The 143,123-nt window shown below is 40.9% G+C and overlaps 4 protein-coding genes and 1 long non-coding RNA gene across 11 annotated transcripts; 2 read left to right on the plus strand and 3 right to left on the minus strand.

Moving 5' to 3' along the window:
- Positions 1–1,294: 1,294 nt before the first annotated feature.
- AP4E1 (adaptor related protein complex 4 subunit epsilon 1) lies at positions 1,295–25,343 on the minus strand. 6 transcript variants are annotated; one of them, XM_086756907.1, is made up of 21 exons: positions 25,151–25,343; positions 24,597–24,668; positions 23,618–23,741; positions 21,458–21,531; positions 19,906–20,027; positions 18,896–19,055; positions 18,389–18,555; positions 17,686–17,759; positions 15,394–15,516; positions 15,195–15,304; positions 14,771–14,910; positions 13,271–13,383; positions 13,015–13,133; positions 12,094–12,396; positions 11,196–11,310; positions 9,015–9,150; positions 7,820–8,075; positions 6,476–7,051; positions 4,853–5,037; positions 3,890–4,047; positions 1,295–3,417 (listed from the first exon to the last, which is right to left on the minus strand). In XM_086756907.1, the coding sequence occupies exons 1-21, from the start codon at positions 25,310–25,312 to the stop codon at positions 3,254–3,256; spliced, it is 3,453 nt and encodes a 1,150-aa protein (XP_086613033.1). In that variant the 5' UTR covers positions 25,313–25,343; the 3' UTR covers positions 1,295–3,253. The 6 variants fall into 6 exon arrangements, 5 of the variants coding, with proteins under 5 accessions (XP_086613033.1, XP_086613034.1, XP_086613036.1 ...); XM_086756908.1 differs by having other exon boundaries at positions 24,551–24,668; positions 25,151–25,197; XM_086756910.1 differs by lacking the exon at positions 25,151–25,343 and adding an exon at positions 22,671–22,923 and having other exon boundaries at positions 24,597–24,607.
- Positions 25,344–25,505: 162 nt separating this feature from the next.
- LOC147599244 (uncharacterized) lies at positions 25,506–27,020 on the plus strand. The gene is made up of 2 exons (XR_015259909.1): positions 25,506–25,885; positions 26,063–27,020. It is a non-coding gene; the product is annotated as an uncharacterized LOC147599244 (long non-coding RNA).
- A 3,256-nt stretch (positions 27,021–30,276) lies between these two features.
- SCG3 (secretogranin III) lies at positions 30,277–58,865 on the plus strand. 2 transcript variants are annotated; one of them, XM_010127391.2, is made up of 12 exons: positions 30,277–30,568; positions 31,257–31,309; positions 31,880–31,925; positions 32,019–32,234; positions 33,275–33,417; positions 34,561–34,722; positions 35,047–35,224; positions 37,124–37,240; positions 48,534–48,617; positions 49,219–49,347; positions 51,321–51,401; positions 55,558–58,865. In XM_010127391.2, exons 1-12 carry the CDS (start codon positions 30,484–30,486, stop codon positions 55,674–55,676), a joined length of 1,413 nt encoding a protein of 470 aa, XP_010125693.2. In that variant the 5' UTR covers positions 30,277–30,483; the 3' UTR covers positions 55,677–58,865. The 2 variants fall into 2 exon arrangements, with proteins under 2 accessions (XP_010125693.2, XP_010125701.2); XM_010127399.2 differs by having other exon boundaries at positions 30,359–30,568; positions 51,321–51,389.
- Positions 58,866–61,696: 2,831 nt separating this feature from the next.
- On the minus strand, positions 61,697–74,182 carry LYSMD2 (LysM domain containing 2). The gene is made up of 3 exons (XM_086757629.1): positions 73,853–74,182; positions 68,057–68,391; positions 61,697–62,473 (listed from the first exon to the last, which is right to left on the minus strand). Exons 1-3 carry the CDS (start codon positions 74,048–74,050, stop codon positions 62,425–62,427), a joined length of 582 nt encoding a protein of 193 aa, XP_086613755.1. The 5' UTR covers positions 74,051–74,182; the 3' UTR covers positions 61,697–62,424.
- Positions 74,183–97,580: 23,398 nt separating this feature from the next.
- On the minus strand, positions 97,581–135,464 carry LOC104473223 (tropomodulin-2). The gene is made up of 10 exons (XM_086757442.1): positions 135,365–135,464; positions 125,185–125,393; positions 123,252–123,408; positions 109,670–109,792; positions 107,610–107,696; positions 104,830–104,960; positions 104,098–104,205; positions 103,713–103,856; positions 103,237–103,381; positions 97,581–101,146 (listed from the first exon to the last, which is right to left on the minus strand). Exons 2-10 carry the CDS (start codon positions 125,308–125,310, stop codon positions 101,112–101,114), a joined length of 1,056 nt encoding a protein of 351 aa, XP_086613568.1. The 5' UTR covers positions 125,311–125,393; positions 135,365–135,464; the 3' UTR covers positions 97,581–101,111.
- Positions 135,465–143,123: the final 7,659 nt, after the last annotated feature.

Consider the following 143,123-nt stretch of genomic DNA (forward strand, 5'->3'; position numbering starts at 1 on the left):
TTGTGTTAGAGAAACATTCTCACAGAAAGGAATACAAATAGCTGGCCCTGAAAAGAATCAAGAGGTAAAGTACAATTAACTCTTACACAATGACAGAAATGCAAGCACAAACCTTAACTGGATGACTTAAGCCAGTCTACTTCCATTTTTACATACCTCAGTGCCAGAAAAAGACAGTGCACACAGTCTTACCTATTGACTCGAAAACCTCCAGAACTCCAATTTGCCCATGGCACAGAGCAGTAAAATAGTGGCATCTCCTGGTACCCAGAGGTTTAGTCCAAAACACTGTTAACCTGCCAGTTCAGAAAGGTCAGTATATACTCTGACTGGCCTCTGGTTGCCTCTTTAAAGTAAACTTCCTCATGCTAACCGTATTATGTGCTCTCTGCCTTCTAGCCTACTTCTATGCACCTTATTTGCCTTTCCCTGAAAACAGCTTAATCCTTCAAGATCTAATAAGAAAAGCAAATGGGAACACCACAGAATATGAAGCTACTCACTAACGGATTTTCAATACAGAACTAGATGAAAGACTGTTCCTTTGTATAATTACTTGTGCAGCTATATTTCATTTCAGAGACCACCGGGTGACGGATCAAGATCAGAGGGATTCCCAGCACTGAACTGCCAAGGTTCTCAAGGGCCTAAGCTCCCCACCTCAGCCCCAGCAGCAGTGTAGCATGCACTCCTGTTACACACAGACAGCCATGCCCTGCAAAAGAGCATTATGATTCAGATCAGGGCTGCAACCACCCTCAATTCAGCAGTTATGTCAAACTTCGCAAACTCCCAACTCCTTCTCAATATTATAGCAAACAGTGTGTTATGTTAGCGTTGGACTTTAAAAAAATGCTATTGTTGTCAACTGTGAATAACAAGAGACCCTTAGGTCTCCTGTGACGCCTAAAAACAAATCCCGCAGTCTGTCAGTATTCCAAGAAGAGTATCAGATAATGTAGGCTGGCACACAAAATGCTGTTCGAAAGATCTAAAATATACTTTCACCCTTTTCACACCTCCAGCTGAGACACAGGACATTTAAATCAGCAATGCATTCAAGACTTCTGCAATGTTACGTTCTTTATCACTGTTCAGATGCAAAGAGAAACAATTAAAATAGAACCGAGTTCTTAATATGCAGAAACACTGCTATAAAGAATATTTAACAAGTATCAAGCTAGTTGTTTTTTTTAAATGAAACTGAATTTTATTAAACTACAAGAAACGCAAAGATGGTGATAGATTAAGAAAAATATTTGCTGGGCAATCTAAAAATAAGGACTAACACAGGTACAATTTCCCGCAAACTCCTTTATGTGATGTTACCATAGAGCTCTTGGAATCTGCACATTGACAGCTTAATATAGACAATTCATACAGTGAAAAAGGTTATAAAGAATATTACATAAACAATAGAAGGCATTATTGTCTTTTGCTGTTCTTTTTAAACACTAGGACATTGAACATCTCACTGCTGAAATGGTTTAAATGCATAGGTCACACACTTATTTCTATTATAGTTCATATCATTACAGAAGTCCAATTGCATAACACGAGTGTGATTTACCAGCAGAGAAATAGTTTGCTGGAAATTATTCCATGATAAATCAGTTTTCATTTATATAAACTGTCTTGAAGTGCCAGGTAAACATTAAAGTATGCAGAATATTAAGTATATTTACAGGTTCAGTGCACTTTAAATTCCTCAGCAACAGAAACTGGAGCAACAGAAAAGGAGCTTTGCTTATATGATTATACTTATGATAACACAAGTGGCTTGACTTAAGAAAAAAAAAAAAGAAACTATCAGCACATTAACATTCTTACACTGATTTCATGAACACTTACTGGAACATTAGCAAAAGTAATGGAATATTTTCTTTTCCTTCAGAACCAGTGCTTACCAAGTGAGAATCAATAACACTGAAGCATAACAAATAATTTTGTTAATATTAAACAAAGGAGAGAATTCTGCTGTAGAATCCATCTATACCATGTCTGAACCATGTGTACAGTCTTTATGTTTTTAAATAAAAACCATGACCAGTTATAAATAATATTAAATAGTACTAAAGTTTTCATGTAGCATCTAAATAAACTAAGATTGCTGGATTTTCAAGACTGTGAGGTTATTTCAGGAAGAAAAGGAGACAATCCAGACAGACATTTCTCACGTATGCCGCTCTGATTTATATCCCTTATGCCTTACTGCAGTTCCTAGCCAGGCACGCGATACAGCCACGTCTGTGCAAGTCAAAGGTTTGACGAGTCAATCTGAGGCTACAAATAATCAGAAGAAAAAAAAAAAAAAAAAGATTTCCTCCATGTGAATTTTCACGGACAGAGACATTGGTCAGATTAAATCTACAGCGTTAACTGGAGAGCAATGAACATGTCCACTAGCCAGCTACCAACCAGTCAACATGTCCTCAGCCAACTACTCCCAGCTCAGTCATCTCAGACTGGACCCACATGAAACTTATCTTTAGACGTGCACAAATATTCAGGGACTGTCACAGACCCCTAAGGAAAGGGAACGTGACTGAAACACGGGGCAGGAAGAACTGCAGCAGGAACTAACCTGAAGGGCCTTAGATCATCCTCCAGGAGGTGCTTCCGTACAGCTTCACATGCCTGCCTCCTCTCAAAAACCTGTTTAGATGTTACCACTTAAACAGTACATATCAAAGATCATGAGAAGTGCGTTGCTCACTAAAATCTTTTAACTATTTTCAAAACATGCCTTTGTTACTACACAAGTTACTTTATACAACCATCATTACAGGTCTTGTTGCCAGCAGTGCTTAAAAATAACTTTAGAAAAATTCTCAAAATAAAATTAGATTATCCTGATAACTTATCAAGTCTGACCTCATAATGGAGGTATGTTTTCTTTAAAATCATATTTACGTAGTTGCTATGAGGAATAATTGTTGGCATCTATAAAAGCTGCATAAGAAAAATAAATACTTTCAATCATTTACAACAAAATTAAGAAATATACATTTCACAGGTAACAATACTTCAATGGATTATGTGTTAGTCACTGTACAGTCCTGAGCATGTTTTTGCAGGTGTAACTTAGGTCATCATTCTTCCTCCACAAGTCCACGTGACACATGCCAACTAGATGAAAACTTCTAATGCTTCTGAGAAGCAGTATCTTAATTTAGCTTTGGTAATTATCTGTGCAACTGTATAAATCTTATTTGCTTTTCACACACCAAAGAGATTAAGGCAGGCGCTATTTTTATGATGATTCCTCCATCACCTTCTGACACTGATAAAGCAAACCATCTGGAAGAGCAGAACAAGGCGATCTGAACCACAAAGCCAGCATCCCGGAGTGAGTGCGACAGTGCAGCAGACAGGGCACAGACGGAAGTAGCTGGCAGGCCAGTATTCCCTCATTACCTTAAAACAGAGGCCACAGGGGAAAAAAAAAATATGAAGTAACAATTAACAAGTAACTATAGTTCACAAAAAGAAAAAAAAAAATCTCTCAAACTCCATTTCTGCTGCGCTCTTCCACTCTCATCCTTACTTCTCTAACACATCACCAAAAATCATGCCTCCTGCATGCAATCCCAGCTTTGTATCTATCATATAGCTTCGTTCCCATTTTTTTGTCCAATTCAAAAATTCTTCATAATGCAACAATTTGCTCCTTTGTAAAATTTACTGTTTGCTGGACACTTGCACCTTCACATCAATCTTTACACAGACCTCTGAGTAAAGCAAAACAAGTCCATAGGACAACACTGGTGTATTTACTATGCTCATAAACGTTCCCTGCCTTAAACTGTTAAGATACCTGCTTCCATAGACTTACTTTCCCGGGACAAAATATAGATCATAAGCAATCTTACAGTATACTTTCACTCACCTATAATGTCAACTATAGAGAGTTTCAGCTTCTGGTGCAGTGTGTTCAGAGCTGCTGAAAGGGAATCTTGAGAAGACGACATTTTTATATTCTGTTTCACATCATTGGAAAGGGACAACCACAGCTTCCCAAAGTCTTCTGTAGTCATTTCCATTGGCCTAAAAAAGTTCACCACGTATCTTAGCAAGATAAGATACATTATTCAGAATGTATTTGGTCTCCCAAAAAATGACAACTGGAAGCAACCAGATAATAGAGCAAGCAACAAGCAAATACAGATTAGTTTAAATAAGCCCCTCCTCTTCCCTGCTTAACATTTTAAAGTTTTCCTATTCCTTGCTTTAGGTTTCTAAATTTAAAAAAATACATTATTCTGTGTAAGTGGAAGACCAAAGTGAATGGCCTTCAGATATTTACCGATTGAAAGAGACAAAAAGTTCAATAAGAAGTAGACTTTATTATGGAAAACAAGGTGGATTTCACTATAAAACAGAAGTCTACTGGAAAAAACACTTGCTTTTTCTACGTATAAAATAAATGCAGCATTCAAAAATGCAAAGAATGAGCTTTATTCTTGCCCTGCAAAATTTGTCAGTCTCTTCAAATAATGCACTTATTTCAGTTTAACATGTTTACATTATGCCCTATTTTAAACCAGCACACCCTTCTGTTCACTTCGTTCTGTTAGCCTCCTCAAAAACATATTCCGTAGTTCAAGACTATTCTAACCTGCAGCTACTGTCAATATTCTCCCTTGATTTGCACTTCTTCCTGGAACTTTGCCCCTTTTTTGTGTAAGTGTATAAATAACCATTTACTATCTTTAACAGCAATCTCAAGTAGATTAAAATTAGCTGCTCAGAATGAAGCCTTGTATTTTCATAATCAATACCCAAATCATCCTGCCCTTGTCTAATACTTATTGAGTACAGGTTTTTAAAAACTGCAGCTTATTCTATTTACCTGATGAAGTCCACCAATGATAAAGTTATTGAAAATTCAAGGCGAGTTTCCATCTCTGACTGGTAGTTAACGGAGCCAAAAAGAATTCCCTGTGTACAGACTTTGTCCATCCACACACACTTCTGGCAATGTTCCATGCTTTGAGCTTCAATTACAGGAAACTGGTAGGTGGGACTCTCCAAAATCTACATATATTTTTTTAAAGGAATACAGAATATAAATCTTGCTGTCAAGTTGTGTAAGTGGCTAAGATACAGATAAAAAATTGTGTGAGTGCCTTTTACTCAATTTATTTTTCTTGGACTATTTGGCAAGTGAACAGAGCTACCGTTTCTCAGCTCTCATTGAGGATAAATCAATCAGTAACATCTACAAAAGTTCTACGATAATTAAAACACTGGACAAATTTCTCTCTTTTTGATAACTGCCTTTTTTTTTTCCCTCCCCAAAATGATTGCTCAGAGAGACCAAGAACTGAGACCAAGAATCTGAATTCTGTAGTTCAGTCCCAAAATAAACTAATCTACAAGAACAAGCAACATTGCAACATCCCCCAAGCTATATGCCAAAAGGAAGAAGTTGAGAAATCACCCCGAATAACAAGGATAATTTCAGGATTACTCAGGAGTCCCTGGCCTCTCCAAACAAACTAGTAACACAGATTCTATCTGCAGTAGTGGTCTGTGTGGAAACTCAAGTGAATTATAACGTAAAACTAGACATGAGACGTCCATTTTCTATCAATGCCATGAAAGGTTTGATTCAGGCCAGAAATGGGAAGGAAGGAGAATTCATAACCAATTAGTAGTGCCTAGATTAAGTAAATTCTAAAATAAACGTTCTACCTAATTCTCTTTATCCAGTTATCACTTGCTGAGTGTCTCCAAGGTTTCACAATTGTATGCTTCTTTCAGCAAAATCCATCGATAGTCATGCCAACAGGCAACTCCTAAATAGCTTTCCAATTATTTAAGTGAAGCTTCAATCAAGCTATCATATGCTTTGACCAAGCAGTTAAATCCCAGATGTAGCAAATGTCAGAAAAGAAACTGACCAACTCTTCTCCACCAGCACTGGAATGAATGCATGAGAATAAGAATGATATGTGGCTGACACCTTTGGAGGGAGGGGAAACAAAAAAGCCCTGAACTTGAAACAAGCTTACACAAATTTTACATGAAGGAAGGAACAGCATCATGTCTGCCTAACAGATAAATACAAATGAATGCACAAGTCCAATAGTCACAGCCAGACAAAAAAAAAGTAACACAGCCATTTCCTTGGCAACTCAAGTCACACCATGCTGAGTATGACTGGTTAGGTTTGCATTCAGTCTTAAACAGCAGGGAGAAGCTGAATTTAGAACTGAAAAATCATGTATACTTGTTGCATGAAGGCAAACAGCAGCAAACGAGATCAGGGTGATTTAGCAAAGCAAGATGCTCACTTTTATACCAAAGGACACTAAGTTTAGTATTGAGACTTCTTTCACTACCCTTTAGGATGCGTGTAGCAGCCATACCGCACGTTTTAAGGAAATGCTTTAGGAAAAAAGCATAGCTATTATATCAAACCAAGGGTTGCACACTGAAATGCAAATGAATTTGAAACAAAGGCTCTTACCTGAAAAGGTTCTGCTTCTTCAAACATTAAGTTCACAGCATTAAGTGCAGAAGTGGTTTTATTTGAAACAAAAACAGTGAGCAACAGAGAGTCATCTGTCCACACCTTACATAAATACAGAGCTAAGGCATCGCTCTGACAAAGTTCCACTACTTCAGAGTGAGTGAGCTTTTCTAGCTCTTCTGGCAAGGAAGGGACCAACGGTGTTTTACTGGCCCTTTCACATTGAGCACTTGGAGAAGGCTGAAAAATTTCAATATTACTATCGGCAAACAAAGATGACCGTGACAGCCCGCTATCTGAAAGTCTGTCATCCAGCCCAGACTTTTTTAGGGACTGAGGTGTTTCAAATGCTAAATTATCTTCTACAGTATCTGAAGAACACAGGGAGACTTTCCTTAATCTTGTGTGTATACTTCCCTCACAGTCTTCCAAGTTAGTAGGTACTGTATCAAGTAAGGGACCAAAATCTGAAGCAGCAGTATTTTGGAAGTCCGATGCCTCCTCACCATCTCGAGTTTCATTTATCTTTGATTTTCTTTTGAACTTCTGAGTAGCTGTGTCTGCTTTCCCCATCTGAAAAAGAAAAAAAAAAATTTTAAAGGGTGGGGAAGTTTCTAGCAACCAGCTGTGTTACTATTAATAGCATGAAACGGAATGAGCAAGGACAAATAATGACCAAGGAATCAATTCAGATAACAAATACAAATAGATTCCAAACATTTTAATTGATCTAGTAGTGAGCCTTTGTTGTACTACTTACAGAGTACTGGGTTAGCATATAATGCAGGAATGACTCTAGGTTAAACATAAACTAAAAGCTCCTATTAAAAAGCAAGCACAGGTAAACTTAATCAGTAATAAATGACAAGATTTGAGCTGGCTAATATGATGATACCAGTCTTAAAAAGATGACCTAATGGTAAATACTTTAATGTTCTGCGTATTACCATACATAAATAAAAAACAGTATTTATATATGGCATCAGACTCCAGCCTTACTGACAAATGAATGCCACCAGCTCCGCAAAATTGGGTCAAGGAACAGTTGTAACAGAAAACAGACTAAAACTTGAAGCGCGACATGTAAACAGAGGGAAGTTCTAGTTACTGAATCAGATCTGCTTCAGAGGTTGCTTCATCAAGTAATATCCAGTACATTTCAGGTTCTTAACAAACTATCAGATTACAAAAGTAATTTTCAATAGTTTTTCAATGACTTGGGTTTTTTTTTGCTTCATTTTATCATAACACTAATTTGCTCTCCATTTGCATAAATACCTGTAATTGTAAATAAGGCAATAAATAAACTTTAAACTGGGAAGTCTCAAAAGAACCACTTACCAGACTGACACCAGCATTTGATCCTAGCCCAATAAACAAAGTTGATGCTAACTGCTGCTTCTCCTTGTCTTCCTCAGAGAGGCTGGCAACTTGATCAGACCGCAATGCAGGAGGATCGCTCACCTGTCCTACTAATAGGCTGCCACCAGAAACAGTTTGTGGCTCACTGTCTTTCCCTACTTTGTTTTCTTTCTTTGGAAGATAGCCTTCTTTTCCCCACAGCTTGCGTACTCCCTCAAGTTTCAGAGTGTTTGTCCTAAAAAGGCAAACAAAACAGAGCAGGATCAACCATATGATCATCACGTTCACAAAAACATGCCAACGCTCTAAACACCATTCACAGCTTTGGTACTCTGATATACACAGCGAGCAGTGGAATATAAATGAACGCTTTTGCACTTGCATCAAGTTCTATGTTAGTAATGTCATTCATCACTTTTAAAACATCCTGAAAATGCAAACTTGGACTAGGCTATATAGTCCTAAGTACAGGCCTGTACTAAGCATTAGACACCTGCAGCCAAAGGTAGACTGTGTCTGCCAACTCCATCCCGAGTTTCAGATTACATTTACAATGTATTTGAGCTATTTTTAAAATGTGAATACAAGCAACAATGTATCTGTCTTTCTCCCCAGGAGAAAGATTCTAGCAATCTCTAAGTATATTTAAAGAACCTGAAAAAGCTTCCAAGCTTTCCTGCATACCAATTTATCAAAGTATAAAGGAAGTTATTAATTTGTATGAAACTATGGATGTGAAATTTATTTGTAGTGTTCTAAAAGGTAAGGATTATCTTGCTCTGTGAATCTTGGCCTCACTTTTATCTAAAAAAGTTTCCTTAAAAAGCACATTATTGTAAGCCCATAAAAAGTAAGCATAGCCTGTAAGAAAAAGAATGAAGCCAGAGAAAAAATATACTTAATCATGTAATCATCAGGTAATCCTGTCTCAATTTTACTGTATTAACTATCAATTAATTTGCAGTTTGTAAAGAAAGTGGAAAAACAGTCTAACTGCATTCGCTTTTTTGTAGTTATTTCAAAGAAGATGCCATCTCAACTTCCTCTTACATGATAGAGGTTTCCAAGTTCAACTGTATTCTTTTCAGTTCCTTGTAATGAAGAAGCAAAGACACATGACACTGACAAGAACAGAAGCTTTGATGTAATTAGTATCAAATACAAATTAACTCACTCTTTATGCCCTGTCTCGGCACTATTACCAGACGTATCAGAGCCAAAGGATAAACCAGTGGGGGACTGTCTGCCAGTGACGCCAGATGAGGACACACTTGAAACAAATGACAATCCATAAGGCTCAAAATTCAGAGCTGCAAGACAGACACAATCTTAAAATTACAATGAGGCATAAAAAGGTAAGAAAAATCTATTTTCTCAAGCTAGATATGCTGTACTGCCACACTTCTCAATCTTCCCATTCAGGATCCTAGCCTCATTAAACATGGGTGTTTCTGTTCTCAACTAAGTTTTTTAGACATACAGAGGATTTATCTAAAACATGTATTAATTCGGTATCTAGTTTTAAATACTGAAATTAAACAGAAATAGTGACTTTACACTGTCTCACTAAAACATCTGCTGGTGCTTAGTATTTGTACATTGAAGTACTGTACTGGATCTAAATAAGCCCAAATAACATTTTGAGACCACAGCACTGTGTCCATATATCACTGTCTACTTTGCAAACACACCTGACACCTGGGGTGACAAATCATTTTTACAAAGCCTTAAAAATCTGGATTCAGAACAGCCACCTTAGCTATGCTTTATGAATCAAAACACAGTTTGAACAGCTTCTAATAATTGGTTTGGACTATAACATAAACAGTCATTGTTTATGAGCGCAGGCTTTCCTTTCAGCCCTGGAACTATCAAGAAGTACAGTCCATTTCCCTCATCTCTACCCCAGCCTTACGCTATCTTCCTCCCAGCAAAATGAGGCAACGGTGCAAAGTCATGAGCATCTGGGATGAGAGAAGTCTCCTGATAAATGGGGAGGGAGTGTTAAGAAGCGTCCTGTCCCATAAAAAAGCAAGAAGGAACAGAAATCCAAGGGCTTTGTGATAAACAGCATCCACCTAAAGATACTCAAACTCTACCAACCCATAAATTTAGTTATCTATAAACAAAGAATTTCAATAAACTCAGTGGACTCCCCTTCTAGAATATTTCTGAATATTCTACCTCACCTGTATCTTACCTCCTAGAACATTTATGAACCAGTGGAAGATGCTAATCAGTACTTGTGATTACTGAGAAAAAAACAGCAATTCATAATCTGGTTCCTACAATGGCTTCCTTGCAAAATTCTAAGAACACTACAAACACCAGGATGTTCTTCAGCAGTCAAGATGATTAATTTCATTCTCAACACCTCAGTATGAAGCACCATTATGAGCTCAATCTGACATACAGCAGATTATACCCCTCATTGGGCTTTGCACACATGGAAAAAATAGTATAGAATATTCAGTTTCAACATATTTGACCCTGTTCAACATTTCTCCACCAAAAATTTGAATTTTCTAGTAGGCTTAATGTGGAGGCTGTCGATGCAATACTCTCAATTTATAATTATCTCAGAAAAGTGTTAAATTCTGCCAAGCTACACATGCAAGCAAATGGACAATATTATTTATTGTATGCATTAATGTGCACAGTCAAAAATCTTTTTTTAAAAATAATAATTGTACATAATGCAGTGTACAAGACTCATTTTTCTAATTCCTCAACAGTAAAGCAAAGCTGAGGAACGTTTTAGAAAAGCTTTCCAATCTCTAAGTGTCGACAAAAATCCTTATGTGACTGGCTGTAATACAGTAAACATATTTCTATGGGAAAAAAAAAAAAAAGAGTAAAAGTAAAAAAAAAAAATCACTATAGGTAAAGTTTTGGGACATTTTAAAATAAATAAAAGCAGACATTCCTGTCTTATCTGTACCTACACTAGGTAAGAAATGTAAGATTTGTATCGTAAAATAAGTTTACAATGGTTACTACTGCAAACTGTAATTCCACAGTCAAGGCTAAGTGCTCAGTAAAGTTAGGAACCCTTTGCTTTCACTTTAATAATCCCTGTAAATTTCAAATCCCATAGACCAGCAGAGATTATAGCAAAACATTCTCATCTGCAGAACAGCAACCTATGATAAATGCACAATTACATATACCAGCTAGACAACAGATGTGGAACTAAAATCTAAGTTGAACTTAGCTAAGTCTACAGGCAAGAGATGTATTAAGGTTAAGATAACATTACTTTAAGAAATAATATTAACTCTACACTTAGATTGTTTGTTAATACTTACCAGGTTATTTACCAGCTATTTAATAAATGCAGTAAACTAACAGTCACCTTTTTCCCGAGAAAGTTTCTCTTCTTGTCTCTGGTGATGAGGCTTATATGGTAATGCACCACGACCAAGACCCTCAGCCACAAACCCATCCAGAAAAGATAAGGAAGCATCTACCTACACAGAGTTAAGAAAAAGTAAGAAAGCAATGAAAATATTTTCTATACGTGAGCCTGATGTTACCAGAAGAATACTGTGTCTTATCAGTAAATCAGGATGTTGTCTCAGCTCTTCCATATACCAGTAAAGCTGCTGTATTAAAAGAAATTGTTAAGCAAATATGTTGAAACAGTCTTTGAGCTAGGGATTTGTAACTTAAATTAACTCCTCCACTACTGATTTTTTTTTTTGTCTAAACAAGAAAAAAGGAAAAGTAAAAAGGCAGAGTGGAGTTTTCCCAAAATGGCTGGATCCTACCATTATACAAAATGCCGAATTTAAACACCCTCCCTGAAAAACCTCAGCAACATCAATACTATTTTCTGTCATTTATTATTGACATTTCAGTGTCAAGATCAGTAGTTACTAAATAGGAGGCGAACTCTTTGAATTAAAAAGCAGTACCAATCACTAAAGCAAGTCTAGTTTGCCTTTAAAAAGAAGATAACAAAAAAATAAATCAGTGTATGAAATCATAATTTTGTTAAAAACTACTCCACCTTACTAACCTAACACCGTGGTTCTTAATCTTCCAGGATGGAACAGCAGAACATTATGATCCACCAGATACGCCTGAAAAAGCATGTTTCTGAAAACTCATTTTAAGCAGACTACAGACTAAATACTGGCACCAGTCAGAACTGTCAAATATCATTCATTTTGAAAATACTTCTTTTACCAAAATTCAACCCCCCCAACTACAAAGAGTTTCATGAAGAAGACACATTGCAGCTGTCTTACCACCATGTCATTGCAACTAGCATCAAATGGAAGCAAGTTTTTCATCAGTGTTTTGTCTTCACACAGATGCTTCAATTCAAAGGCATATTGTCTCATGCAGGTATCTAGAGAGTTGCTGAATTCTTGGATTACTTTATCAATTGTTTTTGAGCAGGAGGTACGTGATGCTAGCTTTGTGACTGCAGCCATTATCCACGCTTTAGTTTCAGAAGTAACAAAAGTCCTCTTCAGCAGGCTGTGTAGCTTGGTCAAAATAACTTCTGGATCAACATCTGTAACAAGGCTGGAATATTCCCCTAACACCTATTCACAAAGAACAGACAAAATATGCATTTAGTCACACACATGTTCTAAATAACTTCTTTACCATTTTGTGTTTTAAATGTCAAAGGCTTGAAATGATCTTTGTGTTTACCTCAGCAGACTTCATAAAATCAAACAGCTGTCTTGAAAAGAAAGCTAAACACAGCAATTAGGCCCTTACAAAACATGACTTGTTCCTACCGCTGCCTCTTCCTTGGGTGGAAGCCGAAGCTCACCCACGTATCAGGCAATACCAGCATAGCACTTGGCCAGTCACCTGCAAGGCTAAAAATGCATTTCACAACCACATCTGGCCTAATTCTAATGAAGGCAGAAAGGCTCAGCATGCACTCAGATTCATGTGGCTGCTAAACCATTCCAACAGTCACCTGCCTTAAAGCAGGCAAATCCGCTTTTCCACAAACTATGACAGGCTAAGTAGTCCTTGGGCACCAAAAGAGGTCACTCAAAGATTTCAGCATATTATCTTGACTTCAAGTAAAAACAGAACATTCATTACTAAAAATAAAACACTTAATAAATATTTTTAAAAACATCACCACCTTTGACAGTTTCCTTATATCTGTGTATTCAATTTTGGCCACGTGTCTACATTACCCAACTCATAACTTGAAGGAATTTCTGTGGATACAACGCATCTTCCTCTCCGAGTAATGCTACATAAGACTGTACGGCGTATATCCGCAGCTGATTGTCTTCTTTTCCATCGTCAAATCCTAGATAGAAAACAATACATACTTTCCCTGAAACGCAAATAACATTCCTACCAAGTATTTCAAAGTGCATTTTAGAAAAAAAGCCAAATAATTAACGAACATGTCTAATTCTTCAGAGCATTTGGGGAGTTACTCACCTTCAGCCAACAGCCTCAGAAAGTTGTTTGGGATATCAGGATGCATGACGTCACCTCCAACTGAAAACACAGCATTCATCGTTTGGATGAACCACTCATTGTCAGGGGCATACGTGTCCAGATGTTAAGGAACGAAGTGCTAAGGCATAACTTTTTCTTTTTAGTGCATTGCCTAAGGAAACAAGTTTTCCACAAATAAGCTACCCATCTTGCTCTCCCCAACAAGTTGTGAGCCTGATGGTCAAATATCAGCTCAATCTAACTGAAGAGGAAATATTCCTGTATCTTTTACAAAGTATTTCCTGTAATTGTCATGGAAACTGGCAGTCAGGTAAAGCAGTCTTAAGTTACTGTCGTGTTGAAAAAGCCTGCACATGAACTTAACAGTGCAATCATGTGCAATGTGCTGGCTTATCAATCAATACATCTTAAGGTGTGCATGAATAAATGTTAAGAGTGAAAAAAGAGTAGGAACAGACACATTCACACAAGGATTTAGCTCTGGAAACCCATCCTACTGTATTTTAAGTTCACACTTGGTCCATGCCAGCTTTCTAGCATAATGTTTTGAGTTTGTTTCCCCAATATCACTCAATCAATGATAGACCAGCTGTTCTTTTCAGCAGCATTTTGCTGTTGACTTACTGAAAAACAACAAATATTTTTAAGCACTCCACAGAAAGCAACACTGCTTTCTTTTTATATACTTAAAATTTGATCAGACTTTGCTAATTTTGGAACTAAGCTTCTACCTTCCCTCAAATAAACCCTGAAAATGCACACTTACTGAATGGAAATTTTCAACAATACAGAAATATTGTTATTGTCTTATTTTTGCATACTGCATGACAACACAGCTTTTTTTTTTTTATACTACTCTCTGCACCAAGCAGTGTACAAACAGGATGGTAAGGCAGCTCTCTGTTACAGAGTTTAGAACTCAAATTATCAGACAAGAATACATACAGAAAATCAGGCAATGGCAAGTCTAACAGCAACGTCCACCATATGCCAAAACCCTAATCATCACTTCAATCTTTTTGTCATAGTTAAAGAATCTTTTATTTATTTCTATGAAAGTGTGTTATTCTTAAAATCCATACACCAATTAAGAGTTCTCCAACTGGAAGATCACTCCCATAATTACAGCACTCAATGTAGCAAAGGCATCTCTCTCCATGCAGTGGTTTTAATTTAGAACCATCTCTCTCCATGCAGTGGTTTTAATTTAGAACCACAATATTTTAATGCTAAACTCCAAAGCCAAAATAAAGTTTTGAGTGCTATTACTTTCTCTCAAACATAAAAGAAACACCATTGTCATTTTTGTATGCATTTTCTTTTGCATGGCAAAAAGCACAGATGTAACATTTCCTACTTCAAAAGATCACAAAAGATGCTTTGAAAGGTACAAATGCTACATTTGCCTGAGCTCTGACATCAATGCTTCAGAAAAATAAAAGGATATTTCTCAGCTAGTTGAGAAAAATAAAAGGATATTTCTCAGCTAGTTCTGCTATTTTGCCAACCAGCTTGATGATAGTGTATTCTTCTCTGCTTTCTTTTAAGTAATCAAGCATCTTCTGAACTATGACAATTACATTCTGTCCATTTGTAATTCTATAGAGAAGCTCTAAAGTCTGAAAGAGAAAGCGAAAAATACATTTAATTGGCTCTGATGACTCAAAAAAGGAAGCAGGCAAACAGAAACACTTTACTATGATGCCTAATGGAGCGACTGTCTGTATTTGGCAAGTCTTAAATGAAATACACTGCTTATATACACAGTTTGTCACATTAATATTGTTTGCAACCGCTCGCACAATAATTGAGACATAATATGCCTTTAATGCTACTTATTTTAGGAAATCTATCACCCATCTGAAAAACTAACTTCATTTTTGATGTTTAAAAATTCACTGACCTCCCTTTTAATAATGGGATCTGGATGGTCCAGACATTCAATTATTGTCATCTGGTGCTGAAGTGCCAGATTAGGATCTTGCTGGATAACATAGGTCAGAGCCTTTAAACCTAGAATATAAGTGATTGGAAGTGATATAAAATAATGAATAGTACTAGGACCAAATTTACAATATCTTAATGAAATCAAGAATACTTACCTAAGTATTTCAAATTAATTTTGGGTGACAAAACAAATTTTCCAATACACTTGGCAGCCTTCTCAAGTAGTTCAGATTTGGGATAAATTGTATAAATTGTCTGGACACATTCAAACAAGATGGCTGCAGCAGGCGAAAAAAAAGACACATCATTAATGTGTATTAAATACTTCTATAATGTAAAAACTAACAAGCAAACAAGCTCATCAACTGTATCCAGGAATTGCAGTGCTGTCCCACCTCCACTGAACCAAACTGCAGAATACCTACTGACGTAAGTAAGAACAGGATGAAAGACTATCTCCTTCAGAATATACGTATTATTTACTTGTGTTTGTCATTGTGCATACAACTTTCTATCCTTAAAGTTCTTCCAACCTTCAAGTCTCCCATAGCTGCTCAAGGGACTGGACTAGGACAGTCTTTAGAAAGTTAATGGGCAACTACAAAGGATTTGAGACAAAGTATTTTTCAGTAATTCATGTGATCTCTTAACTACTACCAACAGTCAAAATCATCTCAAGAACAAGCTTATTAGAAAAAACAACTTTGTATAGTTGTTTGAGAAAAAGCTAGAAGTAAACAGAAGAAAACACAAGAAGTAGTTATTCCTTTGTGGCAGCAATTCTGGCAAAGACTCAGACCAAGTTACTCTCCCTCAGTTAACCGGTGTTTAAAATCATAGAATCATAGAACGGTTAGGATTGGAAGGGACCCTCAAGGGTCATCTAGTCCAGCCCCCCTGCAATGAGGTAATTTTCAGCTGTTCTTGTAATTCAGTCTCTAACTCAACTGTCCCAGACAATCACCTACTCTTCTTAAGAATTACAAAATTAAATCTGAGAAAGACTAGCATATTAAGAACTCAACTGCCTACAAGAAGCAAGAAACACGCAATAACCAATGACTTTGCGTAAGAAAGAGTAATCACTCAGAATTACTTTTGTCTGGGATCATCAACTAACGTTTTATAAAAAGCTTACCATACCTGAAAAAAAAGTCTATGTATCTAAACTCTATGTCCTTGGACAAATCATAATAAACTGCCCACTCTGTCCCCTTAAGTGCTAAAACCAAATTTGATGTTTAACTCTTAGCTATTGAAAGTGCAAATTATCTATATTGTAAGGCAACACACCTCCCAATATCTTGTATGTTCTTGCCTAAAAGAATAGAAGCAATAAACGGAGTACACCAAATGTCTGACAGATGTGTCCCCATTTATTATTTACTAAAAGAGAATACTTCCCCAAAGCTCCCCTTTTTAGTGGAAGTGAAGCTTAAACAATTCTTTAAAAAATATCTGTCAAGTAGGCACCAGATATCTAGAGCTTTGGGTCCTGTTCTTCCCTCCCCCCTAGCTCCCCGGCCCCCTCCAGTGTTGCTTTAAAAAAAAAGTCTGAATTTTCTTCCCATTCCATTAGCACAGATACTTTGGCAACATCTACGGGGCTTGGCTTTAACAACAAAATAATGGGGGGGTTAGGTTTTTTTAATAGTGAAACAGCTCTCACTGTAGGGTTCTAGAACGTCAGATCTGGGTGCCTGGGTAGGTACTAAGACCCAGGGAGGGGAAGGCAAAGAAAAATCCAAATAAATTGCTCAAGTTTTTATTAGAAAAAAAAAACTTAACAGCACAAGTATTCCTTTTGCTTTGTTCTAGCAACAAATAGAGCATTCTCTACTGAGAAAATAATGAAATTAATATAGCCTTCCACCATGTTCTAGAAATCTTAAACTGAGATGTGTGCCAAAAACAGCTTTCCACAGGTACCACTATCACTGAACTTCGGTGGTGTAATTTTTATTAACCATGGCTAAAGGAAAAGCCCTACAGAGCTGTAAAGAACTGATGCTGTCACTCTTGCAAACTTTTTATTGCCTTTCTCAGGGTAGCGAAAAGAAGAACTAAGTACTTTTAATAAACAGAGTTGCATCACTAAGATTTTTGTTTTATCACTTATTTCAACTTCAGCAGTGCTCAGTAAGAGCTTTCATAAAGAAGATGACTTTCTGTATCTAATGCCAAGGACAATGCAAACATAGGATAGAGGCTTTTCAGTCAAGATTAATTCCCAGTAAATAAAAATGTTTTTACTTCAGTGATAAAAAGTTGCGCTGTACTGCAGTATAACTTGTTTACAATTTACTAGTCAGACACTTAAAAATAAATTGTATATTAAGAATATAATTAGATTTTTCAACAGTACTGCACATGTATTTTAGCACTATCAACTACGCACACTCTTAATTTTTCCAAACGCTAATCATTACATAAAAAATGCCACCCACCATATGTAATATTATGATTTAACTCTGCTCTTCTTAAAGATTCATCTAGAACATCATACATCAATTCGCTTGTCCTGTTTAACAAGAAAAAAAAATATTTACAATTATTTGCAGCACTAAAGCATGTAGTCTTATTTTGCCAAACAGCTGAAACACTAGTATTAAAATCTGCAACATAAATTATTCATATTCAGAGATTCACTTTAACATGGCAGAGCTCTATAACATGTTTCTAAATGGCATCTAACAAGATGTTTTCAGCTTTCAAAAGAAACATTTACCGTATCACAGAATAAAAACACTTCCCTCACTGCTTCTATCAAAATAACACGTAAACAAGAAAAGGATCACAGACAACTAGGTCCTCACAAAATGACACCACTTTTCAAAGTATCTTTACTCTGGATTTTCAGTTGTTTGGTAACCTAGTTACAGAAGTCCCAGTAAAAATATATTTCAAGCATATTTCACAATAATCGATTGTTTAGCCAATCCAGAAGTTTTAGGAAACTAATTTTGCACTTTAAAAAGGATCTGCTCACTGTATTGGTTAATAACAAACGTATAACCAGTTGAATACTGAAATCCTCTTATTAAAAAAAAAAACAACAAAACAGCTTTCTGGTTTTTGTCTATGAGGTACAGGTCATGCCTGTACTCTTTGTATGTTCAAAATATTAATTACAGAGAAAGATCTGGTTACCTTGGATCATCTTTTCCTAACAGCCCCAGTATTCTTAAAAGTTGAATTTGTAACCATGGTGCTGGCACGCTGTGATAGTTGAAGTCGATAGGGAGCTTTCCTCCCACCACCTGCTTTAAGATGCTTACAAAACACCCAGTCAAGTCCTTGTATCCAGATGAGTTTTCCTATATAATGAAAAATAAATTGAAGCATTTCGATACAGCACCACAAAAGTAAACATAATCCACAAACTGAGCAGATCCTCTAGCTAAGGATGGTAATGATGCTGAGCATTTGGATCATGCAAGAAGTGGGTCTGTCAAGCTGAATGGAGAGCAAATGCAAATATACGTAACCAATATCCGTGACCACATAAATTAACTTTTCTAATGATTACAAGTACGTTTTTTCTGCAAAGCTTCCATATAGTACACTGTGTATTTAAATATATATATACACACACATATACACACACACATATAGAAATAGCTCCAAGTTCAGCTGCACTTCTGATTCTTTGCCTACCTTAATCATTTGAAGATAAATATGCAAAGAAGCAGCCATGACTCCAGCATCCCTGTCACATAAGGCTTTCCGGAACTTATCATGAATATGCTGAACTTGGTTAGGAGCAATGACATAGAATTTATATAAAGCTTGAACAGCTTTTCTTCGGATAATTTCCCTGAAGAGAAACGAGATTTACACAAAACAAAAATGAAGCTGCTTACGTATTTTAAGTACCTGACTTAACAAAACAACTTGCACTTGTTATTTCTATATTTCTATACGTGGCTAGCCATCAGAACATCACGGTTTGGAGAGAGATGAGAACCCATGCTTTACATATCTGATAACAAATGACTTTGCAAATACCATCTAAGTGAGGAAGTGACAAAGCAAATGCAAAGGCATAGTAGTGTTTGATGTCAGACGGACAATTCAAAAGAATGGCCACCAAATAATTACATTGACCACTGCTAATCTGTTGTGGTCACATGTGCAACTCCAAAAAATATCAGCCTAGAAGTTACTTGGTCAGTTCATTCTGCAGTTCCCTTTCTAATCAATGCAATACCCATAATGTCGTTATCCTCTGTGTATGGGATATTATAAATTAAGAATATTAAAATTAAGGATATTAACATATGCAGACACACTTTTACGAACAGTTTCTGTAAAGAGCTTTATATAAATAAAAAAGTATCAGTGAAGTAATTCAAGGATCCCAACCTGTTTCTCCACTTACTCTACAAACACTTCTTGATCCACATATTTGTTCATAAGACTCCAGCAGATAAATTCAATTACATTTACCTATCAAAACTGGCTATGAAAAAAAAATACCTATCCAATACTCAGTAAAGATTGTAAATAAATGAGACAAGAATCCAAGAGAAAAACCAGGAGAGGAACAATTTCTGCAGGTAATGATTAGAAGACCAAGTCAGAGAAAAACACCTATTTACTAAAACTACAAAATTAAGCCATTCAACCATACAAGACCACTTGAAATTCTGTAAGTGAATACGTACTTAGAATGCTGGAGCTTGTCTTCTATTAGGGGAAGGACAGCTGGAATCATCTCCCGTGGAAAGATCTGGCTGACAATGGTTAATGCCATGCACACCTCTACTAGATTGGTGCTCTGTAAGTCCTGTTACAATCATTGAAATAAGACAGTCATTTTTCATTTAGACTTTTAAATTCTGCACAGACATACCCCAAACCTTTCACAAGCAGGCTGGATCTAGCCCACCTACAGAGCCCACCTACAGCAAGCATCTTGCTGCCAGCCATCCTGTTGTCTGCTCATGTTAGAGAAGCATTAGCTCTCACCGAGCTAACTGGGTTCTTTTCTTCTCTTATACAGGAAGAAGGAACAAGCTAGAACAGTGTGTTGTAGAACTACACTCGTATTTTAAAGGTATGTGAGATTAACACATTGAGCTACACTCAATGTTTGTTTACTGAAATAGTTGGATGATTGTAAAACTATGCTGAGTCCCCAGCTGGATCAGTGGGATGAGTCTCACAGATTTCAAGAGTATTCTCTCTAAATGCCTTTGATCTAGCCCAAAGAATTAAAAAAAAAAAAAAAAAAAAAAAAGCTCAGTAATACTGCTAATTACATACTTGAACACTAAAATAAGACATTACCTACTCCCTAAGAAGCAAATGCAAATTAAATGTAACATTCTACAAAAAAAAAAAAAAGGATAAAAATTCACAGTCTGTCTCAAATACTATTAAAAATAGGAGATATAGCTCACTGTAACCTTACACCAAAAAAGTATGGATTAATTCATGAAATACAAGACTAGAATTATTTTTCAAAACAAATGAAACATGTAAGATTTCCAGCTCATATCATGATTTGCTCTGGCCATTTGTCCCAGATAGGTTTTAGTCCTCATTTTTGTTCAGTCCTTTGTGGACTTGCATTTTTCACTTCTTTCTATATCCTTAGTAGTTTCAAGTCAGATTTTTAAAGATTATAAAACAGTTTCAATCACAAAAACAAAACAAGTATCACTTTCAGTCTACAACTTACTTGACTTTGGCCTACTGTAATATAAAAGTAATCATCACACAGAAAGATTTATAAGTCGCAACTGCTCCACGTGACAGGCAGTAATACAGACGATGACACTTATGAAATATTATCAGGTAACAGATCTTCAGTGTCACTTCAAAGCATATGTCCATTTTCTATCAAAATTATGAAAAGAACTCAAAGAAGCCAACAAATGCACGCCGTCAGCTAAAAGAAGTTTACATTGAAATACGAATGCATGGCTCCTCCTGGAGTTGAGAATGTATAGAATCAGTACATTTTATAAAGGAAATGTTATGGTAGATCTCCTTTCAAAAAAAATTAAAAATATCGCTTCAACAGCAGGAATGCCAAGATTAAATTAAAAAGCCAGGGACAGTTATTTCAAGTTCTCATTGCTAACCAAAGAAATAGGACCTTTAAGAGAGCAAGACAGAACTAATGAGTACATAGCTTAGATGTTGTGCGACACAGAACGGGAAGAATTGGTCCAAGTTTAGTTTACCTCCAGACCTCCAAAAACACTGTACCTTCACAACTGTGTTCACAAGTAGAAGTAGCAGTTCATGATTTTCATGCAGAAATAAAGAAACTGCCAGGTAGCCTATAAAAGAAAGCAGCCTCCGTTACTACTTTCAAGCAATAAACAACTTCAAGATACAAACTTAAGACTGTCTGTAGTAAAGAAGAGTTAACTCATACCACTACAAAAACTCAACCAAAAACCCCACTGCTGGATGACAGTTGCTTGTGTTTTATATATCAAGACTTTATTTTCTTTCCAGGCAAACCAGTTATACTTAAGTTGCAGTAAAGCTCAATAACAGCTAAGAATTCATAAGCTGTGAGAAATAAGAGACATTTCAATACTGTTACAGCTAAAGAGCAGCTAAGAGCACCATGAGAAATCAGTTCCTGGAAAACTAGCATCTTCTCTGCACAGAGAAAAGTATGTTACTTTCACACTATACAGCACAAATCCACTTCCTTATATCTCTTTTTTTTCAAAAAATAAAGTTCCATTTCAAATAAATTTTACATTCAACTTGGAGTACAGAAGACTAAATTCACCATTCTACGCCAAAAACTCCCTTGTTATTTCTTAAGAAGGAAGAAACAATTCCAGAACCCCAGGAAAGAAACCTTGAAGAAATCTTTTTCTTCAAGATCCTTCTTTCTTTTAAACTAAGGGACTTGAAGTGGAGGAATGGGGAGCGTGTGCCACAACTCAGGACAATATTTGTATTACAGACCTTAAAAAAGGTCTTGGTTGATTCAGGGCTTAAGGATCAAACTTAACAACTTAGATACGTGTAACTGCATTGTCTAGGCTACCAGGCTGATCTATCTGCTTGCACACCTGCAAAAATGTAGTTCGCTCTCATTCATTGAGGCTTACATTAAAAGGGGTCAGATCTTGACTGGATCAACTGACAACAACTCCTTAACACAAACTTTGGTATATTGCACCAAGAACAGACAAGGTCATCCTCATATATCACATATAACTGCAGGACAACAACAAAATCAAAACCCACACACACACTCCTTTCACGAGACCAAAGCTTAAGGGCTCTTTGTGCCCAGGGAACTTCAAGCTACCTACATGAAAAAAAAAAAAAAAAATTTAAAGAGTGCTGCTTCACCAAAGCCTTCTCAAAAAGAGCTGAGACTGATCAAGAACAAGACACATTGGTTCTTGACACTTACAGAGGTCACAAAGTTTTCTTCAAAACAGCTTACCACCTACCCTCCCAGTTTGCTGAAGACAGAATTTCTTAATCCCTACCAGAGCATCTGCGCACTGGCTTTCATTACTCAGGGAAAAAGCAACTTTGAATCATCACTTGTAATGCATTCTCTCAGAAACTCCAATACTTGAGTGGATGATCCAGATGAAATTCAAACAAAGGATACCAAACAAGCATATCTCACAAGACATTGCCTTCCTTCTGTGTATGCAGACATAGTATTGCTTGGAGTTAAACCATTTTCTCTGCAAACAAGAAGAAATGTCTTCACTAGGCAGTTGAATCAGCAACTGCAAGGAAATTCTCCAGACCAGACAGGCTGACAGCTACTTCAAGCTAAATCTACTGGAAACAAGTTAATAGCCGCACTGGCAGGCAAGGAAATCACAGCAGCATGAAATTCCAAAGAAATCTGAATGAGCCTTTCAGGTTTCCTCAGGAACTTCTGCACCTGTGCTACAAGGATCTCCATATTTGGTTCATTTCCTACAACTGTTTCTAAACTAAAAAAATCCTACAAGCACCAAAACAGAAAATATTTGACAAATGTCTGACATTAACATCTTTGTCTAATCTTGTACTACAGTATTTGAAGAAGAAACCAGATCCTGACAGAACCTCATTTTCAGATTGATGGGTTTTTAACAGAATTTCTTGTAAATTACTTGTTCATTGGTGCTGCAATTCAAAACAACGAAAGAACAACTGATGACTTAAACCAAATTAATTTCCCCTGCCTTCTGTTCTACAAGCAGATACAGAGCAGCTCATAAATTAGAGATTTAGTTATTTTCAAAGAGGAACAAGAGACTATGAAACAAGACCAAGAAAGTAGAAGAACATTTTAATTCAATTGTATTTTACATTAATTATAAATCCTAAAAAAACTTTTAAAATACAGTCTGAGAATATTATTAAAGCAAAGCTCCATGTACATACCAACTCTTTTCTCCAAAAGATTTCCTTGCTGTGCAAGCTTGATTGCATGGATATATCCAAAGGAAGACTCATACCCCAGCATTTCACAGTAGATGAGTCTCACCATACATTCTTTCATCAGTCTCTGAAATACCAAAAATAAATTGAGAATTTTAAGCCAGCCATGCTTTATGCTCCTCTTCACTGCTCTAATGAAGTAGAGGACTTTATCTGATAGAAACACATGTGCATTCACACACATTTTCTAAAATCAGAGTACTTGTCATTTTCCCTTTGCTATGAATCTCTTTCGCAATCACCATTCATTTTTGCGCACAGGAGCAGAACTCCCCATATATTATGCTTAAAGACGTTATCTTATTTTGATTAGCATGCATGTGATCAACAGTAGATCAATCATGACTAACAAAAGATATGAATTATCTGAAGTGTCAGACGATCACACTGCTAATGCAAATTATTTTTTATCAATCACTACCCTGACCTAGGATGGGTTGTCACTTTATATGTGAGGTAAAACTTTACTTTTCCCTTCAAAAATTTTCAGTCATGAGACTGAGATTGCACTAACTCAAAGCAGAAAAATTCAACTCCTGCAACTCTGACATGAGCAACAGTGCATCCAACAAAGCACAGCTTCTTATACAGCATAAATCAATTATAAGGCCAACGGCAGCCTGCAAAGATTACTTGATGGAAGCAGTTCATCACCTTTTTTTGTCTGCATTATTTCACAAACTGCAGAATGACAGACCCTGAGTGCTGATTGTTAGTTTACTCACATCAAACAGAATCACCGTGTCCTCACTATTTTAACCACGCTGCAAAACTGCAGACGTTGGTAGCTTTTAACGTGGGTGATTAAATATCTGTAATGCAGATAACCTGCACGCTCCACCTGGCAGAAAAAGCAAGAACACTGTTGCCCTTCACCTTTGGTCTGCTGTTCCCACAGCCTGTAACCACGGCCAGAACTTACAAGAGTTGTGGTGGGGGCTGAAACCGTTGCTTTCAAACTGGTTAGCTCCTGCTGGATTAATTTCTCTTCTTCCTAGAAAAATTAAACCTCTTATTTTCATCTCGCATAAATTTGGGAAGCAAAATATGAAACGCAAGTCAAAGAAGACATGTTAATTTAAGAGTATTCCACAGACTCCTCAGAGCCGCGGACACCTGGTTGCCGGCAGGAACACCGGGCTGCTCGTTCCAACACCGCAGGCCACACTTTGCGGCCGCGCTTCCCCGCACCGTGACCCCCGCAGCGCGGCAGAAGGCGGCCACCCGTGGGTGAGCTCGGCAAGGAGGTTTATCGCCGGGTTCCGGAGCTCGGCAAGACCCAGCCCCGCGACTGAGGGGGGACGCCGCCGCCGCCGCCCCGCCACCGCGCACGGGGCGCACAGCACCGCACGGCGGGGGCACCTCGGGGAGGCCGCGGGGCGCGAAGGGACACAAGCGAGGCCCGGCCCCCGCCCGCGGCGGGGGGAGCGGGAGGCCCGGCGCGGCCCGCCCCGGGGCGCCGCCCGCAGCCCGTACATGCTTGGAGGTGAGCGCCGTGATGCTCCGGATGAGGCTCCCGAGCCGGGAGGTGGCCGAAACCCTGCCAGAGCCTCCGGTGCCCACCGGCCCGGCGCCCGGGTCGCGCTGCCCCAGCAGCCCGGGCAGCACGCTCAGGGTCCGCTCCACCACATCGCTCATGGCTGCTCCCGCCGCTCCCCGCCACCCGGAAGGGAACGGCCCGACCGGGCCGCGGCCCCCGCCGGTCTCGTCGCGCACTTCCGGGACCGCCCCCGCTCCGGGGCGCGCCCGCCCGACGGCAGGGGGCGCTGCAGCGGCCGCTGGGGGCGGGAGCGGGCGGGGCGGGAAGAGCTCGCGGGCGTGGGGCCGCGCCCCGCCCGGTGCAGGCCCGGACGCTGAGGGAGCCGGGCGCGGGGCGGGGGGACCATGATGGCGGCGCGCCGTGAGGGGCGGGCAGGAGCCCCAGGGGTGGCCGCGGCTGTGCGAGAGGTGCCCCGTCAGTTTCCGGCCTTGGCTACCCGCCGCTGCCTCCCTCCGAAGCGGGCAGCGGGCCCTGCCGTGGCTGAGGCGGCACCGGCCGCGCCGGAAGGTGGAGCTGAAACACAGCGCTAAGGGGGCCTCGGGCCCTGGGGGGTTGCTCCCCGCGGCCTGCCCGTCACGGACCCCCCCCCGCCCCCCGAGGGAGCACTGCCCGGGGCCGGGGGTGCGGGAGCTCTTTTTTCGGTCAGCATCCCAGAAGGCAGGCATGTAAGGGTGGGTTTCGAAAGAAAGCGGGGATAATTTGTAGATGCTTTTGGAAAATACTATTTAAGCGTGGGTGGGAACATCTAGAGAGCGGTCTTGGCCGAGAGGCTCCCGGAGGAGCTGTCTCTGAGGCCCAGAGAAGTACCCAGAGAAGTGATTCTGTTAACAAAGTTCCTCCTTTGTCAGGCACAGGCTGTGTCCCAGCTCTGCTCTGAAACACCGTAAGATGCCGTCTGGTCCGTACACACTGCTGCAGGACTGTGTGGCTGGGATGGAACTGGGCATTCACCGGCAAAGCAATGAACACGTGAAAGAAGCGTGCCAGATAACTTCCATAGATCTCTCGTACTACAAGGGAAAATGTCCATCTTACCCAGTCTTTTTTACCTGATCTGTTAGGATAAGCCTTTCCAAATTTGCGTAGTGAAATCTTCAGTCAATTGCAGCAAGATATATTCAGATAGTCTTTACTGTATTTTTAACAGAATTTTTTTCTCTCACCTTCTCCTGTGAAAAAGCATAGTGCCACTTATATATGTGAGTCAATCGTCTTGCTAAGGACAGCAGACCAAGATGATACTGTATCTGTGTAGTTCTGGATGCTTAATTCCATTTTAGAAACCCATGCATACCTTTTTCAGTTACACATTTTTCTGAAACAGAATAACTTGACATTTGCTGATTTTTATTTCAGTTCAAAGATTTTTTTTTTTTTTCTGGAAATAGTGGTGAAGAAGCTGAAGCAATCCCTTCTGAGCTATATGTTCCCAAAGAAAAAGTATCCTCCATCTCCAACATATGTCTGGTCATAAAATCATGCTGAAGCTCAAAGCTATAAATTGATTTATTATCAGAAAAAAAAAACAAGTAGGAACAAACTGAGGTCAATACTTTTACAAGTATTAAAAGTTGACATGTTCTTGAAGGTAAGGTGAAAGATTTGGATTGGTATTTTTTAAGGTTCATTTTACGAAATGAATTGGTTAAGACAATCTTGGTTAAGAATTGCATATGTAAAGACATCATATTATCTTCCAGAAACTAGAAAACCTTGTAAGCTTTGCTAACCAAAAACATAAGTTGAGTAAGTGTAGGAAAAGCTGTCAGAGCTGATGGAACTTGAATAAATGCTCAAATCTCAATAGCTTTGACTTTTTATTGTATTTTTATTGATTCTAGGATCTTAAGTCCTTCTCTTTGCTTTAGGTGGTGTACAAATAAATGCTGTATCTAAAATGACTTGTGGAGTACAAACCCTCAGGCTTGTTCGTGATTAATTTCTCATACTGTTGATCGCATTGAAATCGAGAGGACTATTCATCATGTACACATACGTGCAAAATACATGACATTGTCAGGTGATTATAGATACATCTAATGCATTGCGTACAGATCACCAGTTATTCTTTTCCAGTATTTTTTTTCTTTTAAGCACTAGAATATTTAGTATATCATTTAGCATAATATGAGATACAGTAGAAAAAGCAAATCCATAAAAGTAAGGAATGTCTACCAAGTAGGCATAAACTTGGCAAGGTGGGTTGTCGGGTTGTTTGGTTTTTTCCTGCTTTCATCTGCTTTCAGTTTTTGTCAGCTAGATGAAAAATCTTGAAGTGTAGTTATAAAACAGCTGTAAAAATAGCACTGAAAGACTGCATTTCAGATATTTCTCTAGGCTCTGTATCAACTGCACTCACCACAATGAAGAACGTTCTAATTGCCATTCCTGTAAGTTCTGCTTGGCATCTGACAGGGCAAGTGGTATTCTTTCTGGCTCATGAATCATCACTGGAAATAAATAGTTCTAGAATAGAAAATGGGTTGATTGTGGGTGAGCCAAAATAGAATCTAAAACAGGAGAGCCGATGCTCTTCACCATACTGTCCCTACGCTGGGAAGAGGAGTGTGTAGTAGTAGATGATGTAAATGATGCCAAATGAAAACAGAGGTGTAGCGAGAAACAAAGGCAGCACTTTTACCCAGTGATTTTCCTATGATGATTAAACATGTTTTGTCATAATTGGCAGAGATGATGTATGATTTGTCAAGCTTCCAGTGCACTAGCAAGGAATACTGGGCCAAATGTGCAAAACCAGAGCATGGCATTGCAGGTGTGCTCTGTGCTTGCCAGTTCCAGCGAGTGTCTGCCAGTGCATTGCCTCTATGGAAGTCTTCATGAACGGGGAAATGGTTTGTGTTTGAAGTTTTAGGCTTGGCTTTCCTGGCATATTTTTTTTTTTTTTGCTTGCAGTGTCAAGAACTAGAGTGGCTACTGTGGTCATACTCTCTTTTGATGATGGCAGGTTTTGAATTCTTTTTTCTCCCCACTATCAGTCCTACCCCCTACAGAGTCTTTCTGTATCATTCTTGTTAGAGAGGCTTGGCAGAGCAGGAGGCGATTTAGCGCTAAGGAAATAACAAACCATATGGAATTGGGAAATAGTAAAGAAAAGATTTCACATAAATAGAAACATTTAACACATAAACAGAAGCATACTGTGTAAAATAAACAGATTTGAACACAATTGGACATATTGTACACAAAAAGGCATATGCAGACAAATAGAAATAGGTGCATTTTTAACCAGCAACTTCTTCGCACTGTTGTCACCAATTAGAGTTCCTTTTCTGATCTCACTGCTTTGCAGCTATTTTGATTTCAGCATGTTTAAAATACATTTGCTGCTTTTGTATTGTACGGTGACTTTTGTCTGAACGACTAAATGTGTAGAGTCCTATAAATGGATGTGTGATCACAGTGCATTGCAGGAAATATTCAAGTGGTACAGAAGTAAATATCAGGAAGGATAAATGTAGAGAAAGTACACAGTTTTTAAACATTGAGAACATTAGATAGGCAATGAAATTTTGAATGGATACAAAACTGGGATGGAATGTCAAGCCACACCAAAGTAAGAATTGATCTTTTTGTTTTTCTATATCAGTAATATTCTGTAGTTTTGAAATTCCTGTTGGTGTGTATATACATACATGCTAAAGATGGCAGGGTAAGAGGTTACTCTATGCTTTCTTGTGGAAGGTGCCTGTCTTCTGTGCTTCTAAAGTGAGAAAAGGTTCTGTTCAGTATAATAATTTCCCTTGTAGATTACCAGGCAATGTGTAAATAAGGCTGTTTTGTTCTTACATGCAACTATGCTCGAAAGGTTTTTATCCAAAATTTCCTAACTCTGGTACAGCTCCAAGAACAGGAGACCAACTATAGATAAGGATTCTGGGGTCTCAGTGTATTTCTGAAAGTTATTTTCATTGCTCTGGATCTGTGGATCACAGACAGATTACTTTATAGAAGTGAGTCTGATGTAAACTACAGCATCAAATTTTATCACTATTTAATCTAAATTATATGGAAAGGCTTGAGTAGTAAATACAGTGGTTGCTAACAGGGGAAAAAATGCAATTTTTTTTTAGTGCTTGTGGTCCAATTAATTTTCATTCTCCTGCTTTTTTGGTGTGTGTTCTTCCCAGCTTACACTATAATAGTGTTATACATTGAAAAGAGAGTGCACAGTTCCACTGTGCCCCTGATTTTCAGTTATAAAAGCACTCTTCATCTCTTCAAATAGAGTGCTCAGCCATTTTTTAGCAGTTCACAAGTACTGAGACTTCCAACGTTGAAGTGTTTTCAGCTGACCCCTGCATGTCTGCATTTATGACTACAAAATGATGAGGTCTTTTTTGAAGGCTCTGTGATTTTTCTGCTATTTTGGAAGCAGATCCTATCATTCTGAAAAGAGCTACAGCGGTGATCCTTTGTTCTGCCATAAAGCGTCAAAAATGTCTTCCATGGATCCCTAGGGATTTGTTGCTGTTCTGTGTCTGCAAGGGCTAGATACTAATTTATGAAAATGTTCAGAATTAGCTTACATGCCTATTGTCATGCTTTTTTTTTTAAATTGCAAAGTTACTGCTTTTTTAAATTCTTAACTTTAAAGAGCAAGATGTGCTATAATTAAGCTTTTGATGTCCTCTCTTTGTAGTAAAAAGCATCACTGATGACTGTGCCTTTACTGTGTAATTCAGCGCCGCGGAAAGGGCTTCAACAGACGTCAGTGAGTCACAGGCCTCCTCTGCCGGGCCGAATTTCACCGTTACAGCTCAAAAAGCGGGTGCGACCCAGCCCTCCTGAGGGCTGCAGACCAGAGCTTTACCCGTCGGTGTGCTGGGGGGTGGCCGAGCAGGTCGGATTTTCCCGGGGCTCGGGGTCCACCCTCTCCGGTGCATCCCCGGCGCAAAGCCCCCCCACCTCTATCCGCGCTCCCTCTCCCCCGGGAGCAGCGGGCAGGGTTGCGGCTGCCGGGGCCGCGGGGCGCGCATGCTCCGCCGGCCGCGGCCCTCCCCCGTCTCCTCCCCCCTGCCCGGGGCCGGCGGCGGGGCCGCTCTCGACCATTTCTGAGGGCGCGGGGCCGCCTCGTACCCAGCTCCGCTCTGCGGCTTCAGCACCGCGGTGCTGGACAGCGCCCGCCGGGCCGGGGCCGCGCAGTGACCGGGACCGCGCAGGGGCCGGGGTCGCGCAGGAGGGAGCCCAGCGGGCAGCGGTCCCCTCCCGGGGCCAGGCTCGCCCCCCCGGGGGGCTGGGCAGCAGCAGGATGTTTCTCAAGCTGGCGGTCGTGCTGCAGGTGCTGTCGCTGCTGGCAAGCCGTGTGCACGGCTTCCCGAAACCCGCGGGCAAAGGTAGGCGCCCTCCTTAACGCATTTGCTCCGTTTTCTCTCAGGTGGGGGAAGTTTTGCAGGGTATAGATGAAGTAAAAACTTCCCGTCCACTTGGCTAAAAGCAATCAGATCCTAGGGAAAAGATATTCCTGGCTCAAGACGCCGGATCACTGAACTTGCAATTTAACATTGAAGTGGAGAGATAGGTGCTGGCAGAGGGAAAAGCCCTGAACGTTTTCAGTCTTTGCCCAGCAGTGTTTGCATCCATTCTGCAGCAGTTTCTGCACAAGCCTCTCTATCTCACTCCCTGTCTCCCCTGGTATCCTAGATCTAAGAGATTTTTAATCTCTTGGTTGTGCTAATCCGATTACTGCTATTTTAGTCAATCTCTTACAGAATGTTTTTCCTCAATTTGGTTGAGTTTTCTCGTCAGATAGGGGCTACTGAGTCTGTATCTGTATTTCTATTTCATCTTTTACAGATCCTTTCCCTCTGCCCCAAACAATCATGCTTTGTTTAAATGTTTGACTTTTTGTTGTGTTCTCATTCTTCTAGGAACACTGAATTTTTTTGACAAGAGCTACCAGTTGGCCTCATATTTAAGACACGTTGTTTTATTGGAGAAAGCTATGATTTAAGAGAAATTGTGCTTTCTCTTTGTAGTTGCATGCATCGTATAACTGAGTATGTGTGTGTGTGTTTCTTCTAGATAAAGCTGTACACAACAGACAGTTAAGTGTAGAAAGACCTTTGGAGGAACAGGTAAGTGAAATAAAAAATATTTACAATAGGTTTTGGTTTTGATATTCTCATAATATTTTGAGCCTTCAGGTGCCAGATTAACGAATATCTTAACGGCTTGAGAAATGTGTTAGAAATAATTTGTCAGTAAATACACACAAGATTAAGTACAAAATAGAGTTTCAATAATTTTTAAGAACTAGCATACAGAGTTTCACTGTCCAGCATTCCAAAAGCAGATCATTAGCTCCACCAGCTCACAAGTCTCTAACCCCTTTGTATTGACATCCTACGGGAATATAGCGGGAGCTCAGATTGAAGAAGGAAAGTGTAAGTGGCATCTATCTTAAAATTGAAAGTCTATAGCAGCTTCTCGTAATGTCTGATTCTGATGAGGATGTGGTGATACTGACAAAAAGTCCCAAGCACTTAATCATGTTCTGCTCACTAAGGCAAACTTCTTACTAAGAGTGAATATCAAGCATTAAGGCTTTTTCTGGTATTGTTAAATTAAGAGGTCCCACATTTTAGTGTATTTATTCCTTCTGCTTGTTTGTTCTTTTGTCTGTTTGTTTTATTTTTGTATATCAGATTGCTGAAGCTGAGGCAGACAAGAATAGGAAAACAGTTCCCACAGGTAAAATATCTTTCCTGGTTTTATAGCCATATTCATAACGGTATTCAAAGAGGTAAAAGATTTCATGTCTTGTGTGCATTGATATATTTACAGATAATAAGCCAGAGTTCAGGAATTATTCCTTTATTGATGACCTAAACCTGCTCAAATCAGTAGCAGAAAGAGAGAGGAATGAAAAGGAGAGGGAGTCAATTAGAAGCTCTTTGTATGAACAGCAACTGGCCGTTGATGATGCAGACTCCACCAAGAACCGCAGGCTTGTGGATGACTATGACTCCACTAAAAGTGGACTGGATTATAAATTCCAAGGTATTCTGTAATAATTTTCAGTGACTTTTAGGTTAGACTTGTCCTGCAAACTGATTGCAATCATGAATGTTGTACTCACTGCTAAACATGAGCTCTATTTGTGCAGTGCAGTTTCAATTACTTCCGTTGTAGAAACTTGTATTACAATTAGATTTTGAAACACAATACAAAAAAGAATTGCTGTTGATTTTCACAGTCTTTTTTCCTCTTTCTGAGGAAAATCCAACTGCCTAATTTACATTATGTTTTTTAGCAATTTAGATTTGATGGAAGGAAAATGAGAGATATTTTAAAAGGAAAATGTATTTATTCTGGTTTGAAAGAGATAAAATCACAAATATTATTTCCAAATGTTATGTGCAATGTTAGATAATTCTCCTCATCACAAAGCTAAAAGAAGTTACTGAAGGCCAAATAATTCTCGCCTTTGCTACAGAAGTAGTTAATTGACTTGTAGTTTAAGTGAGTCCTCTGAGAGTTGTAAGCAGCATTTAGCTCAGGATATTTTTAATTATATTAAAGTATGCTGATCACAGACCAAAGCTTACTAGTCATATTCACTTTCCCATTGGTCATGATGATATTATTTGCCATAAGTAATGATTACATAATTAAAATTTCATTTACTGAAATCCAAATAAGAAGATAGCACGTTTTTTGTCACGATCTGTTTTGATCTAAGTGGCCATACAATGAAACTAGATTCCAGGAAGAAGCATATAACCAGATATGTGAGCAGTGTTTTCTCATTCTTACAAATTTTTCTATGAACAGGAGAGTATGCTCCTGACATTCATCGCTGCTCTTTCAAAAAAGCCAGTCAGAAAGACTTTTTCAGATGTAGAAAATGGACATGAAAAGAACTTTTCATTGGGATTGATGTAATGGATTCCAAAATGTGTGTCAAAGTATATTCCTCATGTGTCTAAAAAGTGCAGCTTTGTTCTCAAGAGAAAAAGATTGGGCAGATATTTTTCACAGGATGTCTAATCCAAATGAGTTAGGACAGTCAGCACACAGTTAAACTGTAATCCTTTTAGATGATCCAGATGGCCTCCATCAATTAGATGGCACTCCTTTGACTGCTGAAGACATTGTTCAAAAAATTGCTGCAAGAATTTATGAGGAAAATGATAGAGGAGTGTTCGACAAGATCGTTTCAAAACTTCTAAACCTGGGGCTAGTAAGTATCTTGTTAATACTTCATGTAGCTGTTTTGTGGGTTGGTTTAATGCTCTTTTAAATCACAATTTGTGTGAACACTGTGTCCAGCTAATAATGCTGACTTGAGTGAAAATGAATGGGATTCAGGCTCCAGACAAGCCTCTGGACTCATTTGGGTACCTTGGTTCTGCAGTAACATTGCTGTTCCTGTGATGGCTTTGAAACAAAATAGCCCAAACTGCAGAATGTTTCTGGTGTCGAGAAAACATTCACTGATTGTACTCCTCCCATGTTCACTCTCATTTTTCCTGTAATTTCTCTTCTGATTCTCACTGAGTTCTTTTGTATTGTAAATTTCTTTTGGATGTTTGTGGAGAAAGGTCTAAGCTCCTTCCTCTCCACCTACTAATTATTGTCATCAGCAGACATATAATGACGCTGGTTAATTGAGGATACATTTCTCATTGTTACTGATTTTTAGCATGATTGGGTTTGTCTCTGACCTCTGTATGTCTCAATGGTTTTAGCCATTGCAATATGAGATCCTTATATTTTAAAATACTAATCTTAGCTTTTCTGTGCTAGACTTTACAATTAGCTATCGCATGCTAAATCCCACTGATTACAATGGGAGCTGTGGGAGAGCTGCATGGTAGAGTTCTTGTTCGAGTGACATCTCTTACAAAGCTGTCTGATCAGAGAAAAGTCTGACGATGCCATAGAAAGCTGTTTGCTTTTCCCCTTTCTATGTTACTGCATTCTGTTGTAGTGATTCAATTGTAATATGTATGTTGCAGATAGATATTTGTATCTATACACACATATATATACGCGTATAGGCATATTGCACTTGCAACTCCATCTCTCAAGCTGGAGTGCATTGTGTTAAGCAAGCCCTGTAAGGGTTTGATTTCCCATTGGAGGCTGTATGTGTGGGTGTATGTCTGTATATACACATTTCTATAAATATAGACATATGTATGTCTGTATGTATACATGTATACACACTCAGCAGTGATGGTATTACACCTAGTTTGGCTGTGCTCAGCTTTGAAGCAAACGTATTTGAAGCAACCTATTTATAAAGCTCAGGTTTCACACTGACATTTAATCTAGGAAAACTACATTATTCTCTAAGTACTCTGCACAAATATTTTAACAGATCACGGAGAGTCAGGCCTATACCCTGGAAGATGAAGTGGCAGAGGTTTTACAACAGCTAATTGCAAATGAAGCAAAGGATCGTGAGAAGGAGTCTGAAGATTTTGACTACCCTCCAAGCAGAGCAGACAGTGATACAAAAGAAAAGCAACAGGAAAGAACGGTAATGTCTTAGCTAATCATTTTGACTCACTTGCCAGACGGCACATGTAGACCAATACACGGCTTTGCTTTAGGGAATAATTAGTTCAATCTGGAAACTAAAGATGTTCTTAAAGAAATTGCATCAGATTGAAAAATGAATCATGAGTTACTTTGAAGTTTAAGCCAGATCCCAAATTGAAATAACTTTGACAAAATAGCACAGTCTTCACCTAGTAATAAGGAAAATGTTGGGGTAAGATTATGATGCTATTTATTGCTCTGTTAACTCCATCACCAAAAGCAATGTGCTTATAGATTTATTTTTTTTATGTCTTTTGTGGAGACACCAAACAAAACTGATCGGGATAGTTTCAATAACGGAGAAACTGATGATACACTGGATAACACGTGGCCATCATCTAATATCTTGGAAAGAAGAAATGAGCTGCCTTCTGAAGATAATTTTGAAGACCTCCAATATTTTCCAAACTTTTATGCACTATTAAAAAGTCTTAACTCAGGTGAGTTCATCATGTCTTTACAGGAGCATTTGGGGGAAAAAAATAGAAAATTAAGGTTTTCGCTGTTTCCTGCTACTCCTTTCCCTTCCCTTCCCTTCCCCACAGCTTCCCTAGTTGCAAGAGACCATAACAGAAATGATGCATAACAGAAACTAATTTGATTGGTAAGTGTGGCAAAACATTAGGAGCCACAGCACTCAGAACTGCAAACTGTGACCTGGCTAGCCCTTCCCATCTTGTGCGGTATGATTCAGGAGTCCTGAATTCTCTTCATTCCTGTAACGGCATGAAAAACTGGCAAATGGTTTTCTCCAGAGATCATTCCAGTAACATCTGTGTCTTCTAAGCCAACAGAGATACGTGTAAGCCACAGTAGAATCCTCACAGTGATGGTACCAGTAAATGAGTCTGAGCCTCCCAGCCTTTTCACAAACCACAGATTTGCTGTTTATTGCAGTGAAAGCTCTGCATGTCTCTTCCTATTCCGGTGCTAGACATCATTGCCTTCCAGTTATTACAGGCAAGATTGTGGCACCTCGCCACAGCCCCTTTGTCAGCATGCTCTACCACACACCCACTCTCACTGTCTGCAGCCAGCATATCTTCTGCTCTCTCCAGCACAGTCAGCAACAATTTATTCTGTAGATTCCATGTCCTGCAGGAGCTTTAATCTTGCTTCAAACTGTCCCCATATACACCTGAGTGGAGAGCTAGAAAGAAAAATCTCAGGCATATTTTGCTCAAGCCCAATCTACAACTGTCATATTCTTCTTGCTGTTCTTTTAGTTTTCCCATGGTAGTTTTGCATGTAGTTCTCCTTTTTCTACTCACAAAGCAGAAAAGCATGGTGGGTTTAACAGGTCATCAAGCAAATAGGACCAGATCCCACTGGCTGCACATCTCTGCCTTGTCTCCTGCTTTATGCTGTTCACCTGCTGGCTTGTATCAAGCTGGAGGAGAGAGGATTCAATTGCATCCTACAGATGTGTGTTAAATTGCAGGCAGCAATAAAAAAACCTGTTCAGCAGCTCTCCAAAGGGACTGGCCCTCAGCCAAGGCTGGGAGTGTGTTTCTAGCTGTCCTTGTCTGACAGTGCGCCTGGCTCTGTTGGGTCCTTCAGTGACAACCTGGGGTGCGGGAGTTTCATGCTGCTGATGCAGAAATAGCAGTATTTATTCAGCAGATAAACACAGCGGAAAAAAAAAAAGAAAGCTAAGAAGCAGTGATCGTGAAGATAGTCAGATTTGTATGGACAAGAAAGATGGATTTTTATAATGAAAAATCGTTATTCATATCCTATTCTGGAGTCACGATCCTCCCAGCCATGTACTATTGTTTTCCCAGTACCTGAGTTACGGTCTTATGGACAGTAACAATCTAGTTTGAGACACTTTATATTTTTGTCGTTGAACTTATGGACTTGTAGCAGAAAAGATCTCTGAGCTATCTTCCTCATACAGAGCCAGACTGGACTACTAAGTAGACCAAGGTTCACAGACAAGTGAAAGAAAAAGACAGAGACTGTAGATCTCTAGACTCTGCCTAGATCTGCCCTCTGACTAGCAATTTGAACTCTTGTCAAGTCACTTCATCTCAGCATGCTTACTGTTCTTATCTGTGGAATGGAATGAATATCATTTGCCTTCTATAACATAGACCTTCAAGACAAAACCTATAAAGAAGAAACAAATCTCGAAGTTTTAAAGTATATCCAGCTGCACTTTGCAAGAACAGTTTAAAGGGAAACATATAGGAGTTCTCTTTGCTAAGCCAGCACAGCATTTTCTCTTTAGTGAGAAGGTCATTTTTTATGCATGAAGTTTGTGCAGATTTTGCAGAACTGAGTTTTTTCAAGTTGCCTGAAGTCTTTGACTAATTTTACTTCATCCCATAACACAGAGACAGAGGCAAAAGAGAAAGAGACCTTGATAACTATCATGAAAACCCTGATTGATTTTGTGAAGATGATGGTTAAATATGGAACAATCACACCAGAAGAAGGAGTTTCCTATCTGGGTGAGCGTGCATACTTTATGCAACAGTGTTATTAATGCGATGCTCTTCCTCTACCAACAGTGATAATTATATTGTCATCTTCCTTGCTCTTATGAATCCAGTTTCAGACTTGTTCATCCAAAATGTTAAAGCTGTTATTTCTAAATGACTGATCATTCATTACAGCAGTGTTGAATTCCATACTGCTTTAACATTTCCATCTAATGAAGGAAAGGTTATTTATCAGATATGTATTTAGAGGATTATTCCACTTTCACACTTGTGAAGCGCACTTGATTTCAATGGCTTTATGTTAGAGGAACATTAGCGTTGTGCTCAGTTATCTTGAGGTGGATCAGGTACCTGCATTTTCCAAAAAGAATCCAGCAATTCAGCCCCTTTACTCAGTCATCTGTAAGTAGCCAGAGCAGACAGGACCTAGTGCTGTTGTTTTCTACCAAGTAAAACTCCGTCCATCTGTGGAAAGTGTTACATCTTGGCACAGGAGTAGCTTCTGAAGCAGTCTTTCCTGGATCCATTTTAGTCTGTGGTTGTGCAGATTTTGTAAAATTGTTACCATTTCCTGAAGAGGGATTTTGGAATGGCCTGGTTTGGGGTTTTTTTTTTTGTTTGGTTTTTTTTTTTGTTTGTTTAGTTTTGTTTTCTCATGCACCTCTTCTGACTTTTAGAAGCTTTTTTGTATTAACTGTTGATGGCCTTTCCAGTTAAACAGGCAGAGCTACAGAAGGACTTACCTGCATAAGCTCTGCACAACCCTTGCATTTTTTCTGAAGTATTCCTGGTCTGGGTTAGCCTGAAAAAAATTTGTTTACATCAGGGCAATTTCTCAGGTTAATAAATCAGCCTGTCACAGAGACAGGACTGGCAATGTTCTTTCATGACTTCTGCTGGCTTGTTTGATATGGGCGGTCCCAGATACGTGATTGATGGATGCAGCTGTAACTGTACAGACTGATTATCTACTGCTTGGCTACAAAACATCCAGTGGATCAGGATTCACATTCAGTGCATGATTGCACCTCCTCTCTAAAGAATTCATTATATCTCTGACCAAGATTATCCCTTTATTTTCTGTGAGAAGTCCTTGAATTTTGGAATATTTGGGCAACTTGTGCTACAGTTCAGCTCTTTATTTCTCTGGCTGCCTGTACATTTAAAGAAAGATGCACATAAAGAACTGATTGATTACAAGCACAGGGGTTTCAATGTCCTTCTAGAAATGAAGATAATATGACTTGAGCAGATATTGCCCTCACTGATAGTGTCGTGCCAAAACCTAATAGGCTAAATTCATCCCTGACACAAGACCACTCAGATAATGGAATTACACTAGGGATGCATTTTTCGTGCTAAAATTCAGGGCAGTTGTTCACATTGGCTTTACTTCGAGTAAATAAATACTGTAACCCTGGAAACAAATTGCCATGATGACATCGTACAGAGGGCAGGGATTAGGTTAAGAGTTTCGGAGGTCTGATTTAGTCTGGATTTAAAGTAAGGCTATCAGCCGATGTATCCAGACTCTGCCTTGTAAATGAGTGATTTATGCAGAGATGGATTTTATACTCCATCAAAGCAACTTACTGTAGTGGAAAAAGCTTTTTCATAGGTCTCAAGTTGCTTCTGTGGTATTCTTTTTTTAGACTTGCTGTCGAGAAATGACTTTAAAGTTGACCTTCATTTATTGAGCTAATACTCATGAACAGCAAGTACAGGAGAATCTTAGCTTCTTGCAGTATCCGTAAGATCCATAAGCATGGCAGCAGTTTTATTGCCTCCTTTATTCAACTAAAAGTTATGGTATAATATACCCAGTAATCCTTGAATAAGTACTGTGTTTCTTGTGCAGTTTGGGTTAGGGGATTGGTGCCCAGCTGTGTTTATTTATAGCAGATAAAGGCATTAGTATGAATGTCTGTCAGAGAGAAGAAACAATTTTAAAAATTGGCAGCTTCTAGTTGTTCCCTCAGTCAAAAATCGGTGACCTGATCCCTTGCTAGTTGGTGGAAAATACCTACTGTGTCTGTGCAGATAGATTATATCCTTTCTCTATGTTATTCCAGTAGGAAACTGCCCAAATTACTTTTTCCCACTCTCTGGCTGAAGCCTTGCATAAGCTATGTCCCTGAATTATACATTCAAAATAATAAATCATTTACTGAATCAAGTCACAAGCTTTTGTGCCTCTCACACGAACACAGAGGCAGTGAATTTGAATGCTTCTACCAGTAACAGCTGGTATGGGATTTGGAAACCACAGCATTATGTCGTCATCGTTGTATCCTACTCTGGGGAAAGTATCTTGCTGCAGCAGTGAATGATGTTATTAGGTTTAGCATTACGTTAAAAAGGATCTAGCTGCAGTGTGGGGCAAGAAAAACACACATGCAGACTCATACAAATGCAAGGAAGAGGAAGTTCATGTTTTAGCACAGATATTTTGTAATACATATTTAAAAGCTTTTTTTCTATCACTCTTTCCTTTCTTAACTATGAGCACTGTATATTGATGTACTGGGACCAAACTCTTCTGTGGAGTGAAAGCCTCATTATATGTTTCTAGCCTGTTCAAAGGCTTTCAGAAATCTTTCTAGAAAGACTATCTGCCCTCTGAAGATTGAAAGCTGCTTTAAAATCATTTTTGTAGTTAAAAGAATGGACAAATGTCATTGGTACAGAAAGCAGAAGGTAATCAATCATGTAACACGCGATCACAGTTACACAGGTGGCTTGTGAAGTAGATCCAACTGTGGTATCAACTTATCCACCTCTGCGCTGGTTCTCAGCATCCAGCAAGTGCTGCCCAAACAGCTGAACTCTCCTGCCTGCCCCAGCCTGCTAGAGGCACAGGCTGTTATCATGGACCAGGCTGGGTATTAGGAAGGACTTAAGACAGTTATTAAAACAATGACTGTGTTGGCAAGGGTGCAGTGACAGAGTGGAATGAAAGTTGGAATCCCTCCACATAATGACCAGCAGAAAGCAGCAAAAAGCTTTCAGAGAAGTTATGAATGGTTCAGCATAAAATATTTCATTATTCAGGGGATTCATACTGTTTCTGTTGCGTGAATAGCTGATACTGAGTTTTCCATGCAGAACTGAAAGGACTATATCCTTCATGGTAACGAGTGCTTCAAGGGAAACAGTGCTGTTCAAGCCAATAGTAAAATTCATTTTGATTTCAGCAGAGCAGAATACGGAATGCACTGCATAGATACTTGAACTGTTGGAATATTAGTTTGTGAATAATGTCTCACTTTCCTTCATTTTCCTTCTATCTGTTGAGTAGTGTCATGGTGGAGATTCGCTCTGACAGCTTTTCTATCAGAGCCATCTATCACAGACCAGATAAATATTAAGGAAAAGCTTCATCTGCACCACACAAAGAAGAGGAATTTTTTATGTGCTGAATGACTTTCCCTGCATATGCCAAGCTACCTAGCTAATTTAAAAATGAAAGCATGTCAGTCCACTGCCATCCTGGTAAAAGCTCTATTTATAGAAATTATGTTAAGTAAACTATAGTTTTGTAATACATTTATTTTAATACTGTTGTTGTCAGCTTAGAAGCAGAAACAAAAGGTTTCTGCCAGTTTATTCAGATACATTTGTAAATCATCTCCCACTAATAAGACCAAAATAATGACTGGTTTTTAGAACCATTCCAGGAAATATTTGTAATTAGAGCCCAGTGGACCATACAAAAACAGAGCTTTCAGAGATGACAGTCAAATTCTGAAGAGGCACCAGTGTGTATGTATGAATTCTTTTTACACAGTACATTGATTATATTCTCCTGCTGTACACTGCTTACAAGAGTACATTTGTAGCAAATTTATCCGTTGCCACCCCAACCAAATGAAAGTTGTGTTGTCCAATGAACCATTACCCTAGAAATGAAAATTAGTGGTCACACATTGTATTCTTGTGCGGAGTTCTCATTTATTGACTAGTACCTGTAGCACAAACTTTGCCATCTGTACTTCTCTGTCTCACAGATACACAGAAGCTTCACCGTGATACTGCATGTAATGCATATTTTATCAGATCTTATGATTGAGGTTGGTCATTTTGTTTCTAAATCAGGGCTTCTGTACTTTCTACAACTGAACAACACTGAAGAAAAGAAAAAGGCAAAGGAATGGGGAAAAAAAATAAGTTTAAGCACTCTGTAGCTTTGCTTGTCCTGGGAGGATCGCACTTTTCACCTCCTTGTAGCAGAGCATTTAGCTTACTGGAGCCACAGTGTACAATACACAGCCCACAGCAGACTGGCTGGGGAGCAAACCTCACTTTAATTAGGAGGGAAAACAGAGAAATTGCTCCAGCTCATCAGTATGCAGTGTTTGAGTCAGAGCTGCCTCCCTCCGTAGACCCAACCAAAGCCACCTCTCACACCGCCTCCCTTCGGCTCTGACTCACCGTCAGAATCCACGCTCTTCCCCGTGACTGAGTAGGAGATTGTGTTGGTTAGAAATGGGCATGAACAGATGTCTCTGTTTACCTCTTCTACCCCCTTATCATTTGTTCTCCATGGACAATTGGAAAGAAGAGCAAGCTGCAGGATGGACTGGCCGTGGGGAGGCGGGTGGTGCACTGGGGAGCTATCGCCGAGGTGCACCTACACTCATCAGTTCGGTCCTTTGCTAAAGTTACTGTTGGGATCTTGTTTTACTATAATACTCTCTTTTAGACAGACTGAGGCTGCATGAAAAAAATGCACGGGAAAGAGGAGAGGCAGAAAGTCCCCTGTGTTGATTTTGAACGTGGCCCTGCTTCTCTGTGCTAAGGAATGTGGAATAGCTGTTCTGCCTCTCGCATTCGCGCTTGGTACCCCCACAGCTCCACTTCTGATGAAGGCAGAGCTCTGCAATTTCCCCAGCATAGGCCAGTGCATAGTAGACATAATCTGGCCTTGGGAGAGCAGGACTCGTCTGAATACTGTGACTAATCCCTGAAGTTCCTATCAGCACAGATGCTGCAGGCCAAAGGTCTGATCCTGGTATTTGTTCAGTAAGGCAAGAACAGGCACAGAGCCAAGAGTGTGAGGCAAAGAGCAGATCACAGCACAGACTGGCATCATCTTTCCCCTACTCACTGCCTCCAGAAGCAGACGCTCCTTGATGCTGACTGTTTTTCAAAGGGATGGGGGAAAGCATGGCTAAACCAGTGCCAGAGGCTGCAAGTGATACATGGACAGTGCCATGTGGACCTTTTGTTCTTTCCTTCATTTTGACCTGGGGGATGAAGGGCACTGACAGCGTTTCATGCAAGGAACTGTTCATGCATAACACTTTTTCTTTTTTAATGTCCTTTTTTTCCAAAGGGCTCTTTGTTACTACTGTAGGTTTTCTTCATAAGATTAAAATCTTTGATCATTTTTCCCTATCTGTATTTCCCTTTGGTGATTTTTCTTGCCCAGTATTACTTAATCATATGGCTGAAGCATACAGCTGCCAGTGGGAGTTATTTAATTTCAGGCAACTCTCTTTTCTCTGCTATTTATTTTGTATCTGATGAACTAAGGTAACACAGCTGCCAGCATACTGTACTGGTCTTAGGAAGATCAAGGACTCTCACATATCTGAAAAGTAGAAATCAGAGGCACCTCAGATGGGGGCAGTGGGCTGAACACTGAGGAGCAGCAGTGATGGTGTAAAGTATATGTGAATAGTTAAACCCAAGATGAATTTGCATGGAGATAAGAAAAAAGGACAGGGGGGCAGAGAGTGTGCAAAGGTCCCAGACAAGACTGGAATCTAGGAAGTATGTTGATCACAAACCCCACTGCAACTTTATAGCTTTTCTTTCTGTAGCCTCATCCCATGCCTCACCCATGTCTATCCCATGCTACTTCTGTATCTGCACAAATACATTAATGGGTTTGTGCCCCCACTGCTTAGATCTGATCTCCTATTTTCCCCCATTCAGACTCTCACTGCATAGAAAAAAAAATGGGCAGCTATGGTGTGAAAAAGTCTATGACAGCTAACCTCACGATTCTTAAAAACGGGACCACTGCACACTACGCTGAAATAGGCACCACCTGAGTGTGACAGTCTGTGTGAGAGCATAATATTTCCACTACCCATAGAATCCAGATTTTCTCAGATATCTTCCTGGGAGAGATCCAGTAGTTTTAGTATTACTTTTTCCCACCACATTACATGACTCTCAAATCATGTTTACAGGAACCAAAATGAATGTATTACAGTTCATTCCCTTGCTTATCATATCTACCCTTTAAATTCACAGCTATTTCTTGCAAATATATTGCCTCTTCTTCCGTTACCCTTCACTGCCTCCTGTATGCTTTCCCAGCTGGACACTTTGTAAGAAATCTCCATCTCCTCGTAGTGTCTCTTTTTACAAGTATATTGCTTAGTTCCTGAAAATCTAGTGTTCCATCTTACCAAGTGGTTTGTGTTTCTAAAGAAAGGAGGGGGATGCTTTTATTTTTTCTCACTGTATTTAATATCAGCATAAAACCCCCTTCCTTTCTGAATTCAGTATCTTTCTGTTGACAGCTGAGCACTGGAGACCGTAAGTTATGATTTGCGATGGTGATGTGGGCGCAGGGTAGAGAGGGTGTCACTGAACTTTCAAAACTGAGCTCCATCCCACTCCTGCAGTAGAGGCGGCTGTCTGCTGCTTCAGTCCCAAACTATCGTGCTTGCTATCAAAATACTTAAAATGAGTGCACAGGCTGTGTAGCAGCCTCAGGATGGGAAAGGATTAGGAAAGCACTGCACCACACAGCTCTAGGAGACTTGGAGTTATGCAAAAGAAATGCCTCTATAATATTGAAGGGATAAATCTGAGAAATAATAGGATAGGGAACTTAATAAGGACAATAAAGGCAATTTGGTCAGAGCTTCATTCACCTCAAAACACATCTATTTAATTGTGTTTTACTTTTTGAGTTGCTTTTAACCTGATTGCCAACTGATACTGCTGCTGATTTATTTCAAATTACTCTGACCATCTTGCCTGTAATCCATTTACAAGCAATGCCACTACCTGGGGTTTGTCACCTGACACGTCATTCCTTATGGCAGCATTAGGCTTCAGACACCATCACGACAAATCAGTCAAAGAGGAAGATTCTAAAAGAAAATGCCATATCTTGACAGGCAGGGAGTTGGAAAGGAACAGGAAATTTGCAAGGCAGAGACCCAGCTGTAATTCCACAATGGAGGGATTTCTCATTTTAGTCACAGTTTAAGGCGCTTATGTGACATATGCACGATACATATACGAGCCTACTAAAGGCCACACTGCTTTTGGCTACACTGGTGAAAATCCAGTGGATATTGACAGTTCTTGGACCTGCACTCGTGTAAGCTAAAAGGAGGATTTGGCCAAAGAAATAATCATGTATGCTATTCCCCACAGAATAGTCAGAAGCAAGCACTGACATGTCCTGAGTTTTGTCACAGATGGAAAAAGGCCTTGCAAGCTCTTAAGGATCATCTGCTGGAGGAGACAGAAGAGCCCTAGGAGAACTGTGCTTTTTTAATGCTTAAAATATGTGCATTTCATACAAGCAGTCACCAGCACAAAGCCTTCCAGCTGAAGCTGCTGTAGTGTGTGAACTCATTAAGTAAACTCATTTTTTAGCTATCGTTAAGATTGATTTCAGGTACCATGATCATCCCTTTTTCTCCTTTAATAAACACAGCCTTTCTATGCTGTATGAAAACAGAACAGCAAAGCAGGTCTTTCTGTGGAAGTCTAATGACATGACATCTCAGTTTCAGTCAATTTGATGAGGACAGAATGTGAAACTGCCTCCTGGGCACAAGACAATTATGCAGATGAAAAAAAGCCTTTGCAGGAAAATGCAGGAGTCTGGAAAACACTATGAATCTGTCTATCTATAGAGAACGGTCCATTTCAGGCTTTCATTACCAATTCCATTAAATACTCAGATGGCTATGTTAGTTTCTGCCTCTCTAATAAGAACAAAATAATTTAATTTGTAATATTTTTTCATGAACTATCTTTTTCCATGGATTTAAAGGGTGTTACCACAGTGCATTCTCCCAGAGTAAAGATAATCATGCTGCTTTTATGCTATTCCAATTTTTGGATGCCCAACTCGAAGGACTCCAGTTTCCCAGGTGCTGGGAATTTGCATTTTCCATTGTCGTCAATGGGATCTCTCAGTGTGTAGCAGCTGTGGAAACTGGGCCTAGGATGTCTCAGAATGCCTGCTCAAAACAGGAGCCCTCCTGCAGCATGAATGCTTCAGGGAGTCATCCCGGATCAAAGAGCAAGTTAGAAAGTGAGGCAAGCTAGAAACCAGATCTTCTGAATCCTGGTGTCTGGCTCGAGTGATGAGATTATGCTGTTCCATGGACAGCCAGCCGCCGGAGGAGTGACCTATTTTACTGATGTAGCTCACTTCTATTAGCTCAGTAGTTATTGTTCTGCTGTTTTAATTAGTGCCATTTCAAATAAGTGGCCAGCTCTGTGGAAAGGTCAGTACCTTTCCAAACTCTTCCTCTGTAAAAATTACGTTACTAGGGAAACGATACCAGAAAAGTAATCAATTCTTGTTAGACTTCCAAATAGGACATGCAGTTGCTTAGCTGCTGGCCAACATCTCCGTTGAGAAGATGACTCACTCCATCAGTGTAACTCAGAGCAAACATTTTTCAGCCCTGGCCTAGCCACGTCTGACAAGTGCAACCATGTTTTGAAGCAATACCACCTGTTGAAGACAATAATTCTCTGTCATGCAGAAAATACAGATGCTTATGAAATCTTAAGATTCATGTTGATGTGCCAGCCAGCTAACAAGCCAGCTTCAATATTTCTCCTGTAAAATGTAGTCCTGTCATATAAATTCATCCATATCTTTACCGATGAAATAAAACTTTGAAAATGGAATGTAGTTGTTATCATATTCAGTCAGGCTGTAGTGGCAAAGCTTGGATCGTTAGCGGTCACTATTGCCATGTTAGATGTCATATACAGATGGAGCTGGTGATCGCATGTGGCTGAAAACAATGCGTATCACTGTGTTACTGGACTTCACAAAGTGGTAATAAATATTGTTTATTACTCATTTATTGTACTCAGATGAAATTGTTAGCCAAATAGAAAGACTCAGAGAAACCGTAGAATTCCTGATAGGATTTATAGAAGTAACTGAATAATGGAGGAGTATAAATCCTATTGCCTTCATCACACAAGCTGGACGTGAACGCGTGTACAACTTTCAAACACTACAGATGTCTGAGCTGGTTGCAAATCCACCTTGTGGGGCAGGCTTTTCCTTCTCTGCTAATACAGGCTTACTGCAGCAGTGCTTAAATGTGAACATTTTTAAGACAGAACAAGAAAGGCACTTACGAATCAAGGCACTTACATGTGTGGCATTTTAAACATTTAAATGCTCCTATTTATTTTAAAATACTATGTCTACACTTAAAATTAAGGCTAATTTAATTGAATTTGCTGTATTAACGCCTAAAATCTGTGACATATTTGCATTTGCATGAATTAGTGAAGAATAATCTATTCACTTGAATTTAAAGAGTGTTTTTAAGTGAATATATTTACATGGTGAACACCAGGTTAACACTCTGTTTTCAATAAGATATCTTTAATGAAGCACAAAGTTCTTAGCTGTATAATCTCACCCTAAAGACTGTGCCTCTTGCAACAGAAAGATCCTTATATTCCTGCTGGGATACTAGTATGGTATTGATTCAGGATAAAACATAGTATCTTAAGCTGAGCTGAAACGAATGTTTATGGTCTTTTCCATAAGCTTTTGATCAAGTGATTAGCGAGGCATCAATACCACCGCTACAGTTCTAGCTTGTTTTTGCTTTTCATGACTGTAACCCAGCCCAGACCTGTTTCGTTTAGGGCATATGGCAAGGTCAGAAATCACATTAAAAGGATATGCAGCAAATGAAAATAGTTTTCACAAAAAAAAAAAACCTAATGTGATGTAGAATTGACAGGGTGCAATCAGGTAGGGCACCAACAAGAACTGCTCACATTTTAGTTTTCTGTAAGTAACAAAATGTAGAGTCAGGCAGACAGGATTACGTGATTTCTCATCAGATGGCAGGTAGAATTGCTTATGGTGATCTGCCATGAAGAGAAATGTGCTTGCTAAAAAACTAATCCTTAGGTTTCAGTGCTGAGTATCTTTCTGATGGAAAAAGATGCTCCCGGCTGATGGATAAAATGTTGGCCTTACACAGACGATACGATCTAAAATATTTACTAGCCCTATAATATCTATTCTGCCACAGTTACCCCATCTCATACTGAATATTTGAGCTGTTTATGTAAAGGGAATATTGACAATTCAAAACCAAGTCTCTCAAAAATACCCCACCGACTAGCTGACATCTACCAAATTCTGGATCCATGTTTAACTGAACCCTTAAAAAAAGCTGATAAAGGGAAAGAAAATTCTACACCATGTCCATAATATGACTGAGGAAATATGGCAGATTATATGATTACGTGTATTTGAGAATATCTATTAAATGTTGTATCAAAAGGGTGGGGTTTTTTTGCCCATAAGCCTACAATGTTTATATCTGAAATGTCCATCTTGATGAAAAGGTTCTTTTACTTTCAAATTAGATGAGTTCAGCCCTGAAATTTGCATAGAAAGGCCGTTTTCTAGACTTCTGGAGCTGTATACATGGCCACGGCTGTCTACTGGGTTTTCAGATAAATACTTAACTTCAGCAACTTTAACAAATATTTGTTTTAATCAGTCCAATTTACATATCTATTTCATCTAAATATAATTTAAAACCTTTTATTAGACTGTTTTTCCAATTAAACTATATAAAATCCAGAAAGATGAGCAGTTTGGGATAATATTTTCCCACCAGGATGAAGCACATATTTCATAGTCTTGTATACTTTGTGAAGTTAATTAAACCCTTTTGTTGCTTTCATCAGAATAAATTGCTACAGATACTGTTATCTGTGTTTTGTGACTTACATGACTTAAGTAATTAGAAAATATGTGCACACATTTGCTGTCCTTATGATTACTGTCTCTATTGGGTACACCTATTGTTATGATTTAGTTGTTCAGGGATTTTTTTAGTAAGATCGATCCAAGTTCCATATACCTATCGGTTTTAGTGTTGGCTCTGCATGAATTCTCCAGAGGCAAGGATGAAGACTGTTCTTTTAGATTTCTACTTACCATTCAAACTGGTGTTGTGGAGAATATGGTATAGATTCTGCATCATATCTGTTGAAGAATGACTGGGGTTTGGTTTTGTTTTGCTTTGATTTCTAGAAAACTTAGATACAATGATAGCTGAGCAGACAAAGAAGAAGCTTGAGAACCCTTCCAGTAAAGTGAGAACAAAGCTACCATCAGGTACTTATTCTACATTTTTGTCTCCGGGAAATACCTATTTAATACCACATTTTTTAAACCTATTCAGTTACAAGCATGCTAATTGCTTCAGAAGCCAGACTTCTACTTAAAGATACAGTCCCTCTAGGAGCTGTAGCCACACGAGAGAAGAATTTTTCTTAATTGTCCCATCTTTGAGAAGTATATTCACTGTCCTTTTCTTCAGTGGAGTCCAGACATTACACATACACAAAAGCAAGCTGTATCAATGCTTTTTAAGATTTCAATAATTTAAAAAAAAAAAAACATTCTTTGTCAACTTTGCATCTAGTGAATGCAAATTTCTTATCTTTTCTCTCTGCACAAAGGAATGTACCTTTATGAACTACATAATTGTGTTTAGTAACCTGTATTCCATTACTGTTTATAAAAGCAGAAACAAGCATTCTTGTTTCCAGAGGTCTGGGGTAGAGATGACTTTCAGAAACCAGAGCCAGACTCCAGTGAGTTTCTTCCTTAATTGTCAGTCAAAATGTTTTACTTCCTAGAGATAGTATTGACTTCATATAGAAGTGCCTTTGGTATATATGATACAAAACTGCTCTTATTGTTATTTCTTTAGATAAGAGTAGTGAAGAAGCAGACAGTACAAAGGAAGAAGCAGCTAAAATGGAAAAAGAGTATGACATCTCAAAGGATTCTACAAAAAATGAAGAACAAAGTGCAGCAGGAAACAGTGAAGAGCCAAGAGGTACAAAATAGCCGTTGCTTTTGCTACTTATATATGCTCCAAGTGATTGGATCTCTTCCCATCTTTGGTATTGTTTTTCCATTGTGTTAGCATAAACATATTCAGTTTGTATAGTTACTAGGAGTCAGCACACAACAGCTGGATTCAGAAATGTACTGTACTTCAGAGCCCGTGTCCCAAAGACCAAAGACAAGCCCTGTGATCCTCTTAACTAATCTTGTATAACCAAGCATTTCTGTGGTGTCCAGCACAGCTCTCAAATATTTAAATACAACTTTTTGTCTCTCTCAGCTTGTACTAGAAGTAAACCTTAGAAGTAGAAGTGGTTGATGTGTAAACTTGTAAGACAAGAGTGGGTTCATTCTAGGTCTGTTTGTGGATGAAGAACTTACTGAGGGGAAGGAAAGTTAGGAGAAATGAGTTTGGCAAGTGATGGTTACAGTATAGAGCTCCAGGCTCAGCCATGTCTTATGACAGAGTTCCACAGTGTAACTGCATCTCCAAAGCAAGTTCTTCCTCCTGCACTGAAAAACCTCCTTCTTCGTCAGCAATTTATTGATCAGACTTGGTGGGCTTTCTTAGGCAATGATATAGAGAGAAAATTTGTCAGGTAATGACTGCTGAACTTTTAAAGGAGGATGTACGTTGGGGCAGAAACCTTTCAGTGGGTTCTTATTGCTAAGGATCCAGCATAAGCATCTAGATTTGTAGTCAGTTTAAAAAAAAAAAAATTGCTTATAATCTATTTTGTGTTGATGCTGGTTTACGCTCATATTTTTTTGGATGCATGGTTTTCACTGCAAAATGCTCAGTAAGGACTTGCAGTTCTCAAGGCTGCAGTAGATTGTAGTTCGTTGCTCACCTGGTTCAGTCCTGTGGGCAGTGCAGACATAAACTATTAATCACTCACAGAGAGAAAGTGCATTTTTTCCAGCAGTGAAGCATAAAGAGGAAAATAGCTCAAGATGCTTGTCTCATTTTACAGTAAAGAAAAAATGTCTCAGTACCTATGGGAAGTGACAAATAACATATTTTGATTGTCTGTTGAAGATTTGTCTGCTCAGTTTGGTTCAGGTTGTTTTCCTTTACCTTCAGAAAAATGTTCAGCCAATAGCTTTTAAAAAATTTAAATTAGCTCAGTATTTAGTTCTTTGTCTCATCATGCAATGTCCTTTGCTCTTTCACAGAGTAACTTTCTATAAAGCTAACTCTGCACTCCCAGCTCAAAAATTACGTATATCTAATACTGTATCTCTTACTAATGGGACCAGACATGCGTAGTTGGCAGTAGTAGCCTTCTACATGCTAATCACGCTAGGTTTTTTCCTGACAAATGTAAGAACATTACAACAATAAAGATCCAGCCAAGTTAAGAATTCAAAATCCATTAGCTGGAATATTTCCTTAGGGGCCTTATTAGGTAATCCTTGAACTTGAACTAATTCTGTCCTGTGTGCTTTCTGGTCCAAAAATAGCCATCACTTCAAAATTTCAGCTATAACAAGAAGCTACTGTAAGTAGTTGTATTTCAGCTTGTCTTTCCAAAATATCACAATCCTATATTTGCTGGATGCTGTTAGTACTACTGAATGTTACTACTACTAAAGATTTCTAATACTTTGTCTCAGTCTTATTTAAGTCATTCCTTGCTGTCTTAACAGCTTCATTTTTGCTGAACAATTACTGTCATCAAAAATCTACAGGCTGCCTTTAATCCACGTACCTGGTATCTGGATACCATCAAAAGATCCAAAAAGCCATGATCCTAAGTTTGTGGATGACTAATCTTGCATAGACAAACCTGCTAGGCATCTGTGGGAATTTCGCCTGACTAAGGTTGACAGGACTCAGCTTTCAAACAGAAACCAAGAATAGTTTTAATCTGCCTTCGCTGTGACCAGCTTGATTCAGTTAAGCAAGCAGCATCAATCATTGATGCAAGCGTCTGATTTCTCTTTCATCCTTTCCTCTAGGGAAAGCTGAGGCATATTTGGAAGCAATCAGGAAGAATATAGAATGGCTTAAAAAACACAACAAACAAGGTAACAAAGAAGGTATGAAGTAAAAAGCCTTGACATTGGGGTGGGCATCATATACATTACAAAGCATGTAATTTAAATTGTGTTTATAACTCAACATTGTGTTATAAGATAAATAACACTTGTGAAACTGTGCTTGTGATATTGATAATTAGTGATGTTAAATAATACAGGTCATGTAAAAGTTAAATGGGTGAATGAAAATAGTAAACTAAGGCAAATTCATGTAGACTGGCTCGAGCAGCCGTAGGTCACCAAACACGCAGGGACTGCCAGCTAGACGTTAGTCACGTGCTGTCCATACAGTCATGGTGCTCTGCCCGTCCCCAGGTAACAGCACATCAGTTTTGTCTTGTGCTTCATTTCTTAGTTCAACATGTCTTTTAATTATGATTTTATACGTGAGGTAAGTGTATTTCAAATGTCTGGGTGTGTCTAGAGAAGCTCAGTGCATCTGGCTAGCACTGTGCATGCCATCACAAACAGCAGTGAGTTTTGTTTCATAACCATAAATAGTTAAGATACAAACTTATGTCACTAGCACTGTAGCATACTGGATTACAGCCTAAAGCAACTCTAATGACTTGCAGCTCTCGCACACAAAGCTGTGTAGAAGGGGAGCAGTGACTGAAGCAGCTGCACAGGGTATGCTCACCAGCTGCCTCACCGTCCTCAGAGTATGAGAGTTGGAAGGAGGGAACTAACAGCAGCAGGATTTCTACCTTATTTTCAGAGATCTTTATTTATCCATATCATGTTTGCCCTCAAGATCTTATAAACAAACAGCCTCCTATCCCTTCTCTGCCATTGCTGGGGCTCCTGCCGTCACCTGCTCTGTAAGTGAAGGTTCCTTGTCAAGGGATCCATCCCTGGGACATGACTGGCGCCTGGCGAGAAGGATCCTTCTTGTGCCAGCCAGGCAGAGGGGGATCTGAGATGAGATTAGCCCTGGGTAATCTAGCCACTCTCTCTGTGAGTTGAAGCGTGTATGAATTACATTTCAGAGATGAGTGCATGCCTACAGCCCAACACATTCATTTTGCTATATCAAAACTCGGTAATAGAAAGGAGATTTTAAAAAATTTTTACATCTCTAAAATAATTTCTGATGAATTGTGAGGGCAATTAGCAGCAGGCACACATATTTACTCAAAATTTCCTGCCAAGTCTAATAAACGTTTCTGTTTATCAGCATACTCATTAAAATAATTAGATCCCAGTTATGTGTGGTTATTTCTCTGTACCACACATACAGCCCCTCCCTCCTCGTCGTAGCGACCTTTCCCTGCGCTACTGCAGTCTGAAAATGGCTGTGACTGCGGCTCAACAGCGTTTTACCTGCCCGTGAGTGCATTAGGATGTATGCTTTATGTCCTCTGGCAATGGAAATGGGCCTTAAAGTGACAACAAAATTAGAATAGTGTTCTTACTCTTCTGATACATTATCTTTATTGTGCCTTTCCATACTTTTTATTTTTGTGAAATGCTAATTCAGTTCTCCTGGGATGATGTTAAAGGAGGTGCAGTCAGGGTGAGCTTATCTAACCGTGAATGCACTCCGCTGTTTCTTCAGTACAAGATTAGGTGTTACTGATGGAATCATTTCTGCACTTCCATCTAGCACCTGGGAGCTAGCAGAAAAGTGATTCACAAAGTAATTTATGTATTAAAATGGGCAGTCTTTTCCACCTCTATTCATGAATTGTTTTATTCACTGAATATACTTGAAGAAGTTTAGGCTTTCTTCAGCCAAATGTTTGTAGATTCTTAACTTTGTATGAATATCATCCATTCAATGACTAATGACCTTGGAAATGTTAATTTGCATTTTCCCAGCTTAAAAATAACACTTGCCTATTAAGGAGGCAAGTAAACTTGCATAGTCTGGATGATTTAAAGAGAAACACGTCAAAAGCCTAGATTTCGGTCTGGCTGGCTTTTGCATCCAAGGTTTGTTTTGCATATATACAACATATAGGCTCTGTGGGCCTGTCCTTGGTATCTTCTAGACCTGGCTTGATCTTTGAAATCGATGCTCCTTAAGAGCAGCTCCTCTCCTGTGTAAATTAACATCACTCCCACCAGTAGAGATGGGCTGCCAAGGATTCTATTGCAGCTGGTCTCCAAAGAACATAACTGTGGGTCATTTAACTAATGCATGCGAATAGCATGTTCAGATTTTTCACAAAAATTTAGGTAGTTTGTAGTTTCATAACACTAACAGTAGCCATTTAGGAATGAAAGTAAATTCTGTAATCAATTGCAATGGCAAATGTCTTGATTTGAATATGCAAATAAGCCCTCACTTAATTTACTGTAGCAGTTTCACAGCTCAATGTAATGCTGCAGCTGCTGCGGTGAATATAAACCAAAGCTGCCTTTTCTGATTACTTGCCCAAATTACTAGGTTGTAAATAACTATTAGAAATTAACAGTTATCAATTTCTGGAAAAAAATAATGTTAAATTGCCATGAGATATACCAATTAGCCGGAATTGCATAGTATCTTAATAGTGGTAATCTCATACAGAATGTTTAGTAATTAAACCTTCACATGTCCACGTAATGATCTTAAGAGTTGTAAATACTATTCTAGAAGAAAAATAAGCTCAGGAATTTTAATGTGAATAATACAGATATTAATTTAGTATTCGTTCTTCCATTCATTTCCATTCCATGGAATCTTTCACTGGAGACACTCATTCTGTCAAGGCGAACGAAATCTCACAACCTGGTTACTGCATTGCTAGGAACTGTTTGTCCCTGTTACTCAGACAGGATGGAGAGACAAACAGGTTACATTCTCTTAAGTAATGCTGGTAACAGACCAGACAGGAAATCCTGCCCTCAGTACAGCAAACAGAAAAATTCCTATTAACTCAGATAGGGAGAGGACACCTCTGCAGGAGCGGGGAGTCTTGAATATAAATTTTCTGTATTACTCACTTGAAATTGCCTTATACTGTTATAAAAATGATCGCAAGCATTAAGTTGCTTCTTAATGTATTTCTATTTCTATCCCATTTTGGTCACTCAACCATAAAAAGACAGAAAGTCATTATTGCCTGTTTTGTTAAGAATGTACGGTTTGAAAGACGGTCCTTCCACTTCTTGCTGTGTGGTGATATTGTAATGTACTGGAGTGCATTCCAGCATCAGTATTCATATCTTCTGAAGGTTATGTCTGTGGAATAAGTGATTTATACTGAAAAAATCAGGACATGGCTGTTTTTGTGAAAGATGTTAATTCATTTAACTTAGTATGAACCCTTAAGACATTGATGTTTTCCAGACTGCTAACCTGTGATTCTGACAAATTAAGCTTTACATTTTATGCAGTAAATTATATAACTGAAGCTTGTACTGTCTTTATGTGTGAATATACTGGATCTGTTGCCAGTACGACTACACAGTAGGTTACCTTTACATGTTATTTGAAAGATTGCTCTACAGTACAATTGTTTTCATGGAAAACAGTGTTTTCCAGCATAGGAAAATCTATTTAAGGCACATGGTGTGAATTGTGCTGCACAGATACAACCATCTATCTGAAAAGGAGAAAGGATCTGTCGGCACCGTATTGCAGATTGACACACAAAGATTGTCAGAGACTACTGTGACATTAACACTGCCATAAAGACTGCTCACTGCGCTATTTTTCATGTCACAAATGTCATGTCATGCTCTGTGTCAAAGTAAATAATTGTATTATTTAAAATTATTTTCAGGAAGTTGCTTTTTGAATTTTCACTACAGGTGTTTGCAGTAAGCAGGAATTTTACTGGGATTTCTATAAGAAACAGTCAATTTCACACTTTCCTTTGAATCCATGCAGTTGTGAAAATAATAGAGTTTTAACAACAGCTTTGGCATGCAGACTAGAATATGAAATCTCTGGACCAGAAAATATTCTAACTTTAGCATTTGCCAGCAAGCAATCAAGAGCAAGAGATGGTTATTCCTCTTGAGTAGTAAAAACACTATGACATGTAAAAAGACTTTGTGCAGGTGGTTGTTTTTTTTTAATTGTTTTTGCAAGATGCACTTGTAGTGAATTCTCTTTGTGCTGGATAAAGTGCATTTGTGGGATAAACTTTACGATGACGTTGTTTCTTAGGTGAAGCAGTATAATGGCAATGACTCATTGTGCAAATGAATTCTTATTTTTCAGACTACGATCTTTCCAAGCTGAGAGATTTCATTGATCAGCAAGCTGATGCTTATGTGGACAAGGGCATCCTGGACAAGGAAGAGGCTGATGTAATTAAGCGCATATACGGCAGCCTGTAAAAAGCTAGTGGCTGCCAAACCTGTAGAAAACTAGTATAGCTTCCCCCTCCCGGCTCCGTGACTTATGATCTGTTGATTCGAGGATATCATTAGAAATGCTCTGTTTACATTGTACTGACAACTTTCTAGACAGAAATGAAGAGCTGTAGTGCTCCGTACACTGAATGCATACTGTATTTTCCTACACTCACAAACCAACCCTAACCGCCAAATTCCGACACTGAATTTCTATTTGACAGGTTAATATTTATGTAATGTTTTCTTTGATTTATTATTTGTGTTGGGTTTACTTTTGTAGATAAACCAATCAATTCTGACAGAAAGTTCTTTTAACGCGACATCTTTTTGCTCTCACTCCACTAGCTTTCTATAGAGGCAACTATGTAAAGGGCATTATTAGAAAATAGTTCATAGTTCTCTAAATAAAATATTTGAAAATAATTTACCTATTAAAGTTTTCATTAATCTTAATATGATTTTATATCCAGAAATCTTATTTTACAATCCTAATACCTTTTTTTTTCTTGATCCTTTTTTATTTCTTTACATAGTATTCTGTAACTTGGACTATAGTGTCCTTAGCTAACTGATAAATCTTTGACACTACAACTGCCTTTCATATTACAGAGCTGTATTCTCCCCATTGTTGCTTCATTCAGCATGTCTACCATTCTCTTTGATGCTTGTGCATGCATAGTTAATTGAATTCCTGATGTGAGTCGCCTGATAACAAGTGTAAATAGCCATTACTTTCTTTAAAGAAAAAAAAAGAAAAAGAAAAGCTATCCAAGTCATTTTGCATGGGAAGAGGAATTTGCAACTGGAGGTGTTTTTAGGAACCTGAGCCCTGCTTTTCAGAAAGACTTAAAAGAACCTATCATATCTCAGCATCTCTGAATATTAAGGCTGTGGTGTGTTTCCTGACTTTTGATCTGTGTTTAGCAGTACTATTTTGGAAAACTATTTTGTTGGCATATATATGCTATCATTAGCCCAGAATTTGGTACCTCCTAATGAATGAAAAATGAAAACAAAAATGTTGCCCTCATTCATCTTCCTCAACTTAATGGAGTTTTTGAAGAATGTTTTATGAGATCTTTTATATTTAAGTGAATGGATAATTTTATGTAGGAAGAACTCATGAAGCAAGATCAAAGGTAAAGAAATTCTGAGAAAAGTAAATTTTAAACTGAGTTCCAGAAGATCTAAGTCTTGAGACTTATCCCCTGCAGCAGTCATTCGTCTAAAGGAACTCCAGGGAAGCCCTGTTCTCTTTACTTACAAGTTCTTCATTGATAACTGAGGGTAGCCCTGCTCTGATTTTTTTTAAAAAGTCATGATACTTCTGAGATTGATACAGTCAAAACTGTTAGCTGATGCAGAGGTCAGTATGCACCTGCCAGTGACGGGAGATGCTGACTTACAGCACTGCCGGTGCAGTACAAATTCTGTAAATGTTAAATGGGCAGATCATTTCCGTCCTCATTTGGAGATTAAGGAGGAGATTTGAGCAATGTTTCTAAAGTAAACTGAAGTAAACTTTGGAATCGCTGCAAACATAAATTACCAACAGAACATTATTGGTAACAAATACCACATGAATGTGATAGCAATGAGGTGTAACAGCGTGTCTATTTGAAAACTGGTGATACCTAAGCCAATGAGTGCTTCCTAGCACACAAAAAGAACGTCACTGCTTGCTCATACACATCCTGATATGGATCAGTGAATTGCAGCATCAGTCACTAATGGTGGTATTGATGTTAAGATAAAAACTGTATCCATAAATGTCATCAATGTAACCTTCCTGTTTGAAACACAGTCCCTTAGAAACACTACAGAAAATAATTAGGACAAAAGAATTCCTTTTATTTTTGCATCAGTGTATTTGTCTCATCTAAACTCTCTAATCTTTTTTTATTATTATTATTTCTAGCTAATGTTCCCGAAAACGAGTTTCTTCTTGTCTCTAGAGATCCCAGTTGCTTTCTGCAACAGCTTGTGATTTACTTTCTTATGTGACTATCACTCTGGAAAAGTGGACTTTTGCATTTATGAAAGAAATCAGGAGAAAGATAACTAACCACAGACCATTACGTTGGGGAAGTGGCAATGGTCTAGGATCTGCACTTAAAAAACAAAAAGGACAAACTTTCCTCCCCCAATTGCTCCCTTAAAAAAAAGCAAACTTTCTTCTCCAATATAATATTATAATGAGTAATATAATAATATTTTTAATTTTTATTGGAAGTTAGGTTCTTACTTTGGCCTCTCAGGAGTCCAAGCAGGAGTCTGGCACTGATGGAAAGATGTCACCAACTAGTGACCTGTGATTATGAACAGTATGTGTCCACAAAAAAGCTGGTGCGGTATTTTTTAAACTCTCAGTTTTGCAAATTTTATAACTTCAACAAAGCACAGATGACATAATTTAGAAAAAAAAAAAGTCCAAACAATTGGTATGACTGGATTCTAGTTCAGAGCATGCATGTTCCTGGTCCTGTTCTGGGCTTACCCTGCTGCTGTGCATCACTTGTGGTACACACATGGAGCCATCAGACCGACCTGCTGACTAGCTGAGAACAGAGCAAGCCCTCTGACGGGTAGATGAGCAATCTCAGCTATGTTCTTCAAACTAGATTCACTTCCCATCCTGCCCAAGCCCATTAAACTTCTTATTTCAATGCTTCAAATACTGATTTCATTGCTGGTACATCAAATGAACATCTATTGGTACCTCACACCTTTCAGAACTAGACAGTACAAACACAGCCAGCCTGATGAATCACCCTGCATTTCCAGAAGGCTCTGACTTACGCTAATTAAAATCAAACTGAGTGACACGAGTTTCAACCTGCACTACAGATGAGTCCTTATCTTGAAGGGAACACTTGGACCACATCAGCACTGGACATCTGCTGCAGTGTGTTTAGCACATTATTAGTAAATCATATTCTGTCAGTGCTTTCCTTTTTCCTGGTGAGAAAGGTATTTTCAACACCTGCACATCTCTGGTTCTAAATTGACAAAAATCAGTTTTTATGTTGTTTGTATCTCTGCTGGATCCTTCACTCCCTAAATTATCACTGAAAATGTAACAAGTACAATATATATGGTATTCACCTTTTGAGCTTTTCTATTAGACTCTTGTTTCTGACACTGTACTTTATTAAACACTTTACTACAAGCGACAGTAGTACAAGGCTGCTTTTGTGTGTCAAAGAGAATGCATCTTTTCTATCCACTGCCCAGCTTTGAGGCTGCCCTGCACCACGGAGCAATGGGAGTTCATAGCCAACGTCTGTAGGAAGGGGGAGGCCCCTCCAAAAATGTTAGATGCAGCTACAGCACCCGATCGATGGCTGAGTTAGAGGGACGTAGAGGGGTTAAAGAGCATGACACATCAGAAATTAATCCCAAATTAAAACATTTATGGGGTATGTCCCATATTTCATTTTAAAAGACCCTAGTCCAAGCCTGTTCAGGTTTTGACTGGAGAAATATGTAAAAACAAAACTATAGACATGCAGGTTTCCCACCACGGAACAGCTGCAAAAGATTGAATTTTATCTGCACTGCGTGCTTTGCTGCTGCCTGAAATTGCCCTGTTCCAGCCCTAAACTACACCTTGTAGGACCGGGAGAAATATATAAATGAAGAATGAAGTTACAAGTACAGGAAGGATAAAGGCAGAGTGGGAAGCAAAATATACAGGATAAGATATAAAAATATATAAAATATACAGGAAAAACTGCCATTTTATTGAGTAATATGAATGTGCATTAAGATATTAAAACATTAGTTAGTCCAGAGTCTTAATAACCTCTTTTTTACAGAGTAGGAAAACTCCACCTGGAATTACTCTGAAGATATTACACATACACTATTTCCAGACACCGCTTCCTCTCATCTGCTCAGTTCTCCCTGGGCTGGAGCAGCCGCGGGGTACACTGGGCACGTGCGGGAGGTCTGTGTGAACCAGCCACCCCATGCAGGGATGCAGCCCGGCCGCCCAGCACTGACGTGGGGTCCCAGGACCTCACACCAACGAAGGAGCATGAGAAATTTGCAGAGGCACAGTAAAGCAATATTTTACCCTTACATAAACAACACACATTCAGTCCCTGTGTTTGCCCCAGGGATTATGAAACACCACATCTACCTGAAAACCAGGAACAGGCATTAATTAAACCAAACAAAATCTACCTTTCCACCCACATTGCAATAGGCTGCTGCTGGGACAAACAGAATGCTGTTTAGTTAGTGCTCAGACAAAAAAAAAAAACAGATTTCCCACAGCTGCCACCCCCCTGAGGAGACCCAGCTGGACCCAGGGGCTTGTCAGCACCCACAGCCCACTGGGAGGCCCTGCGGCCATAAAGAGCAGCATCCCCCTGGGGCAGGGGGAGAGTGGCTGCTGCAGCTTTGGGTAAACAGGGCTGGGAGAGCCAAGGAAGATGGAATGGCAGCAAAAGCTAAGGCCCTCTCTGGTCTGGCACTGGGCCCTTGGGGCCCCATGAAGAGCATCTGTGTGGCAGGTGAGGAGTGGAAATCTGCTCTGGGGATGTGGCCAGCAAGGCAGGGGTCCTTGCAGGCAGCCTTTGTTGTGGTTAATGGTGGTGCTGAAATCTTCCCTGTGGGAAGATGCCTGTGTGGAACAGATGGGTTAGGTGTCTCTCCTGGCTTGTAATGATGGTTTTGCAATGGATGCTGTGCTGGTGTGGTGGGGTTTGCAGTGAGGAGAGATGCTGTGGGTTGATCAGGGTGTGGCTACTGCACCTGAGGGGAAGGGTGTGTGGTCATGGGCCTCTGCCTTGTTCAGGTTGGAGTAGCTACTGCTTCCCTTCTGTATGGCTTTCTCAGTCAGGAAAAGTAGATGTAAATGGTTCACTGATCTTCTGTTGCTTGTGCTGGAGGTCCTCCAGCCCACGAGTGCAGCAGTGCTCTTAGGAAGGATGGAGTGGAATGTGGCTCTGCTGGGAGCTTGGTCAGCCTCATGTGGCTGCTGGGAGATGCGTTTGCTGTGTGAGGAAAGCTGTGATTCTCACCTGCTCAGTAAAACACACCCTGATCCTCTGTGTGCTAAACAGGTGAAGGTATTACAATAACATGTCTCTGGTAGAAAAGGATTAAATTTTTCATAGGATTATAACTGGGCTTGAAGCTAGGGTTGCCTTTGGAAAAGTAGTTTATTCTGGCTCTGGTACTGTCCTACAGAAATTAACTGACAGCAGTAGAAAACACTATCCTGTAAGGAAGAGATACTAATTCTGATTTAAGAAAGATACAAGACCTAAAACTAATTCACCAGTTTCTTCAAGAAAAATCAATGTTTCCTTTGATTCACTCTAAGCTTTCCCTGTTCTTGCTAATTTGTGCGCCACCGCAGACCTCCTCTTCAGGACCAGAGCTAGTGATTATTTGAATGAGCCTGCTAGGTCTGAGTTCCTGCAAGCTCTAGCAATTCCTGTCTAGCTTTGAATTTTTATTTCTAGGTTTAGTAAATCAATTTTCTATATTGCTTCCATCTTAACATATTGCAGAAATTTTTTGCTTTGAGGGAGCAATAAACTATATAAATGAGCTAAGACATAGGAAACAGCATCTGTCACAGCAGGGATCTAGCAATTCTTTACTGACAAGAGTTTTATGAAGCTCAGTGAATACTTGGAAGAAAAATTGCAGGATGCTTAACAAGATGTTGCTAATACACTAACTTCAGGGCAAAGAATGAATGCAGTCTGTGCTCTGCCTTCCTGACCTGTCCACTTGCAGACATGAATACTGCCATCTCTTCTCAGAACAGCAAAGGCCTACCACTGTGGCTTTTGTTCATCTTAATGCAGTTTTATTGACTGCACAACTGGATCAAATAGCTCTTTGAGGCCTCATTTAGGAGGGTGAGCTATATGGTAAAGGACACTATTTGCTCTGAAATAAGCAGAAATAGCTCACATAAGTAGACAAACCATTCTTCACAAAAACTAGACTAGAACCAAAGTGACTTCATTACGAACAGATACATCAGTATTTTTGTATTTATTAAATTAAAACCACACAAAATATAACTGCACACAAGAACACACATCTGATATTCCAATGCCGTATCTCACAAAGATAAATCTCTTGCTGTAACTCTTCCCTTTTATTGGCAGAAATCCAATTGCAAACCATTGTTTAATCATAAGGGCTTTAACTAATCAAAACAAGTTGAATTCCCCTTTCTAAGAATACATCATAACCACACACAGACACACATACAGAGTTCAGAGGCAAGTTCTGCAGCCCTGAAGTAGACAAAACTTACACAGCAAACTTGCCTGTTTGCAGAATAAGTAAATTTCTATTATTCTCATAGTTTGTCACTTACAAGCAAACTTATTTAATATCTTTAAATACTTAAAACAAATTTCACTTTAACAAGTATTTACAAAATCTTTACTACAGATCAACATCCTGCATAAAGGTGACCTCAAGGATATATTGTTGCTACCATGCTACAGTTTGCACAGAAGGGGTATAAAGGCCATTGCTAGTTTTGAAAGGCTTAAACCTTTGTTGATATAGCATAAGGATGTTAACCTATGGAAGGCAGAAGAGGTCATAATTTCAGTGCAATTACCCATTCATGACTTGTTTTAAGTACATCAAGACGATGAGTCCAAAAGACCTGGGGTTTGAATTATTGACCATTTAGTTCTTTAAGAACTGATTTCATGGGAAGTTTTCAGGCCATCACATCTGTCTTCTACTGGTGATACGAAGAAGTTGCATAGGGACCTTCCTCATTCTCCTCTCTAAAAAGAAAATGATTATAACCATCAGATCAGGAACATACCATGTCTCAACAGTAAAACTGTAATGCAAATGCAGATAACCAGTTTTCCTAACGGATTGAAATAGGTAAGAACTGGCATTGCCTAAGAGGAATACTACTTGCAGTATGCTACTCTTCATTATACATCTCTGCAGTTCTTGTTATGTTGTTTCAAGAACAGAATGCTTGACACTACCGTGCCAAATCAATAAGAAATACTGTAACCGATAAGTGGAGGCCATGCTGGAGTTCCAGTACTGTTGCTTTCCATTTTATTTTTTTTTTTTCAGACCAAGCTGAGTTGTACGTTTGTTTCAGCCTTTTGAATGGCAGGGAGTGCAGATGAACTAAATGAGGTAAGAACAGGAGCAATCCATCACAGCTGTAGTTGGATCTGTGTCTTGATGCTGCAAGGATATTCCTGGCGTAGACTCTGCGTACTTCCTGTGCATCAATCAACCCCGAGACTGATCACTTGGATTTTCTTAGCAGAAAATAGTTGCCCACAAATGCTATTGTTAATGCAATGACTGGATAAACCTGCTATTAGTAGTGCTGCTATTAAAAACCCTCAGGAATAATCAGTTTACCTACTGTGTACTTGACAATATTGCTTTAAAAACAGTGGTCCTGTAAACCCACTGCAGTGCAGTGACAGTACTAATTCAAGCATGCTAGGTACTCCAAAGATTATTGGTTTCTACTACTGTAGCTTCAAAATTATGTTCCCGAGAGCCTATTCTTAAAACTGCTGCCAACTTTAGTGTTTTAGATTTAACAGTTGCTACACTGAGCTTCAAAGGATTTCCAGTTATTTTTAATACTGTATGTGCCTCCATAAAAAGGTACAGTCCAATAACAGTATAAGGTAAAAACTATATTCAATAGTATTCCAAACCTCAATCATGCAGACTCTCCCTACTTCCAAATGTGATTATTTATCTAAAATTTAATCAGAGGAAAGAACCCTGTTGGTCTTCACTTCCCTTGTAAAATCCACACTTGGACTATGGGCTTTTACTCGGCAATTGTCAGCAGAGGGCAGAAGACTGGCACCTGGGTCACAGCCAGCTTTGAGGGGTTTCTGTACGTGGCAGGGATGTAAGAACCATGCAGCAGATCATTATGCCTGAACCTAAGCAAAGCAGTTACTGGCTGTAATGTGCAAAACAAATTTCTGACCAAGGCTCAGGCATGCTGTAGTCGGCAGCAAGGGTTGGCAAGAATGGCTTCTAACCTTCTGTCCCAGGCTGCAGTACTAGGCTATGTGGTGAGGTCTACAACACATTACTCCAAACCAAGGTAATGGCCAGGAAATATTACTAATGTAGATCTTCAGAACTGTACATAGCAAGTACAAGTCTGTTCTGATGGCTTAAAAACAAGCCAAGCTTTATAAGAAAATAAAATTACATAGCAGTAGCTCTGGCCCATGGCCCACAAGCAACAACATGGCAGTGTGTGTATGTTTAATGACCAAACAATTTTCTTCACTTTTAACATACTTAAAATAGCAAAGTGGTAAGTCACTGCAACATTCTCCTTCAGGCAATGCAAAAGGAACAGCACAGCATTACAAAGCTTCATAGTGCTGTCTCTTCCTGTTTGCTGTTGCTACTTTGCCCAGCAGGTTACAGGAGCTGAAAGACATCTACTGCAAGCTATTGTATGCATCAGGCCACAATAAAAAAAAGCCAACAACCACTTCTGTAAGAACAAGTGCACCTGATTGTGAACAAATAAACTAGAAGCCAATGTTTGGATCCTTGTAGAATCCATAATTAAACAAGTCAGTAATCCAAGTTCACGAGCTAATAGCTTTTTGGAAGTCTGAAAACAGGATTCTCCACAGGCAGCCTCCTTTATTGAGGTACCGGTTTTCTTAGCTGATAGGCAATGATGGTGAACTGGCCAATTAACTCAATTAGTTATCAATTTCAAATGCTTCAACTACTCTTTCCTAGGTTCAGGTAACTGAACAGGTGACAAAAAATGGTTCTGTTTTGTGTTGCACAGCAGTTAATTATATTGGCTTGTATAAGCAACAGTGATGGCTCTATTCAGTCACAAGGTTTTCAAAATGAGTGACTAAAAAGCAAATACAGAAAGATGTGACCTGTCCCAGAAGCACAGTATATGCCCTAGTGTTCTAGCCTACCACAGTACCACCCTAAAATCCAAGGTCTTTATAGCATCTGTAGTATTAGACCTCTGCTGTTCAGCTGTCTGATACAAAAAGCATCACTAAACTTAATTTCAGTTCTGGCATCCTGAAATGCACATAACAGCATTTAGGGCAAGATGAACTGTATTTTCTCAAACTATTACAATTTGCTTTTCTTCCCTGTGTAGATAAAACTAATGGTATTCTTCCCTAACAAGCAAATACATGAGTTGGTGACATATGCTGCAAACAGCTATATTAACACTCTTGCATTTCTTTTGCCCTATTATAAAAATATTGCTCAAAAAAATCCCCAGGTCTTACAGCCTTAAGCTGCTCACCTAGAGCTGCAGCTTGGGTAAATATGCCTGATTGGGCATATTTGATTAATGAAACTCAGTGAAACTCTCTAGCAGAAGTAGTACTACATGCAGATCTAGCCACATCCTTACAGAAACTCCAACACTGAAAGGCAGCCAGCACAATCTGAGTGGATCACATTCTATAATCTTCAATGTGTGTCTACTTGCATGGCTATTAGAGTTTAAAGCACCTATGTACTCCTCAATCTTCTACCTAACAGCAAGAGGCTTTAGCTGTGAAGAAGCTGACTTTAGAGATTAATGTACTTTATTCCTTTGAGAGCCCTTCAAGGGGTGACTTCAAGATTTATTATTAAACAATGTAATTTACCTTAAACTGTCTTTGTAGCCCAAGGCAATTTCTGACTATGAAACTGTCTGTACAGTTTGATCAGAATCAGTGCACCTATGTGCATGTATTCTTGGCAATTTCAAGGGAGACCAAAGTAAAGAGCAATTTAAGAGATGTTGTGATTCTCTCCATCTGTCAAAACAGGCTCATGGGTATGGTGAGAACTTATGACTCTTCCAAGTTTCAGAACAGACAATCTGCTTCTGCTTGCAGTTTTTTTAGTTCCAATATCCCTTTTGGTGGTAGATGTAACTCTAGGTGCTCCTTTCTTACACTCAAACTGCAATGTTGGAGCGTGCCACATTCTAAACAGGCCTTGACAAGGCAATCAGAATACAGAAAGCCGGAGTAGCTGGAAACAGCACTCTTAATTTCATAAATGGCTTTCACTCTAAGAATTGAAAACTTGCATATTTATGAGGCTGGTTTACCATTGTGATGGCTGTCCAATTTTCAAGGCCTCCTGGCCCAACCAAGGGACAAGAAAGGTGTAGGCAGGAGGGAGAACAGGTGCCTCCTGGGGAACTCCTGAAGCTGAGAAAGGAATGTTGCCATGTTCCAGTGTGGGCCTCAAAATACCATTGATGGTATGTAGCTGAAAAGTATCTCCAGGGCTTTTGGCAATTGTCTTTCTCTACTCCTGCTGTGTGCAAGGAGTAAACATTCTGCAAACTCTGCAAATGTTTACTTTGGTCCTTTGGCACTTCCTGTCAGACTGCAGAGGGGGGAATGCAGTTGCAGGAGATAAGGCAAGGATGGCTTTTGTGAGCCATGACTGAAAGCCAGAGGTGGTGGGGTGGAAGGTGACATTAAGAAAGGTTTATCAGACATATAGGAATCTTTGGGTAACACCCTGTTCAGCAGACAGCCTGCAGGTCTGTTCTTCATGTTTCCTGTAGCAGCATGCCAAATAAAAATCTGTGTTCTATGCATAATTAACAAAATTACCTGCTAAATCTGAATAGAAGGTGGAAAAGTAAGTCATCCTCTTGTATCCATTATTCCTTCAGAGAAAATCTGGTACTAGGCCCTCATGTTCCAGGTTATAACTTAAGCAATATGGGAAATGGATATTAGTAGTAGCAGTGTACTATTTGTGTGGTGTCACCCTCGCTGTATTGGCTCTGCTCACGGTGCAGCAAGGTCTAAGTGAATTTCCTTCTGCAAATTAGCATTTCATTTTCTTGAAGGGATGTTAAATAATTGCCTTCCTCTGGCAGGGACTGTGGTTTCCTGTCACCCAGCTTAACTGCTGGGTCAACACCCACTCTGTGTTAGATATGTCTAATGATCTGAGAATCAGCAGTGGCACATCTTGATAGAACACTCTACATTATTTCAAATATAGCAACACAAGTGAATTTGAATAGAAAAGGATCTGAGTTTCAACAGCTGTTTTTCCTCTTTCATGTAATCAATTCAAAAGAAAATAACTGACAAGTGTGTTAATGAGATCTGAAGGTGTTCCAGCCTTCCCTGAGACTGCAACACTAAACCGGTGTCCTCTTGGTGATGGAGAGTTGTGTGTGGAGTGCAATAGGTAATGAACTACCTTCTTAAGCTGCCTTATGTGATATTGCTCCAATACATTGCTCCCCCTCAAATTTTTTTCTACTAAAGTTCTTAAGTTGCTAAAACAATCCCTTCACTTCTTCAATGACAGGACTGTATGCTCAATAGATTTGGTCCTGAAACCAAACAGATTTGGTCCTCTTCTTAAAAAGAGAAGTATGTTGCTTGCACTCAAAACTGGAGTATGTGAAGTGACCCAGGATGATGGAAGAAGTTTTGCTTTAAACAAATTTGCAAAAGCAAAGTACATATGTGGAGGCATAACCTCTCTCCAGCTCTCTGTGGTAAAAGGAGTGATACCAGTGCCCTGCAGCCACCGCTTTTATTGTAATGAGAAATGCCCCCTCAGCATCACCCACTGAGGCAATTTCTGCAGAGAATAAACAGGCCAGCCAACCAGCCCAAGAGACTGCTTGTGAACAAGCTGAGGAAGCTTGTCCAAAGGACAGGAAAAACAAACACTACTGAAGTCCATTCTTGTCATAAGTCTTTCTGTAATCTCCATGTGATGCCTGTATATGTGAGGGGATAATCACTGTGGCAGGGAGCTCAAAAGGTATTGCTTTTTCTATTAGTACAGTGTGCTGGAGCTCCTGGCTGTTGAATAAATACCAAACACAAGATACAAGTCTGCATAGGTGGATCCACAAAGGGAGGGACTGCACAGGGAAAGAAGATAGGACAGCTTAACTGGAAGTGCAATGTAGAGAGTATTTACACAATTACAAGGCAATTTAGGACAGAAGTAAAATGCAATCACGCCTTGCTGTATGCAAGCAGCTTCCACATAGGCCTTGGCTTAGTACTCTACTGAAAAGTATGGATTTGCTTAAATAGTTGCCCACTTACACAGCAAGACATCTTGGAGAATTACTGGCCTTCTAGCTTTCATGGAATATTACTGCTATTCCATAAACAATGTACTGCGAGGCAGCCTTTTTAACTGCTGTATCAAGGCATCTGCTAACGGTGCGCTCTGACAATAGCATAGACTTGCTGTTGACAAATTAAAGCTACAGATGCTGTCTGAGACACCCTACAAAGAGGGTTCAGCTTAGACTAAAAAGCCTTCAGGATGAGATTAAGATGCTTAATACTAAAAGTGGCATTTACCTGACATTGTCATCTTTTAGTTTTCTGGCTGCTTGTTTGGATAACTTAATCTGCAAGTCCAATCTCTGTAGGAAATCTTTGGCAGACAGTTCTTCTGGTGCAGTGGGTGGATTGTCAGGCTCTTGAGGACTGGGAGAACTACTTTCTTCCTGAACTGTCATTAGTCCTTCATCACAAGAAGGGGAGCTGTCAACAGTTTCATTCTCAGGAGACTCCAGTGAATTAAGTCCATTGAACAGTAATGGTTTCTCTGATATAACAGGAATATTCAGGGTTTTCCTCAGAAATATACAGTCATTAGTGAACAGTTTATTTGCCCTCTTTATTTGTTCCATCTGAAAAAGATAAGAAAAATGTAAGTTACTAGGTTTTGGCAAAGTAGAAAGTATTAACTTTCTGAAGTAGTACAGTAACCTTCAGTTACAATAAATCTATACTTTCTTTGCAGCAGTCATGACTTCAGGAAATGATTTTCTTGCATTCAAAGTGATTTCAGAGTGTATGTTCTGTCTTAACCTTGTTAATTCAACACCTTAGCTTCTTCCTTTTACGTAGACTTGAGTCCAAAATATTGGTCTTTCTAAAGTCTTGTACTACCTAAAGATGCTTTTCTTGAACAGTCTTCCAATCTCTATACAGGTTCACATGAACAACTTTCCAAAGAATAAAAATTCTCTTGCCAAGTGCTGCTGATTTGGATTAATATTAGAGCAAGGCTGAGAACTGCTAGCAGCTGTTGTAGGTGAACTCTCTGGTAAAAAGCATGCATAATATAAACAAAGGATGATAAAGTTGCCTTGAGCATTCTAGGACATGTTAGTTATGAACAGCGAGCAGTATATGCCTCATGCCTAGTATCTTCTGCCCTAGCTGATGTAACAAATCCAGTCTTCAGACAAAGCCCTGATTTTCAGTGAGAAGTCAGACAGTGAAAAGAACAGGGACTCTTAAACACTTTGTAATGCAGCTGCATAGGCTAGTGGCTGCATTTGTCCAGTAATCTGAATCTACAGCATGATCAAGAGCGCCCCATGTATATAATAATGCATGGGAACAGCCACCACGTAACTGTTAAATACTTTTAATGCAACTTTCACCCAAAGTACTAATTACAATCTACTAATCAGTACAGATGACCTCACGATAGAAGCAAGAAGGCCCATCTTTCTCAGCATACTACTGCACAAAGCCCTGCTTGTTCTACACTTAACCTGAGAAACTATTATAAATTCCACTGCTTTACACATGAAGAAAAGTTCCCAGGAAATGTTTATGCTATCATCCTACTAAGAATGTTTAAATTCTTACTCATAAAAAATTTCCCTTCCAGTCAGTAACAGCTGAACTAGCTTCCTATTTCTCAATTGCAAGCTTTCAAAAAAGCACAAAAATCAGTATCCAAAATTATGGGGGTTTTTTGTTGTTTTTGTTTGTTTTTTTTAAGCTGTAGTTATAACCTGAACTCATTATTTCAGTAGGAAAAGTCCTAAGTGAAAGAAAAATGACCATTTTGGTCTCCTGGTGACTGCGAGAAGCAGAAATACCTAATCACTACAGTACTGCAATGATAGAATCATCGAATGGTTAGGGTTGGAAGGGACCTTCAAAGGCCATCTAGTCCAACCCCCCTGCAAGAAGCAGGGACATACCTGACTAGATCAGGTTGCTCAGAGCCTCATCCAGCCTGGCCTTGAATGTTTCCAGGGATGGGGCCTCCACCACCTCTATGGGCAACCTGTTTCAGTGTTCTACCACCCTCATTGGAAAAAAATGTTTATAAATGCACTCTAAATAAAACCTGTTTGAAAACAAGTATAAAGAGAACTGAAAATAGCTCTTGCCCGCATTAGAAGTGTTATTCATTTTTGTTTAACTAAATGGAGCTACACTGAGTAAGAATAAAGGCTGTAAGTCTTGTAATAATAGGAGTCTTACTGCTAGTGTAATTGCCCAGAAAAAGCTGTGCGCTCTAAGCACTAGCCACTTGCTACTTCAAAGTGTGAAGTATATTCAGTTGAGTACTTGGATGATGAAAAAATTGCTCTACCATCTTACGCTTGTCAGTCTTAAACTCTTTAAACTGTGCTCTGACACTACTTGGAGTCCTTCCCAATTGCAAAGGAAAAGACCATTGCTAACAGATAACTGGATTAACATGCCTGTGCATTTCTTACACTGAACATACTAGCAGGTGAAGCTGTCTAAAACCAAGGGAAAACAGTTGAGTTGTTAGTCTCTCATCTATGCAGATGTGAGACTGCGTGGCCACTTGCAGAACTGGAATAAACTCCTGCATGCAATGCAGACCTGTACTGTGTGGTAACAGTATCTGCCGCAGTGCCATTACAGACTGGTGTTATGTATAGATGCATTTGCTTGGGTCCTGGAAGCCTGGTTAAATTTTTCTCCACAAAAATAAGTAATTCTCTCTAGAAAGGCTTGGTGTCTGGGACAGTGGCAGTAGTGAAAATGGTACAGTAAAGCTCAGCAGTTATTTCTATCCATTAAATACACAAAAATGGTATTCTCTACTTAAAGACAACCCCAACCTGTTGCTGCAGATGGCTAGGCTGATGGAATGATTAGACTTAACAACCACTTTCAAAAGCTGAATAACTAATATCCAGTGTCAGACAGTAAGCTACTACTTCAAGTAAGAGAAGCTCATTACTCTTCCAGTTCCTGAAGCCTGGAAACTAGTTTTAGTTAGCCTTACACAGCATATGTGTGTCTCTAAGTTCTCTCCCAAGCTGGGTACCATCTGAAGGGCATAAAGGAAGCTTTACCTGGCTTCGTAATGAGACCTATAATGGCCAGCAGAAGCTAGTTTAAATGTCAGTTGTCAAAAAGTCTACAAGTTGTCTGTCTTGATGAGTATCCAAAAATGTTTAAAATGCTAGCTGGAGCCTTTCCCTAAAAATACAATACAAAAGCTGAGAATAGATCTCTACTACAGACAAGCTGGAAGGTGATACTTCAATAGCTGATAAATAATGCACTGTACTGCTGTTCTCTATCCTACTTCACTGTAACTCTACCTCTAGTTATATATTCCTGAAATACCTTTTAAATACCATCTTATGGCATTTGGAAGACTGTGCACCTCTGCACTGAGTAACAATGAATTGGGAAATAGCTGGTTCTAAAAAGAACATCCCTCACAGTCTTGAGGAGATCACTTGATCTGTGTAATATGTACTGCTCCTTCTACAACTCAGAATAACTCCATACATTCATAGGTGTATGCAGAGCAGGGTTTAACACTGGTTTTCTTACTGCTAGGAAAACTGAACTGATTTCTGTTAACTGCAGGCCTATCATAGTGAAAGCATGTCCTAAAGCCTTTGCTCTTAATATTTTAAATGAAGTTGTGTTACTGCATAAACTGGTACTGAACTAATCTGTCAAAACTGCCTCTACCAACAATGAAACCAACAGTCCTCTTCCTTCTCCCTTCAAAAGGGTTACCTTTGCATGATGGAAAACAGCACTCCAACTGAACCATAAATACAACAGTAAACACCAATTCCTGAGCGTTAAATTACCCAACAGCGTTCAAAGGAAGATCTAATGAACACTAGCCATACAAGATGAACAGGCAGTACATGAGGGAGAGGGGTGGAGGGCAGAGGAGGAGGCCAAACAAAGTACACTGATCTCTCTCCTTCTCAACGTTTTAATCCATTTTAAACAGTGTATGCTATGTCATGCCAAGGCAGGCACTGGACAGGATGTCTCTGGCTGCAGAGTAACTTCCAGTGAGGAAAACCATAAGGGGAAACTTCTAAAACCAGTAATACTGGAGGCAAAGGCAGCCAAAGATAAGTCTGATGTTCTTGTTACAGCAACTCTCTTCTAGCCAAGTAAACAGGATGCAGGAAGCAAATGTAAGACTCCTTAGAGGAAGTCAGTCCTTGTCATTGTGTGAACACACAAGATTCTTCATTTTGCTAAAAGCAAATATGTTTGTATACATTCCTACTCTGGGCTGAAAGCCATTAAAGCAGAAACACAATGGCTGATTTCAGCTAACTTGTCACTGCTCTTAGGGGTGTTTCATGTCACTTTAACCTTTCCCAATTTAAGTCTATAATGATGTAGCTCTGGTTTCTTAAGCAGAATACTACCAACATTAAATCAAATAACAAATGAGATGTTTTTAAAAAAAAAAAAACATTTATACTTTATATGTTTCATTAGCACAGCAAAAGCTTATTAAACTCATACTATGAAGCAAGTTTATGGTTCATAAGTTAAACCTATTTTTGGGCTGTACAGGTTTGATCCACAACTTAATTTCAGCTGAAAGGAAGTGGTAGTGTTTAGAAATGCCTTTTTTCTAGAAAACCACTATTTTAGTAATCTGTTTATATTTTTTTACTTATTGCAGTGAGCAAATTCACTTCTGAATGAAGAACAACATAGCTAAATCACTTAGGCCAGAGACTGTATGCACTCTGGAAAGTGCTGTGAAAAATAAAAATTCAAACAAATCCAATGAGCAGCTAGGTCACTGTGTTTTGCCCCTGTAGTGAGCTAAACTTTGTTTTAATGCGGACCAATGTAAATCCAAAATGCCGTTAGTCCTGTTGTCAACAAGACTTGGTAAAAAGTGTGTTCATATTTCTTTAAGGTAAGAGAAATAGACTTTTAACCCTTTTCACAACAAAGACTGAAAGCTGCTGAAAGGCTTTAGTAGATCTTTTGGAACCAGAGAAGGAAAGGAAACCCATTCCAGACAGAAGCTATTAATTTGGGACTGCATTGTACCTCTTCTAGAAAGAGCCCAACTGGAAGGTGCTCTTTGCAGCTGATGTGAAAGTGACATTGAGTGTGCACTAGTGCGATGCTGTTAGCCATGCTCACCAGCTTCTTGGCCCCAAGCATTTTTGCACACTGGGACTAGTGAAGCCGCATAAAGCGGTGTCAGATGGGCCCCAATTAAGCTGGAATAAAGGCAGGGCAGGTGAGCTCTGCTCTGTGGGGAATGGTAGTATGTTAGGGCCTGCTGGTAGACGCTATGGGACTTTGTATGTCTCAGGTTGGCATAAGCCTTTCAACATTCTCTGCAGAAGTAAACTTTCTTATCTATAGGAAGAGAGGAGAAAAGCAGTGACACTTTCAAATCAGTTGTAAATCACTTCTAGCCTGGTAGGTAGATTACAATGGAAGAATTTTTAGTCTCGAAACTACTGGAACAAATTCTTTCTTCCTGTCACAGCCTATACGTCACATCAAAATAATGCTTCTTTTCAATATAAGTTTAATTATATTGTTCTTTTGAATCTGGAGTGCAGTGGTGAACTGCCATGTGAGCACAGGCTTATGTGGTGGCAGTAAGTGCATCTCCCTTCACAGAGGCCACCGGCCAGACCTGCCAACTCGGCACCTGTCAGTTTGAAACCCCTGAGGGAGAAGGCCCTGCACCCTGTCCCAGGCGGTGCCATCGACTGTTTACCGTCAGAACCGGGCACTGACACCTCCAGGCAGCTCGTAAGAGTCAGATGTCAGCATTCTAAATGCTGAAACCAAAACCAGCATCGTACCCACGGTAAGAAACGAAACTTCTGCCTACTGTAGCTAGGAAATGCTTGATGGGACAACTTCCTTCTGTCATCTCTTGGCCGTCTTTCATTTCCAGTGCCTCTTCTCCTGGCTCCGTTATCTTCTGGGCCTAACAACCGCGGGCCGCTGCTACGGGAGCCAACTGCCGCCACCGGCCCTGCAGCCCCGGGGCTGAGCCCCTCCCCAGCTCGCCCCGCCGCCTTTCTGGCTCCCCGGGCGGGCTGGCCTTACCGTGACGCCGTACTTGAGGGCGATGCCCTGCAGCGTGTCCCCGGCGCTGAGCCGGTGCTCCACGTAGCGCTCGGCCAGCGGCGCCGCCACGCTCGCCGTGCTCCCGTACGAGCGGGCCTTGGTGCGGGCCAGCCGCTGCGACAGCTCGGCCTCCGACTCCGGCCCGCCCGGCGCCTCCTCCCGCAGCGACTCGGCCATTCTCCCGCCGCGCCTCAGCGACCGCGGCTCCGCGCCGCCGCCTCCCCGGGCATGGCGCACCGCCCCCGCCCCCCCAGGCGCCGCCCGCCCGCCCGCCGGCGACAACGGCAGAGGCTCCGGCAGGGCCCGCGGCAGGCCCGCCGCGCATGCGCCGTCGCCGGCAGCGGGAGAGGCCGCATGCGCGGGGGTGGCCCGCGTGCCCACGGGCGGCCTGGCGCGGCGGCTGCGCAGTGGTAGTTCGGCGCGCCGTGAGCTTTGGGGGTGGGGAGAGGGTTCTGGCAGGCCCGAGCGGGGTTTTGCCGCCTTTCGTTAATACGCAAACTGACAAAGAGTTCACATCTGAAGAGTTCACGTCTTCCTAGGAAAGGTTACCAGGCGAAACTGTTCTCTTTTTCCATGCGCCCTGCTTTGTGAGGTGGCCTCACAGCAGGCCGTGGGCCTCTGCCCTGTGCTTCCCCAAAGCCGCCCCCACCTCCGCAGTGTGCCTGCAGCCCCCAGGCCCTGACCGCAGGGTTGGGAGTACAGAGCAGGAGGAGACCGTGAACACCAGAGCGTCATCTGTCCATGGGGAGTTACTAGCCACTTGCTGAGAAATAAGGGACATGTGTCTTTGTGCTGGTTTCTAAAATACTTGTCGCTCCAGTAGAGACCTACGGTTCCTCTTTTACCAGTTACAAAGGAGTGAGCACTGGTGGCTGTTGAAACTTTGACCAGTTTGTCAGCTGATGTCTCAGTAATGCACAGTTTCTCACTGAGACTGAGAAGCAAAGAGTGTAAGAAGGAATGGCTTTGAGTGTAAGTGCACTAAAATAGAAGTGTAGTAATTATGTCAGATTTATTAGAACAGTAAGAAGTGAGAGAATTAATTTGAATGAAAAATATTCCTAATAACTTTTGTGTTAGACTATCAATGCAATTTTTAAATGAACGTAATAAGTGTTTTAAATGAGCACTTCTTGCCGAGAAACCTGTGTATAGACTTTCTTTGAAAGCTGAACTATTATTACTGAACTAGGGCTTTCTAACAAGAACGGTGTGGTACCTATAGATGGTGCACACGAGTGCACCCAGTACAGGCACAGTGCGTACTGAAATACCAAGAAGTGTCTGGGGAAGCCTGCTCTAAGTGACTGCTTGAGCAGGGGTATTGGACGAGATGCCCCCCAGAGGGTCATCTGCATGCTGGGATTCTGGGAAGTGGTGTATGTGTAACAAACACCTAGTATATAGGTGTGTGTATATAGATGTGTTTTCTTTTTTTTTTTTCCTAGGGAGTCCTAGAAAGAGACCTCTGACTTAAATTTAAGCAAAAAAAAAAAAAGACATGCATATGATAACCTCAGCATTCCTTAGCCTGGTATGTATTCACATAATTATTTGGAAAAATAAAATGCATCAAGTGACATACTATCTAGTTGCAATTTTTAGATTAATTATGTTGAGTGGGTGGATCATGGAATCTCTCTAAGGAATACAATACAAAAATCAAGGCAGATCTGACGAATGTTGCTAATCTGACTACAAATTTCCAGACATAAGTTAAGAAAATATAAAAACTACCCTGCAAGATGCACGAGTTACTGATGGGGAATGACACATCAGGGCCTCACCATCACATGAGAGAAGCCAATAGTCTACAATATATTTGAGAAGCTGGAGGCTCTCCTGGGGATGTCCAGTTGAGGTTACACCAGCTATAGAAAGAGAGCACCAAGTTGTGATATCTCTGTGCTTTCAACTCCTTGGGAAACAACTCGATCTGCTGGGCTGCATCAGCGTTTCAGCTGTGCCCTGCCTAGCAGAAGAGCTGAACTTCAGGTCAGCATTTATTAAAAGCATTTACTGCATGTGCAGTGTGGAGTTGTGGCTCAACTTCAGCCTCTTAAGGCTGATCAATGGAAGTTACAAACCTCTGGACACCTGCCTAGAGCTGGAATTACTCAGACCAGTTACTTCAGCTAAAGTGGCTTTTAGTGAAGGGGAGCTGCGGTTCAATAAAACGGAAACATTTAACATTACTGATACAGTGAGCTGAACATGCAATATCAATTAGTTTGAAAATTTATTTGACAGGTGAACTAATATTAGTCAGTGTTATTCCCTCTAATATTATCTTAAACTCTATTTATATGCAAAGTGTGTGTAATACACTTCAAATCAGCTGTTACAACTCAGAGAACAGCAGCAGCATCCCTTGCATTAGTATAAAGATACAACAGATATTTTCATGTTGAAAGCTTTATTTTAGTAATAAACCTTTTCAAGGATGTACAAGAGGAGGTTTTTTTTCTTCTAGAGTTGCTGGATTATCTTTTCTTTGCATCAGCAATTTGTGGACATCTTTATTTCTTACCCCAAAATCCATATTATACCAGAGGAACATCTGGATCTGGGATGTTGCCAAGATACTTGATCTGATTAACTGTCTGCCTGTTCTCTACATAAAGTGAATACCCTGTAAATTAAAAATTGAGTTAAAAATTCAAGCCAGAGCTTAAATTAGGTAACCCATTTTCTCACCTGTATTTTTAATATGCATTCAGAATGAGCTGCAGAAGAAATAAGTGTCTTGTTAATGAGACTTCATTTTTAAGGAAGAAAATTTTGCTAGCAGTGAGAAAGTTGTGTCCATACTACTGAAATATTTTCACAGAGCGGTCTATGATATTTTGAAAGGTAAGGGAAATACTAGGTTACCTAGGGTTTCTTGGTTTTAAGTTTAAGATGAGAAGCTCTGAGAGGTGGTTAGTTGCCAGACCCCTGTTTGACCTTGGTAGAAGTTGGAGCTTGCTTGCTTCACAATATCATACTAGTAGCACTTGAGTCGGACCTGTAGTGCAAATTGGCATTGTGCCTGCACTGCCTGCTTGTTGGATTGCCCTGTGTCTGACTCCAGACCAGGTCCTCTGGCAGGCTGCAGGAAGGAGTGGTTTGCACTGCTTATCTGCCCCTCAAGGTGCATGTGTTCAGTGTAGGGACGTCAAACTTGCCACATTAGAAAAAGTCCCTGCTATAGCTTTGGTGTTATCACTTACCCATAGCAATATTCCCCCTCCTGATCTCTGAATCTGCAGCTTATTGACATATGTGGCTATTTCCTGATGAGCAGGGGCTGTATGGTAATTATTTTAATTTGTTGGTTTACTGCCTGATCATTACATTCTCTGTTCAGCAAGGGAGTCTCTTGGCATTACTGACTCTGCATCCTTCCTCCCTGTTCTCTTCCGGTTTTTTTTCTTGTTTCCTCATTGCTGTTTCTGTGATTGCTTTCCCTATAGTAGCCTCTGTTTCCAAGGAGCTGTACTTGCCCAAGCCTCTTTCTTGTATTAAAATCAGTAATTCTTTAGGTAATGCTAGCATTGAAGGCACGTAGCTGGGGATTGGACTTGACACTCTCATCAGACTTACATGGGATAGAGAAGTTCCCTCCTCTGAGTCATTGTTCTAAGGCTGGCTGCAGGTGTCATTACATCTATTATTCATTTCACTTTTGGGAGGTTATTGCTGCAACTATAGCAGCTAGAAACATACTTGTAAAACTGAAAACTTTAATTTCCAAGATCTCAACTAAGCATTATGGAGTGCCTGTCTCACCTAAGGGTTCCTTAGAGCTGAGTCTGAAGAAGGGGAAACCCCTTTCTCTATTTTTTTTTTTCTCAGAGACATGTTCAGACCTAGTTAATACTAGTTTTGCATTCTTATATAAAACCCTTGTACAGGAATTTAATAAGGACAGAAAAGATGTATGGGAGCTAATATTACAATATTTACTCATGAAGCGATCATTAAAGGTAATTAATGAATGATTCAGTTTAGGAACTCTCACTGCCTTTTCTGTCTTTTTGAACTTGGTCTGAGGATAAGAGTTTTCTTTTCAGTGGAGATTCATAGCGAATTTTCTAAATAACCAACAATATTTAAGTCTATGCAGTCCATTGACTTCCAGTTAGTATTGGATACTTAGCTGCCATTTTATCATTGCAACTCTTCCACATTTAGATCAGTAAGTGCACACTGGTCTTGATTTTAAATGTTATATAAGTCAACAGACTATAGTCAGCAATCTTCTAAAATAGAGATCGGTATCAACTGAGTGTAGTTAAGGCAGCTCGTATGATTTAATGACGAAGTAAGTAGAGAAGAGAACGCCTTCTAGCTAGGTAATAATTATTTTAATGGTCAGATATTCATCACCTACTTTGTCAGTAAAGAAACTCAGGTCTACTTAGTAAAGGGTTAAATGAAACACTTCTGAACTTCGATATTTATGATGCAAGCTAGGGACGTTACGTTTTATAATCGTTGTGGTGATGTAGGACAGGGATGTTTAAGTTTCAGGAACAATTTTAAAACTATCCTTGTGGGCTCTATGTGTGGGCAGATTCACAGTAATTAGCATAGAACAGACAAAAAGAAGGCTGCCTCCTGGTAATGAGTGGTGTATCAATCTATGCTGTCCACCTCTGCTCATGTTGCAACCTCTGATTAACAAAAAAGATGTAATGTAGGACAAAGATCAGAGAGGAATCCTGCCTTTTAAGAATAATAGCCCTGGGTTCTGCAATTAATTGCAGCAAGGAGAGAGGGTCCTGCATTAATTTCAAAAGGAAAGTAGGTTTGAATGGATGCACATTACTTAAGCTGTGCGCATATTCCTCATCAAAATAAGCCCATTATGTAGCAGTAGCAGCTGTGAGCCATTATTAATATTTAACGCTCTTAGCAGGGGTTACTATGGGTTCCTGTAATGAGGTTACAAGACAGTGTTGCAATATCATGTACTGTGAGTTTGCATCCTCAAGAGCTTTTTTGGCTGTGTATGAAGTGCCAGTGAAGCTTTGTTTATTCCTCTTCCCTATCGTTGGCAGAGGCTGCGTATCTTTGTAAGCTGCATTGTACTGGAGTTTACACTCTCGTTAATAAGTGGAGTCAACAACACAGGAGGAGGAAACATTAGGACCAGCAGCATATATGTTCATTAACATCATAAACTACATAAAATACTGTTCTACACAAAGAAGCAATTGTTAGGAAAGTGCCCTGGAACAGTATCTGCTGTCCTTCAATGACTTCTGGGTTAAATGCATTCAGTTTACAACTAAAATGTCAGGCTATAGTTGACTAACTTCTTAATGCATCAGTAGCGTTGTCCCTTTTACACTGATAGTGAGTGTTAGTGACCTGAGACACTGACAACATACCTTTTGCCTCCCAGGAGGGCTTGTAGATCTGCAGGTGGTGATGCCTTGTGTTGCTTATCTGTTTTTGTCCCTGTATAAACCCTGCTACAAGACAATGCCAGAACATCATGCTCTTTTTGGAAGGAGAAGAGTATAACAAGGGATGCCAAAAATAGCGTTGAAAACATGGAAGTAGAAATGTCTGAAGAACAGAAAACTGAGTGACTCCTGGGCACCTGACTGTTTATCACTGGACCTCATGACACCATATTTGATTTCAATTTCCAGAGTGAAATTAATGTCAAAATTAGTTCTTGTGTATTGCGAAAATATCAGTCATTGCAGAATATTTTTGAATTCAAACATGTTTACAATTTAGCTTCTGTATGTTTTTATTCACACTGCCTTACTGGTCCATGCTAACTGCTGCTGCCTATGAGCTTCCTCTGTTCACAGGCACCTGAAGCCCAGCTAAGGCCTCTGTATGCAGGATCCTCACCGTTATCCCACTCTGCCATCACTGCTGAGCCTTCCGGTGCTGAGTTAACAATAATGTCTTCCTTTCCCTGCTGAATTCAAATTCAGTGCAATTGACATCTACTTTAACCTCTTTTAATTGAAAAAGCAAGGAATACAATAAATCTGGATGTAATATGATAGTTAATGGCACCTCCGCTGATGTGTAAATCCAACAGTGAGAATAAAGACAGCTTTATCGTGTGGGAGAGCTGTGCAAATAGCCAGAGGGATGGTGATAAGGAAGTGTCTTGTCTTCACTTCATTACTTTTCTGAGTGGCTCTTTCACTCTCAACATTTTTGGTTGGAGAATGTTTTATTGGAAAAACCTCTTAATAGGTAATTCACCACTAGAAATAGTTTATTCATACATATATTTTTTAAAAATCAATATTCATTTGTCAGAGTGGGTGTTTTTTCTTCAAAATGTCATTATGCACCTCACTTTGCCAAAGTAGTTCAGTCACAGCTTTGTCTAGAGCCAAAGGGAACTTTCGTAATGAAGTGAAGAACCACAGAGGAAAGGACTGCTTTACTTACGTATATCATTACAATTCCTTTTTTTAAGTTTATTTTTACCAATGCTTTTGTATAACTTGTTCTAACAGGTCAAAAACAACTTGTTTATTTTATACATGCTTTTAGATTTGTTTTAGTTTAGTAAGACTTAAAAAAAAAAAAAATCAAACAGCCTTTTTAACCCTTCCCTCAATCTTAGGGCTCAGTACAATAGCAATCAACTAGTGATTTCAGAGGTCTGTCCTTTATCAAAGTGTACCTCAAACTGCTTCATCAGGGAATCCAAAGCAGCTGTCCAGAAATTCCCCAAGAACATGAATGAAGTCAAGCAGACATGCAAAAATCCAGATCGGGATATCAAGCTTCTCATCTCCATGTGCTACTTACTCTCCATTATGCCTGCTCATTGACCGTGCTTGACTGTCCATCCTCATCCTAGATTTCCAGCTTTTTGTTGCCCTTTCTCCTTCAGGTTGGATCTGGCTTCAGCTCTGGAGTAGAAGTAGTCTGAAACAAAAACTGCCACTAGACTTGGTCTGTCCCCTAGACTCCAGTTTGCTTCAATCTGTGGAGTCACTTAAGTGATTAAGAGTGTAACTTTGAAATTCAAGTTGTAAGTCTTCAGCTGCCTGCAGATACCCCAGCAGTCCCCTGCCCGCTCCAGAGAAGAGCCAGGAGAAGCACGGAGGCACTTGCGCTTGCAGGGTATACGCGTGTCTGGAGGAAAAGGCTTAGAGCAGCAGTTGAAAATAAGGGGGAGTGTGTTCTGTTTGTTAATATTTTCCTTCAAGGAAAAAACAAAGTTTAACTCTTGCCTTTTAAAAGAGCCACTCAAATTAGGTTTTTGTTGTGAGTCACTTCCGAAATTACCTGTCTTCATTGAGTGCAGAGGGTGCCTCCGATTACAGCTTCCCCAGGCCTGAAGGCTGTGGCCCTCGTGATGCTCCTTTGAGAGCAGCCTGTCGCTGGTAAGAAGGAAAGCCACTCTTTGAATAAGAAGACAGAACAATGGCAGGGGTGCATTTGAAGCTGTGTAGCAAGTTTCTATTCCAAGAGCTCTTTGCCTTTCAGGATGTTTACTAGTGCATATTTTTTCCTGTGGGAATATTTTAATTTGGCCTAATTGACCTTGTAGCTCATTTTGTCATTCAGTGTCTAAAACTGGAGTATGTTTTTGCCTATGACATTTTTAGCTGGTGTAAATAGGGCACTGAACCAGCAGTATTCATGCTTTTTATTACAGGCTTCTCACTTTGGGCAGTGAAGAGTTGACCTTAGACGTATAATAATGATGTCACGGGAAGTACGAAGGTGAAGATGGACCAAGTGGGTCATTGTTGTGTATCCTGACAGTTTCTGGGTGCTTTTAAAGTCATAATTGTACAACAACTTTCTGTGATCTGGTAGAAGACAGTTGGCTGATCTGAGTGAAAATGAACTTTTTCCCCTCTCTCAAGTTGTTTCCACTGGGGAGGAGGATGGGGGACGAGGGTGTGGGCACATCTGCCTCTCCTGGCAGCTAAGGCGTACGCAGACTAAAGTGGCCATACCTTCTCTGCTGTTATTTATCTGGTATTGACCTGTTATTCCTTCACTGCTTGCCCTTAGTACTCTGCTCCTGTTGCCACCCTGTTTAGGTGGACACAGGCAGCTTTGAGCTCGGCCTGCCACTCGGGCCTGCCCGGGGAGCGGGAGGGCCGGGCAGCCCGGTGCCCTCCTTTCTGTTCCCGCGGCTTCGCACCGAAATGCTGCCCTCGAGTGGCGATCGGCGGCCTATGCCAGCCCGGCTCGGCCGCCGGGCCGCTGCCCCGCTAATTCTGGAGTAGAGGTTAGTAAATTGGGTGCTCGGAGCACTGGTTATCTCTCCTTAAACCAGCGATAGGTCAGATGCTAAATGTCAATGACTAGGCTCCTCCATCGTGCTACGGCTCGGCCGCTTCAGCTCCCTGGCTACAATGGCATCCTCAGCTTTTTCCAGAGAATGCGGAGCTGTAGTTCTGAAGGAAATGTAAGGATTGGAGCTGCTACTCCAACCACAAGCCCTCAAAATTGCATTTGTATGAATGCTTCCTCCAATACCTCTGTCCATCACACTGTTTCTGGACTGGAGTTCATGGCTTTAATGTAGCAACTTTGTAGAAGGGTGTTTTTCTGTCATGGGGGAAAGATCTGTGGGCTTGTCAAAGCAGTGCTTCTGCTGTGCTCTCTGCATCTCCCCACAGTATTTTACAACTTCCCTCCTGTTAAACTCTGAGCGGGCTTGAGTTAGTCCCTGAGAATGTGACCCTTATGGAGGAAATGTCATGTAGCAAAGTTCCTGTATGAAGGTGGCCACTGAAGGAGCTCCAGAGCACCCTGGCAGGTTAAGTCAGAAATACAAGATGAAGAGTTAATAAAGGGATGAAGCTGGCTCATGGGGAAGAAACTAGGGGCATTACTGCTTTCAGTTTTACACTGTGCCTCTCTGGCAGAGGGCACAGACTTTACAGCAGTGTTGCTAGAAGCATAAGGACACTGGCTCCTCAGTAAGTCATTGTTTATTGTACTGGTTTGACTCTGAGATGCTGCTTTTTCTGGGCCACTGAAAAGTGTGTCACTGTGACTTGTTTTGCCTGCAAGTCAAAAAACAAAAACGAAGAGTTTTTATGTGAAGGGAGCTATGTCTCTTGGGAGGACTTTGTTTTTAGCATTCCCAGGGTATTTGAAGAATACTCCATGTTTCCTTGCTTCATTGTAGACCAATTGTCCCAAGGGATTTATAATCCTACCTGTATGTTGTTTACTCTTCTGACAAGTGCCAAATATGTCCTATTGGGAATATTCTCATGTTCTCATCTTTTCCTAAAGATAGAGGATAGTGCTTTTCTGGTATATTGTAAATGTCTATCCTCCTGCACGATGTGCAAATTCCATACTTTCTTTCTGCATTAACACATCTAATTAGGGATAGGTTTGTTTGTTCATGCATCAGTGTGGTTTGTGGAGTCACCTGTAAGTAAGTATATTATGTCATTATAACTAGAATAGCTGCTTCCTCCTCAAAGAATTTCAGCTGCAGAGTCCCTTCTAGGGAGTCCTTCAGGACTGGTTATGTAAGCGCCTGAGTCTTCTTTACTTCCTTATTCCTTTGGAATCTCTTTAGGTGCCCATTTGATTTTTTTGGGGTGTTTGTTTCTTTTTTTCCAGTTTTTGTTTGTGTTTGTTTTTTGTTTTTGTTTTGTTTTGTTTTTTAGCTAGCTTCCCCCCTCATCCTATAAAGTCCTTGCTGCAGTGACCAGCTGGTTCTTGCTCGCCATGCTTTGGGTGATTAGCCTTTGCAATAGTTATGGCTATACATATATGAATATATGATGTGTATGAGTATATGAAGATGCTAAATGTCAATGACTGGGCTGTATGCATATGGAGGTCTGGACAATGGTAGCCCCTGGAAGCAGTTAGTGGACTTGAAACTGAACGTACTTAGCTGGCCAGAGCTGCAATGAGAGGAGGCAGATTCTCTTTCAGCTAGACTGTACTGGATTATAATTCACATTTATAATAAATGTGAATACATTTTGATACATTTAATCTATTATTTGAATTTAATTTGATGCATTTAATTTTGATACATTAACAGTTTTCAATAAATATGAATGAATTAAATGTATCGAAATGGAAAGCCAATGAAATTTAAAGAAAATAATTTAGTGCCAGTATGTGAAAATGAAGAGAATCCCTGTCTGTTTCTATCAGAAACTGTAATAGCATACTCTCACCCTACAGCTTGCAGTTATATCTGCTCACAAATGTGTTTTGGTGGGCAGGTAATCTAAATAATGCCATGATAACATTACAATATAACAACAATGGATTTATGCCCAAACACCCATGAGTGTATCACACTTTTTTTTTTACACTGAAAGAATGAGTGCAAACATAAGCAGTAAAATATTCGGTGGCATAGAGTAATAAATAGGAACAACAGATTAATATGATCCGTTGGAAAGAAATAGACAATTAGTAGTTTCATTGTTCGGATTCATATCTAAATTGCCTGGTTCCTCTGTAAAAGAAATGAGATCTAAGAAAATGTTTTGCTGGGTGAGTGTGAGTGGGGTGAATTAGAAATTTTTGTATGAAAGCTTTCTATAGTGATTCCTTTTTTTTACAGAGTTTAGATGCAGTATGATGGCAGAAGATTGTGTGCAATGGTGAAACCTGACTTGGAATAAGGACCCATTGATCTGCTTGCTGCTTCCATCAAATAATCCTTGCTTCCCTTGAATTTCAACATTAGTCATGCATAGCATCATCTGTGGTAGTGTCTTGTGTCCTTAAAAAGATAACTTGAAATGAAATGAAGGGGTGAAAATGGAGAACACTAGTAAAATAGGAACGCTTGCTCCCTGCAATTCAATGCAGAAAAGCATTTTTTCCTTCCCTTTCCTGGCTGAAATCCTCAATATACTTTTGGCTTTAGTTTCCAAGCTCTGTCCAGCATCTATTTGTTACTGTGCAGCAAATCTATGTATGATACTAACTAGACGTGGCAGCTCTTTTCTAAAATAGACCGTTCCAATCTGTCACTTTATTCTTTGGCACCAAGGATTTTCATTTTCCTGAGATGAATTTCACTGATGGCTATCCAAGCTGATGGAGTAGAAGAATAGCAGAACAAACTGCTGCCATCAGCTAATTCACCTGAACAGAGCAATGTGTGAGACCTACCTTGTCCTGTGAGTGCCCTGTCATTTGCAGCAGCTGAACAAATATTTTCAAGAAGGCAAGTGAGCCAATGGGAGGAATTACCTGAAAGAGCCCAAACATTTTATGCAAACACCTGTGCTGTTCTTAGTCATACAAATTTGCTAGAACTTGCCTCATATCTTCTTTCTTGTTAAGCAATTCTTTCAAGCTACTTTGAATAGTTTCCTAACTCCATGTCACGTGAAGAGCCTGAAAAGGTATCTTCAGTTTCTCAGAATCAGTCTTCTGCTGCTTGCTGGTCAGTATCCCTGGCATGGTTGTTTCATTAGGAAGTAATCATGGAATTAATTAGCATTTGGTATCAAGGTTGATTTTCTTATAAAACTATATAAAACCTTTGAGGCATGCTTGTTTGTTACACAGGTTATGGCTGCCAGGACGCATTTCTCCATAAAAAAAAAAATGCAGTTTGATCACTAACATGGCACCGCCAAGTGATGCCTTTGTTTCTTAAGCATTGCTCAATAGCTTGCTTCTAGAAGAGCATGGCACATAAAAAGAAAAAGAAGGTGAAGAAGACAAAGTAAGGAGTAAAGGAATCTGTCAGAAGAGCAAAGGGATCAGGAGCTGTCTTGACCTTGCATGTACAAAATATGGAGCCTCACCTCTGCAGCTCTATAGCTGGGAGCAAAGGCTCAGAGGCTTCATGCACGTGTCAGAAGTTGAGTCGGAGCAGCTCTCTGGAGCCAGAGTCTCTGTAAAGCTGTGTCTGTGCCTCTCCAATTACTCTGTCTATTAAAAGTAGCATTTCATACTACCAATATATTTCTTCTAACTCATGTGACTGATTAGGATGAAATGTAACTTGAGTACAAAATATGCAAGAAAGAACGAACTTTTTAAAAGTAGAATATTACATATTAATTGCTTTTCTGGTTAGAGAGAAATCTGTTATTGTAATCAGTCCAAGTTAATGCTGAGAAATACATGGAAACTAAGAAAAATCAAGACAAGTCTGCTAAAATAATCTTTCTCACAGAAAGATATGACCGAGGATATCAAGTGGCTCTGAGGACATATTTTTTGTGAAGTTGCAGGGTTTTTCACCTCCTGTCAAGTGCACTTGTTCATCTCAGTGAATATTTGTACAAATGGCTCAAACAGCATGGGAACTCTTACAGTAAACAATTATGTGCCTCCTAGGGCAATGATGAGTGCCTCAAAATTAGCAAGCAGAAGGATAATGTTCAGCAGTAGTTCTGAGATGATGGCTGTGAATTAGATACTAAAATTGAGATCTTGTTTCACAGCTTTGAATAGGAAAAAGCCGGGTTAGAACAAGAGCTAGATTCTTTTGTTTTAACTGGCAAAATTAAGTTCATTGAAGAAAAAGTATTGTAAACTGCACTTCATCTAGATTGTTTATACAAAGATTCTTCAGCCTGTTTTACTGAAGTAAAATTAAGACATGTTTAATTGTCCTGTGAATTGGGATCATTATTTTAATATAGTCATAACTACAAAGGAAAATGTTAATCACTGAGATTGGATTATGCAGTGACCTTTTAATACTATGATGTTTGCAGCTACTAGACTTGCTTCAAAGTAGGAGTTGGAAAGCACTTTCAGTAGTGAACCTTTTGGATATGATTTAAATATTTCTATTCAAAAAGTAACAATCAAATGAAATTCCTTCATCCAGTGCCTCAGTGTCCTGAAAAAAACAGCAGTTTTCAGCTTTTGTGTATAAACTTGTAAACCTCTTTTCCTTTTTTTCCCTCAGTTAAAAGGACTTAATGTTTTGGTTTGGTATTTACATTAACTCTGAAAGAGGAAACAAGAAACCCAAGTTCTTCCAGGCAGATCTTTCTCCCCAGTAGGACTGCAGCCACTTTTGAGTTGTAGTTCAGTGGCTGTGATGGTACTGGTCACCGGTATCAAGTTTCTGTGGGAGAAGCATCTGGAAACAAAGAAGGGTTTCTGTGGAGAGCAGTGAGAGAGGCCTGGAGGCGAGTCCTTGCTCTGCTGCAGAGGCCAAGTGAGGTCCCTGGGCAGGTGGTCATTCCTGGGCTGATCCTGTCTGACTACAGGAGCTCTAAGAGCTGCCTGGGCTTGAGGTCACCAGAGAAGGTAAATGCAGCTGGGCTTCTATACATCAGGTGCAATGGAGCCAGACGTGCATTTGTAATTGTGAACTCTAAAATAGTAATAAAAATGCTGATTTAGTTTCTCAAGTCTTTGCAATGGTAACTATGCTTTTGCCAGGTATTTGGGCTCTGCATGGCACACTGAGGCCTCCTATTCCGCTGAGGCTGCTAGGCTCTTTAAAATATAAATAGCTCTTACAAATGCACATGCAATCTTTAGAGCTAGCTTTGTAGCTTTTAATTGACCTGAGTGATTATCTAAGCTACAGTGAGAGCACTACCTGAGCTGTTCCAGTGCAGGGCTTAGACTCATCTTCTTAAAAGCCTCTTTATGAATCATAACTCTTTCTGTCCTTGAATGACTTAAGGTTTGCAATGCTGTTAGATATTAAGATTAACAGTCCAAACCTATTAATGATGGCTGGTTTTGACGCACATCTGAAGAAGCAGGTACCATTACTCATCCTCACTTGGACGATATCCCTAGGTCCATTTGTAACATCCTGTAGTTCTGTTTCTTCATCACCAACTCCTGACCTGGGCCTGTAAACAGGCAGGCTTCTGTTGTTGAATGTTAAATCTAGCAAACAAGTAAATCAATGTGTATTAGAGCTGACATTTCAGAGGTGAAGCCTATGAGGATTAGACTAGAATTGAACTTATTTTTGCAAAGTGATTACACTAAAACATATTTCTCTACAGTGAAAAACATCACGCCATACTGGTAATTCAGTCACTTATCTAACTACATTCACTAATGAATCTTAGCAAATGTTTTTGCTTGCAAGGATTTCTGCTCATCTCTATTGCCAACATATCTATGCATAAAATCTACCTTAGCTTCACTGACAGTCCATAAAATTTCATTTTAAGCTATCAGCTATTACATTAGTATATCCATGTTGGTCTTCCGTGCTGTCTGTATTCTATCAGGCACTCTGGTCCTTCTCAAAAACCCAGATCTTGGCAGAGTAGCAGCATTTCCTTATGGTGACCTGTCTCCCTCCGTCTTCCCTGCATGTGGCTTTGTTTTGGGTAGTTACATCTGGTTTGGGGCTGAGGCTGCTGTTGTTTCAGCTGTGCCATTACACAGAGCAGCATAGTTGCTCCTTGTAGCTGGATGGCAGTTACTGTTTACGCTGAATTTCGTGAGACTTGGACCAGTCCATTGCCATGAACCTCATAGGTTTCTAACTATTTTTATAGTTCATCTCCTAACAAGAGCATAGACTCTGATTTATCTGTGGTGTGACTTATAACAAATCTTTCAAGTCATTCTGAACTGAGTTAAAATCATGATTCTTCTCCCAATTTGCGTAAGTAAATAGAATGAGATCAAAACAACATAAGCTCAATGTTCTTTACAACTGGACTGGTCATTTTGAAAAATAAGTTTTATCTTCCCTTTGTCATCCTGGCAATAGTATCTGTAAATAGGTCAGGTCTACCTTATTAACATCAAACTCCAGTGTGTCTCAGGTATGAAGTGCAGGACAAGAAAATGTCCTCTCATTGGAGAGAACATTTTGTTAGTCACATTTTTTCATCTGCACCCAGACAGATTTTTCTCTATAACTATGATTCAAGAGAAAGTGATATTCTGGAGAAAGAATGTGTCCTTGCTCCTCCCTGAGCCAAAATAGATCAGCTCTTTAGATGACTGTCCTCAGGAATTTCTTCTGGACAAGAAGTCGTTTGGCCCTAGCAAGGCAGGTTCAGGAGGAGCCCTAAACCTTGGGCGAGTGTTTTCTAGGAGCCAGAGCCAACAGCATCTGAGGAGTGGGGTAGAGGGGGAAGTCCAGATGCTGATTTCCGTCACTCAGTGCTGAGACTTAAAACAGGGACCTCTTCCCGAGCCAGAGCTTTTGTCTAAAGGCTTGGCTCTATCTAGAGAAGAGTCTTTTATGCTACCTGCATTAAGGGAAAAGCGCTTCGGACTTTGAACCTTGAAATCAAGTTGTAAAGTCCTGAAAGCAACAGCATTGCAGTTGACTCTGCAGTGTAGGGGGTACTTTCTTACTGTGGGCATCAGGCAATTAGGGGGATGATGCTGGTTTCATTCTTCTGCTTCCTATTGCATACCTGGTATGTACTGGCAGTATCATTTGTTTTAAAACCTATTCTGTACGTGTAAAGCAGAGATTGACTTGAGTGCTTTTAGTTAAAGAGAAAATGGAGATTCTCAATGCAGTGCCATTTACTGTTGCTAGTAGGTCCGCAACCCTTATCCTAGCAGCATAAAAATAGATGGAAACAGGAGGTATCATCCAGAAAAGTGCAAAGAGTTAGTGAGGAGATCTGGGCTCTGTGATATAACTGGAGACTTCTTTTAGTCATTTATCTGAAAATGGGATGAGCATCAGTGATTATATGCATACAGTTGTGATATATGTAATGACCTTGTGATTAAGAACAGATGAATCATCTTCCAACTGTTGTAAACAGTCATCACTGAGGAGCTAATACTAAAAACTTGAGGTGGTAACTGTGCAAAAGCCATGTACTCAGGGAATGGTGGTGTTGCTCCCTTCAGCTCTAGGGGAAGAACATGGTACAGCTGAACAGTTCTGAACACTTACAGTGGGTATGTGCTATTCTGGGTAAGCAATGATTTAGGCATGAAAATGCTTAAATCAGCCCTATGAGAATGCAGGTTTGCACATCTGAAAGCAAGCAAATTACTCCTTGTTTTAATTGTAGGGGTATTTTTCCTGTATTTTCTTATCTCCCCGGCATGCTTAGTTATTTAGTCTACAGCACCTCACAGGCTGTGAGTTTCAGTTCCTCATTGTTAAAAGTGGATCCTTGCAGTACCTGCTGCATACCTTGCCTGAAGTTGATTTTTCTTTATTGAAAAAGGGCTTCTAGCATCCACTCTGGATTTATGTCTTCCCATAGTGCATGTTGTGACTGGAACTTCCTTTGCTATAAAGTGTTTCAAAAGTCATTGCTAAAAATTACAAGCATGGTAGAGAGTTAGTCTTTTTTGGTTTTGATGTTTCCATCTCTTTTCCTAAATGATTGCTTGTATAGATTTTTCACCCAATCCTAAAAAAAAAAAAAAATTCCAACTGTGTCTTCAGTTTTGAACTCTGTACTGTAGTGATTTCTAGCCTGTGATCTTTAGATTCCCAAAGGTTAGTGGCCTACTCTCCATCTACCAGAAGACACAAACTTGTTTGTTGTAGGTCTTAGTCATCCCTCTGGGAGGAGAGTGGACAAACCCTGACCTCTTCCTCCTGTGATCAATGATACAACCGAGAGCATGGTTGGGACCTACTGATTCCAAGTATATCTCTTCCTTGCTCTAGTGTTGAAGGGACTTTCTGAATGTTAGAGGTTCACAGTGTATCTCAAGTATTTTCGTGATGAGCATGCAGGCTCTAGGCCGGTCTACTTGGTGTCCATCACTGTGGCACTGCCCTTCCTTGAGGCATTGGTCACACCAGCAGCCGTACCCAACCCTGCTTCATCGGTGCTCCTTGAAGCTCAGGGCTTTCAGCTTTTTCATGTGCTGTTTGGACTGGCTGTAGTCTCTGTTGTGTGCTGTCTGTCTGATGTCTTTCAGTGGCTTGCCTAGGGAGTGCAGTAAGTGTTACAACTGTGGGGGAAAGGAAGGCATGAGAAACAAGCCATTAATTAAAGGCTGTCTAGTCTGAGTAATCCAATGGTTCAAGCACAGTTGCCATGGCAGCACTGCCCCTGGATGCTCCAGCCTGAGTCACGCTCCTGCTGCTCCCCTCTGCTGTGCCGGGGTGCCCAGCTGCGTGCATGCGGAGAGGGTGACGCTGCTCTTGCTCCTACCCAGACAGTGAGCAAAGGCTTCAGTGACTCACGGCGGAGATCAGAGGGGAAGGAGAAGTATTACTGCAGCCCCAATGAGCTCTGCTGGAAAACAAATGCATGACTAGTAGATAAATCTTCATTGACAGGGCAGTGCATCGGGTTCTGTAGGAGCTGCTACAGGAAGCATCAAGGGGACTTCTATTTTTAACAATGGGAAAAAAGTATTGAATGTATCTGTACCTCAGTTTCCACCTCTGTAGCGTTGAAGGATGTGTACAGTACTCACTGTTTGAATACTTTTAAATGTTTACACCAAAACTGTTTGGCAAAACAGCAAATGGTGATTTATTAATGATTTGAAGATGGTCCAAAAACTGAAATGTGACCTGTACCAGTCAAAGGGGGAGTGCCGTTGATAGCCATCCCTTCTAAAGCAGGCTTGTTTTGTAGGTGTAAAGTTGGTGTTGGAGGGGATGTTCTGAGGATCAGTAACCTGAGGTAGCCATTAATGTCCCGTTCACAGAGATGTGTAAAGATGCGTCACCCCAAAAGTATTTGTGCTTTATGTATTCCTCAGCTTTGCAAAAATCTCAGTATATTTATAGTGAGGCCCAAACATTCAGCTCAAATCTAGTCCTGCTGCCTCTCCCTCTTCAGTTAAGCATCGGTAACTTGTTTGTCATGCTGTGACTTACTGGAGGCAAACCTGCTGCACTCTGTCCCTGACACAGCAGCTGCCAGTACTAACCTACCCAGAGCCGCAGCGGCAGAGGGAGGAGCAGTGCTGTGCCAGCACTTGTTCCAGAACTCGCTTTCTCACTCGTGCTGCTTGTAAAACTCAGAGGGTAATGTTGTCATTTGCCTTTGCAATGAGTTGATGCTAATTAATAGTAGGTGACTGGCATTTCCAAGAGACTATGCATTCCCTGTTAAAAGCCAATGAACTAAACTCTGTTTTGTGACAATGAGCAAGCAGGGATGGGCAGTAATTTACTGCTTGCTTGTGCTTTCCCTCACAGTGTAGGAATACTGTTTGTGTCCTGTGCAGCAGATGAGAGAGGATTTCCAAATATAGCTCAGTCTAGCAGCAGTGTTTATTCTAAACTCCTACAAGGTGGATGCAGCCTGCTTAGGCACCATCAGCACCCTGACGATTACTGCAGGTGCTGGGCATGGTCTGAGTGGGAGCAGTTAAAAGGTGCTTGCTAACTGGGGTGGTGGTGAGGTTAAACTCTGGTTGTGCAGTGCAAGATTCATCAGAGCTGGGATGAGAGTTTTACTGTATGTACCCTTTTGGGTATCTAAATTTTTTGGGAGGTAAATTTCTCTTTAATTTCAGAGCAGCTTTGTTCAGAGGAGGAGATTCAAAAGGTCATCCAGAGGGCTGATTAGCTTGGCACTGGTTTAAACACTTTCAAGTAAATTAGCCTGCTGAGGTCTCCTTTGTTAAGTTCCAAGCAGAGCGAATGATTGGGCTCAATGCGAACATCTGGAAAAGGATCCAGAAGGTTGGTGCCAATGCTTTTTTAGTAGCTCTGGCAGATCCTGCGTGCTAGACTGCTCACGTGTCCAGAGGTAAACTTCATGACCAGCTCTGAGCTCACAGAGACCTTGAAGAGAAGCTTTTCACTTCCTCTGTAGCAGTTGGATTTTACTTTCAGCACATGGAAATAACTGCGTATGTCTGCCTTGCATCCCTTACTCTCTGGAACACAGTTCTAATGTCAACTTTTTTCTTTATTCTAAATGATGTAAATATTTGACCTGATTAAATTATAGGGTGGGTACTGGCATGCAATTTAAGGATATTGGATACACAGGAGGCCAGACCAGGTGGCCCCATGGTCCCTTCTATGGAAAAATGAGACTTGATAGGATCACTGTTATAAAGCAACAAGCAGTTTCAGATCAACAGGAGCTGACAGTAACTCATGGGCAAAGCTGTGACCTGTACCACCAGGTTGATGAAGTGCACACGTGGCCTTTGCGATAGCTTATCCAACACTGAGTGGCATAGAATGACTGTGCATCAGTGGAAAAGCAATGACAAAACCCCTTGCAAGTCTCCTCCTCAGCACCCGGATTTCCTCCTTGGATATTCTTGCTATGGTTTGTTCTGAGTTCGAGCTAGCAAGACAGCCCCGTGAGTCCTTCAGAGGAGCAGCAGGTACTTAGCTGGTGTGACTGGGGACTGCTGCTCTTCTCAGCACTATCTGGCTGCAGGTCTTGAGTCGCGGCTGACTCCAGGGCATGCAGGATCATGCCTCTTCTCCTTGGAAACATTGTGGCTTACATTGTACAAATATGAAAAGTAACTTGTTCTGACTTGTTCATTTAACTATGGAGTCAGCTTGAAAACTTCAGAAGAGTGGAGGGAAATAATTCTTGCATTTTCTCATTGGTAGAAAAATAGAATAGGAAATAACTAGAAGACATTAATTACAACTGCCTCATTTCAATGAAAAATGTATACCAAATGGAAGCAAATGCTTTTTTTTTTTTTTTAAATGTCATCACATATCTTTGTTTAAACCTTCAGTTTCTCTCATCATGGAAATGATATTTCAGACTCTATGAATCTCTAATGCTGGAAGGGACTCCAGCTCTTGGCAGGTGGCAGAACTGCTTATGTCCCAGCTGGCTGGGTTTGTCACAGCTGCTGAGCACTTCTGTCTGCTTATCACCATCAAACTTCCATTTCCCTTCTGTCAGGCACTCTGGTTTTCTCCACAAATGCATGTATGAGATCAGTACTTTGCAAAAAAGCACTGTGAGGGGAGCAACTTAAATGTGAGGTAACCAGGTCCAGCTTCATAAGAAGTGCTTTTGTCCTTATTCCAGGCTCAGAAGAGCTGCTATAAACTTCTCTGCAGTGCATTTAAGAAGCTGTCACAGTAGTTAACCTGGATCAACCAGCGCATTGGGAGTGTAAATGCAGGGAGAGCTTAACTGGAGCTTTAATCATCTGCCACAGAGCAATCAGTTCTGAAGACCAAAATTTAAAGAAGATTATTTTGAGATACTATCCTTATTTTCTAGTGAGCTTGACACATTTAATGACACTTTTTTTTCCTTCCCCAAGCAACCTAAAAGCACGAAGAAGAAAATACTGGAATGGAACAGAGCGACTGTGCTGCCTAGTGGGGCTGGGCAGCTGGGGAGGCGGCTGTGGGGGAAGCCTTGCTAGCAGCTCCTGCCCATGTCTCTGTTCTTTCTGTTCCTGAAGAGAGTTAAGTGAACTGTTGTAATGACAAGAAAACAGATTCGACCTCTAAGCAACCTAGTTACGTGGATGACAAACAGCAGTCTGTGCAGCATGCCAGCGCTGCTGGAGTACAAACCAGCTAAGAATGCCAGCACTCCGGTTCACCAGACACTTGTATGCAGTGACCTCTTTCTCCACCATCATCATCTGAAAGCTCTTAATGCTGGCTTAGACAAATGATGAGCGTGTACGCTCAAAGATTGTAATCTTTTCATGAACAAGTGGCAGAATTAATGCAAAATTCTCAGGTTTGTTCTTTATATCTAGTGTTCACCAACAAAGAGAGTCCAGGCAGCTTTTAGGTGACCTGCACCTGTGGTGATAGCTGGGAAACAAACTATGTGCAAGCATGAAATGTTGCTTCCAGATTCTGTTCAATATATTATCAGTGCAGTCTTTATCAGAAAAGATAAGTGTTGAAACAATACGGGCAACTGCTTTTTCTGATGGCCTTATTTTCTCCACCCTTGCTCACTGAATGAGTCTACCTAATGTCAGACCCAATAAAGTCAAGCAGCTGGCTATAGGAGACAAACAGGCCCTCATTAAGGGAGGCCCCTCATGCTGCTTTTGTTTGTGCTCATCTGCTTTACTGAAATGGACAAGAAAAGCATGAATATTTGAAGCACTTTGCTGTGGCTGGGAACCAGCTGAATGCAATTCTGCTGGTTTTTTTCCCCTCCTCCTCTTCCTTGAAAAGGAAATCTCAAATAGCATTGACCATTCTGCTCCATTGAGACATAGACAAACATTTGCTGTAGCTGAAACAGATTAGAATGACAGAGATTCCTTGGTGGTTGTTGGTTTTAATGTGCAAATGCTGTCCTCTATTAAAATAGCTAAAAAGTTGATTTGAGAGCTGCGAGTTTAGCAGTTGCTGTCCCACATCCTCACACCCAGCAGCGTATTCACCCTGTGGTTTCTCTCCAGCAGTCAATGCTCCCCAGGAGCTGCAGTTGGATGCCAGCCTTCTGCAGGTTGGGCAGCAGCTTGACACTGGGCACAGGGCGCAGAGCTCCTGGCTGTGGCTAGAGAAACACACTAACAGAGATCAGAGCTGCTGCAATCTGGCAGAAAATGTAGTTAGCTTGCACCTCTTCCTTTGTTGTGTTAAAACTCCCTAGAGTTTGTGTTAGTCAAAATCGAGAAGATTTTACTTTTGGGTAAATGCATCAAAAGAACACCAGCAGGGGACCTTTGCGTGGCAGCAGCAGGAGGTAGAGGGGCAGTGGTAAATGCAGCTTGCTGCAGCTCAGGCTGTTGTTCCATATCACATTCATGGGGAGATTGAGGCAGCTTCCTTGCAGAAAATGAAGCACCTGGAGTTTGCACTGCTGTTGCTTAGGCTTGAGAGAGGAGCCAACAGATTGGAACACAAAAAGATATGATGATGCATGCTCAGAGGCTGCAAGAACAGTGTCGATCCTCTTTTTTTCAACTGAGTTATTTTTCATCTGTTTGTACATGATATTTTTGTTCTGAAAAGAAACAGGAGCAAGACAAGAAGCTGATTCCTAAAATAAAGGTTCAGTGTGAGAAGGTGGCATATATTATCTGTGTTCCTTGGCATATGTTGCATTCATAGTCAAAATCCTAAGGAACTTCAACATAACCCCTGTAATGAAAGAGATGCAGGACCACAACCAGTCTTTTTGCAAATCTATGAAGTATGTAGAAATACAACCCTATCTTGAAGATAGAAAATGGAGCACATGACCTCACAAGACTCTCTGCAGCTGTATTCTGGTTCCCTTACGACTGAAGATCTGGGAGTTTTGCTGCATAGTTCCCATGAGCACTCCCTCTGATGTTAGGCCCTGCAAATCCCGGTAGAACCACATATTGGGACACAGATACCTCCTCTTCTTTCACTGTGAGATTTCCTCAGTTTCTTGAAGTCTCCCATCCATTTCTTGGCATGCAAGAGAGGAAAAGTAGAAGGATACTGTGAGATTTCAGAGTTAAAGTATTGACATAAGTAAAGGTGGTCATTACATGGATGGGGAAGATGATATGTTTCTCTGTGGGTAAACTGTGAACGTCCCTGGGATTGCAGCAAGCACGTTGTTTGTGGGGAGATGTTCTGAGGCTTCTTTAACTGTCCTTATGCATATGTAGTTATGTGTAGTTGGCAGGGTGTTTTAATGTCCAGCATAGATTCTAAGGGTCAGCTTACCCATTTCACTAACTCAGTCTATGCCTTTAGGCACCCTACAATGTGCTTGAATCCTCTGAAGCTTAGAGCTGTGTATATCCTAGAAGAAATCAGCGGATGTTTTCGGTGTCAAATTCTAATGAGGTGCCATATGGAAAAGTGCTGAGACACTGTGCAGAGAATAGAGGGCAGGAAATATGTGTGTCTCTACCTGGTGCTTGTGGAAAGCTGATTTTGCAGACTTCCTGAGTAGAAGCTAGCTGAGGAGGGATAATTTGATACAGTGCTTCTGCTAGGTTTTGGATGCAAGATCCTGATCAGACAACAGTGATTTTATACATACAACTGCACACAATTGAATCACATTCTAAATTTCACAATGCTCCAATGGCAGCACTACTTATAAATTGCTCTCATTTTTCACTTCAAAGAACAGCAGCCTCCAGAGATCTATTATTGCTTTGTCACATAATTTCAGAGCTGTAAAAATAGAAAACAGATAAATATTTAGCATTGTAGGATAAGGGTCCTGCTTTTCAGTTTTCTTCACTTTTCAGTGTGAGCCACGGTATATATAAAAAACAAAAGAACACTAGTAATACAGTCTAGTCTTGGCATATGGAGCATAACTTTCACAAGCATGTATGTTCCCAAAAGGAGGTTGAGTGCTTGGGCCAGATTCTTATGGTGTGTAGCTGTCTGAGGACAGGAACCTATGTATCTTATGTATCCAAACTTCAGCTGCAGCTGGTGAGAGCCAGTACCCAGTAACTCCTGAAAATACCATGTGCACTTTAGATGTCTAGGTGCATCACAGAAATCTGATCTAAAGTATCTCAGACAGTGACACATTCTGAAAATGGGAGGTTTTAATTTCCAATTTACTTCCTTTACAGAAAAGTACATCTCTTGCTGCATTTTGCTCTGAGAAGCTCAGAGTTTCACACGTGTTCACTGAGTTGAGAGACAGGTAATTATTATTTCTATCTTGTGATGTTAAAGTGTGCAAGCTGGGGCACGGACAGGTATGATGAACTTGCTTTAAACCTGGGAGGAGAATCCAGGTTTCTCTGCTGCTAATCCTGGTTCTGAGCACCCAACCATCATTCACAAAGCACCAGCCCAGTGCGGGGAGGAGACGGTGAAACCTGGTAGATAATCCAGATGAGTGAAAGCTACACAGCCACAGTGAGAAAGCTGCTTAACCTGATGTCAGAGCAGCAGGGAGGCTTGATTTAAGGCACAAAACCATGAGAAATTGCAAAAACCAAATCCTTTATGAAGATTTATTTAGAAAAACCACAATGCTGGGGAGTCACTGTTACATAGTGTGGTAATTCCCTTCCTCTTGAGTAATATGCACCACACTGTGCGCATGCAATTACTTTTGTTCCAGAAATAACATCTTCATCTAGAGTTATACGTGTACACATACGGTCCTTAGTGCACGCTACAATTCACATATATGTTAGGACACACACAAAGTTGAGCTTTTCCATGAAAAAAAAAACTGTATAAAAAATACAAACGAAACTGAAGCTGTCAACATGAGAAGCAATGTGCAAAAATAGACAGTTACTCCTGAATGTTTGCTTAAGAAAAAAGGACTCTTCTGTCCCTGTTCCCCATTCAGCATTGAGCATGCAAGATGTTGCTTGAAAGTAGAATTTAAAATAACTAGTCACATCCTGACCCCCTTCGTGTTAGTTGCAGAGAATTTTAACCAGTTAAATAATCCTCTATTAATAGGAAAACCTGCCTTCAAGCATCACCATTGTGTGCTGTTGTTCCATTGAACAGATCTTTATATCATTGCAATGTTTGATTTGTGATGCTCAAGGCCAGGTGAGAACCAAGCCCATGCATGGAGCACACAGAAGAGACAGGACAGAGATGTCCCTGGTCACCGAGCTCCCTGGCAGCAGCTGCCTGCAGAAAATGGCCAGGGATTAGGAGTTGCCCTTACATGTGCTGGAAGCAGTCAGACCTCCCAGGTCTCTGCCATGGGGTGCCCAGCTCCAGGCAGTGCCTGCTAGAGCATGGTGGGGCTGGTGTGTGCGACGATACTCTCCAGTGCCTGAGGAATCCTCTCTTCAGAGGAAACACTGCCTGTGCAAAGAGCATGGCAGGTGAAGGGACGGGGAGCCCACAGGGCCATCCCCAGCCAGGTACCTTGATCCATGATGCAAACTATAGATGAACGGAGCCACCTGACTATGGAACCACTTGTGTGGCTCTGAGCAAGCTACACAGGATGACATGCTGCAGACATCAGGAAGCAGCCAGAACAATCCATCCTTGTAAAACTGCTGCATGCAAATACCAACACGTTAAATGGCAATTAAGACTAGAAATGGATTGCACTTGTTTCCCTTAAACACATATGCGTACCACCCTTTAAAAAAAAAAAAAACTAACCAATAAAAAAAAAATCAACAAAATACATTTTAAAAAATTGGGATAGTTGGGATTCCCTTAGTTGGATTAAAGGAAAAAAAAATAGGGGCAGTGTGATTTTTAATCACTGAAGTTTGTTAGCAAACATAGTTCTGGGTTTTGGTTCTGGGCATGAGGATTCTTCCTACCCATGAGACTTGAAGCTGCAAAACCTAGTACTCCCCGCCCCCCCCAGTAATCTGCATGGTTTTAAGGACTGTTTATTTCAGCCCATGCAAAGTTATGACTGCGTTACAGAACTTGTCATTTTTTTTAATGGGATATCAAAGTTTCTCACAGCAAATCCTGCGTGGATCCAGGGAAAATCTCAGCAAGACTCCCCCGTGTGTCATATTTTTTACTTGCAAAGCAAATGTTTCAGACTTATTCAGAGGAAGGGAAGGAGAGATGGTAATTGTAAAGACTGGGAGCTTTCCAGGGAAGTAAACTGTGGATACTGCACTCTAGATTCCAGCACAACAGACCACATTAGCAAACATTTTAAAATGGGATTTAAGTGTACGTTATTCAGTCTGGACCCTGGTATGAAAACCAGTATCCAACAGGAAGTGTGTTGCCTTGGACCTACTCATTTCCATGATAAAAGGCACGGAGGGAGGGGGTTCATCCTGTTAGCTCAAACTCCAGCTCTGGTCATGAAAACATCACTCAGGGAAGTATGTCAGACATGGACCGACTGCTCCTGGGGCTCCCCTGGTTTCTAACCCCCCTGGATGCCTGGCTGCACAGTGGCTCCCAGCTTTCCCCCTGCTCTGGAGGACACTGGGACCATGACCTGTCCCAGTGCTGTCCTGTCACCTGGGTGAAGAAGCCATGGTGTCCTGGATCCCTGGTGTCCTGAAGGAGCTCTGGGAGGAGAGACTAGTGTTACCCAGGTAGCGGCGATAGCCCCAGGTGCATTTCTGCAGCTTTCTGAAAGCACTGGTGGTGTGACACACCTCACCCCCCTCTCCCTTAGCTCTTACAGCACATGTACATGTAACCAAAATGAACCTCTGGCTGTTAGAGACAACTGTTGGCAGTGATAAAACAGTGGTAGAGAATAGTTTTAGACCACAAAATACAGAAAATGAAACATCAGACTGAATTCTTACTAACTGGGGTTAGCTGCTGCTTCACGAGGGTTCACTGGGTTAAGATTATGTCCAGCATCTGAGTGATTTAGCAAAGCATCTGTGCATATGCTTAAATCTGCCCTTCTTCAGCTAAGCACTGACACGAACACCTAAATGCCTTGTGATACAGGGACAAACCTGAGCTGGAGCCTATAAATGTAAGTTATGTAGCTGTCACAACTACCCTTTTAATGTTTGTTTTGTTTTTTTGTTTGTTTGTTTTCCTGGTAGCACAGCTGCTCTCCTGGATTTAACTGTTTAATTAATCTTCATCTAAAAGGTCCTGAGAACAGTTCTATAATACTAACAAATGTACATAAATACTAGAACTAAAAAAAAAGTCAAATACATGGCTCGAAGCAAAACAAATATTGCTCAGAATACTTGTTAAGATTAATAGCAATAAACTGTGCATTCTAGTAGCAAATAAAAATCTGCTGGCCTAGAAAAAAACCCAAAACATTCAAAGTCTATAGGATTGGCAGCACTAACATTACTTTACAATGTGGAGTAAGGATAACAAATATCAGTGTAACATCGCAAAATGATCCACCTAAACTAAGCTTATGTAAACAAGTAGGCTTTGACAATGTTTATACATCTAGGCGTGGTCCTGCACTTGGACCTGGGCGGGTGGAGACCCAAGAAGGCAGAAGTGCACTGTTCCATTGTGATTCCAGCTGCCCAGGTCCTGCTGCAGGAGAGAGGCTGAGGGTGTCATCCTACAAACCTGTCCTGGCACTACTAGTTCTACTCCTGAGAGCATGCCCTTCAGGATTCACTTCGGCAGCACTATATACGTATACGTAGGGATTATTCACAAACATAAGGCATTGCAGAACTTGGCCCTAAAGTTTCTATTTTCAGCAGAAAATCCCTTTTCCATACACAAGATCATATCTTAACATATCAAAAAGTGTCTAAAATAAGGGTTGCAGTCACTACACGTTATGCTCAGTAACACAGTTAAGATTCTGCGTATTGGCTTCAGATATTGAAAAACAATTTTCATTAAAATCAAACCAACTATGAACCTTTCTCATAAAATTAAATTTACCATGGAAGCTAAAAGTGAGCAGGCTGTGTTTTCAAGGTTAAAAGGAGACATTAAGAGAAATGAGCAACTCCCATTGTGATGGTTTTCCAGTGCTTTCCCTTCTGACCAGTGAACACTCTGACATTTGCAGTTGTTGCTGGCGTCCCATCTTGCCTTGCATCCTCTGTGGCGTGGCTACTGGCGCTCTCCTTCCACCCGCTTTTTACGAACTAGATCAATAAAACAAGAAAAGAGCAGTCATTACTGTTTTCTGCAGAGCCTAAGGACTTTCCTCATTGATACACTCCCTTCCCAGTAACATGAATAGGAAGAAAGGAGCTTCTAAGAAATATTCAGCAAGATTCTGTCCCTAAATGCTGTAATTAACAGATCTTAATGCTAAAAACAATTTATCTAAACTGCACTTTTTTGTATCACAGACTGTAGAATTCCACCAAGTGTTCCTATCAATATATTTTCTATAAAATAAGATTCTGAGCTAAAGATCTTAGATTATGAAGAAATCACCATTTCCAGTGCTTCCTCCCAATGGCTCTGTTTAGATTTTTGTTACAGTTTTATTGTTCTTTTAAAAGCCACTGTGTTCCAGCTAACTTGATACTGGTCTGTCCTAGTCTGTGTGGCAGCGGTCTGGATTATTTAAGCATTAGGCATCAAAAATTAATAACTTTTGTAACTGCACAAGTGTATGATATAGTGTATATGATAATCCTATATAGTTTGAAATACTATTAAGTACTGATATCAGGCAACAAGGAAAACAACATATTGGACCTTAAATTATCTGTTTAAACTTCACATGCTCTGATTGCATCAACCATCTGATAGTAAGTTAATTAACTTTGGATTCTCCCTAGAAACCAAGTAGGCTAAAGCTGCCATTTAGCAAAGCAAAGGGTGATCAGCTTTCTGTTATGAGCAGGATTATTTTGACAAGCAGCCCCATTTGAATTTTTACAGCACTTGTGATATATTACAGCTGGTAGAGAGCAGGTCTACTTGGGCAGCATTTGCTACTCCATACCCTCATAAAAATGTATGGAGTCTTCTCTGACTTGGCCAGATAAGATTAGTGAGGTTCTCCTGTTCGTGTGATACAAAATGTGGTGTTACATCAAACTGTCATGTCCTCTTTCTGTTATTGAACTGTTGAAGTACAGAACAAAAGCAGTAAAACTGGATGAATGACAGCTTTTCGCTACAGAAAGTCAATAACAACAATATATTACTACAAACATCCCATTACTTTACTATCAGGAGGTTTATTGCATAGTGCTTTCTTAGTAGACTGTATTATTCCAAAGCCTACAGTGTAACATCAGTCATTTGTGTCTACTTTCAGTGTTTTGTGACTTCATTTATTTTATTTTATTGAGTTCTTTTAGGTATTCTGTCCTACTAAATCTTGAACAAAACCATACAATACAAAAGCAGGAAAATTAAGATTAGGTACAGGACATATGTCTACGGGCAACTGTTGAATAGTGGAAAGAAAGGTCTTTCTCTCTTTGTTGGTGGGATATTTCAAATGCCATTCTGAGACACTAACACCTTCAGGACCAATAGTCTATCATTGGAATGCTTAGGTACTGCTAAAAATTGAAACTGTAAAACAATAAATGTGTGAAAGAAATAGGTTCTAGCTCAACTTTTATCTTGGTTCTCAGAGAGAGAAATCAGAGCTGAAGCCAGCAAAGGCATCATGGTGTGACACCCCACTTTGAAGTAGAAAAACACAGTTAATTTTTTTTTTCCTTCTTACTGTAAACCATTCCTGCCTAGTCATCTCCTTATTCTGTCTATTGAGCACACAGGGCAGAGCATGTCACACTCGGGTACGACTTGCAAAGCTTTATTGTCTTTGCCTGTGCTTGGTCATGCAGGCAGGAAAGTTGTTTTGTTCTCTTGGTTGGGCAGGCTTCGTCTGTCATAGGTAGGGCAAAGAAGTGAGAACTTCTGTGTTCACTGAACAAACAGGATGGGTTTGGTTCCCTACTTACTGGCCAGAACAGCTGACAGGGCAGCTGGAAATCCAGGGTGCTCCATGGAAAAGACTAAAGTAACTCCCCTTTGCAGAAGGAGTGGGAGAAGGAGGAGAACAGTGGCTCCTAATCACAGTAAGATCTTTGCTGTTGCCTGCTCTGGAGACTGTGGAGCTATGTATCGCCCCTCACATAAAGCAGATTGAATGCTGCAGAGTTTAAATTTAATCTTATGTACAGACAGGAAGAGTTGTGTCTAGGAAGCTCAGGGCTTGGCTCACATAAACAAATGATCAGTAGATGTAGTAGCATCTTACCCAGATCGTTGTTTTTAGTGATAGCTGCTGCTACTCTGGTTCTTGGACCTTGCTTTGTGAACTGGTATCCAAACTTGAGAATCTTGGAGTTCTCCTCCAGCATCTTGGCAATCTCCATCTCCACAGCTGTCCCTAGCTGCTGCCTCTGTTGGTGATGTGGTGAAATGTCCCCAAAAGAAAAGAAAAGAAAATGTATTTTTTTTCATATGAGAAAGAACTGGTTATATTTCAGTACTGTGCTGCAAACTACAAAGATAATCCTGTCCCTGGAGATTTTGCTCTGGGTTTTATATTTGGCTTCAACCAGTTTTATTTAGAAATTTTCCACTGTTTGGCTGCATGAGCATGGGACATGAGCTGCAGAACGACCGAGCCACAGAGGCTGCCGTGGCTTTGCCAGAGCTCTCTAGGAGAACCCTCTGGGAATCCATATAGAAGGGAAACAAAAGTGGACTCACTCAATGCTCTCGCTTTACCTGGTTGTCAATTTTAATCTCTGTCAGGGATTCATTCTCTTTCAGTGCATCAATCAGTGCCAAAATACCCGTCCCAGTGATGAAGTTGGATTCTACATTCAGACTCTTCAGTGTTTTGTTCACTTTCAACATATCTGCAAATGCCTGAGGGGTCAAAAAGGGGGAATATGAGATAACATCTTGAAAGTTTCAGGGAGTAACAGGGAATCTGCAAAACATAGCTTAGTACCTACAAAGAAAAATAAATAGGCTTAGAAGAACATAGAGATAGGTGAGAATAGTCACAGGGAAATTCTGTGAGAGAAAATGAAGACTGCATCCCAAAGCAGACATAGACTTATGTAAAAATTGTAGTGTTTTTTTTCCATGCGGTGTTTAAACTTACAATAGCTACAGGGTCATTGCTTCGAGTAGCTGCGAGGCTGAATGTCTTCACATGCGTGTTGCTTTCCAAAGCTTTTGCAAATTCTTTCAGTGTTGGAATAGGAATATTCTACATTAAAAGATAAATCCAGTAATTAGGAAAGCCAGTCACATCACTAGACATTGATTTTAATTATTATCAAACTGATTGATTAATAGCCTCAGTCTACACAATTTAAACATCCCTGATGCTTTTAGGAGTGTCTCAGAATGGACAAAGTGTCTTCTGCTTTAGTGGCCTTCAGAGACCTGTGGAGGCCTGCACTAGGATGCGGTGTCAGCACTGGCTTTAACTGGGTCAGGCCAACGCAGGCACGTGACCGATCTCTGAGCTGCTTTCCTATTTTGCTGGCTGCTGTTCAGTCTCCGCATGCCAGCTCCTCCTCCATTTGCATGTGTGGGCTAATTGAATTTGGCTGGTGATGATGACCTAGTGCCCATGAGATATCTTCCTTTAAAATCTGCTAAAGGCAGCCAGAGGGAGTCACCCCTTGGGCTTTTATTTGGCATCTAATTCAATATCAGGCATTGATGACCTTGGACCTCTACAACAGTTCCCTCCACACCCTTCTCCTCTGTGTCCTGCTTTTCCTGAACAGTAGAGAGAGACAAAATTTGAAAATAAAAGGCAAGGGCTTTGGAAATACTGGAATAAACTTTCCTATGATGATATAAATGAAACCAGAGCATCTACCTTTATGTTGTTGAGATTAATTTCTGTGAGACTAGGATCATTTGCTTTTATCCTTTGTAAACTTGCTTCCACGTTGGTCGGGTTAGGTGGTTCCTCAAAGATGGGCTTGACCTTTTCACCTTTCACCACATCTGCAACACAAGGTCTCGTTAAATATTGATGTGAGGAACAGGCATCATCAGTAACAATCTGGCTTTTCACTTTCCATTTAGGTTTGTACTGTAGCATTCAAGAGAGGGTTTATATGAACCACAAAGCTTGGAAACAGGAGAATTAGCCCTGTTATCGTTGCCATGCCCTTTGCACCTTCTGTGCCCCAGAAGCATGTCACTGGAGGCTGCGGTCGCAGCGGCTGGGCAGTATCCTCATGGGGAAATTCCTCCTTTCTGTACAGAAGTCCCAGTACAATTAATTTGAGCCAAAGCAGCTTTAAAGACTCTTGTATAGGATGCAATATACTGCAAGAGCTGCTTTGTTCTTTGTCTAACACCTGTAAAGGGAGATGTGCTCAGAACTTGCCCATTACATCTGTGAGAAAATGTCACTGCACCTATGTATAGATGCTGCTAACGTGAAGGAACATGATCAGGAGGCCCCTCAGTTTCCTCCTCTAAGCTGATGCTACCCGCCTTACTATAAATTCAATTAGCCCTTGTAAAACTGCAACATCTGCACTTTCTTAATAATAAAGCTATCAAACCATGAAAAGCAAGTCTGTATGCCAGCACCAAGATTTATGAAATCTTTGAGTATTCATGTTCCCAAGAGAGACAGTTTTTAATGTTGGCAGCTACAAGCTATAAATATTCTTAGACATGCATAAAAATCATAGCTTAGAACACAATTAGTACTTCTAATTCCCACGCTAATAGTTGTGGAGATTAGTTTATAAGCCCTGACCACCCAAGCCACTAGAGGCAAGAAAGGAATACGTTACTGACCACAAGATGTTTAAGCCCTTTCATGTTGCAGACAGTTATTTTGAAGACTTGTGCTCAAGTCTCAGTGTGCTACACATTTCTGCTCAGTGCAACGGGTAAAGTTCATGCCACATCATGGGCCAAAAGAAAAATATTTTTTCAAACTCATACTCTTAGTAAAGATGAAGTCATACACAAACCTTGAGCTGGTTTTCACTCTGCTGTCTTTTACCCTGAACTCTTTTTTTTTTTTTCTTTTATTACTAATTCCCTGAGTGACCTCACATATGCCTGAATAACACTCCACCCTTTCTAGGGAGTAGGAAATTGAAAAGTACTGGTAAAACGCATATAGACAATTCACCCCCTCTTAGACGCAAGGATGGAAAGTAAACAAAAACCAGCAAAGCATGTTTTGCACTTGTGGCAACACCCTGCCAAGCTGGGAGCTACAGAGGTGCTTACACCCTGGTAAGGTTAGACAGCACAGCATACTCAGTCTAGAGTTAGCAGTATTTTTCACTTCCTACTTCATGCTTCCCATGAGTTTTATCTTGTTTCTTTAATAACTGTGCTGTTTTGCCACGTTGATGGGCAGCTTTTGAGATGTCTCCCTCTTAATGAAGCATTTCCCTTGGCTAAGGAAAGGTATTGCTTTTGGACCAAAGAACAAAGTGATGTGACGGTGATTTTCTGGGTCTTAAGTCTGTGATTGGAGCATAGTTTAGCTGACTCACATAGCTGACATTTTGACTGAGTACAACAAAAATAATCTGAAATCTATGTGGATTAGTAATGCATGCAGTTGCCTGTTATGAGATAGATGGCAGCTTGCACAGGGCCCCACTGGAGAGGCTTGCAGAGCAGTCTTAATCCTGAGAAAAATGAAGTGACACGATGTCCTGTCTACTTTCCCACCTCCTCTTTAGTAAAGGAAGATGGAAATGAAAGTCCTTGGTAAAGATAACTGCTGTTCTCATGGCCTTGCAAGAAGAAAACATTTTTGACTACTGTTTCTCTAAAAAAGAGCATTCCACAATTTTGTCTTAAAAAGCAAAGTTTAGCCCACTTGATATCCCGGAGCTCGGAGGCGGTGAGCTCTGGATTGAGGCTTGGCAGCTCTCAAGAAAAACTTTTAATTCAGAGGCACCCATTTCTCCCCCCATCCAGCCTCCTGTCAGTTGCTGCACTAAGACCTGATTCACCAAAGGTCTGTTTGTTTGCTGCAAGCATTTCTGGGTTTGTGTACGTAACTACAGCTGTTTCTGCTAGGGGATTTCCTGAATGATTCTGCTTCTCGTGTACCTAAGGAACCATATAACAGACAACGTTTAAACACACTGCCACAGGACTAAGGTGGAGGTGGCAGATCAGAGAGAGCAGCAGGGGCAGGAACACATCCATGCAGTCTGCGCCTCCCTGTGAACACAGCTTGACTCCGGTCACAGATGTGCCTCTGGCAGGGATTCTGCCATCGGGACGAGATGGTCTGACCTGCTCTGTGGCCACCTCTTAGCTGCAGCTCACTGTTTTCTGTCCGCTGCCTAAACTGAACTGGAAGGAAAATATATATGTCTTGGCTTCTTAAATGCTCCCATCCTTTCAAGCACCTCTGCAGAGCCAGAGATCGCTCTCTAGGAAAACAAAGCTCCTTAGGAATGATTTATTTGCATAGTACTGTTGTCATTATAGATAATGAATTTTAAGATTGTATTTACTTTAAAGAGCTTCCCCTCATGAATAATTAGATCAATCAAGGTAAGGTCCAGTTACATTACACCAAATTAGACCAATACACCCAACCTGTAGGTGTACAAGTCTCTAAAAATGACATTTCAACAGAGAAATCTGCTTGCTTACTTCTCACGGTTCCTTTTCCATCCTTACTGCGGGCTCCTCCTTCATCAAATTTTGGGTTGTTGACCATGTTGTGCACTCCAAGAACAGCTAAAATGTGTAAATACCAGCAATACAATGTGAATACAATGTTAATGTCAGGAACAAAGACTGCAGAAAAATATCTGCTACAAGTTGTAGTTTAGTTCCCCAAACAAAACCACCTTTATTAAATGTTAATTCTGAGTCGTGCTTGCTTGTAGGGGGTCTGAGTACTGGAGATACAGACATTTTTAATATAAGTTTTTGAACAACTGACTCCATGTAGTATGCATATCACAGAAATGCCAGCTGGAAGGAACCGCTGCGGGTCATCTTGTCCAGCCTCCCCCTCAAAAAGGAGTTGCCAACATTATCCAGGTCAGCCATGGCTTTGTCTAGCTGGATCCTGAAAACATCCAGGGATGGAAATCCCACAGTGTCTTTAGGTAACTTGTTTTAGTGCTATGCTCCTAATGATTTCCCCTCCCCTAATATACAACCTGAACCTCTTATTGCTCCTTGTTGTATTGTTTGGCATATCCGAGAAGAATTAGCCAATCCTTCTCCCATAAATTATCTACTTGGACTTTCTTCTGTAGGATCAGGCATGAAATACAAGTTTATTAACTTAATGTGTTTTTTTACTTTCATCATCAATTTCTTCTTATGGAAAATAGTCTTTGTTCTGTAAGAAAATGACTCTTCAGTTGCTGTTACAGACTATTTTCAGAACTCTCAGCAGTAGATGTGCTACTTGCTGGTTTTCATTAGACTTCAATACCTACAAATTCTGTCATGAAAGGCTGGACACCGACCAGAGCTGAGCAAAACTTGGAACTTCATTCCATGAACTTCCTGAGAAGTGCCAGCTGCATTATAATCCTGTGATTCCTATAATACACCACATTTCACTCAGAGCCAAGACTAATGCATCCAGAAATGAGTGGTGTAGCCAAGAAGCACTGAAGATAATCTGTGCACACTTCAATAGGACAATATAGTATCTACAAGAGTTTTGAGTTTAATGTTGATCTAATCTAGCTTCAGATTAATCTAATATGCTGAAATATTTCATTTAGATTTTCCTAATAAAAACAAAAAAAAAGTCAATAGAGTTGACATTCTCCCATCAAAATATTTGTATGGACTAGGGGCCCAAAAAGATAGACCATGGACCTCACAGAGCCCAGGGAAGGAGAGGATCCACTCTGAACTGAGTGGAAAAGGCAGGAGATGTCAATGGTTCCACAGGGAAGGCTCAACACTAGGTTGAGCAGGGTCTTAGGATGACCCATTAACATCTCACCAGCCCTGGTTGGTTTGTTTCTTCCCAAATTAGGAATTCAGATGATCTTTTACTAGCATAAACATATGATATACCCATGATAGAAACTCCTTGAAAGTCACAGGCAGCTGAAGAACTACAGATTGTCGTTTATTTTACTGTAGGTTCAAATGTTATTTATGCAAGTGGATACACTTCAAAGTTATTTCCTTTGTGCACACTCTAGAACATGAGGTTATACTCTGGATTAAAGGAAAAGAATTAAAAGTGGTGAAGACAGCCAGGCAACCAGTTTTCTGATTTGAGGGGTAAGATTCCAAATTTCCTCATGGATGCCGGATCTTCATCCCTTACATCCTTTAACAAGTTCATCCTGCCATTTGGGATGTCAGAGTTGAGAGGAGGCAGCAACAGTGTGCTACAAACAGTTTGGATGCAGTAAGATCAGTGTTCTCCACTACCATGCAAACACCCCAGCCTGCAGTCTACCATCTACCCTTCCTTCCCCCAAATCATGTTAACTGGTTCTTCTCCCCTTGCCTGCCACATCAATTATAAGTAGATGAGAGAAGTCTAAAATACAGCAGCTAGTGAATCATGCTTGAAGTCCTCATGGGCAACGTGTGGCCCGCAGATTGGCCACCCATCTGTATAGTGAAAGAGCAGGTACTTGAAAGATGATCACGAGACACTCCTGGTGGCAGGTCTGGGCAGAGAACTGGAGGTGCAGGGGGATCATACCTATGGATTATCTAACCTGCAAGGTCATAGAGCTCTGTATCTGAAGCGCTGGCCAGGGCTTCTTCTAGTTCTGGATCCAGGGTCACTTTCTCTTCTGTATGGGTATCTATGGGCTTTTCTTTAGGGATAAATATTTTTCCTACAAGAAGAAAAAAAAAGCCAGAGTGAGTAATGGTTTATTGGAACAACTCCTCTGCTTCCTGGCAGTGGGGGAATAGGTCTGTGTCAGTGGAACTACTTGGAAATACATCAAGTGCATGTTTTCCTCTTTCTTACTTAATGCTATACTCCATACCAGGAGCTTAATAAGAGTCTAAAAATAAAAGGTGCACACTTCTGTGTTGGTGATCGGTAATATGGAAGCTTCCCCAGGAGCAATCACAACTAGGATTTTCCTGAAGTTCCTGTGGCCTTAACTAGGCAGAATCAGGTCTACACAAAAAGCTTGCAGAAATTTCATCCTTACATTTAAATGAAGCATCAGAAACAGTTAAAGCCATCCTACTGCAAGAACCCTTCAGTTTACCAAATTCCATACAAGAGCCTGAAAGCTCAGCAAACCTGTTCTCTTTCAGTAACTCAGTTTCATTCCCAGCCTCTCCATCGGTATTGACCTTCTGTGTCTCCTGCTGATCAGTCACATAAATAGCCTTTTCCTGATCATCTGTGCAGGCCTGAAAAGGCTGAACTGCACTGCATGTTCCCCAAGACAGACTCCTGACCTATTTGTTTCTGCTTGTACACTGCTGTCACGGTGGGATTAGCAGGTGTGTGCTTCCATGGGATATTCCCCCAGGACTGAGATCATCAGCCCTTCTGCTGAAATGAGAAAACTGTATCATAAATCCAGAAACAACACAAGAAGTCAGAATACTCCTTCAGCCTGCTATTATAGTTAACTTTAAAATAGTGTGGTGATGTAGCTGCAAATGCTTGGAGCCAAGCCCTCTATCTCAGAGTGGGGCTGCACTTTAGTCACAGGAGGCCTGGGGCTTTTCCCCCACTCAGCACTATCTCGTACCAAACCCGTACAGTCAGTACTACATTAGGTGATGCCACATAGAATCATAGAATGGTTAGGGTTGGAAGGGACCTTCAAAGGTCATCTAGTCCAACCCCCCTGCAAGGAGCAGGGACATCCCCAACTAGATCAGGTTGCTCAGAGCCTCATCCAGCCTGGCCTTGAACGTTTCCAGGGATGGGGCCTCCACCACCTTTCTGGGCAACCTGTTCCACTGTTCTATAACTCGCATCGTAAAAAATTTTTTCCTAATTTCTAATCTAAATCTACCCCCCTCTATTTTAAAACCATTACCTCTCGTCCTATTGCAACAGGCCCTACTAAACAGCCTTTCCCCATCTTTCTTGTAGGCCCCCTTGAGGTACTGGAAGACCGCTATCAGGTCTCCCCAGAGCCTCCTCTTCTCCAGGCTGAACAGCCCCAACTCTCTCAGCCTGTCCTCATAAGAGAGGTGCTCCAGCCCTCTTATCATCTTCGTGGCCCTCCTCTGGACCTTCTCCAACTGGTCCATGTCCTTCTTGTGTTGGGGGCTCCAGAACTGGACACAGTACTCCAGGTGGGGTCTCACCAGGGCAGAGTAGAGGGGGAGAATCACCTCCCTCGACCTGCTGGCCACGCTCCTCTTGATGCAGCCCAGGATGCGGTTGGCCTTCTGGGCCGCAAGGGCGCATTGCCTGCTCATGTTAAGCTTCTCATCCACCAGCACTCCCAAGTCCTTCTCCTCAGGGCTGCTCTCAATCCATTCCCCGCCCAGCCTGGATTTGTGCCTGGGATTGCCATGACCCAGGTGCAGGACCTTGCACTTGGCCTGGTTGAACTTCATGAGGTTGGCACGGGCCCACCTCTCCAGCCTGTCAAGGTCCCTGTGGATGGCATCCCTCCCTTCCAGCGTGTCGACGGCACCACACAACTTGGTGTCGTCGGCGAACTTGCTGAGGGTGCACTCTATCCCACTGTCCATGTGGGCGACAAAGATGTTGAACAGGGCCGGGCCCAGCACGGACCCCTGAGGGACGCCACTCATGACCGGTCTCCACATGGACATTGAGCCGTTGACCACCACTCTCTGAGTGCGGCCATCCAGCCAACTCCTTATCCACCGAGTGGTCCGTCCATCAAACCCATGTCTCTCTAGTTTAGAGAGAAGGATGTCATGCGGGACAGTGTCAAAAGCTTTGCACAAGTCCAGGTAGATGATGTCAGTTGCTCATCCCTTGTCCACCGATGCCGTCACCCCGTCATAGAAGGCCACCAAATTGGTCAGGCATGATCTGCCCTTGGTGAAGCCATGTTGGCTGTCACCAACCACCTCCTTGCTCTCCATGTGCCTTAGCATGGTTTCCAGGAGAATCTGCTCCATGACCTTGCCAGGCACAGAGGTGAGGCTGACTGGCCTGTAGTTACCTGGGTCTTCCTTATTCCCCTTTTTAAAAATTGGGGTTATGTTCCCTCTCTTCCAGTCATCGGGGACCTCACCAGACCGCCACGACTTCTCAAATACGATAGCCAGTGGCTTGGCAACTTCATCCGCCAGTTCCCTCAGGACCCGCGGATGGGACCCATCAGGTCCCATGGACTTGTGCACCTTTAGGTTCCTCAGATGATCCCGAACCTGCTCTTCGAGTACAATGGGCAGTTCTTCATTCTCGCAGTCCCTGCTTGCACCTTCTACAGCTTGGGTGATGGGACAGGAACTCTTGTCGGTGAAGACTGAGGCAAAAAAGTCATTGAGAACCTCAGCCTTCTCCATGTCCTGGGTAACCAGGACACCAGTTCCCTTCTGGAGGGGGCCTACATTTACCCTGGACTTTCTTTTGTCCCCTACGTACCTATAAAAGCTCTTCTTGTTGCATTTTATATCCCTGGCCAGATTCAGTTCTGCCAGGGCTTTGGCCTTCCTTACCTTATCCCTGGGCACTCGCACAGCCTCTTTGTAGTCCTCCCAGGCTACCTGTCCCCACTTCCACCCTCTATAGGCTTCCTTTTTCACTTTCAGTTGGTCCAGGAGCTCCTTGCTCATCCACGCCGGCCTCCTGGCCTTTTTGCCCGACTTGTTTTTCATCGGGATGCACCTCTGCTGAGCTTGGAGGAGGTGCTCCTTGAATATAGAACAACTTTCCTGGGCCCCTCTTCCCTCCAGGGCCGCCTCCCATGGCACTTGGCCCATCAGGTCCCTGAAGAGGCCGAAGTCCGCCTTCCTGAAGTCTAGGGCAGAGAGCTTGCCATGTATTTTCCTTGCTGCCCCGTGGATCTTGAACTCCACCATGTCATGGTCGCTGCAGCCAAGGCTGTCCTTTAGTTTCACATCCCCCACCAGCCCCTCCCTGTTGGTGAGCACAAGAGCAACAGACAGCGTCATTGCTCTGATAATCCTGTGAGTTGCCGTGTTCTGCTGTCCACTGCGGAGTGCTTCCCCTCACCTTGTCCCTACCAGCTACTTCTTAAGCAGGCTTTAGTTAATCCCATTGTAATGCAGCTGTGATGACCTTTGGATGCAGGTGGCTTTGGCCCACTGTCAACTTTAAATTCTTATTTGTACAGCTTTGTACACTCTAGATGTAATACTTGATGTAAATCCTGTGGCTTTCTGAAATATCTCTATCTTCTGAGATATCTCTCAGTAATATTACTTTGTTACCATTAAAAAATGCAGTTCTGATATTTAGTGTTGAATTACAGACGCTTTGATTCTGGTTTTTCAACACTGGCATCCTTCTGTGCTTTAATTTTTTCCCATTATGGTCCAAAGTATCATTTTCATGTAGATATTACCCAATTCATTTAACTCTTTCATACAAGTTTGTCTACAGCAATTTCTACACTGTCAGCTTCCATGACCAAGGTCACTGAAAAGGCTCAGAAAAAAAATTTAATGGAGACTTCTGACACTGATGCAGGATTCGAATTATTATTTACCTTAAAGATATTTGTACTAAGGCTAAATAATTTCTGAGTACAAAACTGGACAGAAAGTTATGGAGAAAGACAAAGTAGTATCAGATTATGATTCATTTTTCATGTGATATTTAAAGTAAGTCATTTTTCAAGAAGAGGCTTCTAGAAGATAAAAGCCTTTGAGAGACAAAGGTAAGAATAATTTTCACTTTGACGATGCCCTGGGTGATATGAATCAGAGAGAGCCATCCCAGCAACATCAAACAAAAGTCAAGGGGAAATTTGGGGTGAGAAGTACTCTGTGAAGATAGATGAGTCATGCTTTCCAGATTTCATAACAGCACAAGTGCTAAGATTTCAGACTCTCTCTGTACTACCACCTAATTGGAAGTGTTGGATAGCAGCTTCCAGACACCACTGACCAAGATTGGTGCCAGCTGAGCAAGTGATTCCTCACAGACCCAAACCCCAGCCAGACTGTTACCAAATACCGACAGAAGTCCATACTGTCACACATAGTATTGTAAGGGGACACAGGACCTCAAATCTTGCGTAAACTGGACAGGGTGTGTGTTACAGTTGGTCCTTCTCTATGGACTTTGGATGTGGGTAGGCCAAGTATCTTGTGTAGCAAGAAATCCAGGGGTAATGGAAACCAGTACAGGCTCATACTTTTTCTGTGCAGTTCACAAATATAGGAATACAATTTTTAAGCATTTGTTTCAGGCATATGTAATTCTTGGATGACAGCCCAAATCTTTTTAAATGTGTCTATGACTCCCAATGATAGTTTCATTTAAAGCATTCTTGGCAAATGTTTTAGAAAAAAATTCTGTTACTGGTTATATGAAATATTTAAAGGGGCAAGGTCATGTCAAAGATGGTAATATATATCTTTAATATATGTGGGTCTCGCTGGCGTCCAGTGGCGTTTTAAAAATGTTCTTTTTTGTGCTACCTAGATAAGAACATTCTTTTACATTATCCCGCTGTGAAGAGATGCTGTAGCATAGCAGATAGAGGTTAGAAGAGCTTATGCATTTAGCGCATTATTAGGAATTTATTACCTGTCCACCAAGAGCAAAACTGTGTGTCTGTGTTTATAGGTGGCTGTCAACCAGTTTTCCTTTGTTATTTTAAGGACAGAGTTTAAAGATTCAGGAGGTCCTTCCTAGTCCTACATCCGTATGCTGTAAATTCATTACACAGTGCTATCACGAAATTCACTGACAAAATAAAATATGGATTGTGGCTTGCTTGTTTCAATGGTCCAGCTTGAATTTAAAATTTATTATTTGGAAGAAGCCTTGGAAGAATAGTGACATTTTATTATTTTAAAGTGAGATTTATGAAGAAAGGCTGCTGCTCTTGGTGCTCTTTATATTCACACTGTATTTTAGAAGGTACTTCATTAGAGCATTCCATGTGGTATAATTAATGTCGGCTGTGTTACATTTTGCCTCCAGAATACGCTAATGTTCTGTGCTAAGTCTTAATAGTAAAACCTTAATTTTCTGCCAATGAAAAACACAGTGACAGAAGTTATGTTTATACATATCATACTTGAGCTACATCAGTGTTAACAACACTAAGGTAACCACACTGATGTACAAAAATGATATATTCTTGTGTTTAACTGCAAAACAAAATTCAGTTTCAGAAAAAAAAAAAAAAGGAAGCATTAAAATATAATTTTATTTTTATGCATGCATAGAAACCCAAAATGTCTGGAATCCAAAGTGCTTTTTTTCAACATGAAATTTTAAGCATAAGTTAATGCAATTCTCCCCTTCTTTGCGTTAAAGTGGGATGAGTGCCTGAGGTGACCTGAATGATGTCTGAGGCGGCTCATTAGAACCCAGGGGACTTTCTGACTGTGAACGAGCTGAGATTTGTCCTGGCTGAGTCTAACAGCAGACGTATTCATTTTCACACACTGCAAAACTTCTCTTCAAACTGAAATATGATATGGTTCATGTTTGATTCAAAAGATGCTCAGAGACAAAAATTTCATTGAAAACCCAAGAGAAGAAGGATTCAGTGTAAAAAGGACTACAGAGAGACACCGAAATACAGAGAGAGATAAAAGGAAAGCAAATTCTATTAAAAAAAAAAGAAATACACTGTGTACAGTCATAAAACCCTAGAGATAATTGTGCCACTTGGTTTCAGCAAGCTCTTGGTTCCCTGCACTGTGCAAATGCCCCCATTAAAGCAATGTCCAGGTGAGGCAAGGAGATGAGACGTATCCCTACCTCCATCTCCTTGTGCAATAATAGTTAACTGCACAACCACATCTGCACATCTATAGGAAAATGTATTAACTGAACAGGAAGCTACTTTAAGTGTATTTTTCCTGAAGTAAGTTTATTTGGTCATTGTTATTTAAAGGGAAAAAAAATTGAATTTGAATAGCATAGTTGGTAGGATTTTACTAGTGTGTCCAATCTAAAAAACATTTTGAGGATTTCATCTTCATTTATAGGTTACAGCATTTGGAAACATCATTTGTGGTATGTCTTCTCTCTGTCTTCTTTTTTTGTGTCACCAGACTTTTGTGAATAAATATAAATTGCCACCATTTTTATTTAGTACAAATACTTAGTACTTATTCACACCTTGAACAAGTCAAAACACAACAAAGCACAGAGCAATAAACCCATTTATACTAGCTGTAAAAATATCCGTTTATTTAAAATCTGTTTCATTAAGAATAGTTACTTCATTTTATAATACAAATGCATTTTCTGCTATGACTGTAAAACAATAATGAACTTTCTTTTCCTATAAGCTATGGTTCAGCTTGTTGTACTTTCAAGAAAATATCTGGTTACACTTCTTACTTCCTACTTTTCAGTGACTCCCTGACTACAGTGAGTGCCTGTTTATTCTCAATCACAGAACGCTACACTGACCTTAGAAGTGAAATTCAATAATCTTGGAAATCTGCCTTGCATAAATCACAGGCACTTGATTCACTTTTTCCATTTTGCACTATTCTTTTCTTTTTGAAGCCTCCTTACGCTCCTTTATGAAGTTCTACGAAAATGGTGCTAAATTAGTTCTTACCAGGAATTAATTTTATTATTATGAAGAAAACGGGCCAAGTTCAAATAAGCGTGAAGCTGAAAGCTAGCAGTAATTAAAATGCAGCATCAGAATTGCTCTTGGATTAGTGTCTGCATATTCTGTGCTTAAAAATTATGATAGTGGAATAGCAACATTGCAAAGTTAAGCTTTCCAAAGTTATTAGATCTGTTGTGCATATACACAAGGAACAAAGTTAAATTGCAGCAGCAGCTTTGACTTTGATCAGTCTGCTATGATTCTGCCACCTTAGCAATACCTGTTAAAGAATTCTTCTGAAAAGTACACTTTCTCAAACAAAATAAATAAAAGCCAACCTATAATCTTTAAAACAGAAGGAAGCTCAGAATTTCATCAGACCCTCACATGGATCATCACAATGGTTAGGATCCCTGTAGCTCTCAGCAGTCCTCTGGATTAACCTGCCTCACCAACAGCAGCAGAAAGCTCTTATTTCTGATGTGGAATGGCAGCAGAGGAGGAGGAGAGACAAGCTGTGCCACTGGGCTTCAGGTTCTCAGAGATATCAAAGAACCTTGAAACTTAGGCAAAGCCAGATGCCACGCTAGTTATGTTCCTCTCTTCTCCCATTCTGTGTATCCCTCGCCATCGTTCCTTTGCTCATGGCCCCCCATGCCTTTCCCATCCCCTGTGCCTCCTGGTCCTGCTGTTTGAATCCTGACCTTTCTCACCACCTCCTTTCCCTCTGCCTCTCTCCCTTACCACTGCTCTCTTCTACAGTTCCTTTCCCCAGAGCTGCCACATCCAGTCCTTCATCCTGAACGTACAGCTCCTCGCATACCAATCCCTCTACCTCTCTGCTGGCTGTTTCCTCTTTTTTTTTCCCGCTTTGCAGTGCCCTTCCAAAGGGAAGGGAGCTCTGTCAGAGCAGCAGAGTCTCCCTGCCCCTGGTTCTGGGGTGAAAGTGGCCTCTCAGGTGAGCAATTTCAAAGAGTGTCCTGCACAGCCCCAGCACCCTCCAGCCAGCCACGCCAGATCTGTTCAGGCGCTGCTGGGCTGTCACAGCTCTGAGGACATGACTAATAGTCACGGCAGGGGGAATATTTGGAGAACAGTGTAACAAACTGGATGTACAAGAAAGTACAATATTTTGAAGATGCCCAGTTCAAGTGTATTTCCCTGGGGATCGCAAAGGGCACACATTTCAAGACCCCTCTTCAAAGCATGGAGGCACTGCAGCTCATAAAAAAACAGCTGGAAAAATTTACTTTAGATGGCTAAAACAATGTGTTTTCTCCTAATCTTGTTCTTGGAAACAGCTGAGTCCTTTTTGCTGACACTTTCCAAAAATTCAGCCTGAGGCGGACTCTCAGCATGGGAAATTTCAGTGTGAACTGTGCGAGTCTGGCAGAGTCATGAGCAACTAAAACAGGGTCTGACAAAAGCAAGCAGTGAAAGGCACTGGCTAGAGGCGTTACTGTCAGCAACTGCGGCACTTTCAGTGCCTTAAGAGACAAACATCGGTTCTAAATTAAAGTCTTGAAGAACAGGAAGAAGGTGGCAAAAATTTAAACAAACCATTTCAGTGTTGGGGGTGAAAAGACTGCCTTTGCCAATCCAAGAAAGCTATCGTGTCTATAAACTAAACCCTAAGGTTTTTAGATAGAGTCTGTTAGAGAAGCTGCAATTGGAACTCATTAGCACCGACTCCAATGTTTTGACCTTCTGAAAATGCCTGTCATTATTACCAGTGCTGCCTATTGATACTCTGCTTGACACAGCACTGCACGCAAGATGGATGGTCTCTGCCAGAGCGACTGAAAACATGGGCTTGGCCAAAAGTTCTCTGGTTTAATCATCCTTATTTTCTTCCTTTTCGCTTTTATCAGTTGGCTAAAAATGTTAGTATTTAATCACATACAAGCGTGTTCCCCTTCCCTTTCCAGCCACAAGCAGTAATAGTCCAACCCACTGGAGTTTTTCCATGACTTTGATGAGAACTGGATTGGATCCAAAATGAAATGGTTTGGCAAGGAGTGGAAGACCTTGTAGAAAACAGGGATAGTGGTAAAGGGTTGAAACAGCAGTCCTTAGAGCAATTAAAAATGGCATAGCCAACTTTTCATATCTAACGGTATTTCAGAACAACAGAACTTTTTTCAATTATGTTTCATTAGTATCATGGAGTTAAGAGAACCACTGCAACAAAGCAGAAACGTTGTAAATAGTTTGTTTGTCTTACAGTAGTACTCCGATCTTAACTGAGATCAGACGTACGTACCGCGTCCAGTACGAGAAAATATGCAGCATTGACAATTGCTCTTCATTATTTTGTACCTGCACTGTCCCTTACTTTCTCCACCTTTTCTCTTTATTCCTGGACCTTTTATGAACTTGAAAATGATCCAGGAAAGGCCTCACAGTGTGATAACCAGCTGTTCCAGCTGTATGTGTTAAATGCAGAGGGCTGGTCTAAGTAACTTCTGTAGATCACCAGGTTCCATGAAAGGATTTCTGGAATATCTGTCCTAAGTGGGAACTAATCCAAAATACATAAAATAAACACTTACAAACTGCCAATCACTATGGCTACAATTATCAGCCCTAACTCCCTATACCTCCATTGCTCATTAATAGCGAACGCTCCGTTTGTGGGAACGGCTGATGAACAGCTGTGTTGCACAACAGTTCCTGAAAACCACCAGATCTTTTGCACATCACACTGGGAGCAAACACTCACCATGGGGACACTCACACGAAGTACCCGCCCCTGGCCTGTGTTAGGGAAGATGTGGGGTAAAGCGGTCTGAAAAAATTGGGCTCGTTCTGGCCTTGGTTCAGCGCAAAACTTGGGTTTTCATTGAAATTTGAGTGCTATCCCATACAGGCTTAAAACCTTTTTTTTTTTTTTTTACAGCAATTAATGTAGTACGTTAACAAGCTGAAATATGGCAGAGTACCAAAGCCCTAATGCATGCCATACGTTCAATTGTTTTTGCCAAACATTTCCAACCTCTCAAAACCACAATTACAATTAAAAACAAGGCAATTCCCCGCACGACCAGCCCCCCACCTTGAGCTCATATTTAACGCTTCCTGTGATTCAACCACTCAGAATATCCCCGTCAGCTCTGGAATTTGTTTTGGCTTGTTTTCCAGCACAATCAAAACCTGATGGTTGTGTTCAGCATATAGAGACCAACACAGGCAACTGAATTTGGTCCTTCAGCAGCTGCTTGGTATTGCTTTTTGGTCAGGAACTCTCCAATAAAACACTAACACAAAAAAAAAAAAGAGAGGCAGAGACACTAGATAAACAATAATGATGTGTCACAGACTATTCTGGAAGAAGGATATTTTAAATGCCACCTTCTTTTTGGCTCACACTGGATTTTCAAGTCCGTATCAGCTTTGCATGATAAACACAGGAACTGGTAGATATGTCACTTACCATTTGGTAGAAGCATCTCACTTCCTAAATTTGAAAAAAATAAATGCTTTCCCAGTGGCAGAAAAATATCAAAGGACAAAACAGTGACAAAAGCTTAAACAACACTTGACATATTTTAATCCTACTGACACACAAATATTCTCAGATGGTAAATAGTGCCAAATGGTACACTGACATCCAGCACCTCCCATTTCTAATTATACACACCTGGATGCATTGTGGAGCTGCCCCAGAACATCATTTTTAACTAGCAGAATTAGTGTAAAATTAACTGGGGACTATTTACAGTATGGCTATATTATAGCGGTGCTATAATATAAATCATTTAAACAGGCATCTATAATAATATAAACGTTTACCAATCTCTAAATACACCTTAGAGACCATCAACATGCAGAAGGTAAAGAAAAAGCTTTTCCTCAAGAGATATTCTTATTTAGTTTCTTTTGAAGACACATTTTAGAAATGTAAATTACTTACCCAGAACTAATTACTAAGCTTTGGAGTAATACTAATTATTCTCTAATTAGAGTGACTTTAAATCTAGCATGTAGTATCGTATCTTGGAAAAGTCTTTGCAAGATTGTTCTATTTCCTTGCACAGAAAATATCTTAGTATAAATGAAAATCAAGTCATTAATATTTTAATACAGTCATTCTGTTATCGTCTCTTCAACTGAATTTGTCAAAATAAGTACTGCCGCACTTATGAGCACGGATTCTAAGATCCAGAGCCAGCCACGCATGGCCTTTACGTGACACTCATCGTGTTTCACCAGATTCACCCAATTAGCAGAATTAGCATACAGTTCATAGGAAGATTTCAGTATATTTGGCAAGTGATGATCTCAATCATGTTTTATAAGGCTCAGATTCTGCAAGAAGTCTTTGCAGTGTGGAGCAAGGGGGAAGGAGAACAAGAAAAGGAGACAGAGAAGCCCAGTGCTTGAAGTCTGGTCATCTTTTCGTAGGACACCTCCTGCCGAGTCAGAAGGCAGAAGAAAGTACCAATATGGAATTAAGCTGAAAATAAACAGGTTCTTTCTCAAAGCCAGTTCCCTTAAAGCAGCACAAAAATGTCGCTGTGCTGTTCATCCAGTTCTCACTTGTGAAACTACTGAACCTCATCAGGTGTACAGATCTCAGATTAATTCAGTTATTTCTAATATTGGCAGAGAAATAAGAGGTATTTTCAAGGTATTTGGCCTTTGACTTCAAAGAAAAAATTAGTAGAATTCTTTTTGTTTAGATTATAATTGTAAAATGACTGCAAAAATCACAGAACATGTGGTTGTTTTCTTCTGGCTTAATCTGCTAAAGCCGCTACTGAATCGATGTTGTACCAGGAACAGGAAAAATTAAGGGAATAATTCCCTTAGCCTAAAATGCTGTCATAACCTTATAATTGTGATAATTCTTAAAAATTTGTAAAATTGTAATTTTAAAGTAAATGATCACAGTGACTCAAAAACCAAAATAAGAATAGAATTAAATGCTAGCATGGCTGAATTCAGTCTGTGCTGAGGGCAGATTGACATGTGTGGTTATTTGTGTTTGCAAAGCAGGGGTACTTCCACACCAGAGACAGCAGGAATTAATAAGCAGCACTAATAAACACTTTAAGAGCATCTGGAAGCAAATATAGGAATAATCCTGCTTTAGCCTCATCAAAAGACAAGTGAAATAGAATAAACAGGTCAGTGCGTACAATAACACCGGCATGGACAATGCAGGGATTAGTTTTGTAGAGATCAAGTGCTGGTCCCATGGGTATAGGAACTTCCACGCACTGCTGGTTTTCTGTGTACTTATGTCTCAGGCATGTTTGGAGATCTCAAGCAGGACGGCAGTGCAAAGTGCAAAGTCTTAGCCCTAAGTCAGTAAATACCAGTGAGGTGAGACCTGACTGAAGGTGTTGGTATAAATACGCAGAGACCTGCAAGTAGTAACTCGTACTGGTAACACTGCGGTGTGTAGGAGACTGGAACAGGGAAACAATGGATAATAAATTCATAGTACAATAAACTGTTTTCTTTTCTGTTCAGTATGTGCTTGATCACTCCTGCTACCAGCAGTGTCACTGCAGTGTCACTGCGTTTCAGTGGGCTCAGCATCAACCCTGTGAATAGCACTGGGTGCGAGATATGACAGAAAAAATAAAGTAGATTAAAGAATATGCTGCGTGATAAAATAACACATCCATCAAATCAAGCTGAAAACGGTCTTGTTTGTCTAAAACCATTGTTTCAAAGAATGAGAACACCATGTAATGCCAGTATCAACTCTTGGCCTGCAGATAACATTTTATATCTTTGATAATGATACGTAAAGTAAAAATGTTGCACTTTCTTGAAATATCTGCTTTCCATTAAGCAAATCCCATTGAAATAATGGCAAATTCATCAAATGGTCAAAAATGGACCCAGATACAATGAGTTCCTTCTTGAATGAAGAGGTGGCCTGAGGTAGGCATTTTTATCCTCTGTATATAAACGAGGAAAAGGAGATAATAGTGCTAAAGGAACATTGTTCGCTTAAAAATATGACTGTTCCTGCCCTAAGGTTATCCTACCAATGTTAGAATGATTAGAATTAGGTTTTCCTGTTTTTCCCTTTTTTTTCCTGTAGCTGTAGGACAAAGGGAAGCAGAGAAACTGTCTGCATGGATAGCATTGCCAGATGTGCTAGTAAACAAGTGGAAAAATACTTATTTTTTGTAAGTGTATTCCCTAAGCTGTTATTCACAGCAACTGTAGGCAATACTTACTTAGAAAGGCATTTAATACTTTTCCTCCTAAACTTCTCCCCCACTACAGTACCCTTGCATGCGCCTAACGCTTAATGTGGGAATAGTCCCCGTCAGGCTAGCGAGGCCACCCTGGCCCATCCTTGACTGCAAATAGAGGCATTTGCTGATCTGGGAGCTGCTGATTGAGCCCTTTGCTGGACTGGAGTTGACATGTTCCCATACCCACCAACGGCCTGGTTATATATGCAATTTTAACTCCAGAGCAGCAAGGTTGAGCACCGCTCCAGCTCCTGCTACAGCAGCTCCAAATCCGACTGCTGAGCTTCACCCTGCGCGGTAACAGCCCCCACCTCCTTTGTCCCAGAGAATTCCACAAAAAGGCCAGGCTGCTCAGGCAGTCTGTTACTCAACAGCGACACAAAGATGGACAATACCTTTCTTTTCGCCTGTAAATGGTACAAAGTCTTCTCTGTCTTTGTGCTCAAGTGCTTGCTTCTCCAAATATGAGAGCAGGCGTTCTCTGTCGAAAGGGCCCGTGGCAGGTTTAGTGGTCTGGTCCTTTTGCCGAAATCCCGCTGGAAGCAAGGCATTCTGTGAAAGAGAGGGAAGCATGTAACGGAGATGAGGGTGTTTCATATAGTGTTCCAAATTTCATTTCAATGTTGTTGGTTTTTAAGTTAAACCATAGTTGCATGTTACCTCACGTAATGCCCTTTGGTGACAGCAGCAACACACATTACCTAAATTTAACCACTGAAAACTAGTATATCTTCCAGGCTTCTTGATTGTACCACTTGTTAATATTTTTATTAACCATATTTACAATCATAACACCAAAGAACTAAACGAGATCAAAGTCCTTTGCGTTCACAGATTATAACCACAGAGTTTGCAGTCCAGGTAAATAAACTGGGATAAGTTTTCTATACATTTTCTTCTCTTAATTTACTCTTTTTCCTCCCCATTTTTCTCTCTCTCTTTTCAATTTTTCAAAAATTCCTTTTGGTCTAATGTAGATGTCTCTTGGACTTCAGAAATGAATGGCACGCATAGAAAGTAATTGGTGAATTATGTGGACTTCAGCTATGTAGAGTATGCAGGAAGCAAGCAGATGAAGCCTCACTTTAAACATGTAGCTACTTGACCACGGGATTGCATCTCCATCCCATAATATAGGAAGATGCATAAGGCTCCCACATTTCAGTCCAGGAAATCCCAGAAAGGAATTCAGGTACATGGACTTTGCAGCGCACGTGCAGTAAAGCAAATGCGTTGAAGATGCCCCAGAGTACTGCAGAAACATTTCATCGTTGGCCAGAACACACACAGTAAATGTGATCTACAGCAAATATCCAGTGAATCCTGAGCACAACCAGTGAACTCGAGTCGCTAGACACTTCATCTGTGCATGCACAAATGTGCCCAGAGTGCTACAAATTTATTGTACGTATGTAGCTTGGCTACACGTGTACAATGGCTTGTTTTGTAGTTGGTTGTTGGGTTTTTTGGTTTTTTTTTGTTTGGTTGATTGGTTTTTTTTAAAGTTCTGTGTCTCTATTTAAGATGCCAGATACTTGAAAATACCAGAAAATGCACTGCTGAAGTGGTAGTAGCGAGGGAGGTGGCAGCATGAAGAGAGAGAACAGTAAAGCCCACCCTTTATTTCCAGATAAATTTGTGCTCTAAAGCTAGAAGCTTTAATTTATTGTGATTTTTCAAATGTATGTTGTCTCCAGAGTGAACCAATTTTATCTGCCAGTTTACCTGCCAGTTTTCAAACTCCTATATCAGTTTGGAAGCTTTTGGGGCAGGTGGAGTCAGAATTCCCAACCAGTGTGCTTGTGACTGTAACCTCGTTGTTGTAGGACCAAGTGGTTCCCAGGCCAGAGATCTTTAGATTCTTTGTGAGAGTGCCTTCAAGTATCCAAATTATCCTTGCTCTCCAGAAAATGACAGTTGTGTAGCTGAATCTTACTTTCTTAATCGTGCCTAAATATATTCTCTACAGCTAAAAATATCTGTGCTGAATGACAGAGTCAACAGATTTCAGAAGTTCTAAAGAGCTGATCTTCACAGACACACATTATGTTTGTTTGTTTATTGGTGTGCTCGGAAATAGCAGCCATAAAAAGCTCCTCATCCTGCTGCAGTGTACAAACATGATTAAAGATGTAGATTGCAGACAAGCTCGTGTCTAAATAGAGAAAGAACACACTTGTAGCACATCACAGCAGGAATAAAACCAAATGTCCCTAGCTGAGCTGCTCATCCTTTGCTGTAACAGAATACAAATACAAAATGCTGCAGTATGAGGCATTTATAATGGGCAGCTTTTGAACTGTGATCCCCCCCGTCCCCATTACTAACCTCAGGATCAAGGTCATCAAGAACATGCTCTAGCTGTTTCAGTTCATCCTCCGAGAGTTTGCTGAGTATTTCATCTTCATTGATATTCTTGTATTTCTCCAACTCTTTTCGGAAGGGCAGAGACATGGCTCCTGCTGCACTGCTCGACTGATGCTGCTCTTCAAGATTTCCACCATCCAGGAGTACTGAGCTTCTTGCGGCTTCGCTCACTGTTAACAATAAAGCGTTATGAGTATCTTCGTTTAGCTGGTAATAGTCCTGAAGAGCCTGCATGCTGAGAGTCACATTTACACTTTATTAATGACAATAAAGCAGAAGATGTCCTGGCAATGCTATTGCTGAGGAATAGCAAGGAAGGGTACGGTATGCTCAGGGACCTCATGGGTGCAGCAGCAAAGAGAAGCTTTGAGACAGAAAAGAAAAAACATTGGGAACTTACCCTTTTCTATTGAGATAAATCTATTTTATTTAATTTACTTAGAAACAGCAGTATCTGCTTGTTCTTTTGGCTAAAGGCAAAAGAAAGTGGTAGAGTCACAGGAAACAGTCCAACGCTGACAAACAAGAAATAAAATGTTATGCCTTGAGGTATTCTATTTTATCCCAGCTTTGCTGATGGCTGAAGGCTTACCTGCATTGTCTTGGCTCGCTTTTTAGGACATTCTGGTTACCTAAGCAGCTTTGAAGTATGCTGGTTGGTAGTCTTATTTCAAATTTTTTGGCTACAAATGATAGAACTTATCATCAAAAGAATTCTTGCAGTGGGGATATGCTACTTATAGCTTCAAAGATCATCTGTAAATTAGTCTGCTGCACGGGGCACCTGCAGGCCTTCAAAACACAGTCATGAAAAAAATACAGATTTAGTATTTCACAAACTCTTTACATTTTCAAACTTGAATGTGGTTCCTTGTTTGATGATCCCAACCGATCAGTAACAAGAAAGTGTCATTCGCATGGCTACAATAGTCATTGTCATACAATGAAGGACTCTGTCTTTACTTGCTCTTTTTTCCCTGTCCAGACCAATTTGAGAGCCAGAATCTGCCTGTAAATGGATGGAGCGAAAGAGAGTTAATATGGATCTGAAACAGCATTACCTGGGACTTTAACTGTACTCCAGCCCTCCCAAGTCTGCCCAGTTTCCCACACCAGCACCAGAGCTCTCCAAATTACACAGCTAGCTGTGCAGTTAACAGCTGAGTTTTTGCATTCACAAATTTCAAAGTTATAGTTGATATGGAAACCAGCCAACTGGCACATACATCTGGCTTATGTATCAACCCAAGCTCTGATTTCCTTTGGCCAGGTCCTCACTTGTTGTAAGCTAACAAAATCCATGCGGGTTCTATCGCTCTTCATATGAGCTGGAAGCCTGATCTTTATTTTCCTTTTATTCAAAATCCAAATGAAAATGTTGCATTTCCTTAGAGTTTCACTATTAAAATGCTGAATATTAAAACATATCTCATTTTTCTATTATTGAAAAGCCTAGAAATCGGCCACCTGTAGAAGAGGAAGAGAATAATGAGTAGAATTACAAATTTGAAAAATCTGTAATTCTATGAATATTGCAAGGCATAGTAAGCCTTGACTTAAAACACTTAAACATCCTATTCCAAGAAAAAGCATTATTTCCCCTGTACATTCTCATTTTTCCTTATTACTGCTGTATTTGTTGTCCCTGTTTTCATAGGATGACATCATTGTCACACCGTTCCAAATGTCATGGTAGAATTCAACTGTTCTTTACATGGCAAGTTTCTTTTAGGAAGTTATTCAGCATCTGATGTTTCACAAAGTTAAAATAGTTGTGAGAAATTCTTACATAATCAAAATTCTATCATATGTGATAAGTGTGAGAGGTATTTTGGCAGAAAAAGTTGAAAAGAGCTAAGGTGTTTGTGTACTTGGTGCTTAAAGAGAACACTGGTTCTGCATACGTTTAATTGATACAATTTGTTACCAAAACTACTTCTTAAATAATGACAGCATTTTCTTTAAAAGTGATAAGCATATTTGCTTAAACTGTAAAAACAAATTCAGCTGCAGTACAACATTTCTGTACAAGGCGTCGGGCGCCTTCTCCAAGTTTCTTTGGATAAACTCATTAAACACGTAACATTGCAGCTAGCAGTCATTAACGGGGCTGAAACATTTCTTTGAGGGGATTAGAGCTTTTTAAAACTCTAGTTAACGGTTTAAATGGTTATTTTATTAGAGTTTAATCGCATCCCTAGAAAAGACAGAAATGTAATCCCAAGGTTAGGGTAATTAAATATTGTAAGAGTACAAAACGGTTTCCCTGGCTGAGGTTCAGCACTCCCGTTGTGCCGGACGCCTGGTACCGGTACCTCTCCCTCGCTTGTGTGGCACTGCACGATTCCCACCAGGGAACGCAGCTAAGAATTATTTTACCGGTATCAGGAAGACCATGTATGTAATGGCTTTTGTTAAAAGGTTTGCAAAGTGGAATGCAGCTGCTCATGGGTCCACTGCAGAGGACGATTTCTGTGTACCAGGCGTTGTTGATTTCTTTGTGAATCACCTAAGTGATTGGCCATAGAAGGAAGACATGCCAGGACACACTTTTCAACATGTGACAGTTTTCAATATCGTAACTGTTTGCTTTTAATTATTAGGAAGATAAAATATTTGACCATGTGCAGCAGAAATACAGACCCAGATATTAAAGATGTATGAGTCCAGCTTCTCTCACAGCATGAAGCACTATGTTGGATAACCCTTGTTAAACCAGTGATGCATGGAAGAACTGGAAATCATGCTTTTCTTGCACGCATACATTTGCAACAGAAATTTCCATTATATTTTCCCGTTCACAACTCTTCTGTGACTGTACAAAAGCAAAAGACACCACTTAGGGAATTTCCTTGTCCACAATCCCTGTAAGTAGTAAAGCTTTTCTGGAGCTTGCACCCTGCCGTACAGGCTGGTAAAGCTCTGCTGAAATGCCTGTCGTTCGTGTCCTGGCTTTATGCTCTCTCTTGACCTTTCAGCACAATCACATTATCAGAAACCAAGGAATGAGATAAATCTAGCAATTCAGCACCATTCAGCCTGAGAAGGAAATGCTGAAGCCTTGCGTTCGCATACTCTGGAAATTGCTGTCTAATGTAATGATCACAATCTCCACCTTCCTAATTGGATTTCATACTGTTTCTGTTGTGTATGTAAACAGGGCCATATGCTGTCTGGGCTGCTTCTTATTGTGGTTTGACTTTCCTGAGTGTGCACATACCGTTTACTTTTTACAGATTGTAACCACTGGATTTCCTTTGTTATGATTACTGCACGAAACAAACATGCTCCAAACTTTAATCAGTTAAAAAAGCAATCGCAACTAACCCACAGCTCCCACACAGTAGAGAGGAGATGTTCAATCTGATGGCAGAGGCGACACGCTGTTGAATGTTGTGCTGTATCAGGGACACTGAAGGAAGCAGAATGAGGGACCGTGGGTAAGACTACAGAATTTCCCTTCAAACTTACTGGGAAGAGTGAATAAGGAGAGTAAGGAACAAAGAAGCACAAATCCCATTGTTCTTTCCATTTAGTTTCAATACAGAGCATCGCAGTTCACCGTGGGCTCAAATACCCCCTGTTAAACAGCAGAGCACGCTGTTAGGTGCCCAACAGGTAAAATCTGTGCTGATTCAGGACAGTGCAGAACTACAAAAAGCAGCATTTCTGCTAACCCTGCGCTCTTTTAAATCTTTGTGGAGCACAGATGTTTTGCAGTGAGCTTCAAAGACTCCATTGCTATATTTTTATCTTTGCTTACATCTAAAGAAATATGTACTTTTATTTTATTTGGGGCAGCTTTTTCCCCCACGCCTGTCAATGTCAGGATTCTAACTACATTTTTAAAGACAAAAACGGTGTCGTTAGCCAGCCTGCATAAAATCATCATTGCTCTATGTAGTCAACACCTGCTGTGCTATAAGTCCTCTAACTTTGCTGTGTTCCAAAAGTAGTTTTTGGTTATCATCCTTATACACTACTGAAAGCGTTTTCTAGAGTAGCTAGGCTGTAGTTTCTGCTGATACAATAACACTGTCACAATTTTCTACTGCTGATACAGATATTTATTTCTGAGATGGAGTCAATCCTCTGCTGAATTAATGTCAGACGCCAGAGAGGTCCCACTCGTCTAAAATACAGGCTATACACCTAGACAAACACAATGTCTCTGAGAGACATTGTCTTCTGTAGAGACAAGAATATTGTAATAAGGATTATTTGAATTTCTAGCTTTTGATAGTGTGTACAAGCTAAGAATGCAGCTGCATGGCAATGTGCATTTACTAAGTAAAGAGATGTACTGAATGGGAAATAATCCAACATAGTCTGCATTTTTATACAAAAAAAAAATCTTTTTAATATAATCAGAAACAATAAATTGTTCTCACTTTTGCAAATCACGGCAACTGATGCTTACAAAAGAAATCCTGATGCATGATCTATTTTAAACTGTCTCTGTGTCCGCAGTGGTGAATACTTGTGTTTTGAACAATAGCTGTGAAACTGATCTGTAAATGTGGACAAATTCTTCCCTTTCTTTAAATAGTTTTGAGTAGCTAAACATGAAAATAAGAAACAGGTGGACTAAATCCCAAGTTAAATTGATACTGGACCAAATAAATAGGATTGGGGCCGTTATGATTAAGAGCAGTGTTTGTGCAACACAAGCAGATGCTCCGTAGAAGGAGGGTGATTGTCCCGCACTGCCCAGGCAATGGAGTGCTCCCAACAATAGAGTTAATGCCAGACAGGGGACCTCTCTGCTGTCTGGGAACTGAAAAATAAGGCTGGGTTGTTGAAAGCTCAAATTCTAAGGAAAAAATTTAAAATTCATAAATACTTCCTTATTTGGTTTACAAATAAGGTTCCTTTTTTATTTTATTCTTAAAAAGCAAGACCAATACATACTTTCTAACCATGAACATATGGGAGATATATACTCAGAGATCATGTTTTGTGGTACAAAATTTCCTCTTGGTTTTGAACTAGGAGGTTCAGGAATCTCAGAGAAGCTAGAAAGGATGCACTAGGGCCAGCTCAGCACAGGAGTATGATAGGAACATACAGTGAAGGATGATGAAACTGGGGGGTTTGTGTATGATGAAAATGGTATTAGCTGCAGGTCCTTATGTAGATAGGGACAGTAAACACAAGAAAGAAACTCACATATGTAGAAAATGGAAGAGATCTGTAAAAAAAGAATTTGGTCTTCTAGAATCCCCCAACATTTTTGCCTCTTTCCCCAAAATAACTTCTGATGAACTCACGACATAAGGAGCGCTGAACTGCTCGGGTTTAGTCACCTTTTCTAACCCTTTCCGTCCAGGACGCAGCATGATCACTTGGGGAATCAAAGCGAATAACCTGTTTAAGGATTTGTGGAACTGGGTCCCTCGAGAGGGCGTCCCTGGGGCTGGGGGGGAGAGTGCTCAGCTGCATATGACACTGAGCTCAGGGCCGGCTCTGGGCGAGTAATGATGCGGCCCAAACCTCTTCTATTGCCAGCCCAGTTTGCCATCTTTTGTCATACTGTAGCCAAGAATCCCTAAAAATCCCTATGTATTTAAAATGCTGGTTTTTTCCCAGGGCTAATGTAGGGTTATTTCATATTCTGTTCCTAGCAACTGGTTCAGTCCCATATAGAGACTGGTAAACAATTAACAGTTATGTTGTCCTAATATTAGATTAGGCCTGAACCTTTAGGATAAGCATTCAGTGGTCAGATACCACCGCATAATTGGATGAGCCTTTCTCAACCTTGGTAATGCTTATGCCACTCTGTAGTTTACATTACAGCTCGCTGCTTTCCTGAAGGATTGACAACTCCTCTGCAAATAAAATGCATGACATCAATTCACTTTAATGGAAGTTCAATCATGCCCTTTAGAAGAAAATAGCCACCATGTATATTGCAAAATTATCCATATGAATGTATCATTATTTATAGCAGATACAAAGGGCTGTACTCCCTTTGATTCAGATAACATGAAAGGTTTTTCACTGGCAATTAAAGAAAGATGAAACTTTAATGCTTCTCTCAGTTATGCAGAATGAAGTTATATAATAACTAATTTCTGATTGGTTCTAAAATAACATTAGTGGTATTATTCATAGCCATTCAAAACATGAAAGTAAGTCCTGGGAAGAAATTAATTTTCTTTACAATGACTGACAAATTTATAACCTGTTTCTGGGTATCATCATATTTTTAGATCATAACCACTAGACTTGTTTCCATTAAAAAATTATGGCTAAAATACAATTACTATATGAGGATTCAAGCCAGTCTTACTAAAAAAAAAAAAAAAAAGCAACCTTTAAGTCACTCAGTTCCTACCTACAGGAAGAGGATGACAGAACAAACCTAAGGGTTACAGATATTAGTGAGATTTTGTGTGGTGCTCTCATGCTCCAGTGATGTGTCAGGAGCAGGAAATGGAAAAGACTGGAGACATCTGTCTGTCTGTCGTGTCTCCTGCAGGGAGGGACTCCACCTTGTTTACAGAGGTGTAAAGTTTTAGTTATAAAATAATGAAGCAACCATCTTCTATTTCTACTCATTGCAACCGGTAACTTTGTGGAACTGGAAGGTAGGTTTATTCCATCTTTAGGACTTAATTGATTATTTAAAAATCCATGCAAGGTTAATTAGCTTTTCTAAAATAAAACCATAACACAGTTACTGTCTGAAACTGAGAGCCATGTGAAGTGCTAGCCTGAAAATCCTGGAGAGCAGAGTCTTGTTATACAGATAAAACGGACTATGAAATGGCAGCCTCGCCCACAATTTGTTGTGGGCTGTGCGAGCGGTGGTGGACTGACAGTCCCTGGGAAAAGACTTAATATCACAGCTGACTGAGACTATCAGGAATGGTGCTGATCAGTGTTGTAAGTGATAGCATAACAGTGTAAGTGCCCATTTGATAGCAACTGGAAGAAAACAGCCTCATGATTTTCTATGGAGCACCAATGATATTTTAACCTCTTTGGGTAACTACCAGGCTCGGCAGGTTTGGTTCTGCAATAGGTAGGTGCTGGTCTACCTTGGAACAAGAGGTTGTACCTCCTCTGATGAGCAGTGCCCCACAGCGTACGTGGTCCCAGTCTTGTGACACAGCAGCCTGTGGCTCTGTAGTCCCAGATGAACATGGATTAATTGGTTCCTGTAGCACAGAATCATAGAATAGTTTGGGTTGCAAGGGACACACATCATGGGAATAGCTGTGACGTTCAGAAAATGGTGTTGTCATACAGTTAAGTTTCACAGATTTTGCGTTGTGTAAAGAATTGTAGTTCTTGCCATCAGCACACCTACCATAAATGCAACACAAAGCATACACTGGAGTATGAATTACCCACAGCTTTCTAAAAAGGCATACTCAGGAAGCCAAAGGCTGGGTTCTGGTATCCTCACTGATTGATCATGTTTACATGGAGAACAAGTGCTGTGGTCATCCATTCACATGAAAGCCTCTCCATTTCACTGTCCTGTCTGAGGGAAGAAGTGCACTGTTCAGGGTCAAATGGAAAGTCTGCAGCAAGATGAAGAACTGAACTGTCTTCCAAGTATTAAGTGTTGGACAGCTATGGATTCCTTCTTCCATGGACAGTCTTACTCATTTAAGTGGATTTTTTACATTAACGATCTATGCCAGGTGAAAATACAGCAGAGAGAGAAGCAAAGGTTGGGCTAAGAGCTTATACTACTGACCGCAGAACTATGATCACTGATAATGATCACTGTTAGATAACTTTTAAAAAAACACCTCTCTTCTTGCATCGTTCCTAAGCTGTTTTTTCTCCTTATGATGTATGGAGACATAGTAACTACCTATATTTTTTTTTTAATTTTAGCTCCAAGCCAATAACAGAAACCATCTGTGATGTGCACATCCTGATGGCTGAAACAATAAATAGAGGAAGGAATTGTACCTGGAAATACACTTTTTATTTTCATAACGAAATAGACCAGAGCAGTCCTGGGAAAGACAACACTAGTGTTTGTTTTTCATATGTTGGAAACATCAATAGGAAAAAAGGACGCCAAGTAATATTTTTTAAAGTATTGTTGTACCTGTGCTGCCAACAGATAGCAAATGGTGTGCTACCGCTGTTCTGGTATTCCCGATTTTAGAACTATTCAGACCCAGCTGCTCCTTGAAAAAATCCTAAGAAAGAAGGATTTGAAAAATAAGTTTACAGATTTCGGTGGCACCAAATAATGATGACCAAACTCCACTGTTAAACAGAAGCCACCGCTACGCTTGTGTGTTAGGGTCAGTAAGCAGAATGTAGGCATTCACCCCGGTATTTACCTAGCATGTGCAAGTACCCGGGGCTAAAGGATGCTACCTGGCGCCTCTCAGTGCAAAACCCTGCACAGCTACCACATCCTTCGTCAAAAGGACACCCAGCCACAGGAGGACATCCAGCTATGAGATTCAATAACTTAGGAATGCTGCAAAAAACCCTAGAGCAGATTAGTAACAGCAGAAATGGATAAACATGGCTTGCCAGAAGTTGTAAAATACTAGAAATAATAATAATTCGGGGAAGGAAGAAAAGTTATACAACTAGAGAGCAAAGTGCACCATTTTGAACAAAGTTATTTAGATTGTCAAGATGAGAGAGGCTACTGGCTGAGTTCAGACAAATCGAACCAAGCCAGATGAATGGGAGAGAAGACACCTACGGACTATAGGTCAGCAGAGTCACTGAAATGACTCACATACCCTTACTCATTTTTTACTCAATAGTAAAGATGTTAATATATACATATAGTGGCAGCTAGTTAAGAGCTATACACCATACAGCACCGCAGCAAAGGCAGGCAGTCTATTAGGCAGCAAATGGGTGCAGAATAACACGGAAAAGACTGTAGTATCCTTAGCATAATTCAGTGAGGCACCTCCATGCATCCCTGAGTTTGAGTTCATTTCTCTCATAACTGTATCCCTTGTGAGGAATGCGAGGATGAGATGCCTGCAGTATGAGGCCAGTTGGTCCCAGGTGTTTCTTTCCCATCACGTGTTTCTCTCTCCAAAAGTGGAGGGCAGAACACAGGAAGTTCAAGGACAATTTCTGAGAATAATCAGTAAAAGAAAAGCTTTCTCATAAGAAATTGAAAGACTGCACCTATTTACTACAAATACACAACTCAATAAAGTCTTACTGAAGACTCCTTCTACTAAACGTTTTCGAAAGCATAGATCTACACAGTGTATCATTCATGGCATAAATACATTATCACTTCTTCCAATCATTTTAAAATTTGTATTGATACATTTCTGAACTTGTTTCATCATTAACAATGTTACCATGGTTTTTCGTAAATTTATGTTACTCCTAAGCTCAGGGTGGTCATGTGAATGTAACCAGTTTTCATTTATTTTTTGGTGTTATAGACCTCAGATTTCTCGACGTGTTTCTCATTGATCAGCTGTGGATTTTTACTCTGGCAACAGAAATTCCCTCAAAGCTTCCACCCAAGCAAACCCCTTTGAATTAGCAGAGGGCCGCCCTGATCATTTTGTAATCGGAAGATGAGAAAATAGAGCACGTGCAGTATCTAATGCCAGCGTGCGGGTTCTGAGGACACATTTTGCTCATCAGGAGCCTGGAAATGTTACTGAACGGTACTGAACCCGCACCCCGTTCCCGAGGCTGCCATCGGCATCTGCGTTCGGACCCCTCCCCGCCCCGGCCTCCAGTACTTCTGATACCCAAAGGGCAGGAGGGCTCGGCGAGGGGCAGCTCGTCTGCCTTTACAAAAACACCACCTTCTCCTACGGGATTTAATCGCTTCACCTGATTCCTGTCGGTTAACGCCTGACATAAAGGGGGCGAGCGCATCGAAATAAATACAAACGCATTCCCTTGTTAACGCGCTATTAAAAACAAATAAACACACACACACAAAAAAAAAACAAAACTAAAAGAGGCAGGAGGGGCAGGGCACCCCGCCCGCCGCGGGAGCCTCGGGCGTTGCGGTGCCGCCCGGGCCGGCCCCGCCGGCTCCCGCACGCCGCAGGCGGGGATGCTCCGCACCCGCCCCGCCCTGGCCCGCAGTGCGCGGAGCCACCACCCGCGGGCGATGCCCGGTCAGCCCGCCCGGCCCCGACCCCGGCCGCCGCCTTACCCCGCCGCGGGGCCAGCCCTCGCCGCCTGCGCGCCCTCGCCCGGCGCCGCCTGCGCGCCCCTCCGCGCCCCGAGCCCGGCGCCGCCGGCGGCAGGTGGGTGCCCGGCGCGGCGGCTGCGCACCGCGGCCCCTGTTCTGCCGGGCACGCTGGGATTCGTAGTCCGGCAGCCGCCGCGGGGGTCTGCGGGCACCGGCAGCCCCAGGCGGCCTCCCCGGCCCCACCGCAGCATCCCTGCCGCCCGCCCCGGCCAGGTCACCCCCACTCTCCCTCACCCCTTTCTCTTCTTTCTGCCTGAGCCTGCAGATGGAAGTTCCCCCTACCCCGCACCCTGACCGGGGTCCTTTGCCCTGGCAAGGGGAAGTCGATTCCCCGTCGCCTTTGCCTTGGCAAGAGGTAGCCTCAGCCCCCTCTGTGTGGGCCCTCTGCACGGAACCCATGACAACAGACCGCACTGTGGCTGGGATGCTCTGCGAGCTGCAGCCATCGCCCCTGCCCTATGCCCATCTCCAAGCGGTCCAGCTCGCGCTCCCTGCACAGGGATGCACGGCTTTGGCAGGTGCGCCGGACGGTTCTGGGCGCACATGCAGGCAGCCGGCCCTGAAGAGTGTGGTTTGCTCCTCTCGCACAGCCTCTGCTCAGTGAACCGGCCAAGCAGGTCCTCACCCCGCACCAAGACGTGTTGCTCCAGGGAGCCAGCTCCGGAGCGGAGTGTGCTGGCCTCTGCCCAAAGCCTGCCTGCCTGGGCCACAGCCAGGGCGCAGGACACAGGCTGCAGGAGAAGGGCTCTTTAATAATGGCTCCTCCATCTCCAGAAGAATTCAGAGGGATCTCCGTGGATTGTTGGATACCTGGAGTACCAGGGGCACTTAGTGAACAATCCAGACCGAATTGAATTGTTATGTTTGTGAGCAGCAGGCCTCAAGGACATCACTGAAGCCGCTTGTGAGAAAGTACTGAAGCTGCCTGTAAGAAAGTACTGAAGCCACCTGTGAGAAAATAATGAGGCCGCCTGTGAGAAAGTAATGAAGCTTCCTGTGAGAAAGTAAACGAAGCAACCTTGAGAAGAAGGAAAACAGCTGGCATACGTGACTGGGGGCTGAACGTGATACAGGGTGCAGGTGGAGAGAGCCGTGCGCGTGAACATATAGACTTAACGAACCATATTTTAGCTAGGAGCGCGTGCATGATATAGTTAACCAATTAGTAGAGAGCTTGCGCATGATACGGAATTAGAAGGGCTATATTAACCGGGATGTATCAACAATAAATTGGCATTTGCTTGATCATATTGGTCGTCAGCAGTGTCCGTGACTTCGGCGTCAGCAGTGGATCTCACCTGGAGGCCTAAAGGACAGGACCATCTCAGGGTGCCCCTCACAATTCGAGAAGGACAAGTCACTACCCTGGCACTGCCTGAAAACTTGGTGTATCTTTTCAAGGAGACTGCTGGCTGCATCATACTGCAGTGCGGTTACAGCGTTACACCGAGGTCAAAACCTCCCAGAAGAACATGTTGATCTTAACAGAGGACGTAGGAAGAGACCATTGTGATGCTTTCCTCTCTTCTTTTAATTAATTTTGACAATTCAGTTGATATTCATGCTTTTATTCTACACTAAAGTTAAGCATTGGTTACAATTGTATATAATATGTAATATGATTTGAATGTACCCCCTGCAATCAAGTATGTCCATAATTTAATTTCTCAGATTGCCTTCACTGGGCACTGTGTTTGAGCTGAACTGAGGCCCTTGGTTCTGAGCACTAAGTGATGAGTCACTAGCAGCAGAAAATCTATTCCTGTGATTAAAATGTCTTTAAGTTTCATGACATGTTGGCAAGAAAACAAGACATTGCCTTGTTAAGAAGCAGATGCTGCACCAGAGATTAATTTTCCTATGCAAAAAAAAAAAAAAAAAAAAAAGGTGCAACTAGGAAATACAATGCCTTCGGCTTCACTCCGTACGCTGACAAACACCTCAGGCATCTGTAGCAAGACTTACAGCAGAAAACTCAGACTAATATCACAGACTGAAGGGTTACCTTGGGCATTTCAATACTGCTGCTCAGGAAAACACCCGTACCACGGTACCGTGCAGAATGCACAAAGATGTTCCAACACTGCAGTTGTCTGCCTGGAGCCTCCTTGCCTCAAACTTATGAAATGGGATATTCAGCCATCAGTTAACAAAGTTTATGCCGAACATGCAAAATGTTATCAGATGAACAGAAATGGAAAAGAAACAGATCCTTTTATTCTACCATCTTCCCCTCTCTCTCTCTGCCTTGAAGCATTCCGAGAAAACAAGGTTTGTATCTGTGGTTTTGCTTCTTCAGTACCAGAAGTGTCAGGGAAGCTGAATCAAATTGCTTTGAAATCTGCTGCTCGGCAACTTGGTGGCTCAGGCTGAAGATGAATCTGCTGGTTTGGTGTTGGGGTTGAAGCTTCACTGCAAACAAGGCTGATTCAGACATGAGATAGAGAAATGTGCATTGAATTCTTAACATGGATTGAACCGTCTTTTGGGGTTTAATCTTGGTCTGTAGGATCAGGGGTTGAATGAGTTACTCATACAAATACTGGGAAAGGGAAATGTACGCTATCAACAAAGAGCAAAAGCTAACTTTGGGGTGTTTGTTTTTTGATAAACTTCTGCAAGTTTTTCACTCAGAATTTCCTGTCACACCTTAAAATATATTTGTTAAGTTGAAACTCTTTCTCAGTCAATATGAATGGGAAGAACCCCTCCCATGCCGACTTTTTGGTTTGCAGTTGCTTTGTATCTGGTGACAAGTTCACTTCCTATTAGTTTCTGTTAGAAATGTAACAATCCAAGACCTCTGCAAGGAGTGCGTGGAGCCAAGGTTCATCTCTTCTTTGGCCATGGTTTCATGTTTCTTTCCTCCTTTGACCTCACGCATAGAATTTGCAATCGAAAAATGAGAAACATGATCAGTCTTTGTCTAAGGAAAGATAAAGGTCTCCTGTATTCATGAGACACACGGACAAAAATATAGATGGTGAATGTATTAAAGGCAGATGTACACAACTGTATACTCACATGTACAGGGACAACATTCTCCTTAAAACCACAGCACACAAAGTAAACTATATCACAGTTCAGTCTCATGTACAGAGTCTGTGCTCTAAATAATTTTTCGTTCTTCTCAAACTGCAAAATTAAAAGACAAAAGTATTCAACACAGTTCACGAATCTGAGCTGTATCCCACATATGGGTTACGCTATATCCCACGCAGGGGCTATACCCGCTACGACACATTTACATCAAGGGACTGCGACCACCTGGACCGACCGTATTTCCAATGTCTCCACAGACTCGCACCCTGAAAGCAGATCTAAAAGTGCAGGGTAAGGCTCCAACACAGCCCTTCTGCCCTGGTAGGAATCTTTGCACACGTTTCGCCCATCCAGGCTTTTTATGTATTTACGCGTTTGACTGGTTTAAAGAAGCAGAGTGGCAGAGTTAACACCCTAAGGATACAACGTAACAGGCACAATTACTCCAGAAAAAAATTTTGCTCCACTCTGGGGGAACCTCCAAGAGCCAGCAGCCCTGTGGATCCTGAAGCAACGCATTTCCTGGCTCTGCCTCCCCTTTGACCAGCGAGAGGCTGGTTCGGAGCCACTGCGTGCTGAGTGCAGTGTAGAGGTTTGGCGTTTTTCCAGCACTGCCTAAAGGCGCTTACTGCCGCAGGCTGCACCAGGGAATCCTTAACTGGGGCACCCAAAAGCAAGTTTTCTTTCACCAAACTATTTGTAGCCAAAACGTGGTCAGTTGTTTTAATTTTTTTTTTTTTTTATATTTTTTAAATAAAAAAGCAGAGGGGCTGTTGTGATTTTTCATCTGTTTTCCTTATAACACAGCTTGTAAGACTTTGCTAAATTAATTCCTGCTTGAGCTGGAGCTTGTATTTTAGACAAACATCTGGTCTTGATTACTGTTGTGCATGTTTTGATCTCTTCCCTTAAAGAACAGCTGTTGATCAAATTCAGTGACCTGTGTATAAAACCCCTTGGTTCAATGCCTGATCAGCAAACCTCGGACCTAGGGTAGAGATAAAATTTGACTCTTGTTTGCATGTAAAATTACTGAGTTGTGGTGACATTTCTGAAATGGCTTTGAAAGAGAATCAATGTACGTAGTCAGGCCCAGTTCATAAAAGCCTGGTGGTTCGGGCCTTAAAATGCTGGCCAGCAGCATCTCAAGTGGTCAAACAGCAACTATATTTAGGTTGGGCTTTTAAAAATTGCATTTTGCAGGTGTGGAAAGTGAGACACAGAACAGATGGTTATTTTATGTCTGGGGCCCACTCGGTGGGCAACACCACCAGGTACAGGAACACGGGTGTCACGCTTTGGGAATCCAAAAAGCAGAAAGGTGGAAGGAATTGCCCAAAGACATAAGAATACCACTGCTGGCCCTGGGACCAGATCCCACCACCATCCTCTACGCCCCGCCTACAGAGCCACTCAGCACCGCTCTGCTCCAGGCAGTGTGTGCAAAAGCGTGCCCTGGGCTGGCTGACACTTCCCCGGTGCCACCCCTGAGTACTGGCAACACGACTCCTGCTCCATCCACTGAGAGATGGTGGTTCCTCATCGCCCCAGCTCTGCTGTCTGTGCTGGTATGAGAAGGAGGAGGATTTGGAGGTACAGGTCAGCTCTCCACCTCCCGTTTAAAGTGTTAATCTGTCCCACTTAAAGTGGATTGCTCCTCAGAAGGGAGCAGGACTGAGCAGATACTGTACTCCTCCTCTCTTTACAGGGTCTGCTAATGGTGAAGAACTTTCTACTCCATCTCTGTCTCCATGAGTGGATCTGCAGGACAGCTTGTTCAGTGTTAGATTTGCTTCTTTACCTAAAGAGTCTGAGGCCCAAGGTCAGAAAAAGGGCCTCTGCGGCTGAGCAATATGCACAGGGTGTTCTTTCCTCAGCACGTATTTCTTTTATACAGCCAGTGCACAGTGAATTGAGTAATTTTGGATATGTCTAAACTGCCTTAATGGTGCACTGGAGAAACAAAACCACATGCAGTGTGGTCCCAGATGCTGGGCAGAGAGCGCGTTAGACAGCGTGCAGCCTCCTGCAGATAGGGCTTAGAATGCTGCGAGTCTGACGGTCGGTGCTTGAGCTTGCCTCCAGACACGCCTCATCTGCAAGAAGAGGGAAAAATTCCAAAACACTTGCAGGTAGCTACCCCTGTGGCCTCCTGCCAAAGGCTGTGTAGGCCAGCCTGCTCACAGGAATGTGCTCATCTTAACCCTTCATGTCAGAACAAAAACTTCCCAAAGAATTAGGACTGTGTCTCAAGAGAACCAGGACTGAACCATGTCCTTCTTTGCTGCCACTGGAAGCAACATGATTTCCTCACTCATAACTTGTTTCAATCTGAGTTTGGCCACTCTCATAAAAAAAATTATACAGGATAGAGGGTCCAGGCATTATCATCTAGTTTACTGACAATATCCTTCCTGTCTATATCCTGTGTGAATTCCCCACCCAGGAAGACATTTCTGTCTCAGGTCCTATACACTGAACCCATGTTCTTCATTTGTACGACATCAGCATTGTAGAAAGTAAATATATTATGATTTAATCAGTTTAGGATTATGTCTGAGGCTTTGTATATTCCCTTCCTGCCATGCGCAGCTCAGCTCGGTGAACGGCAGTGAGGATGCTTCATGCTGTATCCACTCTTGCTTTGCATGTGCATAATTTCAGCACTAGTGGAAGTTCCACTGCTGTCCAGGTCTTCTGTGTCCTTTGAGGTTTCGTATTTGCAACACTTCCCTCACCCACGTATGATTGTCTTAAATTATTATTGAGAAAGAAATCCCTCTACTAATCCTTTTGAGAACATTATGTTTGCCCTTTGATACAGACGTTGGTCTGTCAGCTTGGAAAACGCCAGCCTTCTAATCACTGGAGGATTATGAATCTATTGCTGAGCATTTGCAGAAGTGCTCTTGTGGTTATAAAAGTGTCTCTTCACTCACTCACGGGCTCGGTGCCAGAAGGGCTCAGCGTGGCTTTGTGGGTCTCTTGCCTCCCGTGCCAAACAAGTCAGAATGTCACAGCGGTCAGAAGGCCAGCTCCATCACCCACTGACCGCTCCCTGCCTCCGCCTTTGCACGCACTGGGAGTCTCTTTCTTTGAAGCGAAGCACTCTCAGACGGTTCAGTCCAACACATTGGACTGTTCCATTCTAAGTTTGCACAATTTTGATTTGAATATAATTTATCACATGTATGTCTGTCTCTATTAAAGTTAATAAGAGCCTCTCTAATGACTTCAGCACAGCCAGGACTTTGCAAAATATCTTTAATTAATGTATTAGTCATAAATTACTAGAATTTAAAATATTTTAAATAAAACCTGTATTAAATAAGATGGATTATGTATGATACCTTGCACTCTATATATCTTATGGAAATGAAACCTTGGCACTACTGAAGCAGACAGCAGAACTCATGCTGACGCCAGTGGATCCAACATTTCATTCCCAGTTTCTTTTCCCAAATCTGCCAAGAGTTTCCAGTGACTCTCTGAACAAATCAGCATCTCGGTATTACCTACCATATAAGCCTGGGAATCATTTTTCTCTAGGTAACAGCAGCATTGTAGGGCCCTTGATATCTGGAAAATGCAGGTTCAAACCGCTATAGCTGTACTAGTGATTATGGGTTATTATTTTCATGCTACAAATGTCTCCTCTTGAAGGCAGGAATGGCAATGCCGACCAGCAAAGTTATTCAACAGTTTCTACTGTAAAACCCTATTTCCCATTATGTTGTGTTGCCAGAACTTAGCCATTCAAATGGCACATGCAGACAACTGCCTTATTTTTAATTGAGGTTTTTTTTTTCATTTTGAAGTGTGGAAAGTTTAACCATTTCCAATATCAAGGGAACATATATCTCAATATCGAGATATCCAAGAGTGTAAACCCACAGTGAAAAAAATGAACTGCCATCTTTGAGCAGCTCCAGTTTTCATGTGCGCTGACATTTGATAGAGAACAAATGAACTTGAATGAGATCTTTCACTGTTTTCAAGACAATATGTCTAGATTGCTTTCGCATTATAAATCTTTGAAAAATTGTACATCGCTAACATAGACTAGCACATGGTGTTTACTGATACATGATGTTTGGTAGCTGAAACGTCCAAGAATTCATGCTCATTAAACACATGCCAGCCCTTAACAGGGCATGCTGGTGTTTGGATTCCATCAGCCTCATGAAGGTGCGGTGTCCCCGTAATTGCTCCTTTTGTTGGGTCAGGGAGGGACAGGGCATTGAACCCAGCCACAGAGGACTTGTCTCTCCAGTGCCCTGCCAGACAGCCCAGGGCGGGAAGCTGCATATTTTGAATAGAAGAGAAACAATACATAGGCAGAACTGAAGACAAGGGGCCTGGAAAGGCCAGAGAAAGGAAGAAGATGGACATGGAGAGCCGTAAAGGCACACAAGGGTTTTAGGGACACCCCTAATCTGGCGGGGCAAGCAGGGCCCGGCCATTTTGACCCCACTGGCAGCAGTCACACGTGTGCCTGTCCAGGAGAAGCCAACACAAAGGCATCCTGACCTAAGTGCAAATCCTTTCTGTCACCGCATTCACCCATCCCGCAGCCAGGCCCTGCTGCCCCCCTGCCCTAGCATCGGCCGTGGCTCCCAGAGCCATTCTGTTAACGCGAGTGAGCGCCAGCTCTCCCCGAACCAGACACAGCTGCGGG

Source organism: Chlamydotis macqueenii, chromosome 12 (assembly GCF_036417535.1).
Source record: "Chlamydotis macqueenii isolate bChlMac1 chromosome 12, bChlMac1.mat, whole genome shotgun sequence".
NCBI lineage: Eukaryota > Metazoa > Chordata > Aves > Otidiformes > Otididae > Chlamydotis > Chlamydotis macqueenii.

Coding starts and splice junctions, on each gene's coding strand:
- SCG3 (XM_010127391.2), top strand. CDS start 30,484: ATGTTTCTCAAGCTGGCGGTCGTGCTGCAGGTGCTGTCGCTGCTGGCA. Junction 30,569..31,256: donor CCCGAAACCCGCGGGCAAAG/GTAGGCGCCCTC, acceptor TGTTTCTTCTAG/ATAAAGCTGTACACAACAGA. Junction 31,926..32,018: donor TAGGAAAACAGTTCCCACAG/GTAAAATATCTT, acceptor ATATATTTACAG/ATAATAAGCCAGAGTTCAGG.
- AP4E1 (XM_086756907.1), bottom strand. CDS start 25,312: ATGAGCGATGTGGTGGAGCGGACCCTGAGCGTGCTGCCCGGGCTGCTG. Junction 17,760..18,388: donor TTAGGAAAAGATGATCCAAG/GTAACCAGATCT, acceptor CTTGTTAAACAG/GACAAGCGAATTGATGTATG. Junction 8,076..9,014: donor GCCGAGACAGGGCATAAAGA/GTGAGTTAATTT, acceptor TTGCCTTTTTAG/GACAAACACTCTGAAACTTG.
- LYSMD2 (XM_086757629.1), bottom strand. CDS start 74,050: ATGGCCGAGTCGCTGCGGGAGGAGGCGCCGGGCGGGCCGGAGTCGGAG. Junction 68,392..73,852: donor CCCTCAAGTACGGCGTCACG/GTAAGGCCAGCC, acceptor TATCTTTTTCAG/ATGGAACAAATAAAGAGGGC. Junction 62,474..68,056: donor CTAAAAGATGACAATGTCAG/GTAAATGCCACT, acceptor TTTTCTTTTTAG/AGAGGAGAATGAGGAAGGTC.
- LOC104473223 (XM_086757442.1), bottom strand. CDS start 125,310: ATGTCTCTGCCCTTCCGAAAAGAGTTGGAGAAATACAAGAATATCAAT. Junction 123,409..125,184: donor TTGATGACCTTGATCCTGAG/GTTAGTAATGGG, acceptor TCTCTTTCACAG/AATGCCTTGCTTCCAGCGGG. Junction 107,697..109,669: donor AGAGCTCTATGACCTTGCAG/GTTAGATAATCC, acceptor TACACATTTTAG/CTGTTCTTGGAGTGCACAAC.